At 40.8% G+C, this 127,403-nt stretch overlaps 9 protein-coding genes and 1 pseudogene across 15 annotated transcripts; 5 read left to right on the forward strand and 5 right to left on the reverse strand.

Moving 5' to 3' along the window:
- The first annotated feature begins 5,192 nt into the window (after positions 1 to 5,192).
- On the forward strand, positions 5,193 to 22,068 carry LOC114447623 (tripartite motif-containing protein 16-like). The gene is made up of 4 exons (XM_028424012.1): positions 5,193 to 6,425; positions 10,594 to 10,598; positions 21,535 to 21,657; positions 22,051 to 22,068. Exons 1-4 carry the CDS (start codon positions 5,207 to 5,209, stop codon positions 22,066 to 22,068), a joined length of 1,365 nt encoding a protein of 454 aa, XP_028279813.1. The 5' UTR covers positions 5,193 to 5,206.
- A 2,926-nt stretch (positions 22,069 to 24,994) lies between these two features.
- On the reverse strand, positions 24,995 to 26,239 carry LOC114447624 (G-protein coupled receptor 4-like). Its single transcript, XM_028424013.1, has 3 exons — positions 26,099 to 26,239; positions 25,593 to 25,780; positions 24,995 to 25,502 (listed from the first exon to the last, which is right to left on the reverse strand). The coding sequence occupies exons 1-3, from the start codon at positions 26,237 to 26,239 to the stop codon at positions 24,995 to 24,997; spliced, it is 837 nt and encodes a 278-aa protein (XP_028279814.1).
- Positions 26,240 to 43,389: 17,150 nt separating this feature from the next.
- On the reverse strand, positions 43,390 to 45,063 carry LOC114447625 (G-protein coupled receptor 4-like). Its single transcript, XM_028424014.1, has 3 exons — positions 44,920 to 45,063; positions 44,136 to 44,323; positions 43,390 to 44,045 (listed from the first exon to the last, which is right to left on the reverse strand). The coding sequence occupies exons 1-3, from the start codon at positions 45,061 to 45,063 to the stop codon at positions 43,538 to 43,540; spliced, it is 840 nt and encodes a 279-aa protein (XP_028279815.1). The 3' UTR covers positions 43,390 to 43,537.
- A 5,229-nt stretch (positions 45,064 to 50,292) lies between these two features.
- LOC114447708 (pyridoxal kinase-like) lies at positions 50,293 to 67,886 on the reverse strand. Its single transcript, XM_028424114.1, has 11 exons — positions 67,397 to 67,886; positions 62,112 to 62,166; positions 58,317 to 58,421; positions 57,681 to 57,764; positions 57,081 to 57,115; positions 56,530 to 56,615; positions 55,555 to 55,600; positions 55,360 to 55,471; positions 55,139 to 55,275; positions 54,505 to 54,571; positions 50,293 to 54,275 (listed from the first exon to the last, which is right to left on the reverse strand). Exons 1-11 carry the CDS (start codon positions 67,475 to 67,477, stop codon positions 54,160 to 54,162), a joined length of 924 nt encoding a protein of 307 aa, XP_028279915.1. The 5' UTR covers positions 67,478 to 67,886; the 3' UTR covers positions 50,293 to 54,159.
- A 1,153-nt stretch (positions 67,887 to 69,039) lies between these two features.
- On the reverse strand, positions 69,040 to 102,691 carry LOC114447695 (intersectin-1-like). 4 transcript variants are annotated; one of them, XM_028424094.1, is made up of 46 exons: positions 102,540 to 102,691; positions 95,768 to 95,827; positions 94,842 to 94,934; positions 94,446 to 94,509; positions 94,166 to 94,326; positions 93,583 to 93,768; positions 93,281 to 93,359; positions 93,052 to 93,152; positions 92,898 to 92,961; positions 92,685 to 92,822; positions 92,374 to 92,468; positions 91,883 to 92,022; positions 91,534 to 91,656; positions 91,081 to 91,230; positions 90,784 to 90,924; positions 90,596 to 90,683; positions 90,303 to 90,442; positions 88,492 to 88,575; positions 85,826 to 85,950; positions 85,464 to 85,741; positions 85,225 to 85,379; positions 84,234 to 84,478; positions 83,956 to 84,130; positions 83,754 to 83,840; positions 83,489 to 83,637; positions 81,768 to 81,847; positions 81,509 to 81,681; positions 81,344 to 81,389; positions 80,986 to 81,107; positions 80,768 to 80,891; positions 80,136 to 80,378; positions 75,382 to 75,503; positions 75,190 to 75,296; positions 74,555 to 74,656; positions 74,378 to 74,459; positions 74,187 to 74,285; positions 74,021 to 74,104; positions 73,696 to 73,779; positions 73,457 to 73,588; positions 73,262 to 73,342; positions 72,917 to 73,038; positions 72,710 to 72,792; positions 72,522 to 72,605; positions 72,359 to 72,423; positions 71,943 to 72,051; positions 69,040 to 71,854 (listed from the first exon to the last, which is right to left on the reverse strand). In XM_028424094.1, exons 2-46 carry the CDS (start codon positions 95,793 to 95,795, stop codon positions 71,706 to 71,708), a joined length of 5,382 nt encoding a protein of 1,793 aa, XP_028279895.1. In that variant the 5' UTR covers positions 95,796 to 95,827; positions 102,540 to 102,691; the 3' UTR covers positions 69,040 to 71,705. The 4 variants fall into 4 exon arrangements, with proteins under 4 accessions (XP_028279895.1, XP_028279898.1, XP_028279897.1 ...); XM_028424095.1 differs by having other exon boundaries at positions 71,706 to 71,854; positions 80,136 to 80,330; XM_028424097.1 differs by lacking the exon at positions 88,492 to 88,575 and having other exon boundaries at positions 80,136 to 80,330.
- Positions 102,692 to 103,114: 423 nt separating this feature from the next.
- On the forward strand, positions 103,115 to 106,605 carry LOC114447707 (quinone oxidoreductase-like protein 1). 3 transcript variants are annotated; one of them, XM_028424110.1, is made up of 13 exons: positions 103,115 to 103,328; positions 103,551 to 103,628; positions 103,983 to 104,055; positions 104,162 to 104,206; positions 104,303 to 104,371; positions 104,720 to 104,853; positions 104,955 to 105,066; positions 105,189 to 105,209; positions 105,412 to 105,510; positions 105,603 to 105,721; positions 105,891 to 105,996; positions 106,073 to 106,118; positions 106,232 to 106,605. In XM_028424110.1, exons 1-13 carry the CDS (start codon positions 103,263 to 103,265, stop codon positions 106,326 to 106,328), a joined length of 1,065 nt encoding a protein of 354 aa, XP_028279911.1. In that variant the 5' UTR covers positions 103,115 to 103,262; the 3' UTR covers positions 106,329 to 106,605. The 3 variants fall into 3 exon arrangements, with proteins under 3 accessions (XP_028279911.1, XP_028279912.1, XP_028279913.1); XM_028424111.1 differs by lacking the exon at positions 105,189 to 105,209; XM_028424112.1 differs by lacking the exons at positions 104,720 to 104,853; positions 104,955 to 105,066; positions 105,189 to 105,209.
- Positions 106,595 to 109,700, reverse strand: LOC114447704 (SET domain-containing protein 4-like). The gene is made up of 10 exons (XM_028424106.1): positions 109,296 to 109,700; positions 108,732 to 108,830; positions 108,551 to 108,646; positions 108,407 to 108,444; positions 108,213 to 108,301; positions 107,692 to 108,035; positions 107,462 to 107,540; positions 107,314 to 107,394; positions 107,043 to 107,166; positions 106,595 to 106,965 (listed from the first exon to the last, which is right to left on the reverse strand). Exons 2-10 carry the CDS (start codon positions 108,805 to 108,807, stop codon positions 106,798 to 106,800), a joined length of 1,095 nt encoding a protein of 364 aa, XP_028279907.1. The 5' UTR covers positions 108,808 to 108,830; positions 109,296 to 109,700; the 3' UTR covers positions 106,595 to 106,797.
- LOC114447716 (carbonyl reductase [NADPH] 1-like) lies at positions 109,400 to 112,250 on the forward strand. 2 transcript variants are annotated; one of them, XM_028424123.1, is made up of 7 exons: positions 109,400 to 109,528; positions 110,625 to 110,739; positions 110,872 to 111,041; positions 111,157 to 111,264; positions 111,385 to 111,593; positions 111,693 to 111,746; positions 111,845 to 112,250. In XM_028424123.1, exons 2-7 carry the CDS (start codon positions 110,627 to 110,629, stop codon positions 112,016 to 112,018), a joined length of 828 nt encoding a protein of 275 aa, XP_028279924.1. In that variant the 5' UTR covers positions 109,400 to 109,528; positions 110,625 to 110,626; the 3' UTR covers positions 112,019 to 112,250. The 2 variants fall into 2 exon arrangements, with proteins under 2 accessions (XP_028279924.1, XP_028279925.1); XM_028424124.1 differs by having other exon boundaries at positions 109,421 to 109,528; positions 110,622 to 110,739.
- Positions 112,251 to 113,367: 1,117 nt separating this feature from the next.
- Positions 113,368 to 117,149, forward strand: LOC114447712 (carbonyl reductase [NADPH] 1-like). The gene is made up of 7 exons (XM_028424120.1): positions 113,368 to 113,445; positions 114,765 to 114,879; positions 115,674 to 115,843; positions 115,989 to 116,096; positions 116,257 to 116,465; positions 116,560 to 116,613; positions 116,719 to 117,149. Exons 2-7 carry the CDS (start codon positions 114,767 to 114,769, stop codon positions 116,890 to 116,892), a joined length of 828 nt encoding a protein of 275 aa, XP_028279921.1. The 5' UTR covers positions 113,368 to 113,445; positions 114,765 to 114,766; the 3' UTR covers positions 116,893 to 117,149.
- Positions 117,150 to 118,341: 1,192 nt separating this feature from the next.
- LOC114447720 (carbonyl reductase [NADPH] 1-like) lies at positions 118,342 to 121,159 on the forward strand (annotated as a pseudogene).
- Positions 121,160 to 127,403: the final 6,244 nt, after the last annotated feature.

Raw genomic sequence — 127,403 nt, forward strand, 5'->3', positions numbered from 1 at the left:
CAAAGATCAAAGAGGTCAGCGACAAGCTCACTGATGAAGCCAGACGATTAGTAAAAGGGGATGCTCGTAAGCTGCTCCATGAGTGGGATCGACTTTCCCTTGAGGATGGCATCCTGTACCGAAGGACTCCAGAAAGGAAGCAGCTCGTCCTTCCAGCTAAATATCAGCCTGTTGTCTTGAAGCATCTCCATGACAACATGGGGCATGTGGGAACAGAAAGAGTGCTTCACCTGGTAAGAGAGAGGTTTTACTGGCCTTACATGAAAAGGTATATTGAGGATTATGTAACCAAGAAATGCCATTGCATCAAACAAAAGAAACCCACGGTGCATGTAAGGGCACCCATGAGCAGTCTCACTTCTAACTCACCCCTGGACCTGGTTTGCATTGATTACTTACACCTGGAAAGGAGTAAGGGGGGGTTTGAGTACATCTTGGTGGTGGTCGACCATTTTACAAGGTTCGCGCAGGCCTATCCAACTAAAAATAAATCCGGGCGTACAGCAGCAGAGCGGATTTATAATGACTTTGTGCCGCGTTTCGGGTTTCCAAACAGACTCCACCATGACCAAGGACGGGAGTTTGAGAACGATCTCTTCCGGACTCTTGGCCACCTCTCGGGGGTAGGCCATTCTCGAACATCCCCGTACCATCCCCAATGTAACCCTGCCGAGAGATTTAATCGAACGTTGTTGCAAATGTTGCGGACACTGAGTGACAAAGCAAAACAGGCGTGGAGGGAACACCTCCCACAGGTTATACACGCATATAACTGTACTCGCCATGAGGCCACTGGTTACTCACCGCATTTCTTGCTGTACGGCCGACACCCTCGCCTTCCAGTTGATTTGCTGTTTGGTTTGACAACAAAGACTGACCCAGAAACACCTAGAGGGTATGCCGAGAAGTGGCGCAAACGAATGGCAGAGGCATATCGGATTGCCAGTCAAAACAGTCTGTCATCTTCTAAAAAGGGCAAGTCTTATTATGATCAGAAGGTGAGGGGTGTGATCCTCAGACCAGGAGATCGAGTGTTAGTCAGGAACTTGAGTGAGCGAGGGGGGCCTGGGAAACTGAGGTCGTACTGGGAAAAACAGATATATGTGGTCAAGGAACAGATCTCAGATAACCCAGTGTACGTTGTCCAACCAGAGAATAATGACAAAGGAAGGATGCGGACTCTGCATAGGAACCTCTTGTTGCAAGTTAACAACCTACCAGTGGAGTACCCACCAGAGCCAGCCAAAACCTCACCCTGTGTGACCCAGAAGCAAGACAAGGGTCGGAGGAAAGAGAGGAAGGAACTGGACCAGACTCGGAGCGCAGAGGCGTCTGACTCCGATGATGACTCAGGAAGTGGTTATTGGTTAAGGCGCCCAGTGAACAGAGCTGAGTTAGGAAGAGATACTAACTGTGAAAGACGTGACGTCTGCCATAGTAATAAAACACAAGTAACCACTCCACAAACCTCACACGAAGTGTCTATCCAAATTCCTGTGAGACCAGTCCGGGTCCCAAAGGAATCAACACCAGTGGCACCACTCAAACAGACTCCACATCTGGCTGGGGATTGGTCTGAATATGACCCTGAGTCACAAGGGGATGTAGATCAGGAGGGGAATCCGAGTCGATGTGCACAGCAAAACGAAATAGAACTGGGAGATAGTCATCAGGGAGGGTCAGTGTCGCTCAATGAAGGGGCAATGTCAGAGACACTCCAGAGTGGTAGAGCACAGGGAATGTCTCCAAACATAAACCTTGAGGAGACAACAGTGCCTAGTTCCCCAGTTCCGGTGAGGCGGTCCACCAGGGAAAGGCGACCACCTCAAGTGTTCACATACCCATCTCTGGGGCATCCAACATGTCAGCCTAGACCCAGTTTAAATGTAGTTCATACCTACCTTGGGCCTTGCACACAATTTGATCCTTGGCAGTCGTACACACCCTCCTTTCAGTATGCATCCCTGTTTCCCTGTCTGCCTTGGGTCTGCCCAGTCCAGAGTTATTGAGTGCTTGTGAAATTTAGAGTAGGAGGTTTGTAGATCTAACATTTCAGTCAAGAGTCATAGTGTTAAGAGAAATTGTTATGTTCTAAATTCTGATTATTGGGGACAGTGGTGGGAAGAGGAGAGGTGATTCTGTTAAGTGTCGGGAGCCACTTTTGTTGTCGGGGAGCATGTGGCACCCCTAAACTGGGGTGATCACATTTAGGTGGTTGTATGATGGGATGTGGAGTCACTCCTTGAGTTTGTTTATTTTATTAATTATGAACAACAACCCAGGCGGAACGTTTGTTATGGTTCGGGTTGCTGCGGGGAGGGCCGCTTGGGGCACGTCTTCCATCCCCCACCTCAGATGCAAAATGGGGATGAACGTGACAGACGTGTCCTAATTGCTTTGGTTTCACCTGCTTTATACAGGTTAGTAAACTGTGCAGTATCAAATCCAAGAACAGGTCGGGTTATATCCTGATCACTTTTAAGTCATTTAAAGGAGTTTCTGTAACTTTTCTGTAGTTAAATAAGTGGGGAAAGTTACGTGAATATCGCGGTGATTTACCAACCCCTCCCCCCAGCTCCCACACTAGGTGAAGGCATGACAATGCAAACGGAGGTTCTCACACTGTATTAATGTTATTAAGCACTTTATTAGTATCTTGGGGAAATGTATTATGCATTAATAAGGGTGATACCAGACAGCTGGGATTATAGTTAATGAGTCAAATGTTGTTGTTGTGTTAAGTTAATCTTGGTAAAATCTGTTGTAAAATTGATAAAGTAATACATACAAAGTAAGTCACTTCACTCACCTGTATTTTTACAGAGGGCCAACTTTTAATACAGCAGATATAATTTAGTCTTAATGCTGAATGCTTGTTGAACAGTCAAACACTGAAAGAAATGATGCACATTAATTGCATGGAAGGTATAGACAAATAGTCTATGTGTTTATGTGTGCAGTGTACATTGAGTCAGATAATATGGAAATGTGAGTGTAAAAGGGAGTGTGAATGTATTGGAAAATTGGTTTAACTGGCTGTATAAAAGTAATTGTTGGGGTGAAGTAATGAAACTGTGTGTTATGTTGGAGGTTCAGGATTGATGTTAAATAAATCTACCTAAGATGCAAAATGGGGATGAACGTGACAGACGTGTCCTAATTGCTTTGGTTTCACCTGCTTTATACAGGTCTCAACTCTGGGACCTGTAACAGACGCTCTGAAGTCTGTAGCTCCAAATGCGTCCTCCTTTTGCCTGATTTCGGAGGATGCATCGCTACCATCCTGCGTGGCCTTACATATCCCAAGATGCTTTGCTGGCCTATTTCTTTCAACAGTAAAATGACGGACGGACCAAGCGAACGGCAGCGGCACCCGTAGTGCAATTTGTGCACAATCAGAATTGTTTTTAAGGCGCTTTACAGAGATCCAGAGCCTGAGCCCTGAGCAACCGCTTTGTTGATAGGTTGTTAATGTGACTTCGGCCATCATGCACGTACCTCTCTGATGCACGCAGAGCAGGAAGAGAGTGACAACCAGCCAATACTCCGCGCAGGGGCGCCTCGCAGGATTGGCTGATGTTTTTAGTGTTTTAAAGCTTCCACAGATTATTAAGATTCTTCGTTTTAAAGCGAAACTGCCGAACTAATTGGTTGCTATCGGATTGTAAAGAGAAGTTACACTAATTTAACAAAAATTGCATCAAAATGAAATCTCCTACCCTACCTTTAATGTGCAATATTACATATCCAGATGGACATGTGCAATATATTTATATATATATAATTTAAAATGTATAACATGTGCAGTATTCTTCCCATACTCAAAAACTGTATAGACCATATTTATATTCTCAGGATTGTGCACTGACTTCTCACAGAGGACATTCCGGGTCAACTTCAAGTTTTTTTCAAAAAAATTATAGTTTTTCAAATAATAAGCAATTTCGGTGTCATCTGCCAAATGTATCTCCTACAAATTTCAAGCCACAGACTCCATTTTAGTCTTGAAACGCTCATTAGATGCTGCTCTATCAAACTTGTATTCGGAATTTTCTAATTCCGAATCATTTCCGCGCGCCAGGCTCTCAAAGTTGGAGTGGTTTTTGAGGTCTCCTCTGCTGTTACCATGGTGACAGGCTCACACACAGAGGCATACACAGAGGCATACAAAGCTCGGAATTGCTCTGATTCTCCAGCAATTCAGAGAAATCCTTCACATCAGCATTCAAAGCAATGCTTCAGCTGCAGCAATCAAACTTACATTTTCTTCAGGAAATGCCCTTTTCTAGTTATTATTATTATTCCGTACGTTTTTTGGCTTCAGAATGCATTGACCGTTTCAAACTGTTCAAACATCAACAGATTCAGCTCATTCAGGACAATCCCGGAAACCTTCAATAATAATATTAAACATTTTCCACCTTCAAATTAACATGGGAGTCAATGAGAGAGCCCTTCAAATGTCTTCTGGAAAATGCTACTTCTACAAATTTCAAGATAGAGAAACCATTCAAAGCTTAAAATACTTCTTGGTCTTTAAAACTTGTATACAGAATTTGGAAATTCAGCTCCGTCTTCAAATGGCAGGTGATTAAAGTCTCTTCTGAGTTTAATATTAGTGTGTATTGGGTGGAATGTTGGGAGCCAGAGTGATCGGAATCTTCAGCAGAGTGGAGAGAGGCTGAGGAGATGCCTAAAAAAATATCTAACCTGCGCTCAGGCCTGCACCTTCCATCTAACTGGGATAATTTTTATATCGGTTCGAAGGAACACTCGTTAGATTTCTGATGGTGTCACTGCTCGGGGAGAGTGCCGGTCAAAAAACCAAAAACAGAGAAGCAGAGCAGCCATATTTTCTAACTCGCTGACAATTCCACATCTTTGACATCATAGACATAAAAATTATACTGTGTTGTAGAGCAACTTCTTGCGGTTCTCATGGTGTCCATATTCTTTGTCTGTTAAGGTTTTGACAAAAACAAGTTTAGAGGGTGTTTTTACATTGGAAACGCATTAGGAGGGGGACAGAGAGAGCTGCAGTTAGGGACCATTGATAAACATTCAGGTTGCCATGGATACAGGATGGCAGGCAGGGCTGTTACCTTGGTGACAGGCTGACACAAACAAAGCAAAGCTTTTCCACATTTCCACATACTCTGATCATTCATCGACACATTTCTGTGAGACACTCAGTCACTGAGGTGAAATGGCGCAGCGAGAGCATCAGCTGGACCGACTGACATTCTGCTGTTCCATCTGTCTGGATCTACTGAAGGATCCGGTGACTATTCCCTGTGGACACAGCTACTGCATGAACTGTATTCAAAGCTGCTGGAACAGAGACGATGAGGAGAGAATCCACAGCTGCCCTCAGTGCAGGAAGACTTTCAGACCTAGGCCTGTCCTGATGAAAAACATCATGTTAGCAGAAATAGTGGAGGAGCTGAAGAAGACTGGACTCCAAGCTGCTCCTGCTGATCACTGCTATGCTGGACCTGAAGATGTGGCCTGTGATTTCTGCACTGGAAGAAAACTGAAAGCTAAAAAGTCCTGTTTAGTCTGTCTGGTTTCTTACTGTAAGAAACACCTGCAGCTTCATTATGATGTGCCTCAGCTGAAGAAACACAAGCTGGTGGAGCCCTCCAGGAACCTCCAGGAGATCTGCTCTCTTCATGGTGAGGTGATGAAGATGTTCTGCCGCACTGATCAGCAGTCTGTCTGTTATCTCTGCTCTGTGGATGAACATAATTGCCACGACATAGTCTCAGCTGCAGTAGAGAGGACTGAGAGGCAGAGAGAGCTCCAGGAGAGTCTCCAACAAATCCTGCAGAGAGTCCAGGACAGAGAGGGAGATGTGAAGCTGCTCCAACAGGAGGTGGAGGCCATCTGTCGCTCTGCTGATAAAACAGTGAAGAACAGTGAGAGGAGCTTCACTAAGCTGAGCCATCTGATTCAGAAAAGAAGGTCTTACGTGAAGCAGCGGGTCAGATCCCAGCAGGAAACTGAAGCGAGACGAGTCGAAGAGCGTCAGGAGAAGCTGGAGCAGGAGATCACTGAGCTGAAGAGGAAAGCTGCTGAGCTGGAGCAGCTCTCACACACACAGGACCACATCCACTTTCTAAACAACTACCGCTCACTGTCAGCACTCAGTGAGTCTACACACTCATCCAGCATCAACATCCGTCCTCTGAGATACTTTGAGGATGTGACAGCAGCTGTGTCAGGGCTCAGAGACAAACTACAGGACACTCTAAGACAGACGTGGACAAACGTCTCACAGTCACTGACTAAAGTGGATTTTTTACTGTCAGAACCAGAGCCACAGACCAGAGCTGGATTCTTACAGTATTCATGTGAACTCACACTGGATCCAAACACAGCAAACAGACATCTGGAACTATCAGAGGGGAACAGAAAAGTAACATGTGTGACACAACCACAGCCTTAATCTGATCATCCAGACAGATTCACTAAGCGGGCTCAGGTCCTGAGCAGAGAGAGTCTGACTGGACGTTGTTACTGGGAGGTGGGGTGGAGAGGCGGAGGAGGAGTTGCTCTAGCAGTCACATACAATAGTATCAGCAGAGCAGGGAGTTGGAATGAATGTGGATTTGGATACAATGAGAAATCTTGGGCATTGGAATTTAACCAATACATGTACATATTTTATCACAACAACGTCCACACTGAGGTCTCAGGTCCTCCTCCCTCCAGAGTAGGAGTGTACCTGGATCACAGAGCCGGTATTCTGTCCTTCTACAGCATCTCTGCAACCATGACTCTCCTCCACAAAGTCCGGACCACATTCACTGAGCCGCTCTATGCTGGACTCTGGATCGGCCTTTCCTCCTCATGTGAGTTGTGCAGTGTGAAGTAGAACAGATCAATCATAGAGGTCATAAGTTCAGGTGGAACTCTTCTCTTGGTCCTTGAGACAGAAAGAAATGTTGAAGGCTCAGATTCATCACAAGCTGGCTTCATAACTTGTATTGTCTCTGACGTTAACCACACTGTAAACACCATGTGTGAGTACATAGAAACATGTCCACATGAAATCCAACATGGAGGTCTGTCTGAGCTCTTACACATGGATATTTGAGTGTATTTTGAGCCTTAAAGCTTCCTTTGATTGACACATGATCAGTTTCAATGTGATTATTTGGTTTCTGTATGTATTGATTTTTATGTAGATACAGAGGACGAGTTCGTTTTTTCATGATTCCAGATGTTCAATCACAAAGAACCTAAAATTGTTTTTTCATCAGTGTAATAAAGAATGGTTTTTATCATTATTTCAGTCTCACATTCATTGTTTAGGGGCTCTTCTGCCTCCTAGTAGTTGTACTGTTCTCATCTAAGCGGACATCTCCTGGTCAGAGAACATCACCTCAATCATCAAGAAGGCTCAGAGCACAACCTAAATCCCACCCTGGCTCTGATCTGTTTGCCCTGCTGGGAGGCGCTACAGGTGCATCAGGACAAAGACTAACAGACTAAAAAACAGCTTCTTTCCAAAAGCTGTAACCACCCTGAACGCCCACATACACTAATTTAATGTGCGATATTACATATCCAGATGGACAATACACAACATGTGCAATATTTTCAAATTTCAAATGTATAACATGTTCAGTATTTTTCCCATACTTGAAAACTGTATATAGACTATATTTATATTTTCAGGATTGAGGACATGATGGGTCAACTTTTTTCATATAAATTTAAACTACTCACAACATTCCACTGAATAACAACACAGTAATATGAACAAAAATGATTTATTTTGTGTAGCAAAAATAACGGCGAAGATAGGTGCTCCTACTCAGGCCATTGTTGGTGCCAGAGCACAGCTCAAAACTTTATTTGTTGTACGACTCTGAGCAATAAAGGTGTTTGGTGAACAGTTTCAAAGATAGGTAGGAAATGGCCTCTAGTAAATGAAAGGTTTTTTGGGGGAGAACCCCCAGACCCATACCTCTACGATAATAATAGTAATCATAACAATAATAATTAGATGCCCCAACTCACATTTTTAATGCTGAGCTCTGGATGTGTCTTATCCTCTTTTAAACATGCCAGTGGTGCAGCCTCTTTTAAAAAAGAAAGGCCTAGACCTCTCAGTTTTAACTAATTTTAGACCAATTTCCAAGCTCCTTTTTATCTCTAAGGCTTTAGAGAAAGTTGTTCTTTCTGACTGATTCAGCTATTTTATGACTGATTCAGCTTATGTTTAATAATCTCAGTTTGTGTTCACAGTAATTCAGGTCTTGTTCATATTATTCTGATATGTTTTTATGAATTACGTGCAAATTTTATATTTTTAATGAGTTCAAAGCAATGCTTCAGCTTCTGCAATCAAACTTGCATTTTCTTCAGGAAATGCTTTTTCTAGTTGCCTCTTATTTCCACCTGTTGTCTGTTCCATTTGCACAACAGCAGCTGAAACTGATCCACAATCAGTGTTCCTAACTGGACATGCTGATTTCACAGAAGTGTGACTGACTTGGAGTTACATTGTGTTGTACATTGTGTTCCCCCTAATCTTTTTTTTTTGGCAGTGTATTTTTTCACTCACGGACCACCTACAGATGAAATTATCTCGGATTTTAAGCTTTCTGTGTGTTTATAACAGTATGACAGCATACACATATGCAGATTTTAGAAACCATTTCTATGTTGAGCCTGCAGCTTACAAAAGACTCAGTAATGAGGGTGAAGAGAATAAAAAGGACTTTTATTTTGAAAAAAAAATACAGATTTGCTGTCACATTTTTATCATCATCTTTAATGTCAAGACTTTTTGTTGTTGGTCCTTGGTGAAAGAAAGACTGACAGAGGCAGAAGTCACACACAGTTACAAGATGAGTAAGAAAAAGAAGCAACAGGAGACAGATGGAGAGAAAGACAAGGAGCAAACAGTGTATGAGAAGGATACGATCTGTATGTGGAACCTGGGGAGGAGCTGCAGGAGGGGGCAGCTGTCTCTGAACCAGTGTGGGGGGTGTCAGGCCAGTAATACAGTGAGGCCACAAAATGGCGAAATTGTCCCACGTACTGACACAGTGACAAACAACAAATTCAACACTGATAGTATAGCTAATACACACAACAGCACACTAGGGTTAGGGGTTACACTCTTTGTATTTCAGTTCTGTTTTTTGGGGGGTCTTTCTTCCCCCTTCTTGGATGATGTCACTTCGGGGTCTAAACGCCAAAAGACATTCTATTTGTACTTTCTTGTTACTTGGTCTCTCCTGACTGGAATGCATTGAATGCCTCACAATAGATTGATGTTTTGGTCAAAACAATTGCTTTTCTTCATTTTAAGATTATAATTTCATTGACCTTGAATAACCCTTCATGAGCTCCTTCATCTGATGTTCTATTGTCAGCAGCTTATGTGATAACATGCAGGAGTTATCTGATCATCTGAACCTGTGTTTTAAGCAAGATTTTAAACCCACTAAAATAGCCTTGTATCAGCATTCTTCTGTATTTTTCCACCTCAGTGGTTCTCAAAGTGTGTGCTATCTCTTTTAATCAATCGTGCTATTGGGAGAAAATTTGCCCAAGTACAGTACCTGGACAAAGACAATACAATGTGGGTTTCTGTTTATTATTAGTTTATTAGTTGATGTTCAGTGGATGATCACAGTAGATCGATATCATGCATCAAGTATGACATCATGACACTACGGCACATATTACTGTATAGGTTCCATATGAAAGAATGAATTTTATTGCCCATGTGAGAACAGATTGTCAATGCAATGTGTGTTAAATACAGAGGCTCTTAAATTAATTATAATAAAAAAATATATAATAAAAGTTCAAATCAAGGCATTAGACAAAATGCTTAGTCTTCCCATCAAGCTTAACATGAGGAACATGCTCAGTCAGTAAACAAAATCTAATTTAGCCACAATAATCTTTCTCATCAGCAAGGACTGAAGCATCCAGCCAGCCCCCCTTTGAGTTAATGTTTGCTGTCAGTTTACAAACTGTATTAGTGACTCTACTGTCCCGTTATCTCCCCCTCCACATCTCTCTTCTTTATCTGCCTAGATGGAGTTGAAAATCTGCCCTCTCGTGACGATCGAACAACAATCGTCTTACAGCAGAGGGAAAACTTATCCATGGCTCCTCTTCTCATGAAAACATACAGAACCAAGTCTGCAAGAGGATTCAACTGGATCAAGGTGAAGGACACACCGTGGAGGAAAGAGGCGTCCCTGCAGTAAGATAAGAGGATGGTGGGCAGAAACATCAGAGTGTAATTGAGCAGCACAAGAACCAAAATTCCCACAATGTGTCGTTTTTCCTCAGTTTGGACAGAGATGGAAGCGGACAGGGCTTTGAGGGTCCCAACAAGAGAGAATACGAGCAGGGGGAAAGGGAGGAGGAGGAAGATGGTGAGGAGGATGAACGGATAAAAGTAAGCAGATTCCAGGCTGACAATAAGAATTATTACTAAACAAATGCTCCACACCAAAATGCAGACCACCACAGAGACCTTGATGGTGCGTTTGAACCGGTACCAGAGGGGCCAGGCGATGATCAGATACCTGTTGAAGATAATGTGCATTTCATCAGACACAGTATGACTGAGTGTGAGGAGGCGTGAGAGTTAAAACTCACCTTTCCAGAGCTACACACACCATGAAGCCGACGCTGGTCATCAGACCAAAGATGTAAATGAAGTAAGTGATGTTGTAGAGTAGACGGGAATTGATTTTAGTCTCCCAGATGATCATGCAGCAGAGCTGAATGAGGTCTGAGATGAGGAGGTTGATGACGTATATCGGACCGACATGATCATTATGCACCTGCAGGACAACCAGACAAAATGTTTAAGTATTTTTAAAGAATGAGTCATCAATTCCTGAGTACCATTAACATACACACCAGTGTATAGAAGGCATAGATGGCCAGTGTAGTCAAAGGGAGGCCAGTGCAGATGACGATCCACCTCGTCACATACAGGACAGACTGAATCTGGACCTCCATCTTGCTGAGGTCAGAGTTGTTATACTTTGAAGTGATGCTGCTGTAGTCAAAGATGTGATAAAGGTCAAAGTCGGTCTCCAAGTTCCTGACCTTACAAAATTCATTGTGGGCTGAGACGTTGTTGGTGTTATTGTAGCTGTACACTGAGGTGGTGTAGGCTTCAACCATTCTTCAGTGTGAGACCTGAGGAAGTTATGAAAAGACAGCAGGTTACTACTGAACATTTATTCTTACAGTGACCTTAGTTTTACCTGCTGTGGGGCTGTATTGATGATGATGATTTTATTTACAATATTATACTAATTAACATAAAACTGTTTGAGGCTGAATTTATTCACTTTATGATCCCTGTGTTTGTCCAGTGACCCTTAAAGTCTCTAAACTCTGAACTCTGACTGAAAATTCTAGAACGAAATTCCCCATAAAGCATTTAAAATGATAGTCCCACCACTGCATAGAGAATACCATAAGCTATTATATCCCCTGTGGGCTCCACTGTCAAAAGGTCTTTGGGGGTCTGGGGTGGTTAGAGACCCCTGCTCGCTTTGGTGTATGGGCTGATTGGCCGAGGGTAGGGGGAGGGGGTAGTTACAGACCCTGAGCCTGTGTGTGTGTAAGTGTGTGTGTGTGTGTGTGTGTGATGTGTATTTATCACAATATGCACAGGATGAGCTTCTCTTTGTTGAGACAATGCGGTTTGGACACAGGTAGCAAAACAGGGGTCCGGTAACCCCCACAGGCATGCACAAAGGATATATATATAGACCCTGTCCAAAAAATTAGAATATCAAGGAAAAGTTTATTAATTTCCATAATTTCATTCAAAAAGTTATTATTAGATTTTAGATTCAGGGCCTACATTTTAAATGATTTCAATTATTTATTTGTTTATTTTTACATAATGTGGGATCCCAGCTGATAAAACCCACAAAAACAGTAATTCTATTTTTTTGGAGAGGGTCTGTATATATATATATATATATATATATATATATATATATATATATATATATATATATATATATATATATATATATATATATACACACTTTGCAAATATTTAAATACCAAACTCTATGGTAGTGTTATACATAGATATAATATTAGTATTGTGTTTTAACTTATGGTACTAGCTATTTATTATTTCTTATTAATACTAAAATAGCTTTTCACCTTGTGCTTTCACTTTAAGAATCTCGATAGTTGTACATCAGTTCATTTAAATATCCATTACGCATCTTTTTTAAAGTTTAATTAGTTAGATCATTCTAATTTTCTCTTTTTTTGCATTTTGACATTTATTTTGTTGATGATTAGTCTGAAAGACAAGACAAGATGTAGGCTAACATATAATGTTGAATAGTAGTGGTTATTGGATTTAAGGGCAGCCTGCCAAAATGTAAGTTCATTCAAAACATGCAAATATTTAGTATGTGGTTTGACTAGAGTATAATCTTCAAAAATAACTTGTGTGAAGTTACACTGTCCTGCTTGAGAATCCTTTAAATGATTGTATTGTCACAACACAGGAACCTGTTCCACAACTGAACTGTGATCGTTTCTTAGAAATGTTTGAACATAACTGATCAGTCGATTAATTTCAGATAAGAGCAGAGGGAAAAGACACAAGTTATGATAAAATAAAAGTGACTACATTATAAATACAATATATTTGATCTAGACACTAAAATATCAGCTACATCAAACTGCATCTGTCTCTCTTTAAACTTTCATCATAAAATAAGACATAAACAAAAGATAACCATGATGACCTGAAGCCTGTGTCTAAATTTGTACTGATATGTGAGTAAAACCACACCATTATTAACAAAAGGGAGGGACGTTTACCTTAAATCACTTCTGGAAGACAGCCTGAAGGAGTTCTGTGTGCTGAAATGAAACCTACAGGTCCCCTCTGTATCTGGACAGTGTACAGTAAATAACATGCAGTAAGTTCCTGATTGTTGCGTGTTGTGACATTTGATATGTCTTCCAAAGCCATAGGGGATGATGGTGTTTTCAAAATGTGCACATCCTCCTTTTGTGTTTTGACAGCCTACACAAACTACATCAGTTTACTTAAGAATTTACTTACTGAAGAGTACGTAGCTTCTTCCCTGTGTGAGGAGACTGCTGCAGGGTCACGACAACCCAAAACATCTTCAAGGAAAGTCCAGAAAGGTCCAATTGGCTTACTTCAAACTCTTCAATGAGGTGTACAGAGTATAGTAGATAGAGTAGATTTTTGTAGATGTTGAATCACTATAATGAATACAGTTCTTCTGTATCGACCATAAATCTTTTATTGTTTAATGACAGTCTGACACTATTAGGGACACAACAGCTGTAACAACAAAAACAAATACATAGGCTACATTATTCATCCATCCATTTTCTACCGCTTATCCGGGGCCGGGTCACAGGGGCAGCAGTCTAAACAGGGACACCCAGACTTCCCTCTCACCAGACACTTCCTCGAGCTCCTCTGGGGGAATCCCGAGGCATTCCCAGGCCAGCCGAGAGACATCGTCTCTCCACCGCGTCCTGGGTCTTCCCCGGGGTCTCCTCCCAGTGGGACATGCCCGAGCCACCTCAGCTGACACCTCTCAATAGCTCATTGTAGGAAAAATATAATTAATGTATAAGACATCACACTTCTAAATAATAAAATAAAGACTCTTAGTTTCATGATACACACACATACATTAAGAGTTAGTGATAAGAGGGTGGGTGGTTATGATGACATCGGTTAAAACATTCATCACATTTCCCTGCTATCATCAGACACTACTTTCTCCTTCTTTCTTTATTTGTGCTGTTGATGTGATTTCATCACTGCTCACTTTGCAGCACCACACTAAAGCCAAAAGTTCGTCTACGGCACCTTTCCTGATTAAAACATACATAATCAAATCTGCAAGAGGACTCAGCTGAAGAAGAGTGAAAGTCAGATTCCCAAAAACACAGATTTGTCTGGTGTCTTCGACCAGGCTCCAGATGACGCTGGGCAGGAAGAGCAGTGTGTAAATAAGCAGCGCAACCACCAAGATAGCCACAATTCTTCTTTTCTCATCAGAGGCGACACTGCGGGCTGAGGACAGAGCTCTAAGAGTCCCAACCAGGAAGAATATGAACAGAGGGAAGGGGATGAGGAGGAAGGCAGAATAGATGATTGTTCCAACCTGAACTGGAACCAAGAAATAAAAAGGTAGAAGATAGATGAGAGGAAGTGACCAGACCACGATGCAGACCACCAAAGAACTCTTGATGGTTTTTCTACAGTGGTACCACAGAGGCCAGGCTATGACCAAATACCTGTAATGCAAAATACAAGAGCATCAAAATGACTTAGTAACAAGATGGTCAAACATAAAATGTATTTTGACACACGCTAGATATATTTACCTTTCCAAGGCAACACACACCATGAAGCCAACACTGGCCATCACACCCAAATAATAAAGATAAAAGAATATATCGCTGATTCTGGTATTCTGGTCAGGTTGTAGCACCCAAACCATCATAGAGCACAGCTGAATGATGTCAGCAATAAGAAGGTTGATGATGTAGATTGGAGCAACGTTATTATTTTGCACCTGCAGGAAATTATAGACAAAAGAAGACATGTGAGGATTAGGATAATCATATACAATCCTTACAAAGTGGTTTATTTATAGCAGCTCTACATGTAAAATAAGGATGTCACTGACTCTGAACCTGCCGAAAAGTACCCAGTTGTGTTTTATACCATTACATCCATTGATGGACGTGTGCTATAAAGACTGGTGGTGGTTTGACTCAAATAATTACCCACAGTAGTTGGGATGATATTAATATAATAGCAGAAATCAAGAACAGACAATCAAGAATGTTGCTAAACATGTTTTGACATACATTTCCTCAGCAGTAATCAGTACTCACCATAGAATAAAGAGAGCAGATGGACATCAGGATCAAGGGAATGTCGATACAGATCATGATACATGTCACCACATATAGGACAAAATAAGCATCTTGAGATTGGTAGTGGATGCCTTCGCAATGATGGGAAGAGGTGATGTTGCTGCCATTGTAGTAGTTGAAGGTGATGTTGTTGTAGCTTGGGGTGGTGTACATGTTGTCGGTCTTCAGAGAGAAACATGTGAAGATTAGGTCATGGTCTACAGACTATCTAGTATACTATCTAATATACTCATTGTGCACCACATCCATTAACTGATGGCCCACATGGTAGCTTATAATGCATAAATCTGTGACTTTTTTCAGTTTTGACATTTTGGGGAAAATGTAATATAAAGGCCTGTAGGATAGCAGAATTTCCTGTCTACCCTCTGTCTCCTCCTCTACCCGGCCGACTGTCAGCAGGAAGGTTCTCCCTTATGAGCCGGGTCCTGCTCAAGGTTTCTTCCTGTTAAAATGGAGTTTTTCCGTGCCACTCCCTGCTTGCTTGAGGGTTAAGGCTCTGGGTTAATAAAATGGGTCGTTTTTTAATTTTAAAAAAAAATGGAATCAGATGAAGGAACAGTGAGGATAATAAAGAGTCTGAGGAAGCAGCCGGAGAGGAGACGAGCAGGCCAACACCAGGTGTTCCAAGTAAAAAATGAAAAGTACCAGACACAACACAGTTTACTGCATGGATGGATTTTGGTGCATGAAAAAAAAATCAAACTAACTTATAAAGTTAAGGATATGCATGCTAATTTCCACTCATCTCATTATTATGGTAATATGGTCTTAATGAAAAATGTATTGGCTTTGTTGTTTTTCTTTGCTCATTCCTCTATTCTGTCAACCAAAGACCTTGTTTGCCTTTAATTTTTCTCCAACAATTAAAAAGTGTTCTGTCTGCTTCTTTTCATGTCTGATGTCCGATATCTGATGTCTGTCTCCACAGTTCAGTTAGCCTTCGGTGGCCCTGAAGGTCTGTGCTAACAAACATACAGCAAATGTTTGCTATAGAAAGCGACCTGTCCAGGGTGTACCCTGCCCTGAATCTGGCTGAATACAAAATCGAAAATGGTCAGGACAGGACAGGAACCACTGCTGTGAGGTTTTACCAGCCCTTAGCCTTTATTGGTCATAAATATTAGGTTTCTGAGCCATCAATAACATTTCAGAAAAATGGAAAACATAACAAGATACTTAGCTGCCTAGTGACCTATCTTTCCTGTATGCTGTTAATTAAAACTCATGAATATTACTAAAAAGAGAAAACAATGTTAAAAGTTTACCTCACAGGTACAGGCACTGGCACAGGTTCATATACGGATCTGCTTCCTTCAGCTATGCTGATGTTTTGTCCTCTGCATGCAAACAGTCAAACAGTAAATACCCGTGAGATCCCTGTTCTTTATGTAGAGTAGATAAAGGAAGAAGGAAAGGGAAAATAAACCACTTTACATAAAATATGGAATATTCCAGGCAGAACAGATGTTCTATTCATTCAGCTTTAAGGTGATACAATATTAAAGTGATACATCTCCAGGTTTGCATCAGCTTTGGTAAATTGGACATTCAGGAAATGTTTCCTTTGCAATGGCTGTAATGTCAGTACAACTAGCGGTTTAATCTCTTGCCCCAGAGCATTAAAATCTGACGTGCAAAGCTGAAACATTAGCGTGTGTGTGGTGATAAGAACAACTATCGACTGAAGCATAGAGTGAAAGTAGTCATGGGGACACTGTGTCTGTTAAAAATGTTTTCTCCCTCTGCTTCTGCGATAGCTGTTTATGCTATGTAGACTTTACAACCTTCTGCCCAAGACTGTCTTGGGTAGAAATACAGTCAAGGCTAGGGTGAAGTGTCTTGCCCAAGAACACACAACAGTGACTAGGGAGGAGTTGGGATTGAACCACCAACCTTCCGGTTACAAGACAACCCTGCTATAACACTGCGCCACTGTTGTCCCTTAAGTACATTGTAATCTATATTTATTGAAGTAATTAGTTATAACTTAAATAGCTTCAAATTATTCAACCCGTTGTCTACCAGCAACTATATTTTAAGAAAAACAAAATTACACAGATTTTCATAGATGTTTTATCAGTCAGTTTTATATTTATCATCGTTATTATGCTGCACCCAATATCCCAACATCTAATTCATCGTTCAGCTAAACTATGAATAAGTAAAGCTATATACATACATGTGTGTGTGCTACATCAGCAATTGTGCAAAACTAAGCAGATTGAATAAGTCTGGAGGTAAACAGCATGGAACATGTGCAGTTATTGAATATAAAGGTGCATAGAACAGTAGACTGTTTTGCAGTTACTATGTTCATTTAAGCCGTCAGTATGTGCAGGGTACAGTTCATTGTTACAGACTCCTGTCAGCTGTTGAGGAGACTGATGGTCCTGCACTTGGTCCTGGTCCTGGATGCTGCAATGAATCAGTCAGTACCACTCTCTCAAAGCACTTCATAGTGATTAGAGTGAGTGCTACTGGCCTTTCTGTACTGCCTCTTGGCTACTGTCCATACTCTGACTGTCTGAAGTGGGGGCGGGGTGCAGCCCTGTATGAACCCTTTATGTTGGTTTATACATGATCCAGGGGTTCTTCTCATGGGTCTACATGCTGCAGTGGTATTTGGAAAATACAAAAACAGAAAATAATACAGTCCATAAATTACACTGATTAAAGTTGTCTGAATAAAAACAGCATCATTGTGAGCCCTCTAGTGTGCTGATGATGTCATGGGGCTGTGCCGTCACAGAGTTGGCTTGCAGAGGAATGTAAACAGCATCCAGAAATATATTCAGGATGTCCCAAAATTGGCGAAAAACAACAGGGGTAAAACAGACTTGCACTATTTTTAGGATATTTTCTGCAAATACTTTGGTGGATTTTTTTTGTACGTAAATGTGTGGGATAAATGCAAAAAAAAATCCATAGATTTGAAAAAAAAAAGTTTTTTCCTCTTGCTTTCTGGAACTTCTTTGCCAGGCTTTGTATTTTTGGAAAGCCTTTTGTGAATGAAAATTTTAAAAACTTTTCTGTACATACTTTGGTAGATATGTTGTATTTTTGTGGTTTATTATCTTAAATTTATGTGATACATGCAAAAAAGGCCACCGTTTAGGGTGGCCCAAAAACAACAGAGGTAATTCTTGTGTGTTTTTGCATTACAGGTCTGCAGTGTTTTCAGGAATTTTTTCAATTTTTCTGCGCATACTGTGCTGTATACATTATTTTTTATGCCTTACTATCCTAAATGTATATGATAAATTCAAAACCTATGTGACAGCCAACAGATGTCTGATTATTTAAATAAGCCTGATGATTTAGGTTTCTGTTTACTAGTAACATTATTACTACGAATACACATTTAGCCACAAACTCATTTTCTTCATGTGACTGAAGTTATTTCAGACAGAATCTCCATATCAGTTATAGTAATAGTGTAAGGCCACGAGATGACAATGTTTTCCAGGTGCTGACACATGCTTTTCAGTTTCTAACAATTCAACATGAATGCTTCTGCTCTCATAGAGCACCATACTAGGTGTTGAAAAGGCCAGCAGTCACAAAGTGATACATTTTTACATTTGTTTTTCTATTTTAATAGTGTACATCATATGTTTTCATCATCTTTGATAAATTGGACGTTCAGGAAAAGTTTCCTTTGCGATGGCTGTAATTTCACTTATAAGTTGTAATATATATTTATTGATGTAATCAACAGTATTTTAAGAAAAACAAAAATGCTGCATATGTACCATATATTTCCACCATATTTTATTTAACAGTTTCAGTGTGAAACTAAGCTACAACATCTGCATTTTTAATAGCATTTTATCAGTGAGTATAAAATGATATTGAAGTAAAACTGGTATGAACTCAATGCTGTTTTTGTACTAGCACTTCAACAAAGGATCTGAGCTTGAAATAAAACTAAGCTCGACAAGCACAAATGCTGACAAATGGACATTTGGAAACATTAGAGGCAGCTTATGTAATTTTTTTAGATTTTCTGACTGAACTGTGAAAAGAGGTTGAATACTGCCACCTTCTGGTATTCAGTGTGAACTACAGGTCTGAAAGTGTTACTTATAGACCACAATCTCTAATACTACTAAATATAATAGATATTGTGCAAAAAGTAAAATAAACAAAATGAACCAAATGAAAATGATGATAAACCTATATGATAAATGCAAAAAACATAATTCAAGATTCAAAACGTTTATCGTCATGTGCACAGTAAGGAAACAGGTTTCCCTGTGCAATGAAATTCTTACTTTGCTGTCCACTCTGAATTCCATGAAGGTTTAAGATATATTAAAAATAGAATACTCTAACAAAATAGGCTATTTAGAGAAGAGCATGCAAACCTAAATATATTATACTATACTTCCATGCCAAATAAAGACATAAACAAAAAGCATCTAAATGTGTACCAATAGCTATGTGAGTAAAACCAACATTTCTGGACAGTGTACAGTTAATGACATGCAGTAAGTTGTGACATTTGATATGTCTTCCAAAGCTATAGGGGATGATGGTGTTTTCCAAATGTGCACATTCTCCTTTTGTGTTTTGACAGCCTACACAAAGTATATCAGTTTACATAAGAATAGCTTCTTCCCTGTGTGAGGAGACTGCTGCAGGGACCTTAAATGTTATATTGTTCTATGACAGTCTGACACTATAGGGGCCCAACAGCTGTAACAAAGACATAGAAAATGAATAGAAAAAAAACATATTCAAGTATGTAATATAGCTTATTTTATGAAAAATAAAATGTATGTATAAAAAATATGTATAAGACACCAAACTTCTAAAAACTAAAGTAATAACTTTTTATTTAACCATATACACACATACAAAAAACAGAATTAAGATTAATTAATTAAGGAGAGACGAAAGACCTTTTAATTTTCTGCTAAACCGTGGTGAGGGACGGACCAACAGCACAAATAAAATTAAAAAACATAGTTTACTTATAATCGTATAGGGTGGCCAAAAACAACAAATATATAGTAAAAGCACTCCATAGGTTCATAATAAAGAGACCACCTCTGAAGTGTTGCTTCAAGTGTTGTTGAAGTCTGTTACTGGGACGGTGTTTTTCCAAGATACTCTAGGATTAAAGTCTGACTAGCCCATTTTCAACTAGATGCAAAGGAAAAAGAGAGGGTCCACAGACCAGATTATGACTTAAATCTACAGGTCTGCAGATTGGAGATAGAGGCCGAGAAGTAGATTAAATTACAGCAGATTGAGTTGTTGAGCTGTTATTTTACAGCATTTGAGAGCCATTGCATTAGACGGGCCTAAGGAGATATGGCCTGTGCTGCTTCATTGCAAGCTGGTAGGAAAAGCACAGGAGGTTGCGTCTTCCTTGTCATTAGAGGACAGCTTAGACTATGACATGCTTAAAGAATCAATATTACATGCTTATGACAAAAGGATGACAAAAGGTCCAATGGCCAGACATTTGTGGAGTTTGCGAGAAAGAAAGGGGTCTTTGATAAATGGTGTGTGTCCAGTGAGGTAAAAGGTGATCATGACTCACTTCATCAGCTAATGTTGTTGGAGGATTTTAAGAATGCTTTACCAGAAAAGATGGTGTTTCTGAATGAACAGAAAGTGAATACTTTGTCAAAAGCAGCTGTGCTGGCTGATGAATTTGTTAACACACAAAAATGTGTTTGTTTCTTCTCGCCCAGATAAAGTTTTTGTGTCACGCCCCCCAGGGTATAGTTCTGGTCACCCGCCTTATGAGAAAGCTAAAAGTCCACCATCTCCTCCTGAGTGCTACTACTGTCATAAGAAAGGTCATCTGATCTGTCTCTCACTAAAGCGCAAGCACTTGTCTAGGCCACTGCAGCCTAAGGCTGTAGGCCTAGTGAAGAATGTGTCACATCAAGGTCCAGACATCTTGATTTCAGAGGATGACGAACCTGATGCCTGTTTTAATCCCTTCATTAAGTGGGGAACCTGTAGATCAGCAGCCAGTGAAGATTCTGAGAGACATAGAGCCCAGTCTATTATTTGTGAGGGTATTTTGCCTTTGTCAGCTACTTCATTTTGTGGTTCAAGTGCAATTGTTCAGGGTGTGGGAATGAAGTTTTTTTCTGCTCCATTGCATAATATTCACCTTCAGTCTTCATTGGTCAGTGGGCTCGTTAAGGTTGCTGTTCTTCCAGCTTTGCCAATAAAAGGGATTGACTTCATTCTGAGTAATGATCTAGCTGGAGGTAAAGTAGTGCCAGTCCCTGAGGTTTTAGACAGCCCTGAGTCAAGCTCATGGATGGACACTGCTCAGGAGCACCCTGCTATCTTTCCTGCATGTGTCGTTACCAGGGCTCAGTCAAAGTATGATGATTTTGACCTGTCTGATTCATTTCTGGTTACAGAGCAGTCCCTTAGCGGCCATTCAAAGGAGACAGAGAGCCAACCTAATCAGTCCACACCCCTACCTTCCAGTGGTATTCAGCTGCCAGCTACCCGAAAAGATCATTAATTGCAGCTCAGAATGGTGATAAAACCCTTTCTAAATGTTTCTTATCTGTTGTTGAACAGGATGAAGCTCAGAAAAAGAAAGTGGCCTACATCTTTGACAATGGTCTGTTAATGCGGCGCTGGGCTGGAGAAGGCTGGAGTGTGGCTTATCAGGTTGTTGTGCCTACGGACTACCGATCACAGGTACAGGCATCACCAAGACATATCAGAGGGTACTGAAACATTTGTTTTGGCCAGGGCTTAAGGCCGATGTTGCAGGAAAACCAAACCAAGTGATTCTTCCTGCTCCCCTACATCCTATACCAGTGATGGGTGAGCCCTTTAAAAAAGTCATAATTGACTGTGTCGGGCCACTGCCAAGAACCAAATCTGGCAATCAGTTTCTTTTAATGACTATGTGTGCTGCCACTAGGTTTCCAGAGGCCATTCCCTTATGGAAAATCACTGCTTAAGCAGTGTTTGGCCTGCCTAAAGTAGTCCAGACTGATCAGGGCAAAAATTTTAAGTCAAGGGTATTTGCTCATGCACTCAGGACCTTGTGTATTAAACATGTGACATCCAGTCCTTATTATCCAGAAAGCCAGGGGGCACTAGAGAGGTTTCAGCAGACTTTGAAGGCTATGTCGTGTAAGCACTGTTATGGGTCTGAGACAGCATGGGATGAGAGTGTCCCTCTTGTGATGTTTGCTGCCAGAGAGACTGTGCAGGAATCCATTGGATTTAGCCCTGCGAAACTTGTCTTTGGACATAAAGTTAGGGGTCCTTTGAAGGTCCTTAAGGACCGCCTGACCTCCCCAGCTAAAGAAAATAAGTCTTCCTGTGTATGTTGCCAACCTAAAAGGTCGCCTCCACCAAGCCTGTACTTTAGCTAGGAGGCTCTAACCTCCACACAGGCTAAGATGAAGCAACGCTATGACTGAAAAGCTGTGGTGCCTGAAGCATTGTTTTGGTGCTGCTTTCTGTCCCTGGCTCGGCCCTTTCAACAAGTTTTCAGGTCCTTACACTGTAGAAAAGAAACTCAGTGACACCAATTATGTCATTCTCACTCCTGATTGTAGGAAAAGGACCAGGGTTCCCTGATGCTTTCCAGTATTTGCCATCCTGATGATGGCTTGATGATGCAAAATGCTGCCCCACAGGGGGCAAGATTGTGTAACAGTGAAATCTTGGCTGACTTAACCCACTACCTAGCTCACTTTCCTAGTGACCATTCTCATGATATAGAAGGACTCTTGCATGACTTTCCAGGGTTGTTTGGTGATGTACCTTCCCCAACATCTGTCATCACACATGACAGTGTTAACCAACCCCACACCAATCAAGCAGCATGCTTACAGGGTTAACCCAGTGAAAAGGGAAATCATGAGGAAGGAAGTTATGCAACATGGCTTTGCAGTACAGTTGTAGCCTCTGGAGTTCACCCTGTTTGCTAGATGTCAAGTCAGATGGTAGTCTACGGTTCTGCACAGATTTCCTCAAAGTTAATGCTGTCGTTGTTCCCGATGCACATTCGTTTCCACTGATAGATGATTGCATTGATGAAGTTGGTCCAGCTTTGTTTGTAAGCAAGCTGGACATGTTAAAAGGATTTTGGCAAGTTCCTTTAACAGGGCATACAACAAGGCAAGAGTTTCCTTCTCAATGGTGGAATATTTAAGCTGATGGCCATTGAACTTGCGGAGAAGTAACTCACCGGGTGACCGCTCCAGCTCCGACTGCACTAGCATCCACTTCAAGCTTAAATGGTTTGGAAAAGTCTGGAGCAGATAATACAGGAGCACAACACAGCAAAGCTTTAAGATTGTCAAAGGCCTTTTGGCACTCACTTGTCCAAATGAAAGGCCTGGAGGGGCTGGTTAAGGAGTTCAGGGGGGCTGCAACAGAGGAAAAGTTCCTACAGAACCGTCGGTAGTATCCAGCCATCCCCAGGAAACGGCGCAGCTCCCTCCTTGTAGTTGGCACTGGGAAAGCTGCAAGAGCTAGAACTTTAGCTTCTGAAGGCCAAACTTTACTACTACCAACCTGCTGACCAAGGTAAAGCACACTGCCCTTCCCAAACTCGCATTTAGCAAGATTTAAGGTCAACGAGGCAGCTGAAAGGCGTTCAAAAACTTCCCTCCCTCAGCGTGGACATGTGACTCACCCAGTCATTAGAATACACAACAATATCATCCAAATATGTTCTGCAGTTTTCTACATCTTCTAGCACCTTGCTAACCAGCCGCTGAAAGGTGATGGAGCATTACACAGTCCAAAGGGCATAACCGTGTATTGAAGGAAGCTGTCTGGGGTCACAAAAGCTGACATCTCAGATGCACAAGGGGTTAACACTTTGAGGTCTACATTGGATCTTCTGTGAAACCCGTCCAGGTTTTTACTGACCACAATCCCCTTGTTTTTGTGTCAAGAATGCACAACCATAATCAGCGCCTTATGCGATCGTCACTCATTGTTCAGAACTATAACCTCGAAATTAAACATAAGAAGGGCTCTGAGAATATTGTAGCAGATGCGTTACCACGCGTGGTGTAAGTATGGATATTGGTAATGGTTCCAAACATTGTTTGGACATGTATGGGTGGGGGGTGTTACGTGCCCAGCAGAGCCAGGCCCTGTGTGTTTTGCCTGCTCCCCCCCCCCCCTCTGTGCTCCAGTTGGAGATTACCCTGGCAGGAACACCTGTGCACACCTATGGGTGGGACCGATTCAGCCAGTCGTGGTGAGCCAGCATAAAATGAAGGACAGAGCTGGGCTCACTCTCTCTTGCTCTCCTTTGTCTTGGCTGCTGCTGAAATGGTTGTAGTTGTATACTTGGGTAAAGGTGTGGACAGGTAAGCTGGGGGACCCCCTTACATTTGCTCACGTAGGATTTTGATGTTAAATACACTAGATTTAGTGGTGTGTGCTTTACTCAGTGCTTTGTAGTCCAGCCAGTCAGGCCCTTTTCTTTTGGTTCTTTTCTCTGTAGATAGTGAGGTAGACTAGGTCTGGTTTTGTTCTATGTTTTGATTTTACTTGGCACCACCTCTGTGTCCACACCTCCCTCCCCCAGATTGTTTTGTTTGCTATTTCAGTTGTCTGTGTGTTTAGGCCTCAGATAACAAATTGCCTAAACCATCCACCTGCTTTGAATTTTCTTCACTCCTCTGGTTGTTGTGTTGCTGGCCTGACCCCCTAGCTTCCATCTTATCTGTTCGTAACATTGGTCTTTAATAAAAGTTAAAAAAAGATCAATGAAATATGCTAAATAGCACAGTCGAGTCGTCAATACAGCATTTAATCACAGCCATATCAGGTATGTCATGGTGATGTTTTGGCTGTATATATATTGGCCGTGATTAAATGCTGTATATATATATGTTTATAGTATGTTACATATATGTACTGTATATGTGCATATGTGTGCACATAAATAATAAAGATTTAGTTATAAGATGTTGTAGTAGGACATAAATGAAACACTTATTTCATGACAACAGAACATTTTGCCGTTTATGTCGTTGTCGCCTTCACGTTTTATTCAAGCTGTTGTTCTGTTGATCTCATCACTGTTCACTTTGGAGCAACAGAGTGACGACAACAGTTTGTCTATGGCACCTTTCCTGATGAAAACATATGTAATCAAATCTGCAAGAGGACTCAGCCGAACAAGAGTGGAAGTCAGATACATAAAAACACAGTTATTTCTGGCTTCTACTGACAGGAAAAAAATGATGGAAGGCAGGAAGAACAGTGTGTGAATAAGCAGCACTACCACCAAGGTAGCCACAATTCTTCTTTTCTCATCAGAGGGGAAACTGCAAGATGAGGACAGAGCTCTAAGAGTCCCAGCCACGAAGAATATGTACAGAGGGAAAGGGAGGAAATGGAAGACACCAAAGATGGTATTTTCAACCATAGGAGGAGCCCAAAAATGACAAGGTAGAATATAGATGAGAGGAAATGACCAGACCACGATGCAGACCACCAAAGAACTCTTGATGGTTTTTCTACAGTGGTACCACAGAGGCCAGGCTGTGGCCAAATACCTGTAATGCAAAATACAAGAGCATCAAAATGACTTAGTAACAAGATGGTCAAACATAAAATGGATTTAGACACACACTAGATATATTTACCTTTCCAGGGCAACACACACCATGAAGCCAGAGCTGGCCGTCACACTCAGACCATAAAGATAAAAGAATATTTCATAGATTTTCCAATAATTGGGTTCTGCTACCCAAACGATCATAGAGCAGAGCTGAATGAGGTCAGAAATCAAATAGTTGATGACGTAGATCGGAGCAACGTTATCATTTCGCACCTGCAGGAAATCATAGATAAAAGAAGACACATGAGGATTATCAGGAGGCTGAACTGTGGTTAGCATAACATCTGGCAGTGCTATATGTGAAATGATGAACAGCAAATTAACTGTGAATTTGTGAAAAACAACTTTCAGCTGAAAACACAGACCTGCAAATGTCACCACATTACCTGGACTGCTTGGCAGACTCAGACAGTAGCATACAAACTGCTAAAAGCACCAAGCTACTCTTTACCACCCAAACTGAGCTGCAACTATATAGATATAATGGCAAAAAGCCAGAACAGTTTAAGAGAAGAATCAATAACTACGTACTGTGAAATAAACAGAGTAGATGGACACCAGGGTCAAGAGAAGGCCGATACAGATGATGATACATGTCAACACGTGTGTGGCAAAATCAGCTTGATAAAAGTTGCAGTGATAGGTGAAGTTGCTGCTATTATATACCCCCATTGAGGTGCTGTAAATGTTGTGTTTTTCGTACTTCAGAGAGAAACCTGTAGAGATTATGGTAGGTATTATGGTAGTATGATAGAACTGACCAATAAATATTGAAGATACATAAAAAAATACATCAGAAAAAAAACGTGCAAGTTAAACTATACATTTTAAGGCCTAATTTAACACTGCACTGCATTGCACAACCTCAGCTATGTGGTAAAACCTAGTCAAGACAGAAATAACTGTATGTTGCTTTTATATATTCAGAACCAAATCAGAAATATGACACAGAGAATGTGTCCATGTCAGGCTTAAATGTGCTACATTTCTATGAACTTCCATTTATTTATTCATCCTTCACCTTGAATTAATTTCAAAACATGTTAACATAGTGCATTAGTTATTTTAGTTGTTTCCTGTTTAAACATATTTAAAGCTGTTCTTTGAAAGTCATGAATTTTGACTTAACAGAAAAATAAAGTTAAAAACGTACCACTAAAAGATGCAGGTTCACACCTTCTCCTGTGCTGAAGTTTTGTCCTCTGCATGCAAACAGTCAACAGTAAATATGGTTTGAGGATGTGAGGTTGACGTGTCTCTGATCTGATCTCCTCCTGCCTGTCGGACATATGTAAACTACATAAACATATACACTTTCCAAGAATGATGCTGAAAATATAGACATTTACATTTTATCTGTTTGTCCACACAGTGTATATAAATAGGCAAAATTCAATGGAAAAATGCTGCCTTTAAATAATCATCACAGTGATATTCAAACTTACTTCATATCTGGAGGTAATGAGTTTGCATATAAGTTCAAGATTAGATTAGCTTCACCAGTGGTGGAGGAAGTACTGAAGCTTGGTACTTACAGTTTTTTTCTGATTGCTTAAACACTAACAATGATTCTTATAGCACAATTTCTAAAACTATTAATAGTTATAGCAAAATCACTCACTGAGTTTGCAAAACTAAAAGCAAAAAAACTGCTTTACACTCAATTTGCACTTTTGTAACACACAATTTGCAAATGTATAAATATAATCCACTTCACAGCATCTTTTTGCTGAACTGTAAACACAACTCACTGCTTTACACACAACTTCCAAATGATCAACACACTCCTAGTAAAACTATACACATGTATGGCTAGTATTTACACTATTTTGCCAACTGTCTGGCTACACCGTCACATGTGAGAACTGTTTTACATCATTAGTTCACTTTGCAATCAGCATGAGCTCTGTAAATAAGACACAGGTAAGCTTCAGTGTGGAGAACAATGGAGGGAGAAGGAAACTGAGAAGAGTGAGAATTAGAGGAGGAACATGAGGAAGAGGAGGAGGACGAAGACTAGGACGTGAATTTAGAGGAAGAGGACGAGGAGGTGAAGAGGAAGGAGGAAGGGTAAGAAGAAATAGAATTACTGATGTCATCGGAGCTACAATAGTGGATCATGTGATCAACCATGGAACGACCCTGAGGGAAGCTGGACAACGGGTTCAGCCTGAGCCGCTACACTGTAGCAAGCATCATAAGGACATATTGATGAGAATCGGTTAGTACAGTTCCCTCACACTAAGTTTTGTAGTAGTACCATACTCTAATGAGAAAAACAACAATACTGTACATGTAAAACTGAAACTGTTACTCCACAGAATTACTAGACATCCAGCATCTGGAAGGAGGCATGCGAGGATATGGACCAGGCATCATGTCAGGCCTGGATACGGCACTCCAGGAGACATGTTCCCCGGTGCCTTGGACTAGAAGACATTGCATGTGATGTTGATGAAATTCTGTGGCCGGACCCAGAGAGACAATGAGACTGATTTTCTCTCTCTTTCAGTGAAATTGTATGTTTTCTTGTGTTTGTTTTGATGTGTGTGAATAAACATTCATACTTGAAATTTGAATCCCTGTGTGTTTATAGAACTATTTATGACAAAAGTTTGACCTCACATGGACATACCTTGTGCACAGAGAAAGCAAAAGCCAGATGTGTTTTCAGTTACAGTTTTTTCTGATTGCTTAAGCACATTTCTGTAACTATTGGCTATTTGTGCAAAACTCTACACACAAATAAAAAAACCTTACACCAAATCAGCAAAACATTGTAGATCTTTTGCAAAAGCTAATACATCTTGCTTAACTCTTCAAACCTTTGTAAAAATGGTATTTTTGTACCACACAGTTAACACAAACCACCATATTACTAAGCACACAATGTGCCAACTACACACTGATGGTATTACAGTTTTTTCTGATTGCTTAAACACTAACAATGATTCTTATAGCACAATTTCTAAAACTATTAATAGTTATAGCAAAATCACTCACTGAGTTTGCAAAACTAAAAGCAAAAAAACTGCTTTACACTCAATTTGCACTTTTGTAACACACAATTTGCAATTGTATAAATATAATCCACTTCACAGCACTCTTTTTGCTGAACTGTAAACACAACTCACTGCTTTACACACAACTTCCAAATGATCAACACACTCCTAGTAAAACTACACACATTTATGGCTGGTATTTACACTATTTTGCCAACTGTCTGGCTACACTGTCACATGCGAGAACTGTTTTACATCATTAGTTCACTTTGCAATCAGCATGAGCTCTGTAAATAAGCCACAGGTAAGCTTCAGTGTGGAGAACAATGGAGGGAGAAGGAGACTGAGAAGAACGAGAATTAGAGGAGGATGAGGACATGAGGAAGCAGGAGGAAGAGGACGATTAGGTGAGGAAGGAGGAAGGGTAAGAAGAAATAGAATTACTGATGTCATCGGAGCTACAATAGTGGATCATGTGATCAACTATGGAATGACCCTGAACGGGTTCAGCCTGAGCCGCTACACTGTAGCAAGCATCATGAGGCTTATTGAGGCATATTGATGAGAATGGGTTAGTACAGTTCCTTCACAGTTTTGTAGGTGTACCATACTCTAATGAGAAAAACATCAATACTGTACATGTAAAACTGAAACTGTTACTCCATAGAATTACTAGACATCCAGCATCTGGAAGGAGGCATGCGAGGATATTGACCAGGCATCATGTCAGGCCTGGATACGGCACTCCAGGAGATATTTTCCCCAGTGCCTTGGACTAGAAGACATTGCATGCATGTGATGTTGATGAAATTCTGTGGCCGGACCCAGAGAGACAATGAGACTGATTTTCTCTCTCTTTCAGTGAAATTGTATGTTTTCTTGTGTGTGTTTTGATGTGTGTGAATAAACATTCATACTTGAAATTTGAATCCCTGTGTTTATAGAACTATTTATGACAAAAGTTTGACCTCACATGGACAGACCTTGTGCACAGAGAAAGCAAAAGCCAGATGTGTTTTCAGTTAATACCATCAGTGTGTAGTTGGCACATTGTGTGCTTAGTAATATGATGGTTTGTGTTAACTGTGTGGTACAAAAATACCATTTTTACAAAGGTTTGAAGAGTTAAGCAAGATGTATTAGCTTTTGCAAAAGATCTACAATGTTTTGCTGATTTGGTGTAAGGTTTTTTTATTTGTGTGTAGAGTTTTGCACAAATAGCCAATAGTTACAGAAATGTGCTTAAGCAATCAGAAAAAAACTGTAACTGAAAACACATCTGGCTTTTGCTTTCTCTGTGCACAAGGTCTGTCCATGTGAGGTCAAACTTTTGTCATAAATAGTTCTATAAACACACAGGGATTCAAATTTCAAGTATGAATGTTTATTCACACACATCAAAACAAACACTAGAAAACATACAATTTCACTGAAAGAGAGAGAGAGAGAGAGAAAATCAGTCTCATTGTCTCTCTGGGTCCGGCCACAGAATTTCATCAACATCACATGCATGCAATGTCTTCTAGTCCAAGGCACCGGGGAACATGTCTCCTGGAGTGCCGTATCCAGGCCTGACATGATGCCTGGTCCATATCCTCGCATGCCTCCTTCCAGATGCTGGATGTCTAGTAATTCTGTGGAGTAACAGTTTCAGTTTTACATGTACAGTATTGTTGTTTTTCTCATTAGAGTATGGTACACCTACAAAACTTAGTGTGAGGGAACTGTACTAACCCATTCTCATCAATATGTCCTTATGATGCTTGCTACAGTGTAGCGGCTCAGGCTGAACCCGTTGTCCAGCTTCCCTCAGGGTCATTCCATGGTTGATCACATGATCCACTATTGTAGCTCCGATGACATCAGTAAATTTATTTCTTCTTACCCTTCCAACTTCCTCTTCACCTCCTCGTCCTCTTCCTCTAAATTCACATCCTAGTCTTCGTCCTCTTCCTCATGTTCCTCCTCTAATTCTCACTCTTCTCAGTCTCCTTCTCCCTCCATTGTTCTCCACACTGAAGCTTACCTGTGGCTTATTCACAGTGCTCATGCTGATTGCAAAGTGAACTAATGATGTAAAACAGTTCTCACATGTGACAGTGTAGCCAGACAGTTGGCAAAATAGTGTAAATACCAGCCATAAATGTGTGTAGTTTTACTAGGAGTGTGTTGATCATTTGGAAGTTGTGTGTTAAGCAGTGAGTTGTGTTTACAGTTCAGCAAAAAGAGTGCTGTGAAGTGGATTATATTTATACATTTGCAAATTGTGTGTTACAAAAGTGCAAACTGAGTGTAAAGCAGTTTTTTTGCTTTTAGTTTTGCAAACTCAGTGAGTGATTTTGCTAAAACTATTAATAGTTTTAGAAATTGTGCTATAAGAATCATTGATAGTGTTTAAGCAATCAGAAAAAAACTGTAACTGAAAACACATCTGGCTTTTGCTTTCTCTGTGCACAAAGTCTGTCCGTGTGAGGTCAAACTTTTGTCATAAATAGTTCTATAAACACAGGGATTCAAATTTCAAGTATGAATGTTTATTCACACACATCAAAACAAACACTAGAAAACATACAATTTCACTGAAAGAGAGAGAGAGAGACAGAAAATCAGTCTTGTCATCTCTCTGGGTCCGGCCACAGAATTTCATCAACATCACATGCAATGTCTTCTAGTCCAAGGCACCGGGGAACATGTCTCCTGGAGTGCCGTATCCAGGCCTGACATGATGCCTGGTCCATATCCTCGCATGCCTCCTTCCAGATGCTGGATGTCTAGTAATTCTATGGAGTAACAGTTTCAGTTTTACATGTACAGTATTGATGTTTTTCTCATTAGAGAAAAACTTAGAGTGAAGGAACTGTACTAACCATTCTCATCAATATGTCCTTATGATGCTTGCTATATTGTAGCGGCTCAGGCTGAACCCGTTGGCCAGCTTCCCTCAGGGTCATTCCATGGTTGATCACATGATCCACTATTGTAGCTCCGATGACATCAGTAATTCTATTTCTTCTTACCCTTCCTCCTTCCTCTTCACCTCCTCGTCCTCTTCCTCTTCCTCCTGCTTCCTCATGTCCTCATCCTCCTCTAATTCTCACTCTTCTCAGTCTCCTTCTCCCTCCATTGTTCTCCACACTGAAGCTTACCTGTGGCTTATTTACAGAGCTCATGCTGATTGCAAAGTGAACTAATGATGTAAAACAGTTCTCACATGTGACAGTGTAGCCAGACAGTTGGCAAAATAGTGTAAATACTAGCCATAAATGTGTAGTTTTACTAGGAGTGTGTTGATCATTTGGAAGTTGTGTGTAAAGCAGTGAGTTGTGTTTACAGTTCAGCAAAAAGAGTGCTGTGAAGTTGATTATATTTATACAATTGCAAATTGTGTGTTACAAAAGTGCAAATTGAGTGTAAAGCAGTTTTTTTGCTTTTAGTTTTGCAAACTCAGTGAGTGATTTTGCTAAAACTATTAATAGTTTTAGAAATTGTGCTATAAGAATCATTGTTAGTGTTTAAGCAATCAGAAAAAACTGTAATACCATCAGTGTGTAGTTGGCACATTGTGTGCTTAGTAATATGATGGTTTGTGTTAACTGTGTGGTACAAAAATACCATTTTTACAAAGGTTTGAAGAGTTAAGCAAGATGTATTAGCTTTTGCAAGAGATCTACAATGTTTTGCTGATTTGGTGTAAGGTTTTTTTATTTGTGTGTAGAGTTTTGCACAAATAGCCAATAGTTACAAAAATGTGCTTAAGCAATCAGAAAAAACTGTAAGTAAAAGTACAATTACCCAGCAAAATATATACTCAAGTAAAAGTAGAAGTGCTACATCAACAATCCTATTTACAGTTTTTTTTCAATGGCTTACACACTAAAATTTAATCAATTACAGTTTTTTCTAATTGCTTACAGTTTTTTCTGATTGCTTAAGCACATTTCTGTAACTATTGGCTATTTGTGCAAAACTCTACACACAAATAAAAAAACCTTACACCAAATCAGCAAAACATTGTAGATCTTTTGCAAAAGCTAATACATCTTGCTTAACTCTTCAAACCTTTGTAAAAATGGTATTTTTGTACCACACAGTTAACACAAACCATCATATTACTAAGCACACAATGTGCCAACTACACACTGATGGTATTAACTGAAAACACATCTGGCTTTTGCTTTCTCTGTGCACAAGGTATGTCCATGTGAGGTCAAACTTTTGTCATAAATAGTTCTATAAACACAGGGATTCAAATTTCAAGTATGAATGTTTATTCACACACATCAAAACAAACACAAGAAAACATACAATTTCACTGAAAGAGAGAGAGAGAGAGAAAATCAGTCTCATTGTCTCTCTGGGTCCGGCCACAGAATTTCATCAACATCACATGCAATGTCTTCTAGTCCAAGGCACCGGGGAACATGTCTCCTGGAGTGCCGTATCCAGGCCTGACATGATGCCTGGTCCATATCCTCGCATGCCTCCTTCCAGATGCTGGATGTCTAGCAATTCTATGGAGTAACAGTTTCAGTTTTACATGTACAGTATTGATGTTTTTCTCATTAGAGTATGGTACACCTACAAAACTGTGAAGGAACTGTACTAACCCATTCTCATCAATATGCCTCAATAAGCCTCATGATGCTTGCTACAGTGTAGCGGCTCAGGCTGAACCCGTTGGCAGCTTCCCTCAGGGTCATTCCATGGTTGATCACATGATCCACTATTGTAGCTCCGATGACATCAGTAATTCTATTTCTTCTTACCCTTCCTCCTTCCTCTTCACCTCCTCGTCCTCTTCCTCCTGCTTCCTCATGTCCTCATCCTCCTCTAATTCTCGTTCTTCTCAGTCTCCTTCTCCCTCCATTGTTCTCCACACTGAAGCTTACCTGAGGCTTATTTACAGAGCTCATGCTGATTGCAAAGTGAACTAATGATGTAAAACAGTTCTCACATGTGACAGTGTAGCCAGACAGTTGGCAAAATAGTGTAAATACCAGCCATAAATGTGTGTAGTTTTACTAGGAGTGTGTTGATCATTTGGAAGTTGTGTGTTAAGCAGTGAGTTGTGTTTACAGTTCAGCAAAAAGAGTGCTGTCAAGTGGATTATATTTATACATTTGCAAATTGTGTGTTACAAAAGTGCAAATTGAGTGTAAAGCAGTTTTTTTGCTTTTAGTTTTGCAAACTCAGTGAGTGATTTTGCTATAACTATTAATAGTTTTAGAAATTGTGCTATAAGAATCATTGTTAGTGTTTAAGCAATCAGAAAAAACTGTAAGCACATTTCTGTAACTATTGGCTATTTGTGCAAAACTCTACACACAAATAAAAAAACCTTACACCAAATCAGCAAAACATTGTAGATCTCTTGCAAAAGCTAATACATCTTGCTTAACTCTTCAAACCTTTGTAAAAATGGTATTTTTGTACCACACAGTTAACACAAACCATCATATTACTAAGCACACAATGTGCCAACTACACACTGATGGTATTAACTGAAAACACATCTGGCTTTTGCTTTCTCTGTGCACAAGGTCTGTCCATGTGAGGTCAAACTTTTGTCATAAATAGTTCTATAAACACACAGGGATTCAAATTTCAAGTATGAATGTTTATTCACACACATCAAAACAAACACAAGAAAACAATACAATTTCACTGAAAGAGAGAGAGAGAGAGAGAAAGAAAATCAGTCTCATTGTCTCTCTGGGTCCGGCCACAGAATTTCATCAACATCACATGCAATGTCTTCTAGTCCAAGGCACCAGGGAACATGTCTCCTGGAGTGCCGTATCCAGGCCTGACATGATGCCTGGTCCATATCCTCGCATGCCTCCTTCCAGATGCTGGATGTCTAGTAATTCTGTAGAGTAACAGTTTCAGTTTTACATGTACAGTATTGTTTTTCTCATTAGAGTATGGTACTACAAAACTTAGTGTGAGGGAACTGTACTAACCCATTCTCATCAATATGTCCATATGATGCTTGCTACAGTGTAGCGGCTCAGGCTGAACCCGTTGTCCAGCTTCCCTCAGGGTCATTCCATGGTTGATCACATGATCCACTATTGTAGCTCTGATGAAATCAGTAATTCTATTTCTTCTTACCCTTCCTCCTTCCTCTTCACCTCCTCGTCCTCTTCCTCTAAATTCACGTCCTAGTCTTCGTCCTCCTCCTCTTCCTCATGTCCTCATCCTCCTCTAATTCTCACTCTTCTCAGTCTCCTTCTCCCTCCATTGTTCTCCACACTGAAGCTTACCTGTGGCTTATTTACAGCTCATGCTGATTGCAAAGTGAACTAATGATGTAAAACAGTTCTCACATGTGACAGTGTAGCCAGACAGTTGGCAAAATAGTGTAAATACCAGCCATAAATGTGTGTAGTTTTACTATGAGTGTGTTGATCATTTGGAAGTTGTGTGTAAAGCAGTGAGTTGTGTTTACAGTTCAGCAAAAAGAGTGCTGTCAAGTGGATTATATTTATACATTTGCAAATTGTGTGTTACAAAAGTGCAAATTGAGTGTAAAGCAGTTTTTTTGCTTTTAGTTTTGCAAACTCAGTGAGTGATTTTGCTATAACTATTAATAGTTTTAGAAATTGTGCTATAAGAATCATTGTTAGTGTTTAAGCAATCAGAAAAAACTGTAACAAAACCTTACACTCAAGGAGCAAAACACAGGCCTAGATTTGCACAGCAGAACTGTAAACACATTGTGAGCTTCACACTTTTGCAAAACATTACACACAGTGATTTGCAAAACACTAAATACACTTGTATGCATTCCACAGCCACCAGGTGCACACACACTGGTGCTTAATTTTAGACACACCAATCAGATTTACAGTTTTTCTCAATTGTTTACACACAAATTCTGGTACTTGAGACACAATGACCACAACATGTAACTCATTTACCAACCCCCTGAACCAATTCTGCTAAACTACAAACATAGTTCCTGCTTTACACTCACATTGAAGTTCTAAAACAGTTTAAAACAGTACACACAATTCTCGGCTTTTGGCACAATTTTCATGCAGAACATATCTCGTTTTCACAATGAACACACTGCCATTCAAATATGCACACTGACTCATCACAAGGGCAAACACCCATCACACAGTTTTACAATTAGCAATCAGAGCTTTAGCATAAAAGAGCAACAGGTTTCGACAAAATGAGCCTTGTTTTGGCTAAGCAATTGAAAAAAACTGTAATCAGACGTTACAGTTTTTTTGAATGCTTAAACACTAACAATGATTCTTATAGCACAATTTCTAAAACTATTAATAGTTATAGCAAAATCACTCACTGAGTTTACAAAACTAAAAGCAAGAACACTGCTTTACACTCAATTTGCATTTTTGTAACACACAATTTGCAAATGTATAAATATAATCCACTGCACAGCACTCTTTTTGCTGAACTGTAAACACAATCAATTAAATATAAAGAAACAAATTACATGCTGAAAGTTAAACATGTTAACAGAGGACAAAGGGGGTGTTTCATTTCAGGGCATGCAGTTGGATTTGTACAAAATAGTTTTGAGAAAACATTTTGAAGCAATGGAATATAATGTGTTCTCTCCCCAGTTCATACTGTATATTGCACACAGACATGTGCCCATGCAAACGCAGACACGTGTGCACACTACCGTTCAAAAGTTTGGGGTCACCAGGTCTGATCAGCATAACAGTTCAGCTGTGCTAACATAATTTCACAGGAGTTTTCTAATCATCAATTAGCCTTTTTAACATGATTAGCTAACACAATGTACCATTAGAACACAGGAGTGATGGCTGCTGGAAAAGGGCCTCTGTACACCTTTGTATATATTCCATTAAGAATCAGCCTTTTCTAACTAGAATATCATTTACCACATTAACAATGTCTAGACTGTATGTCTGATTGCTTTAATGTTATCTTCATTGAAAAAACATTTGAACGGTTGTACAAGTGAGCACACTCCCACCAGTGGATAGAGAGTGTGTGTTGTTTTGCTCACTGTTGCCCGACTCAACTCCATTAGGCTAAGCTAAACCTAGGGGAAACACTGTATGCTGTGAGGTCATACTAGCCAAGTCAGCCAGTCACAGTCTCCTAGAACACTGAAACATCAACAATGCTACAGTACAAAAAGAATATACCTGGAATTGATGTGTCTCTCTGGCATTTGTTTGTGGTAGCACTTCTGTGGTTGTTAGGAAGATCTGAAATCTGTCAAACTTTGTAATTTCTGTATCTTTGTCAACATCAATGAATTCCTGGAATTCTGAATTATATTTTAAAATTCTGTCAAATTCATATCCAAGTTCTTTAGATGTGAAATTTATTAACTGTTCCAAACTAGTAACAGAATAAATTTTTTTGAACACTCTTTTCCATTTTTAAAAACACTAGCAAGAACTTTGACAGATTCAGATTCAAGAATTGGATCCTGGAGAGAAAGAGGGGAACATAAAGTGAGTTTACAGTTGTAGAGCGAGGATACATGTTCAGTTTAAATTTCATTTAAAAGCAAATATAAACCTATGTTATGCTATTTTTCATTCATGTCTCAATCAACCACTGTGACAATCCAAACAAAAGCTGATTTAACCTGATCTACATACACAAACCACTCGCAGAAAAAATGTTGCCATTTAACATTTGTACAAATGTTAAATGAGATGCCATGCAGCGAAGATTCGGGGTTAAAACTTGATAATATTCCGCAATTCTCTTCCTCTCCTTCAGATTCTCTGTCCTGCTGCTGGTCCTGTGTTTACACACGGTAAAGTCCAGCCCTATGCTTTCGATTGGCACCTTGTTTGACCGATACAAAGAGCTACAGCCAACTGAAAAGCCCATCACAACCGATGAGTCACTTTTCCGAACGAATGGGGACTGTCTGTTCGCCCATATGCTACATCTGATCCAATGAGCGTGTAGCTGGGACGCTAAGCTTCACTTGCACTTGCCATGTCTGTTGTGAAACATTAAACCAGACCTCATATCGGCGCGCTTTCAATTACATGTAGCCCGATTTTTATCATCACAATGTGTCGCCACACAGCAACTGTGTCAGTCTGACACAGTAAACACATGCCTTCGGACCTGTATTAGTTAGGTTCCCCTTAGTGCTAACAGTGTTATGTGCTGATGTTAATGGCAACACTTCCAGCCCGACACAAGCGTTTCTTCTTCAGAATTAAATCATATACAAAACGTGATATAAATGGAGAGTATGTAGATTTTAGTATGGCTTATAATGTACACAAAGTAACTGGACACTAGCTGCCGCTTTCAAATTGTGTTCATACATTAGCTAACCGTTTAGCTAACGGTTTAGCTAACGTCAGCTAGCACAACATCAACAGTTAGCATTAACAAACATTTACATCTTGTTGTAGCACAGACAAATATTAATAAAAATATAACCATAACATAACAGCGCGTGAACTGTCATTCACAACCACGGTTTGTCTTTGTCAAGTTCTGCACCTTAACCAACATAAACCAACCGAATTAGCTAGCTCTAACCTGAAATCATTTAGAATCATAACAGATTTACCCTAACTTCTTAATAATATTTTGACGTTATTTCCTGTCAAGTTATGTAATAAGTACATCTAACTAGTACAACAAAGAAAAATATAACTTACGGGCGGTTCCAGGGTTGCCAACATCCTTCTCCCACACAGACCAGGCTGGAGTGCAAAAAGCAGGCGCAGCCAGGCAGTAGTCCAAATGAATAAAACTGCTTTCCCTCCAAATTGTCACAGACTGTGTACGTTTACACAATGTGTGCTAAAATCTACACAACATGTGTTAAAGTTGAAATTATAACACAACCAGGTGCATTGTTTTTTGACACATCATCACATCACACATCAGTGTGCGCAATCAATGACGTCACTGGTCCACACAAAGCGACCGTCAGACTTTTATTTTAAATATAATTTTTGGGATCATTGGGACTCATATTTGCCTGGAGCTTTTTTATATGTTGCTAAAATTAAAACTGTGTATTTATTTATTTTTTAAAGCGTGAACTTCCCTCCACCTGCATGATAACACAGAGATTGTGTAACACATCTAAAATGACACATGGTGTGCTAAAATTAACACAACATGTGTCAAATGACTGTTGACACAGTCATGTGTGTTGTTTTTTGACAGCTTTTTGCTGTGTACTTAGGTAATTTTTCATGTATTTTTTATGTATCCCCCAAGTTAAAAAAAACAGTCCAGTTGTCTCGATTTAAACTCTTGCAAATTAAAAGTAAGTACTTAAGACTTTGGTTAAGTAGGATCATTGATGTAGCACATCTACTTTTACTTGAGTATATATTTTGCTGGGTAATTGTACTTTCACTTAAGTACCAAACATCAGTACTTCCTCCACCACTGACAACACAAGATATGATGACTAGTATTGTTATTATTAAGTTTGTCCACAGTACAGGATCATCAGTGAGACCTGGACACCTTGGACCCTTCCTCTGTTACCAGGTCAGGTGCTGGAGGAGTAGAGGAAGGAGTGGAGGCTCTCAGGTGTTGGACTGCTGCTGGGACGTCCTCTGGAGTTTCCTCACAGGGCTCCACATGACCTGTGTTGTATAAGACCATAATGATCAGCCTGATAATTAACACTGTAAATAATCCAGATTATACCTTCATCTGTGGAGGCTGTGGCATCTTCATGAGGAGACACAGGCAGGTGTTTAAGCACAGCACCTGATGAAAAACATAATTTAAAAAAGCCATAAAATAACACAACTATATGACAATAATCCACCAGCTTGTCATTTACAGAGAAACACCTGAGCATTAATAAACACTAAATAGACTAAATATATACATTAGTTTTTCCTGCTGTGGTTTAGAGCTCATTAACTCTAACAGTAAGTTGTAACAGCAGCACTTAGCTTAATGCTGAGAAACGAGACAAAACAAGCTAAAGTAGCATTAGTATAGCAGCTACACACTGTTGCTGCATGAGCTAACAAGCTACTTTACAGCTTCATTTACGTTTTTATACGTTTAAGTTTTATATCACGTCATTATATTGACGTTTGTAACTCATTTAGCAGATGTTTGTACGCAGAACGACTCAGTGAACATTCAGGCTGCAGTATGAAGGAGGCTGTAGTGACGTGAAGCCTGCGTCTTACGTGTTTTGTGATACAATGTGAAAAAAGACAAACACTGGTGCACTCCTGATTGGCTGTAAAGTACAGCTAGCATCATGGAGACAGCAGAGAGGAAGAGGAGCGCTGTTTGAAGTTATTTCACAGCGACAGACGAGAAGAAGAAACTGCTACTTGTGAGGTGTGCAGGAAAGCGACCTGCCACTGTGGAAACACAACTCATTTACACAAACATAAAGCAGCAGAGCCCAAAGACCTTGAGCTGCAGAGAAACAGAGGGAGGAGGAAGAGGCAGATCCCCAAACATGAACCAGAGACAGTGGTCACTGACAAAGGCTTTACTGCAAAACACTCATAAATATCCAGGTAGATGATTTAAAAAAGTGAAGGTTTAGATTGAGTAATCTGCAGCATGACTTAAAGGTGTCGTTCTGAGTGCTGTGATAAGACATGTAATTTTAGCAGAATGACTGAACAGTCATCATATCACCAGCTGAAATAAATCTTGTTTTTCTCAAATTACAAAATATATCTAATAATGTAATTATATAAGTTTATATAATGATATTTATTTCAGTATGATTAATATAGTTATGCTTTGGTGATAACTGTTAAAGGATCTTTATTCTTCATATTTAGGCTACATGCAGGTAGGTGTTAAACTTTTATAAAAGTATCTTAGTCATGCTGTTTCACCTACATGATTCACAAAGAGCCATGGCTGTCACAAGGAGCATTGCTGACATGATTGTGAAGTTAAAATTTCAAACTTATACAGTTCTGCACTTTTGTTCGCAGCTTGATTTACTTAACAAATGTTTCTTGTGTATTATTATTCTGCTAATCACGATAATCTATTTAAAGGCAAAAAAGAAGGCAAAAAATAATTATTTATGATCATGAAATTTCAAAGTAAAAGTATCGGTATCGGTATTGGTATCGGCGATACTGGCCCTGGATTTACTTGGTATCGGATCGATACTGAAATCTTCAGTATCGCCCACCCCTATTAGAGATCCACTTCAGGCAGCATAGCCAAATAAACAACCAGGTGGGGAGGCAGGATTAACTCAACCACCCAGACCTTCACATGCATGGTAACACATACACACCCTCACAGCCCTCCTCACTGATGGTGCAAATCAATATTGCAGGCAAACCACAAGGTGGCACTGATAGGGGTTGGCCTTTTAGACTTTGTAACTATTTCAGACAACCAGGATAAGGCCTCAAATCTTCACAAGGCTTCATCCACCCATCTACAATAAAAAGCCTTTAAATGTACCACTCTGCTGCAACTGGAAAATAACCTTTCTTCCAGCTTTCAGTTTACCATGCGGCAGTAGAGTCAACAAAGTAAGCACATATCAGTTAACACAACTTGATATTTTGATATTGATGTTTTTAAGTAATGTTTACAATTACATTTTACAGTGCACCGACTGACTCTGATCTTCCGTTCTTTCAACATGGTTCAGGTCTGGACTGTTGCAATTACAATTCTCAATTTATGCTGGATTAGAATGTCCTAGAACATGTTAGAAGTTAGGATCATTTAGAATGATGCAGAGGATTGCATATTAAATTGTTGCATTAAGATCACGGTATGATTTTTTTTTACATGTGAAATAAAATGAAATGATCTAATAATATTTTCACACAGTGTATATAAACAGGCAGATGTTGCAAATTAATTCAATGGAAAAAAATGCTGCCTTTAACTAACAATCACAGTGATATTCAAACTTACTTCATGTCTGGAGGTAATAAGTTTGCATATAAGTTCAAGATTAGATTAGCTTCACACATACACAGGATAAACCTGACAGACATCTACAAGGGTCCTTTAAGGAGGTTATATGTCAGATATTGATTAATGCTTGACTCATCATTCTTCTACATCCAGGTCTACAAACAAAAACCACAACTGACACAAACTGATATACCGAATACCTTACAGCAGGGCTGGACTGGGACTAAAACTTGGCCCTGGCATTTTGGCATGTTTGGCCCACCATGACTATTTATATGGAGGCATGCGGCATACCAGAGGATATATGCACACATTGTGTTGTTTCAAAATTTAAATAAACCACAGTAGACTAGCTTACATAGAAGAGAGTAACCATGCTAAAAATACATTCTTTCAACACTCACAGAGACTTTTATATTAGGAGAGATGGCCACAGGGTCACAATTCCCATCTTGAAGCAAAGTGGTCAGAGAAACACTGCTCGAGATGTCTTTACGCTTTAATGAATCAAACTGTTTACAAATACAAATAAGACAATCAGGCCTACAGTAAGACCATACATCCATGTAAAATAAAGATCTCCTCAAAGTGGCACCTTTAAGTATGAAACACAGAGAGAGAGAGAGAGAGAAAGAGGCGGGAATGTCCATTATAAATAATGTGTTATGTCTCTGGTTACCTCGTAATGATTAATCATCCATTTTGACAAAGCAGTGTTTTACTAACATCCATCCAACCACCTTCTATTAACCTGCTTCATCCTGCAGTGCAGGGTCACGGGGGGCTGGAGCTTATCCCAGCTAGCTTTGGACAAGAGGCGGTACACCCTTGACCCTGTAGACTAACCTCTGCAAACACATCTGTGATTTTGGCACATTTGCACCCACTGGCATTTGAGCCTTTTCACTCTCTGCTTTTCTGCGCCCACCTTGTGCTTTTGTGGTTTATTGTCAAATTCCACAGATGGACAGTAAGTTGTTTTTTCATACTTTATTCTCATAAATATATGTGATATATGCAAAAACAGGCATAGTTTAGTTTAGGATGAACTTACAGTTTCATTATTATTTAGAACACATGTCTGTGTAGTACCTCTATTGATATTAGACAAAGTAGAAGCAATTAAGAAAAGTCAGGTTTGGCAGGTGGAGGTGGACTCAGAAGCAGGACAAGATTCTGTCAGAGCAAAAATCCATAGTTTTAATACAAAGTCTGGTAGCTACACAGAAAAGGCTGTTCGATCTGGCAGAGAGTGCAGGAAAACACAAAGACTAACTACACAAGGGGAGACAATGAGACACGGTGACACATTAGGGTGGGGCAAGTAATAAGCGAGAGGAGGGAGACACAGGAGGAAGAGGATTACAAGACACCTGAAAGAGAGGAGGATTAGGAGGTTCAAATAAAACAGGAAATGGATGATTTCCAACATAAAATAACCTGACTTAGGAGCGGGAGCCTGACAATTAGAAGCAAAAATTATATAGAGTTTATAGCCGATCCTTTCAGCTTCTCTGTACCGACAGTCTGTAAAACCATACCTTGGATCTCTTGTTAACTCCAGTCAGTCATACAACAGCTCTTCCCCTTTTTAGATGCCTTTTATATATCTGTGCACACACATATATACTGTATGTGTATGTGTGTGTGTACAGAGAATAAGGATTTAGTGATAAGATATTGTAGTAGAGGCTGGTGCAGTGGTTAGCACTGTCGCCTCACAGCAAGAAGGTCGGGCATTTCTGTTTGGAGTTTGCGTGTTCTTCCTGTGCCTGTGTGGGTTATATCAATTAGGTCAATTGGTCACTCTAAATTGCCCGTGGGTGCGCATGTGTGGTTGTTTGTCTGTAAGTTGTTCTGCGATGTACTGGTGACCTGTCCAGGGTGTACCCCGCCTCTCACCCATAGTTAGCTGGGTTAGACTCCAACCCACCATGACCCTGAACTGCAGGACGAAGCGGGTTAATGGATGGATGGGTATTGTTTAAATTGAACATTTGTTGCAGTCATGACAACAGAACATTTTGCTATTACCTGTTGACCAGTTTACCTAGTTTTCCCCTTTAAGTTTTATTCAAGCTGTTGTTCTGGTGATCTCATCATTGTTCATTTTGGAGCAACAGAGTGAAGTCAAAAGTTTGTCCACGGCACTTTTCCTGATGAAAACATACATAATCAAATCTGCAAGAGGACTCAGCTGAAGAAGTACGAAGGACAGGTTATTAAAAACACAGTTATCTCTGGCTTCTTCTGCCAGGGACCAAACGATGGAAGGCAGGAAGAGCAGTGTGTAAATAAGCAGCACTACCACCAAGATAGCCACGATTCTTCTTTTCTCATCAGAGGGGACACTGCGAGCTGAGGACAGAGCTCTAAGAGTCCCAACCAGGAAGAACATGAACAGAGGGAAGGGGATGAGATGGAAGACAGCAAAGATGGTTTCTGCAATCTGAAATGAAACCCAGAAATAACAAGGTAGAAGATAGATGAGAGGAAGTGACCAGACCACGATGCAGACCACCAAAGCACTCTTGACGGTTTTTCTATTGTGGTACCACAGAGGCCAGGCTATGACCAAATACCTGTAATGCAAAATACAAGAGCATCAAAATGACTTAGTAACAAGATGGTCAAACATAAAATGGATTTAGACACACACTAGATATATTTACCTTTCCAGGGCAACACACACCATGAAGCCAACACTGGCCATCACACCCAAATAATAAAGATAAGAGAATATTACATAGAGTGTCCAATCCTCGGGTTCTGCTACCCAAACAATCATATAGCAGAGCTGAATGAGGTCAGAAATGAAAAGGTTGATGACGTAGATCGAAGCAACATTATCTTTTCGCACCTGCAGGAAATCATAGATAAAAGACACGTGAGAGACTGAACTGTTTTTTGGGAGGTTAGCATAACATCTGACAGTGCTATATGTGAAATGATGCTATCACTAAAGAAACAGACTCACTAATGCAAAACATCATTACAACTCAATGTTAAATGTTTTCTAAGTCAAAATGTCAGAGTAACCAACATACCAGATACTGACTGATGTTAAAGACACTGATCTGATCTGCGGCAACATTTTAAAATGTCACAATGTGTTTATATCAGAGCATGAAAACACAAAGGACAGAAACAGGGTTACAAAAAGATGTCTCCAGCAGGGGGCGTCTAACTATAAATGATACAGAGGCCCTTCTAATAACACTGACAGCAAATTAACTGTGAATTCTTGACAACTTGAAAAACAACTTGCAGCTGCAAAGAAACAGACCTGCAAATGTCACCACATTACCTGGACTGCTTGGCAGACTCACAGTGGCATACCAAACTGCTAAAAGCACCAAGCTACTCTTTACCACCCAAACTGAGCTGCAACTACAGTATATAGATATAATGGCAAAAAGCCAGAACAGTTTAAGAGAAGAATCAATAACTACGTACTGTAAAATAAACAGAGTAGATGGACACCAGAGTCAAGGGAAGGCCGATGCAGATGATGATACATGTCAACACGAATATGGCAAAATAAGCTTGACTATAGTTGCAGTGATAAGTGAAGTCGCTGCTATTATAGTCTTCCCCCATTGAGATGCTGTAAATATTGTTGTTTTTCGTACTTCAGAGAGAAACCTGTAGAGATTATGGTAAATATAGAGATTATGGTAGGTATTATGGTAGATATACTGACCAATAAATGTTGAAGATACATACAAAAATACATCAGAAAAAAAACATGCAAATTAAACGATACATTTTAAGGCCTAATTTAACACTGCACTGCATTGCACAACCTCAGCTATGTGGTAAAACCTAGTGTTGGTACCAGTTACACCAAAGTCGAACTTATTTGACACAAAATCAAGACAGAAATAACTGTATGTTGCTTTTATATATTCAGAACCAAAGCAGGAATATGACACAGAGAATGTGTCCATATCAGGCTTAAGACACAATAAACATTTCTGTATTAAGTTCTAGTATACATGTGTCATCACAATTTTTTACAGTAATGTACAGAGTACAAGTAATTTATAAGTAATGTGATGTCCTGGTAATCATTTTTTTACACATCTTTCACCTTAACTAACTTATATTTTTAATTAACTTAAAAATATGTTTATAGTGCATTTGTTATTTTTGTTGTTTTATGTTTAAATATAATAACAATTTTTTGCTGTTCTCATGAATTTAGACAGAAGAGTAAAATAAAGGTAAAAATGTACCTCTAAAGGATGCAGGTTCACACCTCTCCTGTGCTGAAGTTTTGTCCTCTGCATGCAAACAGTCAACAGTAAATATGGTTTGATGATGTGAGGGTGACGTGTCAGATTCTAATCTCCTCCTGCCTGTCGGACATATGTAAACTACATAAACAAATACACTTTCCAAGAATGATGCTGAATATTCCAGGTTGTCTCTTCAACTTTTATTTTTTATATCTCACATTTCCACCCTATTTCACTTCAGGATGATTTTCATTTAGGTTACACAATAAGAAAGTTATATAGATTATACAGAATTTTTTTAACCTACCTCTCAGGCACAAGTTTGTAAAGTAGAAAACACAGTTTACCTTCCAGGTAACCAGAACAGATGTCCTGTTAAGCTTATCTTTTATTTTTATATCTTATATTTCCATCCTATTTTATTTCAGGGTTCCAGCCTGAACATTATTTACATTTAAAGACTTTTTCATTTGTGGTTATCCCCACTCCTTTCAATTTATGCTGGAAAAGGATGTACTAAAACATGTTAGAAGATAAGATTTTTTTTACATGGAAAATTGTGTCAGAATGTGAAATAAATTGAAATTATGAAACATTTTCAGTAGTTTCTTCACAACAACATATCACACTGTTTTGCCACTTTTATTTTCTTTTGTCCTTTTCAGTCAGGACAGATCCATTAACTGAGACGACATTTTTATTTTTTTGTATGTCCACACAGTGTATATAAATAGGTAGATGTTGCAAATCAATCCAATGGAAAAACTCTGCCTTTAAATAACCATCAGAGTGATATTCAAACTTACTTCATGTCTGGAGGCCATGAGTTTGCATATAAGTTAGCTCCTCCTTTAGTCTCTTCATCCTCCCCCTGACTACAGAGGGAGAGAAAATGTTTCAAACATCAGTCATCAAAAGTAAAGTTCAACAAGCTTTCTGTGCCATCTGTTAGTCACCTATCAGCCTGTAAGCTGCTGGTTTCTGGTCCTACAGTTTAATCACATCAGATGGTGGAGACAACAGACATTGTCTTAGTAATACATTTAGTGCAAGACAACAACTATAATCACCTGAGGCACACTACAAGAGAGTCAAGTCTCAATCCAGTGCATGGTGGTTATATGGTTCAGTCCATGAACATGGGTGATCATGTCTTTGAAGATACAGCAGCCAACCTGTGGAACAATGTGCCTGTGTGTATAAGACCAGTCACAACAACGCCTGCTTTTAATCTTAATTTAGACTCACATTTTGTGGCATTTAAAATGTGTGTTTTTATACTGTCAGTGTGCATTTATATACTTTGTAGTTTCAACAACATTTAAGAAAGTCAAACTATGCCTACTCTGTAGGACATTTCTGTCACTTTTTTCATTATATTCTGTTTATCAAGAAATGGTAAATGGTACTTATATAGTGCTTTTCTACCTACTCGGGTACTCCTTTCACACACACAAGCACACACGCATTCACACACCAACCACTGGGAGCAATATCGTGTCTTGTCCAAGGACACATTGGCCTGCAGCCAGGATGGGGGATCGAACTTGCGACCTTCCAGTTGGTGGACAACCACTCTACCACCTGAAAGATAACACAGACACGCTCTTTGGTGTTTATCTTTTTATGTGAGGACAGCTTCTTCTTCTTCTTCAACAGCTTTCTGTCATATTTGGATCCACTCACCACTTAGTTACATAAAATACATAAAAACAAAGAATAAATAAGAATGGCAAATACAAATTTACATACATTTTTTCAGCCTCTTAGCCCTTTTCTTTGTGTCAAACTGTTTTGTCTTATTATTACAAGTTTAGACCACTAGTTGGCACTGTCCCAGAGGGTAGACAGGAGTTAAGAAAACAGAATAAGAGGACACAGTTGCTGCTACTGATGCACGTTGTTAAAGTTATTGATGTATGCCAACTTTTCATCCAGTAAAACTGGTTAAGTCTTTGGGAGTTCTTCTTATTCTTGCTTTAACATAACACAAACTGAGCAGTACCTAATTCCTATGTTTTTTTAAAAAAAAGTAAAGTTCTGTGTCTGCAACATCTCAAAATAACACAAAGAGCAGACTGACTCATCGGAGTTCATATCCGTTGTTGTGTGTGAAATTTATAACATCATTCTCTCTCACTGTGTTTTATTTTATTTTATTTTATTTTATTTTAGATACTTTAATAATCCCATCATACAATGACCAGCGAGGCACGCCACACCAGTGAGTGCACTGGAGGCAGTGCGGGTAAAGTGCCTTGCCCAAGGACACACAACAATGATTAGGGAGCAGCTGGGATCGAACCACCAACCTTCTGGTTATTGGACAACCCTGCTCTACCACTGAGCCACTGCTATGGAAACAACAGAATGAAGCTTCATGATTTTCAAATAAAAACTGGCTTAAAAGAAAAACCATCTATCCACTCCATTACATATTCCTTATGTACGCGGAATAACCCCCTTTTCGTTGAGGTACGTGGATATTTCTTTAAGACACACCGGCTTGCCCAGCCACGCCCTGTGGGTAGGTTACAAAGGACCGACGCAGGCGTGGAATCAGTGATTGTTTGATCTACATTGTAGTAGGTGCAGTGTGACACTTGGCACTGAGAACAAATAACAGTAGGTGCAGTGTGACACTTGGCACTGAGAACAAATAACAATAGCATATATCTGTAAATAGCATATATCTGCTGACCTGTGTTGCTGTTGCTCTTGCCTTTCATTCTCTCCTGCTGTTGTTTGGTGTATCGCTTTTGGTGCTGTGAGCTAACGCACCACTTGCCTCGGATAGCCACGGGGGCTTCCCTGGCACATCGCAACCCATATCACATTTCGCCATTACTCGCTGTTTTTCACGTCGTATGCCGCAGAAAACGGACCGCACTGATTCATCACCGATTTGCTGTAAAGGATCACTTCCGTCGTCATACAAAGCTTTCATTTCTCATAAAAGAAATAAACTGAATTATGTTGACAGTAACATTTGTTCTGCTTACTCCTAATCTCTCTCTGAAATGCGCCAAAACAGGGCATATTTGGTGGTCCATCCTTCTTCACTGCTGAGGCAGAGGCAGGCTGGTTAAGAGTGAAAAATAGTGGCTGAGCAAGTTATGGGGTGGAGATTATTAGAATATTAAAAAACGGCGTAAGGAATACGACATGAAAATGGCGTTTTCTTCGGCGTACGATGTGAAAAACTGTGTTGTAAGTACTGGCGAAATGTGATATGAATGACTGGCGATAAATGTGCTTGCGCGGAAGTCTGCTGCAAACGCAAGTATGGCAAGCTGGCAGGGACACAATTGTGTAGGCTGCGGGTTTCTATGCCCCTAGATGACGGACACGAGAGCTGTGTTTTGTGTCTGGGCTGTCAGCAATACGATACGATGTCAGCGATACGGCAGCTATCATGGCCCTTTACCTTCGGCACGGACAGCATGTCATCTGGCCGATAGATGGAGCTAAGGTCATTCTCCCTCTCCCGTGACCTGGATGCCCGTCAGCTGAGTTTGTGCCCTGTCAGGGCCCTGACTGGCTGCACAACAGACAGTGGACCTTACCCAGGGGGCCTACACTGGCCTGGGGTGCCCTTCCGCCCAGTCCCCATGCTCACTTTCAAGTCCGCTTGCTGCGCTGCAGTGAGTTCGCGGGTTACCGTTGCATTATGGGAAATGTAGTATTGGTGCGTGCAAAACGCCAGCGGGCGGCTACGGCCTGGTTCTAATACTAATCAAATATCATCCCGGGGGCCATAGATAATTCTTTCGCGGGCCGAATCTTGACTTTGACATATGTGCTTTACAGCAAAGGAGGTCGTTGATGAATCAGTGCGGTGCGTCCTTCTTCTCTGCTGATAGGCGGATAAAGAGTCAACTAGTGGCTGAGCAAGTTATGGGGCGGAGATCATTAAGAGTATTAGAAAACGGCGTTTTCTGCGGCGTACGACTTGAAAACGGCGTTTTAAGTACTGGCGAAATGTGATATGAATGGCTTGCGATATGGGATAAATGTGCTTGGTGCCTGCCTGGGTGTTGAAGTCTGTATAACAGAGCTAGAAGTACTATGAGAGACGGAGCTGTGTTGCTACCGTGTTTAGCTAGCCGAAGCGCTCATCGCGCATGCCCGAAAGTCCGCTGAAAACGCGAGTATGGCAAGCTGGCAGGGACACAATTGCGTAGGCTGCGGGTTTCTATGACCTTAGACACAGACAGATTTTGTTCCTACAGGTGTGTGTTTGCGGTGGTGAATCTTTGGTTGAAACGCTCTCATCTGCTGAGTGCTACAACCCTGACACCGACCAATGGACGCTGATCACGCCTATGAGATCCACTCAGAGGGGGGCAGTGGGGTCATTGCCTATGATGACAAAATCTACATAGTAAGCACAAAACTTTAAAATAATTAAAAAAAATGGATTCAAATATTACTATTAATACCTAATAACACCTCTCTGTCAGGACAGTGGCCACAATAATGGCAGCTGTGGAGCGAAACCCCTATATTGATGCTTTTCTGGCAGAATAATTCTGTAGTCTTATGCTTTCTACACAAAGTTAAAACAGAACAGACCAGAAATAACCGATTGATTTTTCACAATTCTTAATCTCTCTTTATTGCATTAGAACATACATTTCTCATATATATCTCTATATATATTTATATATTTTATAAATGTGAATTTGTACACTACAATCTTTTATTGTAACATGTTAGAAAATACTCGTAACGCTCCAAAAACATAGCACTAAAAACAGTTACCAAACAATGATTATTACATTTCCTCGTTTTTGTTTTTGGCCACTGAGAACAGAAAAACAAGATGTTGGAGATGAACCTGTCCATCCAGAGGAGAGGACCACAGTCAGAGACAGTTATAGTTGCACCGTTGCAGTTTTTTTTTCTTTTGTAGTTTTTGTAACCAAAATGAGACAAAGATGAGGCGAGGGTGGGGTCTATCAGAGCAGGTACAGAGAAGGTGGAGGGAGTAGAGGAGGAAAAGCAGGGACAGCAGAGAGCTAGCAAAGCTGATATGAAGATGTTGGGTGGAAATAGACAGCTGGAGAGAAAGGGCCTGATCACACAGGGCAGTCTTCACAGTGCGTACAGTGTGAGACCTGCTTGGCCATTGTTTGGCCATCCCATCCGGAATGTGTCTCTGACTGTAAATTCACTGGTCATGCTGTTTAAATGTAGCACTGTTGTAGTCGTGTGTGATCAGGCCTAGAAAACACTGCGATTCTTTAGTCACCAGGACCTGTTTGCACCAGCTCATCATAATGCACAGCAAGCAGATATAACTTATTACTGACTGAAAACAGGCTGCACAAAATACACATTTCCATGTTACTGAAGCTTTAACAAGTAAATCTGTAGTGTGAAAGTCTGCAAGTGTTAATAGGTGTACATGTATGCATTCAAGATGAGCTGATGCAACTGAAGCTAGATGTTTAGCAGAAAGTAGAAAAAGCAAGCCAACAGAAATGCTGTAAGCAGTGAAAGCAGTTAAAAAAGCAAAGCAGAGAAACTTATCTGTATCACTTAAGACACTGGAAGCAAACAGAGACACAGGCTGGGACCAGCACGTCAGTGAACTACCAAAGCAATGAGGCGTGGTCGAGGTACAGCACGTCAAACACACAAACAAGCACACAGAGAGGCTAAAGTTTTAAAACTGGCGATATACACACACAGCTGGCACTGCAGGGGAGTTGGACAGATATATTTGGATGTGGATGAACGGACAGGGAGGAAGAGAAGGCGAGGTGAGACATCAAGGAAACATGAAAGATTCGGTCATCTGCGTACATGAAGGATTGTCCTGTTGAACACCCTCACCCTCACCTCACCTCCTCAGGTACATTGTTCCTGTCTCTTACCCCTTTCTTTTCACATGCACACACATACACAAAAAACCCTGTGACCATAAAAACATTTATACACACACTCACACACAAACAAAACAAGTAGACACACTTTAACAATACGACTGGCTTGCTTGGTAGCAGGAAGCAGAGGATTGGCTAGTGCACAGAATGGAGCTGAAAGCTGACAGCAGTCTGTTGTTGATAACACAATCAGTGCTACAGTGGCACAACAGAACTGTCCACGTACAAAAAATCTGTAGCAACTATTGAACCAATGAAGTGTTTCCTAAAATTAGTGTTTTGATTTTGATGCTTTTTTAGTTGATTAAAAATGAATCACAAAATAACCTGCTCTAGTTTTTTATAAATGCCAAAAGAACAATCTCGTGTGTTTTCCTTATCTCAGGTGCACTGTAGAATAGGTATTTAAGACATCACGCTTCCTTTCCTCCTCCTCCTCCTCCTCCCCCCTCTTCTCCTCTACCTCAGTGTGGTGGTGTTATGATGTTAGGTTCCTAAGGCAGTATCACAGTACAGTCCATAGAGAAACAACAGCAGTACAGAATTACACCGGTCTGCCCAGAACCTTACGTCCAGTGATACACTGATAACATCAAGATTTTTTTTTATTTTTAAGCCTCTTGATATATTTTCAAAACTGTTTGAAATCTCAATTCAAAACATTAAAAGCATTAAAATCTCACTTACTGTGGTGCCCTGGTAGCACAGTGGGCTAAGGCACATGCCAAGTTCTTGCAACATCATTGATTAAAAACCACCTTGTGATCACTGTCACATGTTCGTTATCATTGCGTGCCTCCCAGCACACTGACACGGTGGCCATTTTCAATCATGATTATTTTTACCATAATATTTTTATGATAAAGCATCAAGACTGACTTAAATCATTCAGCAGTCTTGGTTAAAGTAGCTACTGACACTGCAGCAGTTCATTGGAAATCGAGTGACAGGTTGAGTCCTAAAGGCAAATATTTAGTCAAGGTTTTAAAACAGACTGTAAATAAAGATGGAGGACCCTTCTGTGACGACACCTGCAGTGTTTTATGAGGCTGTTTTGTTTTTAAATCATTAACAAAACTACCAAATTATTCCTGCAATTTACATTTAATTTATAATATTTTAATAGTAATAGTTATACTATATGTAGGGAAAGAGTTGTACATCTTCTTGAGGCCTCCTGTTAGTTCAGTGGGCCAACTCTCTGACATAAGGTTCTGGGCCAGATCTGAGCCGGTAACCGTCCGGCATGATGTGAGCTGGCTGTGGCACTGAATTGCAGCCGATTTCTGACTGGTCTTATTGGTTTATTGGTGGCTCAGACAGCTCAGGGTGCCATATTTTTCTTGTATCGTGTTAAGATGAAAGAGACTTAACTATATTGTATGACTATTAGACAATTACTAACAATGACCAGAGCCACTGTAACCACCAGCAGTGCCACAACCAGCCCGAACGTCTCTGGTTGGAGTGATATTGTAGTGTGTGTGGTCTATAGTACAGTAGCATCAACACAATGGTCCAAGAGACAGATCAGATAGAAGATATCATACAGATGATCTGATACAGTTATAGTACAACATCTATACATCAACTATACATTGTGCGTTTTTTTTTCCTTTGTTATATTTTCAAGGGATCTCAGGGGGTTAGACTTGGTCACCATTACATCACTGCTGTAAGACAGGGAGGGGGGTCAAAATAGTGGTGGGAAGAGCCAGAGATAAACAGAGGTTGATAGTGACACAGTACCACCACGTGTTGGAGCCAAGAGGTGTGAAGGACCAACCTGTACAAGTTTAGCAAATGGCAGTAACACACTGTATTTTGTTTTGTGTCAGTGAGGTGCTAAGGGGGTGCTTCTCTATTACATTGTGAAACTAGGCACTCATCAGCAGCATTTAGCTCCAGCTGATCTGCTGCCACAAATGGACTTTTTCTGTCTTTGTCAGAATAATTTCTCTTTGACATATCACACCCTTAGCTTGGTGAGACAGACCTGGCCAGAACAAGCTTCTCCCCTGTTCACTTGGTTACAGGAATGTACAGGACAATATACAGAAGCTGGAATCAATTCGTTTGAATCCATTTTGGATAAAAATTGAAGGTATGTGGCAGTGTTTTTGTTTTTTAAACAATAACAGAACTCACGGCTAAAACAGTTTCTGTGGGTCTTTAACACTCGCTGCCTAAATGAGAGGTCTAATCAGTTTAGTATCTTAATGATGCCATTGTATTCATTGTGCTTGTGGAATAAAGTCAAATACTACAGCAATATAAAATGAATGATCTGTCTATCCATGGCTCTTGTCCAAAACACAGTAAGGGTAAAAGGGACATTGGAGTTACAGGTTGTGGGTTCTGTTTACAGGATCTGGACACTGAGGAGTTAAAGGGGTAAAAGGTTTAGAGTGAAAGGACTAAAGGCATTACAATACTAAGGTGTCTGAAGGATGAGGTGCTGAATTCAAGGTTTACAGTGATAAGAGAGTTTACCGAGATACAGGATTTGAGAGATGTATGGGTGAAAAGGACAAGGTTAGTATGAGTCTTATGGGTGGGTAACGTTAGGATATGACGGTGGCCTCCGTAACTATAGCAGGGTCTTCTATGTCAGCTTTACTTTGAACCATCCTCAGTTCCAGTTGTGGCGGACTGGGCCTCCGACCGGGACCTGCTAACTCTGAAGAAGAGAGGGGAGAGTAGGAAAAAAGGTTTAACATTTAACACAAGGCAGCTTATGCAATATACAACAATTTGTGATGTAAAGGCAAAGCTGCTGACATTTTGAAATGTGTGCCACCTGCAGGCAGTTCTTCTTACTGCTGTGGTTTTTATTTTAATTTAAATATTTTTTAACTGCTGAAAGACATTATGGAATTGGGTCATTAATAACACATCTTTGTTCTTACCATGAGCATAAGATATGGTCCTCTGAATAACATGGTGCATCACCGAAAAAGTCTTCTCACAGGCCGTCTGAGACAGAAGGATGAAAATAAAGTGACTACTTTGCTCTATTACTTGACACATTGTGTGTGTCCTTATCTCCTAATCTCTATGACCCCATTCAGACTTGTGAAATATGTCCAGCTAGAGCGGGATTCGGGCTGAAACCGGCTTTATGTAACGGCTGGATTGTTTTCTTATCAATCTGAAAGAGCAAATCTGTTAAAATTTTTTTGATCCAGCTAGTGAATCTGGCTAGCAACATCATACTTCTGGGTTCATGGGGACAGTATCCGGGTCATGTACAAAAGCTGTGTGTAAATATCCGTAGAACTATGAAAGCTGAGAAAACTGAGCTCTGAACCATAGAGGGAAAAAAAGGACAAAATGAACAAACAGATTTTTACGATGCGACACTTTGGAGGACTACAAAGAAGCAGGATAGAGCATGGAAGCATGTGTGCAATAGCCGGATTTGAACATAGGTGTGATGTATCCATCTTAAAGGCGATCAGGATTCAATCCTAATTTGGCCGGATTGACTTTTTCTCAGTCTGAATGGGGTCTAAAAGTTTCTGTGTTTGTGTGTGTGTGCACCTTTAGGTCATTAGGATAGTGATGTGTCCATGCTAACAGCATAGCAGCGAACAAGTCTCCGGTTCCTACAAAGACAGCATCCACCTTGGGAACTTCTATTCGAACTCTCTGTGTTGTCCTGCTGCCGTCTGGACGAACTGAACAATAGAGCAGAGAAACAACAATTCAACTATTGTCAGGCTCTACAAACAATTACATTCAGCATGGTCTGTTACACTTACCATGGCGCTGGCTCCCCAATGACACAAGGAAGCGATCTCCCAGTCTGGATGGGAGATCAGAGGAGGTAATAACCACTGTGTCTGGGCCCATAGCGTGAAGTAGGTCCATTACCTACAAACAGAGAGGAGGAAACAATGAGAATGCATGAAGCCAGGAAACTCACTGATGCGAGAAAGGACGATAAGATCTATTACCTCTACAGCGTCTTTCTCTGTGCTGATGTTTTTCCCTGTCAATAATCTGAAAAACACAAGAACTGACCATCAGCAATGTCACTTAAAGGGAAACTATGGATCCTCTGAACACAAAACCCAGGTGTAAAATATTCTATCATCATTTAAAATGTCTTTGTAAAAAAAAATTAAATTACATTGTTGAGACAGAGAAACAGATAAAGCTACTGTAAAACCAAGCAGACTTTGAACTTTCCATGGTGTTTGAATGCATCATGTGTGATATAAATAAATCCAAATCTGAGGTCTATATCTAACAGCTTCTCTCTTCTTCCAGCCATGATTATGCCGTTTCTATAGATGTGCAGGCTTGAAAAATGCACTGAAACAGCTTGATCTTGTCTTACTGGAATACTTAATTGTAAAATGCACAAAATTCTAATCCTGCAGGTATACCAACACACCAGTAGGTGGAGCAATAATGCAGCTGGAATTGAAACCGTAAACTTGAATATTACAGTTTTTTATAGTCATGCAGGGGAAAAGGGGATGAGCAGCAAACAATCGTCTTTAGTAAGTATTTATACTTAAAGATACTGATGGTAGGTCCATCATTATAAATCCATGCACATTCTGTAGTGTCTTCCAGCACTGACATGACGTTCTCTGAACTTTATTTAGAATGTTTTAAGTTATGCTATCAAGTTATTATATTACTGGAAAATGTGCATTGGTGAATCTAGTAGATTTGAAATGTATAGCTGTGCGGCCATATGAGGAGAATGTAAAATTATTTTCACCAAGTCTAGAATAAAAACCGAACAAGGCCAAAGTACTCACTTTGGTATGTAAGTGTGGATAAGTGGGGGAGCTCTATATTTTTGGGACCACAAAATGGAGGTATTAGATAACTACATGAGTGGCGTTACATAAAGAAAGATTACGCTAATATTCTGAATCTCAAGGATGGAATCAGGGAATTAAAAATGTACTCACTCAGCCTCAAACTGGTTAGGGGTAATAATATCAGCAACAGGAACCACCTTGTTCTTATAGACCGGGTAAAGATTCTGAGGAACGTACTGCAGAAAGAGATTCACGTGTTAAAGTCTGATACACAATGAAAACACACACACATTCTCTAGAAGATAAACTACTCTCTATAAATGTGTAAGAAAACTAATATAAAGCATCTTTGAATGATTCTTTTTTTCCAAAAAATGAACATTAACTGACACAATATGACCTTAATCTGAGAGACTGCACAACGAAAAATATACACAAAATACATTTAAAGTGAGTCACTGTGTATATGTAGCTCTGTCAGATCACAATAATCCATCTGTCATAAAAAAATGAGCCTTGTAACACACCCCCAGAACACCATCACACACACAACATGGAAGAACGCACGCACTCAGAGGCATAAACACTAAACCCATCCCACACACAGGTTAAAAAATAACATCAAACAAATAACAACCAACCCCAGCACAGACACACAAACAGCTGCTTATGAGGCAGATAAAGGTGTCAGCAAATCTCACCATAGATCCATGGTCACCGAGGACTGGGTCACATACTGAGAAGGCAAACACACAGTGAGAGTGAGAAACCACAACACAAACCTGTTAACCCGCGACAATCTACACATTACATAAACACTGCAGTGATAGGAGGCATGAAACAGGATATGAAGATGTGAGCGCTGCAACAGTCTCACCACTCTGAAACCGAGTGGTGCAAATAGGAAGAGGTGAAAGTCTTCCTGGGATAGTAGGAGGCAGACATGCTATGATCTCCCAGCATGTCTGCCTCCTACGGGGTCTGTCAGAACTATGCTACTAGTCCTCCTGTCACAGTGGGAGGCAGAGAAGCTGGCAAATGAGAACTGGATCCTCTACCATAGGGACATAAAGCTAGGTATATAATGTGTTTACTTTCTGGCTTATTGCCAATTCAGCTTTTTATGATCATAAAATGGGCTTCATGTTATGTGACAATGATCAATAAAAGAACCAACTCAAATAAAATCCATCCAATCACTGCTGTTAATGTATATAAATATAACATATTATTTAATAGTCTTAAATTTCTGAAAAAAAACATGAATAAATAAATTATATTAAAACCATGTGGCTGCTTACCATACACCAGGTTGGGGTTGGCCCTCTTAAGCTCCTGTACAATGTCTACCACCATCTCCAAGAAGGATGTATCTCTGGTATAACCTGAATACAACACAGAATTAATTACAGTTATCATTTTACTCTGTGTACCAAATATTTATACACATATATAAAATCATTTCAAATTGTCTTTGAAGTAAAGGAGTCCTACTACTAAATCAGCAAAGCAGCTACAGCATACTGATGAAAAATGCACTCAGTTGTTCATAAACTGACTAAAAGAACTGAAACATTAGTTTATGAGTATGTGGAGCTTACTGATTAGGCAATGTTCACACATTTTAAGGTGGCGCAAATGAGTGCCTTTTTGTTCCCAGTACAGCACTGTATGGAAAAACGTAGTTTTGAAGTATTTTCAATGGTGGTTTAGATTTTGTCATTCTGTCACAAAAAACAAATTACCCTTTGCCTTTACAAAGGTAATTTCTATTTATTTATCTTCAGTATTTTTTACTGTGATCAAAGTTTGATTTTGTCAGGACATGCTTTATTAAATTTAGAATGATGATGATGATAAAATGAAACTGTATCAGACTACGGTAGAATAAGCACAGGCCAGTGTGAGAGTAAAAGAGAAAAGCACAGAGCACCCACCTGTTAAAACATAGTCATAGTGGTGCACGTTGTTCAGTTTGATTCCCTCATAGAGAACATGCAGCTCATCTGCTGTCAACACCTGGCCTTTCCAATGAGAATAACCTGCAGAGGAGAGGGGAGTAGTTATACAGAAGCATCTTTCTCATCACAGGTGCTTCTTACAATGAATAAAGTACAAAAAAGAAAAGTGATAGCATAAAATTGATTCTCAAGAAACAGACTGCACACCAGGAGGTACATGATCAGCCAGGGACAGAGCGGTGAGTAGAAGCTGGAGAAGACATCTGCCCCTACGTTTTACTCATGTGTCTATATCATGTACCAATATGATGTACATGTATGAAAGGTGAATGCACGTCTGTCTGCGTGTGACATGTTTGCTGCAGGCTGATGATGTCACAGCTCCAGGTGAGTCACAGCTAGGTCACGTGGTGGGGGTTCTGGTTGCTAAGCAACAAGCCAGGAGAAAGCCAAAGGGGCTAAGAAAGAGAGATGAGCAGTCAGAGCGCTGTGCGTGCATGTGAGAGAGAGAGAAAATGTAGGCAGGCCTAGAGATAAGAGCTGCTTCTGTCGTCATCATGCACTGCTGTCGCAATTCCCACTGCCTGCTGCCGTTTGCTGCTGCGTCGTGTCTTTCTCTTTCTCTCCCATCATCCACTTCACCCCTCAGACCAGATTCTTTGCTTCTTGTCTCTCTTTCTCTTTGCCTTCTCCATCCCTCCCTCCAGTCATCATTTCCCTTCGCAAACATCTTCTTCAATATGTCACACCAAATGACCCACTCTCCTCAGAGAAATTGCAAATGTCGCTATTCAATACACAAGATCGGATTAGACTGCACAGGTATGTTTATGTAAAGGTCACCCAAACAAGACCACTAAAGAAGAGGGCTGATAATCACAGCAAGTGGAACCTGTGATTAGATAAGTGATTCTTAGATGTTTACTAGTCTTGTTCCAAAACATTTAAACTGAATCAGATTTTGGCATTTTTAGACACACAAAAACACACATGCACGGATACAGAAGGTGTTGAAGCCCACATGTCGAAAGCTCTCAAAGGAAAGCACCAAAGTGCCACATGCAACCACCTTATTTACTAAAGCTAAAGGGTCAGTTCATGTTGTAAAGAAGGCACTAATTGTAGGGAAATCTGTGGCAAAAAGAACAAACCACATATACGTTTGCAATTGTTAGTCCAACATACTACCATTTGTGCAATCTGAGCAAAGGAATCAAATCCACAATCCAAACAGTAGGACCACACTGAACACTGCATGTGGATTATCATGGGTACCCAGTTTTCTCAAACAGTTCTCTGTATCAATGATGTGCGATAACCTGGCCTGAGTGTTAACAGACGGCAGGAAAACAGGCTTTAAAAAGAGCTGAAATGTAAATTGCAGTGTCTCTCAATCTGATGCTGGTTCCCAGGCTCACCCACACAGCAACACTTATTCCACACTACACCTACAATTATGTTTACCCTTTGTTTGCAACACCACAGTAGGTTACACTTATCATTTCTAATATCAGCTTTGCCTATCTAGATCACAATTTATGTTCCAGTAAGTTATTATTATTTATTTCTATGTGTTTTTTGATATCATAGATCATAGAATTAGGCAAATATAAATTCAAACAAACAACTTCTTTTACCATGTCGTTATTTTGAAAAATAAAGCCAACAAGAAAAAAACTTGTTCAATTCTGTGTCCCCTCTTACTGCTTCTATAGGATTGAATTAGGTGAGCTGCAGCAGGTGCTGCTGTTTATCCGTCCTTGATTATCAGCAGGTGTGTAGACCTAGTTTGGCAGTTTGTTGCTCTGCAGCATTCAGGTGTGTGTTACACACTGACACAAGGGAAAGATAAACAATGGTGTTAGAGAAGGAACTGTTGTTGCACATTACTCTGGAAAGACTTATAAAACCATTCAATCTACCATGAGAAAGATTATTAATTGAATAAAACCTTAAAAAGTCTTGTGGACAGTTGTCAATCTTTGAAGGAGTAGACTCCCAGCAAATCCACCACAAGATAAGACCATGCAATGATGATGAACACGTTCAAGGTTAGTTACCTTGACTGTACAATTAGAAGAAGACTGAACAAGTCCAGTTCTTTTGGAAGACAAAACCACACGGAAGTACGACTAGGCATAACTGCATCTGAACAAACACTTTTGAAACAATGTCCTATGGACAGATGGGACTAAGTAGTTTGGTCTTAATGCTTACCACCTTGTCTGCTGAACAAACAAACACATGGTGATGATTTAGGCTTGTTCTGCAGTCACAGGACCTGAGGACCTTGTACTCATTGACCACAATCTCCAGAGTATTCTAGAGGCAAATGTGAGGCCATCTGTTAACCGTTAACCCTTAATTGGAAGCTGGTTCATGTAACAGGACAATATAAAGCAGAGGAGCAAATCTAAATCAGAATGGCTGAAAAAAAATCCAAGGTTTTGGAAAGGTTCAGTCAAAGTCCCAACCTCAACCCAACTGAAATGCTGTGGGACCTTCATATCTCAGCACATTACTCAACACTCATTGTTTCATTAATCTTCCCATCCACAGCCTGCACCTCTTTTGGTCGTTTGTCTTTCATTTTCTGCTGCAAGTGACTGGAATCATTTGCAACAGACCCTAAAACTCTTCTTTCATACCACTCTCATCTTTTAAAAATTCAATACAAGCACTAGTTCAAGATTGTATGTATAACAATCATATGATTTTCAATCCTGTGTTTATAGTTACAGTAATGAAAAACTTAACGGAAATAAAATGGATGTACATAGGGGTCTAAGTGTTGAACATGACTGTTGAAACAAACTCGCTCATCAATCATACCTCAAACAGCTTGCTGACCTTTACAGGCTTGAAAATGATCCAGGTGTAATTACATAGAGTAGATTATGATAACATGCACTCTCAGATTAGAATAAATGAAAAACTAGGGAACCATGACAGGGGAGAGGGAAGGTAGTTACATTCATCTACTGTATACCACCATCTTAAGAAACATTGGTAGAATCTGCTTTCAGGTTTAATAAAATACAGGAACAAGCATTTTGTCAATCTTCCCCTCTGTCCAGAAACAACAGGGAACTGGCTGTGATGTCTCTTAATTTTGTCTCCAAGTGTCTCATCAAGTAAGCAATTAGCATAGTTTAATAGATTTAGTTCTAACCATTGATATTACAAACAGATCCTGTGAAGACTTCTTCCATCCACTGTGAAACAACAGCTGGACAAATGAATTTGTTTGCACAGCTGTTTCATTGTTCCAGTTTGTGAATAGCACAAGTGAAGGCCACCCATCGTGTGCATGACAAGGGAGAGACATTATTCATTCATGGGATTGGCAATTAGATCAAAATATTAGGAGTAAATGTGACACAGAGCGATGAGCCACATACACCCCCCTGTGGGCCATTCAGCAACAAAATAATCTGATTACTGCTGTCAGAAGTTTGCCTTTTGGAAAGTTTTTCTCTTTTGAGAGACAGCATGTACAAAATATGAATGAACCTCATCCCCCTGCAGTCACATCTGTGTGCATGTGCTGCTCTGGTGTCTGCCAATGAAGCCGCTGACCTTGCTGAAAAACCGGACTTATTTGTCTGTCAGCTCGTCAGCCTCAGCACATCTGCTGCCTTGACGGGAACCATCTCTGTTAAACACTCGCTTACACCACATCACGACACCAGGGGCAGTGAATGACTCATACACACCTACACACCACGAAAACATGCACATACATATACTACAGTGGATCATCAGTCTTACCTGTATGGTTAGAGAACTGGACAGAGTTGATTGAGTCCACCTCAAATCCTAAAACCTGGAGACAAAAGACATAGAAAGAGATTCATCAGGTGAGGTATTAGAAGTAACACTGTCGGTAAAGCTGTATTTTCTGTAGTGCTTATTGGTCAACTGAGAACAGCAGAACAGCGGAAGCCTTACATAGGACACAGACACATTAGCATTCATGCTGAGTCCTGCTACTGTGCACTTAATAAATACAGCTGTCACATTCTCATTTTAGCACTATTTATAGTAACCTTGATGGAAACATCCATCCTTACACGCTAGCTGCTAACTTGAACTGCTTTAGTTGGTTTATAACACTGAGAAAAACACTGAGAGTTGTACATGTTCACTCAAACTGCAAAATGGAGGGAAAGAACGTTTCATTTGATTTCATTTAACCCTGTTTAAAAAAAAAACCTTCTCTCTGCTAAAATCTGCACACAGATCTACAGTCACAAACCCCCTCTGTGTGTCCCTCTCCTTCTATCTGTCTCAAATTACAGGAGAAAGAGACATGCACGTGGTTCATCCACGTGTGCAGTCATTGTTATCTGAATGACTTTAATTGGGATAAAGCCAACAGAGTGAATTAGTTCTTTGTTCTTTTCAATTGACTGTGACTTTGAGATACAAGAGTCTGCTTTCAGAGGGTAGCCCTCCACACACACAGCCACATACACATTACTGGAGACTCTGACCTTGCGGGAATTTGTCAATTTTCTTTATGTTGAGACAAACCAACCTTTTCACAACATTTAAAACATTACATTGCAAGCATGTTTGCCATCTTCTTGGCTAGATGACTCACTCCCCATCCAGGCAACCCCAGGGTGCACAAAATCACCCTAGAAATGTGACTATCAAAGAGCTAAAAAAAGGAAGAAATGAACTGCATGAACTTAAATACACAAGACCTGGATGACAAGTCTTCAACAAACCAGTATTAATGGTCAGGTTGCTTGTTTAGTTACAGGGAGGGAAGAAGTCACACAAGAGCACTTAAACTTCTTTGGACAGATAGGACCTGAAAAATTACTTTAGTATAGTACGCATGTAAAATAATGGTGGCGTGTACACTCAAAACTTCATTATCGAAAACTTGCACTCTGGACCGTAATAGCCGGAAAAATGGAAATAGGGCAGTAATAACTTGAAATGCAGCCATAACACCTTAAACTACAACCCAAAACCTAAAGCATGATCTCCAAAAGAACTTAATAAAATCAGAACTTTATGACCTATATGTCACCACTTGAATGCATATCCAAGATAATTCTTCTAGGTGAAAAAATATGAGTTGAAAATGTCTGAAGGGGAAGTGATAATAGATTCTTTTCAGCTTTGAGATTTAGGCGAGATGGATTTGTGTATTTGCAGTTATCGTTTCTGTTTGCTGTAGCAGGGTCTTAAATAAAAAAAAACATCAGGGCTGAGTAAACCCTATTTATCACAACATGTTCCTTTGGCTGAACAAGATCCAAATTGAAGGTTGATGTTAAAACTGTGTTTATTTACAGCCTACCGATGTACACGAGTCTAAGAATATGTTATTAAGGTCGCATCTTTTCTCGCTTTTCTCATAAGCATCGAGTCAGTGGCACTGACAGACTGTTCACGCTGCCGACTGGAAGGCTTCCACTTGAGCATCGCCAGAGAGAGAGGCGACGATCTTAACACATAAATATAAAAAGTAAACAAGTTGCTTTTTTTTTCACTCTCAACATCTTTGATAAATTCCTAAATGAGGAAGGCCCTCTCACACAACCAGCAAATACTTACACAATTATGATTGCCTCTCCCTAAGTAATCCAAAGGTTTCATGCATTTTACATGATGTTTTTTCAATCTTCAATCTTTTTATATATATATATGTATATATATATATATATATATATATATATATATATCAACCTGCTCAAAGTGACAATGTTCATATACTAATGATAGATCTGACACAGAAGTCAGTCTTTAGTTGTGGCATGGTAGCATCATACTCAGCTAAGACCTGAGCACTGCAGGGGCTGCTGGTTGAACCAAATTTAAAAGGAAATGTAACCAAAGGTATTAAAATATCAACATATTCGATTTATATTTATCACAAAGACTACAAACAAGCCTGAAATATAGCCTTGTCTGGCTATAAACAACAAACAATTAGTCATTTTCCCACAGGGCGTCAGTCTCCTCTGAAGGACATTTTGGGCATTAGCATCACTATCTGAAACTGAATCAGCTGCCAGTGAAAGGTTTGTAATTCCATGATAATACAAAAGGGGAAAAATATGGTTCTTGACCTTAAGAGGTTTGCTTAGGACAGTAAGGTACTATCACGAGCACTTCCTCTTGATCAGAAAACATCTGAGCTGTTCCAGAATCCTCCAGCTATACAAACATTATCTCCCTGCTGCTTCAAGGAACACCAAAGACTGAGGAACAACACCACTTCACTCGCTCTGCAACCTCTACAACCTGTTCACAGCTCTAGTGCCGAGTTTTCTCCATGCATTACTTTCAAAAGAGCAGCTATAAATTTGAATGCATTTGGAAGAAATCCAGCTGACTAATATACACTAAGTCACGTCGCTCAGTATTAATATCTAAAAAATGCAAAAATTCACTTTGTGCTCAGCTCGAGGACACCACCACTCATCTCCACTTTCAGTTCTATCTGGAAGAAAGCGGCATCTATCAAGCTCAGCTCTGAGGCAGCCTGTCTCCTTCTTCAGTGATGTCACCAGGAGGAATCCTGTGGCAGCCAATCGGGGCTCTGCTACCTCATACGCTGTCTCCTGCCTGCTGACAGGCCAGAGATTCTCTGTCCTGACAGCACAAAGAGAAAGAGAGGGAGAGAGAGAGAGAGAGAGAGGGAGAGAGAGAGAGGGATGCCCGACACGCTCGCTGACATCATCATCATCATCATCTTATCCCTTATCTCTAACACCAGCTGGATCGTGGTTATTTTTTCTTACAGTGTGTCCACAAGCATCATCAGTGGTACTTCACTGACAAACTGACTGCAGCCAAATATGGACAAGCTGATGATGCACTACCTCTCCAACTGGAATCCAATGGCACATTTTTGTCACTGTTCCCTCTCTCTCTCAACATCCTTCCATGTTAAAGCCCAGTGCCTGTAGTTGCCCGAGTTGTGTCCACTTAAGAAATAAATCTCCTTCAAGTCAACTAGCAGTACCTCAGTGTACACAATGATTTATATACCTACAATCAGTGACAGTGAAGCTACAGCAAGTAAAGACAGATATTAATTTGCATTGTTGTTATTTTGGTACTAACACACAATATACACTAGTATAAACACACAGGAAAGGGAAATTTATTACACCAATTTACCCTGCTTAATAGTGCTGACACTTATCTTAACTGTCCTAGTTAAACATTTAACAGCCAGAGTCAGGGTGTTTTACTGATAATAAAGGTTTCTGGTGTTATCTTTAATACGCTGTGCTAGTAAACATTATTTTAACATCAGCCTTATACAAATGGGCCCTATTCAGGCATACTACAGTTCAACATACACTGAACCCTGGTGACATGCGTCAAAGCCCAGCAGCCATTAGGATAACCGCAAAATACATCCTGAGGCACTGCAGGCTAAAAATAAACACAGCACTTTTCACAACTAACGACTGTCTTTCAGGATGATGGGATGTGCACTGTAGGCCTGTAGTAGCCTCAACATCACTAGTGCTAGTGATGAGCTGCGATGCTTTTTGTTTCATGCTCCTTATGGCTACCTGCTTGGCCACTTGTGTCTTGATGAAGACTTACTTAACTAAGCCAAAGCACCAAAGACCCCTGATCCTGCTGCCTACTGAGGGAAAACAAACAAAAACATATATTTCCAAAACGTCTATTGGCTCCTGTTGTGCAAACCTTTAGCTGTCAGTCAATGATTGTTCAGACTAAACATTACCACGGTGAAAGAACTACAGCCTGGACTAGCATGTACAGTATTTCCTTTCCTTTTGTAACATCTTTGTAAGCTGTGGAAACTCCCTGGTAAATCCATGCATTATCTGGCACTAATGTACGGTGCCAGGATCAAAAGAGATGATTTTCCACACAAAGAAGACATCCACATATGAATTTACATTAGAAAATCAGTAATCAGTAACTTTACAGCAGCTGACAGATCCTGAACACAACAAAGTGGAGATGTGTACCAAAGTTCTAACAAATCTCAGTCAGTTTAGATAAAGGATCAAGACTGAAGAGGTGTTTTAGGAAAATAAACTTGTATGATAACCTCGTCCCTTAGTCTTTGTAAGTTTATCAGGACCCTTCAAACAGAGAACTGTATTGATTATTTTTCCATTCTGTAGCAACTGACTTGCAGGCTGTCAATTAAAGATTTGTCAGTTTGATGTGTCCAGATGTTCACATCAAACTGACGCTCTGAGTTGACAGGGATGAGTAAAAAATATATCTGACCCTTGAGATTATTATCAGCTATCTTCTGCACATTCAGCTTTATTGACTCCCTGACAGGCAAACCGAGGACTCGCATCCCAATGACCTGTCAGTCCTCAGGTAACTCTGCTCATCCAGGTAGGGGTCATTGTTAGACACAACCCAGCCACAAATCTAAGAGGCTTTAACAATGTCGCGGATGGTCCTCCTCACTGCTGTATGTAAAACATGTGATTTGATGCCATGGACGATAAAACCACACAGAAGAACACCTTGGTCCATTAGGACACCCTCAATGACAGGTGTCGTGCCACAATTTCTCCTTCAGATGAGAGTCACCCTTCATTTGCTGCCTGTTCACATCAATGAAACAACACAAAAGGCACAAAATAAAAACAAAACGAAGGCAACGTGACATTTACATCTCTCAGAGAAATGGTTCATGGAGGGGGGGGGCAGATTTTGAAAGAAAATTTTCCACGTCACCTGTCGTCGTTTCAATTGGTTCACATCCAATTTACTATATTTCTATTTCTGGATTGAGTGATCGTTTAGGGTCTTGAGCACCTAAATAAAAGGTTAAATACAACTAAAACCAGTGATTTCAGCAGACGACAGATTCCTGTTAGCAAAGATTAAACCAACTTTGTACGATGTAATTAGCTTGTCTCATTACACAAATGTGTGTTTACATTCTTTGTTTCGTAATGAAATAAAGTCCTATTTTGATGGCCAGATGAAACAAAGCATGTCAGACGGGGTCGTGTCCGATAAAGGGTGTCTGGTCGCCTTTCGTCCGATAATGGGTGCATATCAGTTGTATTTACCTGTAACGGAAAAGAGGCGCTCTTGTTGCCCACATATCCCCGGACTACATGGCTCTGTATGGACAGAACACGGCATTCCATGGCGGCTCCCGGTCAGCCGAGGTGAGATGCAGATAATCCGTCGTTCAACACGAGTCACGTCCACGCATAACAACCCGGAGAATCAACACTTTAAACACAACGCCGGCCACTTAGTAATGAAGCAACGTCAGCTAGCCTGCTAGCTAACCAGCTGTGTGTCAGACGTAGATGGCGGTGGTGTGTGTGTCTGTGTATGAGAGAGAGCGTGTGTGTGGTGGTTGTAGCGAGTGATGTGCAGTAAGCGTGTGTGACGGTGAGAGAGTATGAGCGTGTGCGGACACACACACACTCACACACACACACACACACGGCGGGGACGGTGTTAGCCGACGGTGTTGTCGGTGTTGTTGTTGTTGTTTGTTTATCTAACTGAGAGTCTGAGCAAAGTGTGTCACGCGAGATGACCAGACAACCGAGGGGTCGCGTGCATCACCATTAGCAGCAGCAAGGACAAACTACACACACGCACGCGCGCACGGCAACCCGTCATTCTACACAGGCAGTCTGCGTGACCGCCTAAACCGGATGACGTCACCACAGGGCCACAAGCGCATCTCGTCACCACAGCTGGATTTCTATGAATGTGAATGACAGCTCTCGTTTGGCTATTCTATCATTCAGATGGACACAGACGGATTTTTAAACATAATATATGTAAACATGATGTATTACTCAAATGTATCTAAAACACGTGACACGCGCCGGAAATAGCGTTATTTACATTGTTTATAATGTAGTTTGGTGCTGCATGTGTTGCTGTGCTCGTGACTCATCTCTATGTCGTGACTGTGGGGGGATTTGACTTGGCAAAGACTGAGTCTGTCACACACACACACACACACACACACACACACACACACACGCCACAGTCAGCAGTGATGGACACAGTGCGCATACACACAGATATAGCTTTCAAATGCAGGTAACAAAGAGAGAGAGAGAAATCACAGAATGATGGAACGGGAGGGGTAGAACTAGAGATTAATGGAGCCAAAATACAGAGATGTTGCTCTGACAGCTCCACCTGCTGTTCAATGAGGCAGCAACTGCTGTATGTGATGCTATAATTGGAGCTGGAGCACAAACCGGCACCTATAAAATACATCTTTTTGCAGAATATACACAAACAACCATGAGCAGGACATTTTTATCTTGTCATCATTTGTTCTCCCATGTGGTAAAATTAAGATTAACTTTATCGGTCCTCATAGGGAAATTAGGTTGAAAATGAAGAGGTAATGGAGGAGGGAGAGAGGGAGCTGATGAGGAAGAGCACACACGTGTCATTTGGAGAACATTTTGGACTCCAAATGATCCGGTTTCATGTTGCTATTCAACATGTTTTTCTCAGTCTATGTAATGAAACTGAACATTAATCATTCGTGGCGCAATAACAACTGTGTTTTAAAAATACATTTCATAAGCTCCATAGGAAATTGGATAATCAGACTGAAGTATTATCCTAACACGTCACATGGAGCCTTATTGCCTTCCTTGCTGGAAGAAAAAACATCTTACCTGCTCCCAAGTTGTGAGACATCGACAACACAGACAGCTGCAGGCTTGGTCCAACTGAAGTTTATTCTGAATATTGAAAGACAACAACGTACATCATCTTCTACAGTGATAATAACAGCAGGCTGTCTTTATGGCCCCTCAGCGCTCATATATTAACTCTCAGATAACAGCAGTATTATACACAACCTGGAAGGTAAGACAGTAAGAACAAGTTCAAACCGGTTTAGTTTCAGTACAGTGTGAAGAGGAGTACAGGGGGAATTAAGACTTCATCATCATTCATCATCATCATCATCATCATCAGCTTCAGTCCTGGGGAAACATAAACATTCGTTCACACCTTCCTCCACAGTCAAGCTGCTAAAGCTGGCTGTGAGCCGTGCTGACTTCTGATTGGACAGTGGCTGGTCACTAAGGTAACTGTTGTCTCAGTGATAGATTCAGTACTGTAACCGTGGCATTAAATTAAAACGACTGACTAGATTTACTAAACGGCCAAAGTAGCTAGCTAGCTTATCTATCTACAACCGTGCTTAAAAGCGTCCAACTGGCTAATGCAGCCGCCATTTTGAATACTCAGGTCACTAAACGCTACCTGAAAGACAATACGCTGCCTTTAAAGAAACTCCTGAGTTTGTGTGTTTTTTTGTTTTTTTTAGAAATGTAGTGAATGATATGCTTAAAAATAAAGCGGTTAAATAAAAATGACAGCTGACATCTTGTTATGTAGTTCTGATGTGTGAGCTGGTCCGTGTGAAAGCGCCAGAAGTACACAACAGTTCACAAGTTTAAAACAAGCGCTTCCCCTTCAACACAACACACCAGGAGGGATTAGTTCTTAGATCCTTCCAACCTGTATAGGGTCACAGGGCACAAAATAATGCAGCCATTTCTCTTGCTGTTGTCAAATAGATTGCTCAATAATAAGACATTTTTGCTCCAGTTGAAGCAAAAAAGACCAAAAAAACAAAGCTAGGCTATGTCTAAAACTAAAAAAAACATGTTTAACTGTTTTTATCAGTCTTCCATGTAACAAATATGACTCGGATTACTCAAAATGGCCGCTGTATGATGATAATCTAGGTCTGTGGATTTGTGTTCTGCTCTGCTCTAACCTCAGGAACAGTGTCTGTTTTAAAAAGTGCACATTTAAGTTATTTCTCAGAGTCAAAGTTTGAAAAACGCAAAGTTACATTTATGTAGTACAGAGCCTGTTTGAGGGCCTCCATTCCAGCGCCAGGGCCCCTCTTTGTATCCGTTCAGGTTTTTACCTCCCTGCATAGTGACGGCCTCTGTGACAGCTCAACACAGCAGCAACATAACGTCAGGTGTGTCAAAAAAAAAAAAGATCTAAATCTACGGCCCCCGTGTGCGTCAGAAAACAATAAGACATTCTTGTTGAACAGTACCTTAGTTTAAATCACACCTGTTCCCTGGGTGACTGCACTTCAGCCACATTATCATCAGCATTAACATCATTTATGCATGTGTAAGGGACACCTTGAACATGCGTCTGTATATTCACCAGACACTTGTCAAATATTTGTTTAAACGTTTCTATAGTTTTTTTTAGCTTATTAGCGTCGTTAGCATTTGTCATTAAACCTGTACATATTTAGCACTTTCTGAGATAAAATGTGGCAAGTGTTCAGTGAGCAGACTCAAGATCCCTTTACATGCAGTACCTCAATCATAAGACTCTGAGAGACTTCATGTAAAAAATTAAATAAAAGTAGACTGAACCGTGCCTTTAATTTGCCTGTCCACCTCGACACTGTCATTCACACCCACATCTCAAACACACACACACACACACACACACACACACACACACACACACACACACACACACACACACACACACACACACACACACACACAGGGGTTTGCTTGGACAAAGAAGGGCTGGGATTGTCACTGGAGTGTCTGTGAGACAGAGTCTGATGAAGCAGAGGGAGAGAAAACAGCAAAGACCTGGCTGATGTCCAGGACTAGACTAAATACTGATGAGGACTAGGCTGGCAGGTGGACTGGACTGGACTGGACTGGAACAGAAACTTAGGTTTTCATTTCTTAGGAGCGCCACATCATTCACGCTATTGTTATTTACAACTACAAAAGCATCACTCCAAGAACCTTAAACCATTTTAAGACCAGTAATACTGAATTTAAGATGTAAATAAGACGTTTGTGGTGTGGAAAAATGGAAGAGGAATCAGTAATTGATGGTTATGGCAACTGATATGTATTTATTAGCTCTTACATCTTAATTTTGCACAGTGTGTGCATTGAACTGCATCTGGAAGGAGACTTGTGTGCAGTGTTTTAAATGTCTGGTTAACATGTACTAAAACTAAAACCTTTTATTTCAATAAATATTATTATTTTCTTTAAGCAGTAAAATAAAAATGAGAATAAAAATTGCAAAAAATCTTAAAATCAGCAGGTCATGAGAGAATTCATGGATTTTGGGGTAACTGCAGGTCTTTTATCCAGCAGGCAATTCAGCCTGCGTCTGTTTTCTTTTTACTGACCAAGCGTTTTACAGCGTGTGCCGCCCCCCTCCCCTCCCTGACCATAAACAGCCCGAATGTGCGCACCGAGAAATGAGAGAAACCAGACCAGCCCAGCCTGATCCAGCTCACCTGTCAACTAATCCTAATCTTAATCTCTCAGGTCGCATCCAGTCGGGTCTGGTCCTGACCAGGTTTCATGGTTCTTCAAACAGCTGGAGGTCCAGTCTGACCACAATCTCCCCTGTGGGAACCTCATGGAGCAGCAGCCTCTTTGTGATTGGTCCTTTAGAGCCCTGATCCTTCTTTATTTCAGCCAATCGGATTTCTGTCCTACCCAGGAAGTCTGAAAGAGGAGAGGACAGTCGAGAGGGTGATGAAAATAAAATAATAAACAAATGTATGCCTCCTGCAGGAGAGGTGATGTTACTGACCGTCAGGGGAGAACTGGTCTCGTTCAAACACAGTGATACAGAGGACGTCCTGTTCGAGGTCCTTTATAAAAAACTGACAGTTGGAGTTCCACTTAGGATTCAAGGTGTCCTGCAGAGAGAGACAACAACATTTTGAAGAATCTCATCCACAAACAGAAGCCAACATTCACATTTCTGCAGTTAGAACAGAGGATAATTATTCCTAAAAGCTCTGTGGATGTCTATTCTTTGTAAATAATTAAACACTAAGCATGAAGCTAATTAATACATTATGAAAATCTTAGAAACAATGACATAGTATTTGACTACTAGACTACTATTTTGTATTTATCACTCCTTTCATTTAGCACAGCCACAAAATAAAATGTAGGGTTAGGGTTACAAAATATTGGCGACTGACACAGCATGATTTGTACCTGTAATGTTTTTGTGATATGGCACTGGGAACCCATGGTCACCTCACAGTATGGGTTACTTTTTCCTGGAAGCACAGACATTATAATGAAATCAAGAAGAAGTCATTTATTTACTTAGTATAGATAGTAACGATACATTTGTCAGTGACAGGCGTGTACGTACCATGGGAGCGACAGGGTTTGAGCTCGATTCCCTCCACAATATTGACCATCAGTCTGCCGATACCTGTAGCCCGCTGAGAACGCACTGAGGCACACAGACAGGCGGGTTAATGATGATTCTCATGAAACAATAAGCTGACGTTCGTTCGTTACTAGAGCTCTAGTGTCTGTGTTGGTGGGGACAGGTACCTAGATACGCCTTCTCCCTCTTCTTCTTCTCCGTCTCAATAAAAAGCTCTGAAGCCGCCTTAATTTTCTGAACCCACGCCGTTCTGCAAAAACATGCAAATGCAAACTTTGAGATAGAAACGGTGATGTGAAGCTGGACTCTGACTGCCGGGCCTTTTCAGGAAACACATCGTTTTAGATTTTCTCAGCAGTGGAGAAACACGTTACCTTTCATTGATACTCTCTGCTCTGAGTGTGTAAACTCTGTCTATGTGAGAGATGTGGAACAGAGGTTCATCTCCTGATGGGTCCGTTGGCAGCTTCACTAACACTTCATTTAGGAAGATGGGCTGAAACACACAAGACATATTGGTTACTAGGGGTCACAGAGAGGTTGCACATACTTTTAATGTAGGTGTGTTTATTTTAAAAAGACTCAGCGAAGCTGAGGTCTCAAAATGCAGTGTAAAAACTGCACACAAACACTCCAGCCCGTACAGCAGAAACGAGTGTGTGTGAGTGAGTGAGTGTGTGTGTGAGTGTGTGTGTGTCAGTTTGTGTGTGTAATCTCACCGTCTTGTACATGCGGTATTGGAGGTGTGTTTTTGAGGAGAAGACTTTATCGGAGCCTGATGACCCTAGAGGTTTGGTAACCTGCGAGAAGGAAAGACTTCATTCATAAAGGCCCTTTCAAAATAAAAGTGTATAAATTCAAATGAAAGATGGATTTAGAGACAGGGGAAACAGGTGCTTCCATGTCCAACTCACCTGTGTCAGCAGCAGGAAGTCGTTGAACAGGAAGCCGTACAGCTCCTTGCTGCTCTTGGCTTTGAACAGCTTCCCACTGTGGAGGAACTTCCTGGGACCCAGGCAGTTGGTGACGGAATTAAAAACCAGTTGCTGAAGGAAACAGAGGGAAAGAGTGCTATAATCTAACTGTGAGAGATTTAAATCAAAACATCTATTTTCCAGTTTTTATGTAACCTTGTGAACTGCTGTTTCCGTACCTCTGACAGACCCTCACACTGAACGTGAGCTTGAATCCACTCCAGACGATCCGAGTTCTCCTTCTCTCTGACGCCCTCATTCACCTAAGAACATACAAACACACACTGAAAAAACACACACATCTAATAACTTTGCAGAAGCTCTGTGTGTGTCTCCCAGATGTTTTTAGTAGGCAACGTTTTAAATGCAAAGGGTGGACAAAAGTAAACAAATGTACAGTGATGTGTCCTAATCAGGCCACCATACAGAGGTAAAACCATTTCTAAGTAATGAGTGTGTGTGTGCGTGTGTGTCTGTGTGTGCGTGTGTGTTTTGTGTGTCCACCTGTGAGCACAGCTCCTCTGCTTTCTCCAGCGCCGCCTTCAGATGGCTGTGGTCCGGATGAGACTCTGGAGTGTTTTCTATAATCTGTCATCAATAACACACATATTCATCAGAAATACCAAAAGTGCACGATGTCTCGATTTTTCACGTGTTCGTTTACACATACATTTTTGATAATGAGCGGGTAGCGTGTGACTCTCTGCATGGGCTTGAGCAGGAAACTGGACAGAGGCATTCCCTTACACCTGGGATCCATGGCTAACCTCTGACAGAGAGACAGTTAGAAAGGGTGTTTAGTCTGCCTGTTAAAACCTCTTTACTGACTGTTTTCAGGAAGGGTTCGATAGATTCCTGTACCTTGAGGAAGTCTTTGATCTCAGGGTTGTCGTCAGTCTTCTGTTGAATCAGCGTTGCCCCGTTGAGCTGACACGAACAGAACCTGAACACAAGAAGAGATTGATGTATTTAAAGAAGAGACTTAATTACCTTCCAGACTGACTCAATACGTGATCCACCACAGACGGCAGACAGAACCTGATGTATGGCTGCATGTGAGGAAGCTGGTTGGTCAGGATGTCCCCGATCATCTTCACTGGCATCCGATCGCCCGACATCTTCTTCCTCACTCTCAGAGCCCTGCAGGGAAAGAGTTGGTCAATAACACCTGAAACAACAACACTGGGCTCCAAACCTCAGTGATATCTGTGTAAAGTGTAAATATATAGACTATAGACACACATTATAATCAACAGATATTGGCCTTAACACAAGTATCAGCCATCTGCCAATCAAATAGTCATATCAGTAGAATTCAGCAGATGAATCACAAATGATGTCGCTATTTAGAGACCAGTGTGTGTGCAGTGTGGAGGATTTTTGTGTCTAATACTGTTAACACAGTTGTTGCATTGGTATTTCTTTAACACTAAAAATGAGATTATCCAGTTATATATGTTAAAATAACTTTAAGAAAGGCTTAGGGAAAATATGGAATATTACTCATCCCTAAGTAACATTAGTCATATCAAGTAAGCAGCAGAACTGTGCATTTAACCATCTGGGCTGACGCAAGTGATACTTTGGTTTGTGTTTACTGATGTGTATCTGATGCATATGCTCTAATGTTATAACACTAAGTGTCTGTATGACCTCAGCACATTCATTCTTACTTGAGCAGCTTGATGTTGCACATGATGAGCTCCTTCCAGTTGACAAAGATCATTGCCACCTCCTTCTCCGTCAGCAGCTCACACTCCAACAGAGGTTTGTGGAAGATCTACACACACACACACACACCAGTTGTTTACTTCATGTGCTGCGTACAGATAAAGGTATCTTCCTATAGGAGGTTATGGTCTCACCTCTGTGACGAGCTGCAGATCGTTGACGTAGTTCTCCTCTGTGACGATCAGCTCGTGGATGTACCCCTGCCTCTTCCTCTCCATCGGACTCAGCATGTCCAGCAGGTGAAGGTCAGCGCACCCTGTAGTGCAAATACACACACACACACACACAAAAATACACCTGTCAATCAAAGTTTCTCAATCAAACCTGTAAGGAGTGAACACAGAAAAAGATACCTTTTAATAATACATTGCATTAATACATACATACCTGAGGTCAACATAGGGTCATTTGGAGTCAGCTCAGTAGGAGTGTTTAAGTCAAGAGTCTGTCAGTCTGTGTTATGTGTATCTAAATTTGTCATGCGTTCAAAAACCTGTCAGACCATTTGCGATCATTTTATAGTTTCACAAAATTCCCATTTCCTGCTTTTGTTTTGAAAGCACCTGGCAGAGAAATACTGATTGAGCTGTTTATGACTTTTGTGAGCTCAGACTATTAAAAGAAAACTTGCTTTTCCTGCGTTAAAGTGACATTACTCTGTTTGCGCACCAGGGGGCACAAGAACTGCATATTACATTAACAAATTCAAGTAATGCAGCATTAATAGAAATATTTACAGTGTGAGTGAGTGAGTAAGGAGGCTGGTTGACTGCGGTCTGTCTCAGAGTGTTTAATCATCAGATTCACTGCTTCATCAAAATTTCCACCAATAAAACGTCAGGACATTTTATCTATCAGCACTATGCTAACATTCTGTACATTCCATTCATCCATTCATTCAAGTATCCTTTTCATTCTCTGATGTATCCACCTGACCATTCATGTCCATTAAAATTGATCATTCATGCTTCACACACTCATTCATGCACGTACTGACACCAAGTGCAGTCTGGTTACATTTGGCTTGGCTGTTAATCCATTCATTCATCAGAGCTGCAATTTATACCCATTTGCATAAGCTGTTATCACCATTCATTAGATTAAGTATAGATCATACAGAGCTTTCTTTCTTTTTCTTTTCTTTTTTCAAACAAACCAAACTAGACCAGAGCCACACTTCTACTGTGTGTGAAGTTAAAAATAATAAAAGACACAAAGGTTAAAAAAGTTTGGGCTGCACCATAAAATAAAGAATATGTGCATATTCCCCCTGCACATTCAGAAATGATGAAATAATGCTAACGGTAATGGAGATAGCTGCAGATGAGAAGCATGCAGTAACAAGTAGATGAGGCAGAATGTGGCTCAGGTCCAGGTGGGTCTTTGTTCTAAAATACATCTTGACGAAGTCTTGACCATCGGTTACCAAACTGATGACGACGTTATTCCTCATCTGTAATTTAAAAAAAAATACTCCCAAAATAATACCAGTTTGTTAAAACACCAATGGTCTCGACTCGTCAACCAATCAGAGAGCTTAACCTCCAATACTGACACGCTGAGGAGCAGCCGATGGGATCCAAGCAGGTTAATAATATTAATAACTCTATTGCTTGTTGTATAAAAAGTTGTGTAGTTCAATCATTTCGTTCATCGTTTGTGTTTCTGAGGGTAAACATTAAAATCACAATACTGTCAACTGAATAAACAACAAAAAACAAAACAATACAAATTTGATATGGCAACCCCTATAATACTAGTCTGTTGCTATGCGAACAAACACAAGGAAAGGCAGAGATACACGGGGGTGTATGTCACCATGGTAACTGGTAATATACAGTATATAAATTTGTGTCAAAGTGAGGCTGTGCTGTCTGCATGTATGCTCCTGTACTGTCCCTATTAATTCAGTAATATGATAAAATGATCCACTGTGAAGATGTGGACATCAGATTTGTGTCACAATACGCTGTCCTTTTTTTAAGATTGAGTAGGGGTGAAAGGATTCTGCATGGACTCTTATTGTATGAGAGAAGAAGAACTTCAAAAAAGGATGTAACTTTAAAACTGAGCCGCCACAAAAGACAGCAGAGAGTTTTGAAAAAGTAGTTCGGCATTTTGGGAAAAACGACCCCTCTCGTGTGGATGTAAATTGATTAGCATAGCTGTACACACTGGATCTTGTTTAAAGGTGTACTTAGCTAATCGAAGCTCATCACCACCCGACTTTACCAAAATATCAAACTGTTCTTTTAACTGGAATGATTCAAAGATCTGATAACGGCCATGAGCTTTTGTGGTAAATCCTTCCACCCCTGCTTATTCAGAACCAAATCTGTCCAACATCTTGGTATACCTCTAAACAACAACATCCAATCTGCGTAGCAACAGACAAAACAATAAACATGTAAACAAAAAAACATAAAAAAAATCACTTAAAGTTAATACATATTCAGATTGTTACACTACTATTGATAAAAACAGTGTCACTGTAACTTGGTGTTTATTCTCCAGACTCTTTGTACCATGTTGTTTTTCTTGAGCATTTGATTAGCTGGTACGCTAAGCAGTTAAAGTACAGCATGGCTGAGTCTCACTCCAGCTGCTTTGCCTCCTTCTGTGACAGAGGAACATGGCTGAAACTAACTGGAAAGCCACAGAAGGCTGCATGATGTGGGCTGAAACTCACTTTAGCTGCTGTAGGACACATCTCAATACTGCCTCATTTGCTCTCCTCTCCTTTATCTCCTTTTGAGCGGGGAACAAAGGGAGAAGGGGGAGGAGAGAGGAGTCTTTGGCATTAAGGAGAGGAAAGTAAACTTTAATATTGAGACTTGTCCTCCGGCAGATAGTGGGTCTTTCTGTGAAGCTGTGGGAGGGGAGGGGTTAGTGAGGACGTGGAGCCAGTGCTTTTGACTGACAGGTGAATGAAGCTGTTTGCAGCGAGGTTAAAAAAAAATAAAAAAATAAAAAATGAAAAATAAAAAAGAGAAGAGGGAGGGGATCAGCTGAGCGACTAATGATCTCCCAAAAAGCCACAAAATGACCCACTATCCACTTTTCCACGCTAGCATAGGGCTGGATGTTAATATGTACGTGTGTGTATGGGTATGAGTGTACAGTCACTGTAATCCAGTCAAAACATGAGCATCAGTAAATCAGAAAGGAGCTCAATAGTCTCTGTTCTCCTCAGTTCTCCCTTCACTCCTTATCTAAACACCAGTGACAGATGAAACAGAAAGAGAAGAAGACAAGATGGAGGAGGAGAGAAGAAGAAAAATTAACAGGAGAAAGGAAGAGAGGAGTCCTGACTACTGATCTCCAAATCTCTTAAACAGTGCTGTTTGGAGCCAGAGCCTTAGATAAACAGAGTTTGGCCAAGTCCAGTCAGAGCCATGCATAGACAGAGTTCTCGCCACCACTGGGTGTTTTATTTTTTAACGTTACAGTCTGTCTGTGTGTCTGTCTGTCTCTCTCTCTGGCTTCTACTGGTGGAGAGTCGCCATTTCCGGGTCATGTGACCTCTTGCTGCTGTCCCATTGGTTGAGTGGCCTAGTGGGCGTGGCCTAGTGGGTCTCTTTGAGGGCTTTGAGGAGAGGGGGGTTCTGGGTAATGATATGATCCTAGAGAGAGGACGACAACAACAACATCAACAAAAACAACTAAACAAAACAACAACAACAACAACAACCAGTTGGGTGCTAGGTGGGTGGAGCGTGCAGCAAGACAGAGAGTGTGGAGGTGTGGCCTAACCTAACATAGAAATAGAGGATCTAGAGCGAGCAGCAATTTCTTGTACTATTTAATACAAGTCCCTATTAAACTGCTAAAGGTTTACTATAAACACGAGAGGGCCAAGGCCACTCTGACGGTCAGATTTAGTGGCTGAAGCTGATACTGTAGTGCAGTAGTTTTCATTTTATTGGATTGATGTTTTTAATAGGATCAATACAGTCATGTTTTTCACCGTTTATTATATTATATAATTTCCACATTACTTTTTTCGCCATTGCTTGGCCAGATCATGATGCATGGTAATGTAGTAGTAGTGGTAAATTTTCCATTTCATGTAAACTTTAAACTAAACTACACACAAACAAAAATAAAGTTTAAAAACAAAACAAAAAAATACTACAAAAATCTAATCAGTTTACCTTATAATTTATTTATACACTTGAATTATTTAATTACTCAATTATTTTTTATTTATTATTTCCTCCAACTAATTTACCAATGAATAACTCTTTTAATTTATAATAATATTTAAATAATATTTAATTTTCTGTAAGCAGCTCTGCATCTCTAATCTATTGGCAGGGTGAGTTGCAGGAATTTAAAATATAATCATATGTAAATATTTGTTTTATATTAAAAACATAGGTTCATCTGTTTGTCAGTTGCTGTGGTCCTTTTTTGTCAACAATAAAAAGTAATTAATACTGTGGGACACACTGTTGTTATAAACACAAATTTAGTCTGTTGCTCCGCTCTACGATCTCTAATTCTATGGTGGATCATGCTGAAGGTACACATGCAGGGAGGGGGGCACTTGTACACTGATGCCTGCAACACAAGCATGCACATACACACCATACAGACACACTGACACCATCCAGAGGTGGCGCATGACTGGGAAGGTATCAAAGAGGCCCAAAGGAGTGGCAAGGTGAAAGTGAAAGGTCAAACCAGCCCAGGGTCAAAGACTGAGAGAGGGACAGCATCTCCACACCTGGCTCTGGGGTGTGTGTGTGGTGAGAGTGTTTCGGTGTATAAGTGTTACACTACTTTGCGTTCACATTATGTTTTTGTTATGCTCATTTTGAACGTATTTTGTAATCCACCCTAGAGGTGAGAGTGTGTGTACTTGACTGTGTGTGTGTGTACTCACACTGCGTGCTCGGGTCAGTATCTGTGGTGAGTTTGACGTAGTTGCTGGGAAACAGACCCTCCCTCCCATTGAGCTCTCCCTTCCACCAATCACAGTCATCCTTGTTGAGTACTGTGATCACCTGACCCTTCTGGAAGGCCAGCTCATCATCATTCTGTGCCACGTAGTCGTACATGCCGATCACCTGACACAGCGCTTCAGGACCAAAGACAGATAAGATGGGAACACAGTCAACATTTTCAGCTGGAAAAGAGACAAAATAATATTTTATTTTCAAGCATTAGAAAAAAAAGTTGTATATTTATATAACCGTCTTTTCTCCCTATTTGAAGTACTCCAAGTGTTTGTGAGCAACTTAGAGTGAAGTGTCTTGTACAGTATAAATGACTGAAAAACTATTCTCTTGTTACCGGTAATTGAGTTTCATGTCAGTACCCCTGTTTGGTTTGCCTAGTAAGGCATGCCAACAAGTTAGCTTTCTTTTCTACTGTCTGATTTTCTTTTGGTTTTCTCTAGTTCTTGTAATTACAAATCAATTGTTTCAGATGTACCAGTTTTAGTTTATTCCAGGACAACCAACTGATTTTTAAAGGAATTGGAAACTGTACGGCTTTGTTTGCATGTCTGTGTACCTGTGCTGGCAGGAGCTAATTTAGGAGGGGTTGGCTCTGTGGGTGTTGTCTTGCTGGTACTTGGGCTAAGCAGCTTCACATAATTGGCTGGAAACCAACCAATCTGGCGCTTTTTCCCTCGCGCCTGGAAAATAACAATACACAGTAGTAGTTATTAGTAAGTAGTTATTAGAGATAATAAAATAGAAATTTTTTATGTATTATAATTTCTTGTGTACCTGGAGCTCTCCTTCCCACCAGCCCCCTGGGTTCTTTTTCCTGATGAGAATTAGCTGTCCTGGAGCTAGTGTCAGCTGCTCTGCTCCTGTAGCACTGTAGGGGGCGATCACCTGAGCGATCTCTGAAAGGATGAAGGACAAAAAGAAGATGTAGTTAGTTCTGCTCCTGCAACAGCTGCATTAAAAGATCCAGTCGAAACACAAATCAGCCAAACTTTGTTTATAAAGAATGTAATGGTTTGATGAGACAACACCAGGCTTTGAAGATATACTTTTATTTAACAATTGACACCGGCAGTTGGAAGTACAGTTTGGGCTACTGCAGCTGAGCTAGAATAGCATAATAGAGAAGGCTCACCTGGTTTTTTCCCAAGACTGCCCGTCTTCCCTGCTGGTCCCAGAGACTACAGACAGAAATTTACATTATAAATCATAAGGAAAATTATTTTCAACCTGTAAAAACTTGCAAAACTCTTGCAAAACGCTTTTGCTTTGATCTAATGTGTACTTCCTGAGCTCTCACCTCTGATGCTGAGTCCCGTGGTTTTACATAGTTGGATGGGAAGACCCCAGTCTTTCCCCCAACCATGCCCGTCCACCAATCCCCTTCTTTTCTGGTCACCATGACGATGTCTCCTTGCTGGAAACTCAAGTCACCCTGCTCGTTGCTCTCGTAGGTGTACATGGCCACATATTCTGAAAAAAGGATGTGGATACAGTCAATGAAAAGCATTCACCTGACTAAAAAAAAACATGTATGAATTTGTGTCTTAGTCTGTTACCTTCTCCAGAATCAGAAGGTTTTGTTGGAGAAGGGGAGGGACGTTTCCCATTGGGTGGGCTCTCTGATATTCCAGATTCACTTAGAGAAGGACAGACACAAACAAGTAAAATAAAGCCCATTAAATTCACATTTCCCTTTAGAAATCACACCAATCTTTAGTAACCAGATTTAGAGTTAGGTTCAAATAATAATATAATTAGCAATTGCTGTTCTGTCACTATTCATTAGTTATGCTGTCAGCAAAGCCCCACCTTCTAATATGTCTCTATGTCAAGGTCATACAGTGCACGTTCTTACATGCGGCATAAGATGGCAACACTCATTTGATTTTCAGCTGAAATGTGATCATGTTGCCCATCTTCATATCCAGTTTATGGTCCTATCTGTATGGAGCCAAATCAGGGTCATAAGTTTTGTTAACCTGAAAAAATAAAATTCATTCAAACACTAAAACTTGAAACTGAAAATTTATGTTTTGATGTTGATTTTTTTCAGTTCAAAATGTTTTTGGAATCAACTTTGAAATTCTTTTGAATAAATAGTTTATTTTCAGGTTTCATGTCAATAATTATTTTCATATTTACCATTTTATTTTTTAAGTTTCAGAGTTTTTGTTTTCAGATTCAAATCTTAATTTTTTACAGTTTCACATCTTGTTTCTTCAGGTTCAAATCTTTTTTCCACTTTCGCCTCTCCTTTTTTCACCTTTGAGGTTTTGACCCCGATTTTGCGGGGGGGTGGGACATGGGTGTGGCCTGCTGAGTGACAGCAGGACAATGAACGCTGAACGTATTCGGTGTTTTCACCAGTTGAGTCTCGCTGTAACTCAGCACCGACGCTTATTACTTCTCTGGTGCACAGAGCAGGAAGAGAGTGACAGCCAGCCGATAGTTCCTTACAGGGTCCGCCAGGAGGCCTGCATGATGTGTTTAGCGTCTTATCGCTTCCACAAATTATTAATATTCTCCCTTTTGATGCAACACTGTCTACAACTTTGCCTGGTGTCAGTGTTTTGCAGCCAGTCACGTCAATACGATAGATAGCGCATGTTGAGTTTAACTGAGCACACGTCCGATGTTCCCTGAAGGCACCATGGCCGAGCTAAGGCCTCAGCCCAGAGCGCGCTCTGCCTCAGCGTTCATTGTCCTGCTGTCACTCAGCAGGCCACACCCATGTCCCACCCCCCCCCGCAAAATCAGGGTCAAAACCTCAAAGGTGAAAAAAGGAGAGGCGAAAGCGAAAAAAAGATTTGAACCTGAAGAAACAAGATGTGAAACTGTAAAAAATTAAGATTTGAATCTGAAAACAAAAACTCTGAAACTTAAAAAATAAAATGGTAAATATGAAAATAATTATTGACATGAAACCTGAAAATAAACTATTTATTCAAAAGAATTTCAAAGTTGATTCCAAAAAAATTTTGAACTGAAAAAAATCAACATCAAAACATAAATTTTCAGTTTCAAGTTTTAGTGTTTGAATGAATTTTATTTTTTCAGGTTAACAAAACTTATGACCCCGATTTGGCTCCATATATCTGTGGCTGCACTTCCACTGATAGAACTGAATCATGTGACAAACAGGGATTTAATCCCAGAAGTTCCCAACTCCAAAGGTCAGCAACAGGGGCAAAATTATGCTATATTCTGACCCAACTGTAATCTGAGAAGTGACAGCATTTCGTGCAGGAAAGTCCTAAATGTGAGCTTTTTAACCTACCTGCTATTTTTGCCTCTTACTGAAGCACTTGGAGGAGGCGGCATGGTGGCAGAGATGAGCTTGACATAACTTTTGGGGAACCAGCCTCTTTGTCCAGTCTGAAGTTCACCTAACCACCACATGTCCTGCTGCTCCAACACTGTTATTATCTGGATTAAGAAGAATATTAGCAAAATTACACAGAATTCACCAAAAAGAGACCAACGCACATGAACCAAACCACCACTTGGACTTAAGACACAAGTTAAGGTCACTGGACATTTACCTCGTTCTTGTTGAAGTTGAGGTGGTTGTCCTTCTTGGCCCTCCAGGGATACAGTGCCTGAGCCTGAAGACCCTCGACTTTCTCTCCCTAATTAAAAACAATTATTCCATCTCAGAGTCATGATCATGATCGGCTGTGGAAAAATCATTCTGTCTTTTGCCTAAATGGGCAGAATTTACAATGAGCTTCATCAACTCGTTACCTGTCCCAGCACAGGAGAAGGAGAGGAGCCTGTAGTCATGGTTGCAGGTGTGAAGGCGGATCGTTGCCGTAGTTGAGCTGATGGAACACTCAGAGAAGGATTCTGACTGGAGGAAGAGGTTGGCCATGCGTCCCAACCCTCGCTATCTGATTGGCTAGCTGTGTTAGAGGGCCAGCTGAAAATACATCAAGGAAACAAAATAAATGAGTCATATAATGAGACAAAGATTAACTGTCAATGTTCACTAATCGGACTCTGATTTTATCAACATCACATACGTAGTGCTAAAGTCAGCCCAGTTACTGTTAGCAGATGATGTGGAGGAGGAGGCGTGTCCAGAGGGAGGAGGGGGTGTAGTGATTGGCTGCTGGGCTGACGTGGGTGTAGCTGTGGCTGCGGTGCGCAGGCTGATGGGTGCTTCGCTGTCAGGTATCCGCTCGGCATAATTTGCTGGAAACCATCCTGTCCGTCCTCTGAGCTCACCTCCCAGCCAGCCGGGCTCACCGGTTTGGGACTCATCCACCTATCGGAGCAGAGAGGCAGGGTTAGGATGGGACTGAGGCAAGAGGGGGGCCCTAATGTGGTAATTTACAGAGATGAGGCGTAAACAACAAAAGGCCACAACAGCTGTTCAGAGACGAATCAGTCCTTTGTATAGGTTCCACTTGTATATGTGGCATGCCCACCAAGGGTATTATACATTCTGCGTTATATTTATTGAATCGACTCATAGCTAATGCTAAGTTTCCATCATTTGAAAGTAGAGTTAAATGTGTAACATGTTTAAAACAAAAATGGGAAGCTAGTTTATTAAATAAAAAACATTAAAGAAATAATAAAATAGCACTTTTCACAAAGCAGAAATGTGTGAGTGAACCCTTGCATTTCTTAAACACATCCACACCCTTTCACATTAACCATGATTTGCAGCATTTCTGATTAAAAAGAAAAAGAAGCCAACATCCATCCACTGCCAAATGAATGAACATGAAGATGACATGAGATGGACCCATGACAGCGTTCTGGCTTGTGATTGGTGGAGGCACAACACTTGATGGGGGGGGGCAAGAACTTACCCATTCCCCCTTCACCTTCAGTTTGCACAGCAGAGAGGAGAGGAAATAGTTAATACACACAACACGCAGTCATACACATGCAGAAGACAGAGTCAAAGGGACAAAAGGAGGAGTTATCAGTGACAGCAGGTGAAGTCATTTGTGTGCATCATTTTCTCTGAGCTATGTATAGGCTCCAGATGTTTGTGCATACCATGATGACATCTCCAGGAGTGATGCTGATCTCATCATGGCTACGAGCATCAAATGGATATAGGGCCCTATAGTAGACCACCTTCACTGGCTGCTGGTCAAAGCTACTAACTGGCACCTTCTGGTCAAAGAGACTGGGACCTGGAGCCTTCTCCACTTTAAGTAAAGATAGACAAGATATATATATTAGACACACAGACTAAAATCCAGTTCACTATTACAATCTGCTATTTAACACACCTGCTGAAGCCCAGGGGTCAGCTGGCTGGCTGAACAGCTTGTTGAGTTTATCCTGCATGTCCTTCTTCCCCCTGCCCTCTTCCTCATTCTCTTCTATCGATCCTGCTCCTTTCCTGCCCTCTTCTTCCTCCTCCATTCCTCTCCTCCTCCTTTCCTCCTCCTCCTGTGTCACCCTGTTCAGCCAGGCATGGGGAGCCGAGACGGAGGGCGGGCTGGGAGGTTTAGGAGCAGAGCTTGGTGCTTCATCCCGCCAGGTGACACCTTCATCTGACGACAATCTGTGGCAAGAGGTATTTTCATATTATAAAGCGAAACCTATACAGTATTTTAAAATGTATCCATACCCTTGATCCCAACCTCACCTGCTCTCTTGCAACTCCACAGATTTTCTCTCGCTCTGGGTGTGTATGAGAGACTGTGAGTTTGTGTCTCCCCCTAGCTCCTTCTGTTTCTGTCTCTGCTGCCGGCTGTGGATCTCCCGCAGCTCCTGCAAAGCATCACGGGATACAGGAAGGAACAGTAATGAGGAGGAAGTGGGAGCAGAGGGTTGGTTGCTATGGGTTTCCATCGACAACAAACAAGAACAACAACACCAGCAGCAGCAGCAAGTCTGTATTAGTCAGGTGATTGAGGCAAGCTCCGCCCCTTCTACAGTGTCACTGGGGCAAAGAATGACCCTGCTGGTAACAGTGTTATGTACTCCAAAATGACAAAAGAATCAACTTAAATTGTCAAAAATACTCAAATAAGAATATATTGCTTTGAAATTCTTCTGATTCTTCCACTGGTGCTACATACTGGTTGGGAGGGTGAGACACAAATCCTGACTGCATCACCTGTACAAATGCAACAAGCAGCCAATGAGTGACAGGGAATCCAGTAAGACCATCTCCGCCAATGTTTTCACCATGGACAGTCACTTCCTTTTCCCCCTGTTCTCTGCAGATTCTGTCTGAACAGGATTTTAAACCACTGTGACTCTTGAGCAGCTTAAGCTGGCATGCATAAACAGATGTCCAGCACTTTCAAAGCCTTTCAATGTGATCCCAATGACTGAAGAGAATAAATATCAAACAACCTGCAAAATTGATGTTAGGTATTAAGTAAATTTAGGGATTACTTTTAAAATCTTTTTGGGGTAGGGACATCACTGGAATGAGGGACTTTGTCACTACTGGAAGTTGGCACAGACTCAGCCCAAAATTCTCAGGCTCTCAGGTGATGGGGCGGAGCTTGCATGAGCCACAGTCTGTTCATGGTAAGGGTTAGAGTAAATTAAAAAAAATAAAATAATAAAAAAAAAGGACGGGTTGAAGTGGGTGGATTTGAGGGTGTGCAGAGGTGGAGGCAGGGGGGGCAGTTCTGTGTAGTCATGACAACCAGCTGTGCCATTAGAACATACTGTTACTATAACAACACAAGGCAGCTGTCGTGTTTCAGCCAAACAACCAACATGAGAAAACCTTGAGAAACAGGCAAACCAGTCAGAGAGGAGAGACTGACACAGGAGCATAACTCCACACAAAAATACCCGCAACAGGAAGTGGAGGAGACAAAGGACTACACGCACACACACATTCATTCATTCACGTAAAGTCTGTGTTATCAGCATAGTAGCCTGATACACTTCTACTTGTCTGGCTGAAACATCATTTGGTAGCATACAGGTAATGTAGTAATCTAGTAAAGCAGCCCAGCATAAAGTCACTTGATCAAGAACACCTGCTGCCCTAGCCTACGGTGTTAACTATGGGAGCATAACTAGACAGGTGGATAAGTAATAAGCTAACACCACCTTAGCAAAAAAAAGAATAGAGAGGGTAAGAAATTTACAGAGTGAAAGACAAAGAGGGAGAATGATAAAAGATAAGGCAAAGAAGGAGATTAGAGAAAAGAATATAAGGTTAGAGAGAAAGAGAAAGACACAGAGTGAGGTCAGGAGAGAGAGAGCTGGACTGTTGCATGGACCTTTATAACGTAGTCTAGCCGAGCCAGACACACTCTGACGGCTGACACACACTCCTGTAGCTGTCCCTGTTCCTGGTGCTGAAACACACACATACACGCACACACACAACAGTTCAACAGACATACATGCATAGAGTTAATGTTTTAGATAGAATGTGTTGCAAGTTTATTTCAGAGCTCTGTGGACGATGGTGGACACAGGACAGTTCATAAATGTTCATGTCTGAGTCTTCATAATTCAGCATTAGATCTGTTTTTGTGTTTTTTTTTACTTCACTTTCTTTTAGAGCTTTAACAAAAACAGAGACTCATAAGGAGAGGCTGTGTGATTCACTGTAATGACTAATGTGCTGTTACAACTGTAAATATTCAGTGTTACAAAAACAGGCTGGCAACAGCCCAGCTGGCAGCCTATGAAGCGCAGCACACAGCAAGCCTGATCTGTCTTTTTTTTTTATTCATCTAAACTAATGGATAACAGACAATAATCTTAGCTTCTTATATTCTATATTAATTAATAGACAATGTTCCATAGTTAACAAAGGATGTGAGGAGTTTACTGTTACTGTTTAAATTTCCTTTGTTAGTAGTTTCATCAAGAAAGCACTTATTTGTTCTGGATTAGCATTGCAAACCTGCATATATCTGAGATTAGAAAACACACAAGAACCATAACATCAGTGTGAGTTTTGTTTTTAACAATAACAGTGAGGCCTCAAACTGCTGCAATGCATCTATTTGCCTGGCGGGGGCAGCACAGTGCAGCATACATGTTTACCACAGGCCAGTCTTTACAAAAGTCTGGTATGTCTGTGATAGACAGCAACGTCTTCTACAGTGACGAAAACATCTGTAGCTGGCATGTTAGTAGACAAGAGGGTGAACAGTGTTTGATATGTAACTCCTTTTTAACATAGTGCAGTCCAATCCAAATGCAAATCCAGATGGGTCTGCCATTAACAGCAGAAAGATTATTGAAAGATTAAGATATTATTTTATATAACAGAGTATAATCCCAGCTGCAGTACCACCCCAGTCCAGCAGTGGCAGTGTGCTCTACCTGTCTCCCTCTCTGTTCCTCCTGAAGCTGGCGTCGCAGGGCTTCTATCCTGGCACAGTGGTTGGCATAGAACTCACACAGAGACTGGCATGGGCAAGGGAGCAAAAGGCCAGTGTAGGAGATAAAATAAAAGGAGTAGAAAATATAGAAGGAAGGGTTTATTATGTGGATTAAATCAAGAATACAATAGGGAGGAAAATGAATGGAAAGCAGGAACAAGTATAGACATGGACAGCGAGTAGAGGCAGCATTGTGGATGAAGAGTCCCAGTGGGTGCAGAGGACAGATGAGAGTACAGCAGTGTAACAAGAGAAGATTTCAGGGAGAAAAAGTGGTGTGAAAGGGGAAGTGTAAGGAAGTATAGTCAAACATAGTTCAAATCTCAGTGGTCAATGCCTGTGTTCAGCAAAAACTTACACCACTGAGACATAGAGGCACTTTACTGTGAAGAAAAATAATCATCCAAACGGTTGCTGTCATTGGAAAGCTGCTTTGCTTTTCTAAACCACTGTATACTGTTGTCTGCACTGAATAAAGCTCAGAGCCAGTTTCATTAGATTAGCCATTAGAAAAATTAGTTTACTGTGGTCTGTGCTGTCTCTTCTTTCCTCCCTTTCCTACTCGTCCTTCATCTTACTGTAACAACTTTCATCCATGTTGCAGTAGACCCCAGGACTAACTCTCTGTCTAACAAAACAAGAAGAAAGGTTTCTCCAGGAAACTTAGACTGCTCCATCTTTGACTTACATTAAGCAGCAACCCTGTGTTCCTGTGTAGAGCTCAACGTTTACCAAACCACATCATTGCATGTAAAAACACATTAACATGAACGCAAACACACATGCAGAAGTAAGCTACAAATATAAAAACCAGAAACATTAACAATTATATTTCACTGATAAGCTGTGAGAATGGAGTCGAGGGATGAGACAGGACATCATTAAGGAAACAATTACTGTGTTACCAAAATACTTAATGAGGTTTAGTTAAACAGATCTATAACATTTACAGGCAGACATACCACTACCTTATTAGACAAATAATGTGGGATAGTGAGTGTTTTATTAATTTAAGTGCAACTTAAATTAAATTTTTAAAGTTTAGCTTTCACAAGTTAAGAAGCCCACGTGTGTGAAAATGTAAAGTGCTCTTGCATTTTCCTTGATAAAAAAAAACATATGTCTGCTACCCTGTTGTGTGTAAAACATTAGTCAATATAACTGTTTTGAAGCCATATCTTTTACAGCTTCATTTTAAGTAGGGATGTCCCGATCAGGTTTTTTTGCCCTCGAGTCCGAGTCTAACTCATTTGATTTTGAGTATCTGCCGATACCGAGTCCTGATCCGACTCTATAAAGGCACTCATTGCAGCAAAACCTGTGTGGTTGTGTGTCTCTGCCACCGCATTGGGAGATTTCACACACGCAGCAGCTCATCGAGGTCTCGAACCCCGGACCTCTCGCACCAAAAGCAACTGTCATACCCCTACACTACAGGACACAGAGCCACCCTGCAGCGAAGGCGTTAACTTCTAATCACCTAATAAATATATATCCGAGTCCTGACCGGGAGGTAATGTCCGATTCCGATCGAGTCTGAAATCACGTAATCGGGCCCGATTCCTGATCACATGATTAGATCGGGACATCCCTAATTTTAAGTGTACCTAATACATCAATCCTGTCAGATTAGTTAATGAATTTTTTTGCTTATTAGTCAAACTACATAATTGTGTAACCAGGTATTTCCTGGGGTATACATAGCTGTCCTCTCCTGTCCTTAAATAACTTGTTACTACATTAGCAGTTTACCTTCAGTTGGGTGTTGAAAGCGTCTATTTCCAGCAGTTTGGCCCTGGTCTCTCTCTCCACAGCATCCAGCTGCTCTCTGAGCTGCTGTCTGCTCGTCTCTTTCTGCTCAACGGCTTTTTGCAGGCACGACAGACTATCACCTAAATGCACAGAGAGAGAGAGAAGGGCAGAACAAGACTGTCAGGTTAAATAGTCAGTTAGCAATGCCAAAAGCTCATTATTCACAGAATAAAAATGTATATAAACCAAACATTTCTCTTGGTTTCATTCAAATTCTAATATGTAGTACTCACGATGCAGACTGTTCTGCTGAACCTGCTTCAGCTGGTCGTTGAGACTCTGTTTATCAGGAATTAGCCTCCCTAACCACTGCTGGGAGTCCTGTACACAACCAGAACAGAACAGCAGAAAATGACACACCACTTTCTCAAGTGATAAGACGAATGGCAGAACCTGAGGGGGTTGTGTTTGTTTAGAACACCTGTAGCTGCTGTTGTAGCAGTGTGATTTCTGCAATGCGCGTTTCTCTGGTCTGGTTGGTCTGCTCCACCTCTCTCCTCTGAGCCGACAGACGAAACCGAACATCCTTCAGTTTACCCTCCAACTGAGTCTTCTTGTCATTCTGTGATCGGATGTAAATATGTTTAATACATACACTCGCTGGCCTTTGCTTCACTTCAGTTACTCAATGAATTCTCTCTTTTAGTATTTCCAAATGATATGATGTAACACTACATGTCTACTACTCTCACAGGTGCTGGTGTATAGTTTTGATTACCAGAGCTTCAAGTTCAAATTCCAGGGTCTTCTTTCTGGCTTTGAGCAGCACTATGCTTTCCTGCTCCCGGTTTCTTTGAGTCAGAAGCTCCTGGCGACGTTGCCGCTCCCACTCCAACTGACGCTGGCGCTCTAATTCCCGCTTAGCAGCCTGGAACGAGAAATTTAATTTCACAACACTATATTACAGCTCCTAAAACTGCAACTGCATTCTAAATTTACACAAGATTGAGTATTACATCAGGCTGCAGTCATATAGTACACACTTCATTATACACAACAAGGCATCTGCCTCAGAGGTGTAAATTAGGCTCTTACTGGAAGAGCTGAGATTTAAGGAGGGTGCTGAAAGGCTTCTAAGTTGTCTGCAGCAGATGTAATTATAAGTTTGCAGCAGCTCAACCAAAACTCTTCAATTAAAACGCAGATGCATGGAAATCGTTTTCTCCGCTACCTCTCTCCTCTCGATTTCTTTGCGTCTCTCCTCCTCCCTCTGCCTCTCCAGCTCTCTCTGTTTCTCCAGTTGTTTTTCAAGCTCTTGTTGTCGTCTTCTCTCCTGCTCCAGACGCTCGCGTTCCTGTAACACAAACAAACATATGAGCTGGCAGAATAAACAGCCCTTATTTTTTCCCCAATTAATTTTTATTTCCTTCTAGTTTTAAAAACAAAATTTGAACAAATACTGAGACAGGAGACTGTGGCTGGTACAGTGAAAGCACCATATATTTTATGGGTTTATATGCAAGCCATAAACATCACCAATTCAAATTACATACTGTATGGAAATGGTCAATATTGTGTACCTTTCGTTCCTGCTCCTCCCTCTCCAGAGCAGCCAGCCTCTCCTGTTCTTTCCTCTGCTGCTCCTGCAGAGCCTGACGTCTCTTCTCCAACTCCAGGTTCCCTCGCTCAAAGTTCTCCCTCTTCTTATCCTCAAACGTCACTGTGGTCAGAAACATGGAGTATAATAGTATTGATACAAACAAAACAAACAAACTAGTCTGTTTTAAATGAAACTGCCAAAAACACATAACAGAAAAAAACAGACTGTGGTTCCCTTTGCATCCTAAACACTGGTTCTGACAATTAAGGCAGTTTAATGCTTTGTATGCAGCCAATAGATCACAGACATGAAAATACTAATAATAAAAGAAAAAATACAGACACCCGTACTGCTTGTACACACAAAGCAGTACAGTAACACTAACTGTACCTGAAGGTTTTACATTAGAAGTTATCTTTGTTAATCAGAATAGATTATAGAACCACACAGTTCCACACAAGGTCAACACACCTGGTAATTTTTTGTCTTGAATGCTCTCCGCCTCTTCCTCTGCCTCCTCCTGGACGCTCTTCTGGTCTGACTGAACACTGTCACTTCGTACACGCCTTTAACACACATCATGTGAGCAACAAATCACCTTTAATGCTGTGGCATCACACACACAAGGAACACAGTAACTTACTGAAGTTTATGTAAACAACGGTTCAATATAAACAATACAAACAGTTCACTATGTATTGTACGATGCACAACTGTGTATGTGACAAATTTCTCAAGTAGTTACTGTCACTAGCTTTTGAGGGATTCATTACAGTCCTTACCTAAATGATGGTGGGAGGTAATCTGGTGGTAACACAGGAGGGAGCGGTAACCCTGACATAGCCATATCTATGAGGTGCATAGCTAAGATAAACTCTTCAGCTGTTAACTTTCCATCCTGATCGATGTCTGATAGGCTCCTGAGGGGACGAAAATCATATGTGAGGAAATAGTCATCTTGATAAGATCGAATGGATGAATTTCGAAATACTGACCATATCGTGGCTAGCTGGGTCTGGGGAAGACTGGACTGCATCAGGATAGTACGAGCCTGGGGACCTGAACCACAGACGCACATTAGATTCAAAGGAACTAAAATGCTGAGACAAATACGACATATTACGATAACATATATTAACATGTTAGTACCAGTGAGATGTCCGCTCATCATCTTGTCATGGGAGTTAAAAAGCTGTCTGTACTTCAGCCTCGAGGACTGAGGAACTGCCCAATCAGAGGGAGGCTGACTACTGGAATGAATAACAGAAAAATAAGCTCTAACAGAGTCTACAACATAAAAAGCTAGGGCTATGATGCTAGCTTAAAAAGATGTAACCACTTTTATATGAAAGCTGACATTCAGGATTCTTTGACCTACCCAGCGGCATCAAATGAGGGCCCCTTCTGTAATTTGGTACTGGAACGGTTAAATGATGAGGACTTGTTGACAGAAGGAGCTAAAGGTGACAGAACATTGTACATTTTAAAATTCAGAACATTTAAAACATTTTTTTAAAAAGCTCTAACTTTACAACACCACACTGATCTGCTTATAATATGAGCAGCAGTCAGTATTCATGCAACTGTCTAACATGTAAATATAACTGTATATTATGTGTAAATAGAAGCTAAGAAGTGGAATGTGAACACATGGTGCTTTCCTCTGTGTTGCTGTGCTACCTGGGTGGGAGAAGCCTGAGATGGGCTGTATCATGCTTGTGGGAGGAGCTCCATTTGCAATGGGCTGTGGGAGGGGAGGCGGCGCAGATGAGACAAGTGGGGGAGACACCCCAACAGGAAGAGGAGGCAGGGGGAGTGGGGGCACGCCCGGCAGAGGAGTTGGAATGGGAGCCATGGGTGGCATGCCTGGAGAAACAAAATAACAGCACAGATCAGACATTTTCTTTTCTTGCAAAGAGTCTATCAAACCATTACATAAATGGAGTGTGAGAGCTGCAGTGCACATCTGAAGGACAGCAATATTACTTTATGTGTTTGCATTATAACTATATTGATTAGCACTAAACGCACAGTAGGCAGAGTTGTGAGGGGCAAACATTTTCTATATGACCTCTGCAAAAGAAAGACTGACATCATCATCCTTATGAAATGCATCTGCAGTGTTTTACCAGAGAACACACAACAGTGGTGACATGAAGTTGCCACAGGACCAACGAAGGATTACATCACTGTTATGACATTAAACTGTACTTAGAAAACAAGCATTGCAACAGCAATCTTCACAGCACACGCTCAGTCTCACCAAAGCCAGTCTGTGGGGGTAAAGGCAGTGGGGGTTGTTTCATACTGGGAGGAAGAGTCGGGGGCAGGGGGTGACCCTGGAGTTTTAACTTGATGAGTTTCATGGCGATAGAGAACTCATGAATATCCATGCGGCCATCACTGTTCATATCAGCCAGAGCCCTGCAGATACACAGAGAAATAACAGTAGTATAGTAGTAATATAGTTTTTTTGCTATGGAAAGAGATAATTAGGTTGTCGGGCTGTAAGCTAGCAGTCCCTTCCTGGCTGTGTGACGCACCATATTTGGGCGAGGATGGGCGGGGGTAGCCCTGATTGTAGGAAAAAGTTCCTGGCCTGGTCACCTGACAAACAGAAACAAGATGTAAGGTTACACCACAGACTGTAAGAGTCAATAAAACACAAAATAAACACTGCATCTGCTTTTGGAAGTAAATCACATTTGTACATTTTTAGCAGTTATTTGCAATGTGCTGCTTCCTTCATTCAGATTCCATCTCCTGTTACACACATCAAGCATTACAGACATTTGACACCTGGACAGCAAGTTCCCCACATAGCCAACAGTAAGCCATGTGACACTTGCCTTGTTCATGCCCTTATCTCACCCTACCCATCATGCCCTGTACGGGTATGTGAGGTGTCTGAATATGAGGGAAGGGGAAGAAGCTATTACCTGTGATGTAACCCCCAGCAGTTGGAGAGAGGCTGTGAAATTGCTGATCATGTTTGGCTCTCTCATCCACCGAGATCAGAAACACATCTGGACCTAACACACACATTAAAAAAAACACAAAGACACATGTACGTCACAACCATGAAGGCCAAGGACAAAGTCAAAGACAGGTAGAGAATTAAGACATGAGAAGAATGTGTTAGTCATGAGTTTCAGTTCCTGTTCCTCTTACATGGGAACACACAGAGTCATTAAGTAATAAAGTAAGAATGGATAGATGGATATTTTATGTTAGAGCATATTACACAGCCACTACAATGACTTCAGTCTTTACTGACAAAACAGATGAGTTCAATTCCAACTAACAGTCCATTCAGTACCGTGTACTGGCAATGTCCATGTTAAGTAAATCATGATGACTCATTTTCTAACGTAAAGAATAACTGCTGCTGAGTCTGATAGGAATGTATTTCCTTTAAACACTGTTGCCTACTCAGTAGCCTTTACATTACTGCGTTGGATTTATGCCAAACAGTCGTAAAAGGAATAACAGGCACGCATTTGTTTTATTTATGAAGGAGTGGGAATCATCTTGAAGATCATAATTCGATTCTTCCAGTCACAAATGTCAGGTCAATATTTACATAGACTTGATTATAGATTCTTTATTATTTGATTGTGCTGTGAAAGTATTAAACATTTTAGACATATTCAAAAGCCTGAAGTAGGAAAGCACCAATTTGATCCATGTTTGAGGGGCAGTGTTTGTTTTGCTATCATCTGACTTGTGGCTTTCTGAGAAGCTGTGGTTTGTCTTCTAATGGACTTGTGGAATACTACAAAGAAGTGATGGTAACCATGTAGCTGAATACTCATTGGAGACACCTCCTAAGGGAAATGTAATATAGCGGTACACACATACTGACCTGTGAATGTAGTTGGGAACTGTGCCATGGTTCACTCAGTCTTCTGGAACTACACAACACCTGAAACATGCAGAAAAATGGATGTCTGTTCTGATTATCTCACCTCATGAGGATTAAATTGGTCTATAAAACAACAAAACTTATTTAGTAATAAAACCACATTGACAGCATTTCGCTGGTGAGCCTTGTAACTGGATGCTTAACAGCAAGTTAAAAGAACCAAATGATGTGTGAGCTCACCTCACCTGCCAGAGGTGCTCATACAGTACACAGACTCAGCTAGAGTAAACAATTCCAGCAAAGTCTGGAGTTAATGTTACAAACTGCTGCCTTCTAATGTTTAAGTTGTGAGTGTCTATTTGTTCCTCAGCCGAGTAAGCCTTGAAAGATTACAGTTGCGATAATCTGAAAGTTGAACTTACACTCACCTTTACAACCATGTTTTGAAATTAGAGTCCACATAAAAACGATTGTTGACCTGTTGTTGTCATGGTGTATTCTGATTCCTTCCTTTATTATGCAGGGCAGGCTGCCTGAGCACAGTCATTTCTTTCCAAAAACCACTCTGCTTCACACTGACTCATTTACAAACATTCTCACTTGGGAGCTGACCACAGTGAACACCAGTTTTTACTGCTGGTCTGTGAAAAGCCCCACTGGAGTCTTTTTAAAGTCACTGTTTCTCTTAGGCACTACAAACTGAAACTGTAGTGTGTTTTTAGATGTTTGTAAACATTCAATATTTGAGATAACTTAGAAGGTCAAATGTATTTTTAAGGTCCAAATTATAAAAATGAATGAAATGAACCTCTGCTCAGCACCGCTATGTGTGCCCTAGTAGAAGTATGTTAATCAGATCCAGATCTGCTGTCCCCCTTCTATATCGCTGTGGCCAGCAGACAACCCAAAGTACTAATGTGACACACACTGCAACAAACCAGGACTTAGTGAGGTTGTGCGAGTGCATGTGTGGGTTGCTGACTTTTTTCATGTGGTGTGTAAACAGAGGTTTAGTTACTGAGTGATGACATTCTGCTAAAGAATCCGGTCCCAAATCATAAAACTTTAGTTTTTTAACTGATTAACTTTAATTGGTATTAATATATATTGAAAGGCATGTCTCCTTTTAGAAAGAATTAATGTATGTGGACACTTTGACAGAGCCTATTTTCAAATTGTCCTGACTGAAGGCTGTATTGCGAAGTGTGTGTGCCCCATTATCATCTGAGTGGGAGGACAAAGTAACCAGCTTAACTAGGTCAGAGGAACAAAGCCCACCCTACACAAACACACACAGGCACACACTTTCAGAGCGACAACTGAAAGAATACAGAAGCAGCAGAGTATCTACAGGAAATTTCTTCATTTTTTAAACAAGAGAAAAAAGCGATCACATTTCTAGTTAAAGTCTGAATCTAAAATAAACTCACACTACTAATACTCAGCCGCTGGTAAGAACTGGTAACTGAACACTGAGGAGGTAAACTGCAGAAAAAAAGCAAATCAACTGAGTAATCACACCTTTTGTAACCGTGAAGAAATTGTGGGAAGTACAAGGAAGTAGGGTTGGGCGATACTGGCAAAAAAAATTAATCAATTAATCGTGGCATTTAGCCAATAATGATTAATTTGATGATTAATTGATGACAATTGCACTTACATGTTTTTTACTCTAAACCACCACATTGTTCTAAAATGATACTGACAAATCATCAGTCAAGTTAACTCCTTCATTCTAACAGGTTAAGCTGGTAAGTAGTGATTAGGCACCAACCAGCCATGTTTGAAATATGTATTGATAACAGATGCACAAACTGCTTCAAAATAATAATGAAGCAAACATTTAAAGTAACTTTGTCCTTCAAATCCTTATCCTTAGGTCACAGAGCAGTGCATATCAACATTAATATTAATCAAATATATTCAACAAATAAGTCCAGAAAAGTCACATCCGTGATTAATTCAAGTTAAAAAATGTGTCAAACAACAAACAAACCGGACAGTTCCACATTTAAATGTATGTCTGTGCAAATCAACCTGTTACACTTAGTTTGGTCATAAGGAGCACCTCGGATTCTCGGCTGAGTGGAATTCTTTCCAATTCCAATTCTTTTGATAACAACAAACATCAGTTACCATGGTAACAACCAACGCTCCACGCTTCAGACCTAATGCATGTGCGCACTGTATACTGTATATACACTGTATATACACTGTAGTATATAGTGCCACGCATGGCCTTGTTGCGCTTTCTTCGGCTTTCTTCGGACTCCGGCTTATGGTGACAGACGTTGAACCTGTTAGGAAGGTGCTGCTCCGCATCATTTCTGAATACCACTGCCTTCCGCAATTATTGTTATTGTGGGCTCACATGTGCGCGCTTGCGGGTGATGGTGACATACATTGCACACTATATGTGCCATCATGACGAGGCACTTATCGCCATTAATCGATGACAGTTTTTCTGACGATTAATTGCACACGATACGATTTTGCACAAGCCTACAAGGAAGGTTTCTGATCAGCACTTTGGAAAATAAATCTACTGAAAGGTTAGCTAACTGTTGCATCTATTGATCATGCATTTAAGGCTCTTTGTTGTAGCCATACTGTGTATTCTTTTGTCATCCATGTGTACTTAAAAGCTTAATGCTCTGTGTACACTGCATTGTATTGTTGGATTAGTCTGTATAATTAGAGCGTTGGGATGTAACTGGAGTGTTGGTCTGTTATCAAGGCTTGTGGCAGATGCCTGTTTAAGCCCCTCACTCTCTCTCACACACACACACACACTAACGGCAGTGTCAGACCATGATACAGATTAGGGTTCAGACTCTTGTCTTTCTCCCTCCTCCCCCCTTATTTTCCTGCTGACCCCCTCTGACATTCCTCTTTTCTTTCTTCCATCAATGAATTCGAGACAAATGCCAACCAACCATTTCCTGCACTGTGGATGACCGAGTTTTACAGAGCTCTCTACAAAAAAATGTAAATGATGTACTATTGCAAATTGTGCTTTTGGTTTCTAAAACCTTTATGGACACTGTAGTAAAATCACAAGCACATTCCTGACACTGCCTCCAACAAACAAACCGTGAAATAAATCACCCTCAAGCAAGTGGTAACATTTCCTGATACAGTAAAACTGTTGTTTTTTATGTACTTAAGAGTAATGAAAAGCACAGGAGGATGCAAGCAAATGATCACTGGATCAATACATCAAATTTGAAACTGATAATTTTCTCAAAGTTGTATAAAATAAAAGGTTTTACAAGATCAGATAAATATGATCAGCCAGTTAGTGTTCCTTTTTCATGCTGCTTTCTACTGGAAGTTTATCGGTAAGTTTTACGGCTTATGCACTAATTACAGTATGAACATACGATATGTCTGTCCTATCTCACATTTGTTGCTTTCTCCCCCAATTTTTGTTTATTCGCAGAAGAGAAAATTCACAGTCGCATACAATATGTCCCTCACTGCAACTGGTAAAATGATTCTTTTGGTCTGCTGTAGTGAGTACAACCCTAAACCCTTCTGAGCCTCATTGTCTCTGGTCTGAAGTAGAGCATAACAGAGGAGACAATTGATCCATTTAGATGATTGACAGAAAATAAATTATTAACTGAATGAACCAGTGCAATCCAGAAAGATCTGTCTTGTATTTCCCATTCCATATTACTGTGGTATAAATTACTATCAATGTCATTTGTGTGGTTGTGTGGTCGACTGTGATGGGCATTCCTAATTGTTATTATATTTTTAAAGCTAAAGTTCACTCAGAAGATTAATTAGCAAAGTCACGCTGCTGTTGTTTGATCAAAGGGAGGCGAAAACGAAAAAAAGAAGATAAAACAGATAATTAAATTATGTCCCAATCTTAAGAGCATGGATCGTATTTGTTTATTGTATCTTATACGGCTGGCTAAACCATGAGAGTACTGCAAGGCATCCACAACAGCTTTATCACACTCTACACACTCCTCCACACACACGTGTGCATTTGTATCTAGCACACACACGCAAACACAACGAGGTCTCCCTCTTTCTCACTCACACACCAATGACACGCCCGCTCTTAACACCCTCTGACACTGACCCTGAGCTCTGCATCTGTCCCCCTCTAACGCACACTACCAAATCATTATCAAACTGCTGTCAAGTGGAGGGGCCTGATAGGTGACAACACCCACCCCGCATGCACATGCATTCACACATGTAAAGAAGCTCACCACTCTCTCCATCAGTCTTCCTCCTGCATCACTCCATCCGTCCCTTAGGCTCCCACCACCACATGCTCAACAGCCTCCACAGATAACTAATGATAACGCAATGTGAAAACTGACAGCAGAATACTTGGATGGTAACAAGCTTAAATGAAACACAGAACTAGTAAAATTTCAGAGTCATGAAGTAATGTTCTTACAAGTAAAATCAACATAAATTCATCATGTTTGATTCTGAACAGGCCTAGAAACGTAATATTCATTGTCATCATTGAAGGCATCTATAGGGCACACATGACCCCTTAGGTTACAATGACATATCATGTTCTTGTTCAAATGGTATGTCTAGCTTTACATCTACACATTGACCACAAGATGGACTCGTCAAATAAACATGGATGCATTGTACAGGAAGGGACAGAGTCGCCTGTATCTTCTAAGAAGACTCAGGTCCTTCAACATCCAACAGACCATGCTGCAGATGTTTTACCACTCAGTGGTCTCCAGCATCATCTTCTACATTGTAGTGTGCTTGGGCAGCAGAATGAGGACGGCCGACACCAACAGACTCGAAAAGCTCATTATAAAGGCTGGTTCGGTCCTTGGAGTGGAGCTGGAGTCTATGGTGGAGGTGACAGAGAGGAGGATACTGAGGAAACTCCTCAGTGTTTTTAACATCATGTTTCCCTCTGCATGACACACTGCTGTCCTGCAGGAGCACATTCAGTGGTAGACTGAGACTACCAAAGAGCACCACAGAACGCCACAGGAGGTCCTTCCTGCCAGTGGACATCAGACTGTATAACTGGGCCACTCACTTAATATTTATTTATACTCTTATATTTTAATGTAACCTGTAACCTCTGGCAAAATCATTTTCTCTGGGATAAATAAAGTTTTATCTTATCTTATCTTACATAGGGGTGATATTAAGTTACAGGCTATTGTTTGGTTACAACATATAAGTGCATACAACTGATTACCAGATTTGTTATTAATGTTAAGCCTGGGAGCACTGTCACCGTTCTTCTATCCCTGCTGGACGCTGGTCTGTGAAACTAATTATTTTTTGAATTAAACAATTAATCATGTGGAATGGAGTCCTGGGATATGATGGAACAAACTGTGTTCTATGCTTTCATTTATAGGTCTTCTGAAGTAAGTCCCTCCTGAAACCAGCTGCACGTCTTGAACTCTGTTTGAACCCTGTTCTCTGCATACAGGTAAACTTTTGAACTTCCTAAAAAACTGTACTGGGTGTTTGTTTTGACAGCTAACCAAACTTGTACTTCATTTCCATAAACATGATTTCTAACAGAAGAAAAATCTTCATTGATTAGTATGCACAAATGTTGCCAACTGCATAACTATAATAAAAATGATTTCCCAAATATTTGCACACACACTGGCCTTCCCCAGCATATCTGAATAGTCTGCTCTATCAGTTTGAGTGTTAACCTTCAACGAGATGAAATCATCCATAGTTTTGTGAGCTGAGGGTGACGTTTAATTACTTATGACTTAACTCAGCTAAAATGATTTAAAATCCAATACAGTAAATGTTTACGCCACAGTGTAGTTACGTTTTTGTTATTGTGTTAAACAGTTTTAACGATTTCCGAAATGGTCAGTCATAACTACTCACTGTCTGTCGAGCATTTTTAACAGTGATGACGATGAGTCTGTTAATGACAAACAAAACTAACTGAACATCATGCCATACGTGTCTGATTCCACTTGTCAGCATCCAAGTTACCATGGAAACCAACACTCACTGATGGAGCTTAGCAAGACCTGTCAATCACAACGCTAAAGTTACACCTCCCTTAATGCAGAAGAATGATGCCAGGTCCTCTGGAAAGAGCGTTTACAGTAACAGCCGAGGTCTGATGATCTGTTTATTCTCACTTCCTGTGTGATCTCAGTTTCATTCTTCAATGACAAAGAGGTCTGCTTAACAACCACGACCATTTTTAGTGTTAAGAAACAGGATGACAATGTTCTCACGGGGTTGTTTTCATTGAACAGCCATACAGACGGACAGCTGTGACTGACATCAGGATTTATGTCAGCAGACACTAGGCTGAGAAAACCTCCACCCTGATACTCGCTCTCTGCCGGAACACTGTCAGCAACCTGGATGTTTCATCCCCTTACAACAAGCGCACCCAGTTACTACAAGGCTAAGGTTTACCATAAGTCACACCGGTCACTGTTAGCGTTCGGTCACAGGCAGTGCAGATGCAGTGATTTAACATTAGCATACAGGCTAACTGTTACTACAGACTGACTGAATCCACCTTCCAGTGTTTGGTCGCTTTACTCTTGCTGCACAGTCCAACATAAGACACCTCCTAAACAGGGTGATATCGTGGTTAGAGACTGTCATTAATGAGCTATACCCGGTATTCATGGCCAAGTAGCGGCTCTAACGGTTTAACATCAGTGCAGCTAGCAAGCAGGCTAAGCAGTGTTAAGCTAACGTCAGCTCGTCAGCCCGCTCAGGGACATTCTTCCACATCACCCATTCTACACCCTGCTCTTACCTCATAGTTCAGTTTCCATCGTTAAATGCTGGATTCGGTAGCTCGTTGCGCGTTCATGTGGCCATATAATGAGGTATCTTCTCCCGAAATGTGCTGGTTTATCACCAAGACCTTTTCCGGTGATTCTCCCGTGGTTCTGAAATCCCGACCGACTGAGGGACAGCTGGAAAATGGGGTAACGCTACTGACGTATCGCGAGATGTTAAAGCACGTCATCATGCAAAGTATCGCGAGGACAAAACAACGTTTTCACGCCTCGACCTCACGGACGCTGAGAAATAAACGGATCAGTAGCAGCAGTGCTCCTGCACCGAATACAACAAAGTAACCCAGGGAAAATAGCATGTTTTTTATTTTAATTATATTTGACTGTTTATTTAAAACAACTGAGAAATATCTTGAAATCAAATATGTGAATAGAGTGTAACATAAAGTGTAAATATGTACATACTTTAACCTGTAATAAATGTCGGCTTTGCCTCTTGTCTTCTTGTTGAAATGAGTTACAGTACAGTACAGTAGGGGGCGGTATTGCAGAGATGATGATGTCATTAAGAGCAGCGAAGAACAAAAGGTCACCTGACTCAAGCTAGCGTAAACAGAAAAACAGCAGTACGTTTCTTCTGCGGAAGACACAGCTAATGAATGAAACCCTGTTATATTTTAACATTTTGAGATCCTCCACCTGTTTCTCTTCGTGAAATAAAATCGCAGCACCGCAGTATGAAAGGCTTATACTGCCGAGCTGGTGTAAGTGATGCTGAGCCCAAGTTCGTTATTCAGGAAACGGTGAGTGCTGTGTGCTAACTGGAGGATGTCATTTTAAGACATTAACACATTGAACATCAGATTAGAAGCTACTTAAACCTGCTCCACCTGCACACATCACTGCTGCTGATGGAAACAGTAGCATATTTGTAGAAAGGACACATTCAGAGCAAGGGAGTGTCTAACATGTTTATGATGTATGAAATGAAATGCCATTTATTTTGCTTGACACTTTCTCTCTAGAATCTTCCAGAGGTTTTAGGCAGCCATCAGGTCAGAGTTCAGGTGAAGGCATGTGGACTCAGTCAGCTGGACCTTAAGGTAATAATGCATACTGCCAGCTACAGTTTAAATGTGTGAACGAAAATAATTAAAAAGTGTGTTCACATCATAGATGCCTTGAGGCAGCTACATTGTACAAACAGCATAATTAAACAAAACAAAGTTTACTGCATGCAGAATAAGCATTTCTACATTTCTGAAAGACCTTTAGTTTTTGTTATGACTTGATTAATATAACGTTTGATTGTTGTTTGTCACTACATAAAGATCTACACTATGCTGTAAAAATGTTCCATGATGCTATGTATTGTTTGTGCTGCTGTAGTGAAGGTCGTTGAACCTATACGCAAAATGAGCTGATGCCTCTTTTCTCTGCATATCTCTGTGTTTTAGCTGCTCAGTGACGTGGGAATCCAGAGAGATTTGATCCCCGTCGGTAGAGAGGTGGCTGGAGTCGTCCTTCAAGGTTGTGCACTCTCTATGTGCTTTGCATTCAAGCCACATGCTTGTCCAGAATACAAGGGGAATTGGCTACACAGGTTTAATTGATCATTTTGTGTTTTGTCCCACAGTTGGCCCAAAGGTCACCTTCTTTCAGCCAGAGGATGAGGTTGCAGGTAGGATTTCCATCTACATCTATTCTCATGTCTAAATGAAAGAAGTTCACTAAACCCAATACTCAGCAGTATTTCATCACTCTTTTACCATCACAGGTATTCTTCCTCTGGACTCCCCCTGCTCTGGACTCTGTGAAGTCATTGACATAGAAGAACACTATTTAGGTAAGGCACACAAACAGACATGCCCACAAAACAAACACTGATTGCATGTTTTATGTAAATGTTCTGTGTCGTATTTGCTCTGCCTGTCATACACTGTAAACCTTTAAAAAGGTGTGCTGGAAGTCTGAAAGATCAGAATAGTGTGCAAGCACCCTTAGTGTACAGATGGCGTTTCTCTTTCAAAGATTCGTGACATTTTAAACCTTGGACAAAACTCGAGAGAGAGAAATAAACGGTTCCCTTAAGTGAATTGAATGTCGTTCAAAAAGTATTAAATTGTGTTCCAATGTCACTTCTACAGAAAAAAGATATTTAATAAATTTGTGCATGTCTGCTTCTCTTCTCCAGTTCAGAAACCAGAGAAGCTCAGCTCAGTGTGTGTCGCAGGAGCGCTGCGTGATGGCCTTAGTGCTTACACAGCTTTACACACACATGCTCGCATAGCAGCTGGACACACACTGCTGGTCATGGATGGAGCCAGTGTATGTAAATACATGGAAGAAAACATCATTTATTGATGAAAATATGTGTGTGTGTGTTTATGAATGAGTGTGCAATGATCTCACCTCCTGTCACTTCAAAGCCTTTCGGCCTCACGTGCATCCAGCTGGCTTGTTATCATGGAGTGAAGGTTCTGACCACGTCACACTCACCACAACAACACACATTCCTGGAGCAGCTTCGGCCTAGTGTAGGTGTGTAAAATCTAAACCAAAAGACACTCTGGAATTAAAGAAATTGTGCTTTTACGCTAATGTGCTACACTTCAAACCTTTTTTCTTTGCTTCCCTTCCTCTTTGCTTCATATTTTCCTCAGGGGTTCAGGATCCTTTAGTTGGTGAGATCGTCTTTTCCTGCCTTTCCCACTGGCTTACATTTTTCCTGTCTGAATTCCTACCTAAAACAGCGATTGTATAGATTAGAACTCACTTCTAATGCAAGCATATTTTGAGCTAGAACCTGCTGCCACCATGTGGACAATATTAGAAACTACATGCATTCATATGAAATGTTTCAATGTTGGCTGTTTGTGTATAAAGCTAGGGTTATTCCGGTGTACAAGAGCTCATCAGACCTGCTGTCAGAGGTCTTGGAGGAGACAGGAGGACTGGGAGTGGATCTAGTCATAGACTCTGGAGGTAAAAAAACTTATATTTAAAACTGTAAAGCTATTTATTTGCTTGATATCAAGATTTCAGATCTCAGATGTGTCATTTTTTTGCATGTGAAGTCCGTCTGCATGAAGCGGAGGAAGATGACAAGGAGAAGAAATTATTTCCGCACAAACATGACATCATCAGTGTACTGGGAGTAGGCGGGCACTGGGTCACATCACAACATGACCTGCAGGTGAGACAGGAGCCCCTTTCACATTACTGAGTTCATGCTCTTTCACAGCCACAGCTTGAGTCCATCCAATGTGCTTTTAAATAAAACACTTCCAAAAATTGATTGATTAATAAGATGAAGAAAAATGAATGATAATAATCTTCACTGTGTCTATTCATATATTTTGCAGTTGGATCCTCCTGACTGCAGGTTATTGTATTTAAAATCAGCCTCTGTGTCTTTCCTCAACCCTGAGGTCTGGACGGCTTCATCAGCTCAGCAAGGAAGATACCTCCGTATCCTGACCTTACTGTGCAATAGAAAACCTTCAAGGTCATGTTTAAAGTGTTTGTCTTTAACAGACTTTTACAGATATTCTTAAGGATATTGTTGAGAAGATGTCAGCTGGTGTGCTGAGGTAACATTCTTCAGCCAATCATCTCTGTATCACCAGTGTCAAAATCACATTATTTTGTCTACAAGACAAGCTGTAGGCTAAGCCAATCTAATCCAACGCATCTGTCTCTGCAGGCCTCAGGCAGAAGAAGCAGTCCCTCTCTACGAAGCCACAGTTGCCATGGAGACTGTCCAGCGTCACCAGAAAAAAAAGGCAGTTGTTCAGCTCTGACTAATATAACACATTCTATGAATACGGACAGGGACAGGGACAGCTCTTACTGCAGCTCAGCTGTGTAACATTGGAAAGGAACAGACACCTTACACAGATTTTACATTGCGAATGACTTTACCTTGAGGGTCCCCAAAGTTTTGTTTAACTCAACAACCACACATAAAGACAAACATGCCATCCAAAATATATGTGTATATGTGCAAATTATTATCTTCTGAATTTCAAAGTCTAACTACTGAATGGACATTTTTAAAATAAATATATAAAAACATGACTATAGCTACATATCAGTTTTTCTCTCTGTCAAGAACACTGTTTTTGTTGTAGCGTCGGTTCTAATGTGTGACTCCCAGTCGTGGTGCGTAAGGCCATCATAAGGCCATTGTCAGGCATGATGGTCAATCAGCATGGCAGGAAACCCTTCCGTTAACAGCCTGGCATATAGTATCGACTGACAGAACAGATGTCAGCTCACATCACTAACATCAAGTTGGTGATTGTCAGTCTGTTTGAGTGAGCTTTCCAGTGCCTCCAGACAGCTTCCCAGGATGCACCTCTCCTCCTGCTGCAGTGACCTGACCACATGTAGCTGCTCTCTGACTGGCTGCTCACAGTCCTGGAGGAGGTGGGAGATCTAAACACACACACAGAGCACTTACAATAACAGGTCACGTGTTGCATCACTGAAGAAGAATCAATTTACAAACACACCTTATGCAGAGCTGTGTATGTGTCTTGCAGCAGTCGCTGACAGAGAGTCTTTGCTGTCTGAAGGCTCCACTCCTCCCTCTCTTCACACACCACCTGGCCAAGCAACACTGCCTTCCAGTGGTGACTGAAAGATGTACACAGAGGTCTGATAATAATTCATGTTAAACCAGATACACTGCACAGATAAAGTCAAAGAATGTAAACAGATTTTAGTGCAGGAGAAGCTTCATTTTTTTTAAATACATATGAATGTGTGTGAGTGTGGCCTTACTATAGTGACTGTGGCAGTGACAACAGTCTGAGAGCCGTCATCAGTCTCCAGCTGGGGCCTTCACTGGATACAGTGAGATTACTGGCAGGAGGAGGAGAAGTATCAGTCATTCATATCTACAGACAAATAACAGCATAAACTCACTCACTGCAAGAAGCTGTTGTCTCTGAGAAACTTGATCTTCTGATCCAAACTCCTGTCACTTCTTAAAACATCACAGAGAAGTTCTGAGGAACCACAGAAAGACGCATACGAATAAACACCATAATTGGTTATTAATCATAGACTTTAACTCCTTTTTTCTAGTAGGACATTGATCTGTGTCATCTTCAAGTAAAAACCACATACAGAACATTGTGTCTATTTTCTATAGCTCACCTGTGTCAACATAAACCACACTGTGGGGATTGGCAGTAGCCACAAATCCATACTCTAACAGCAGTCGCTGGTTATCATGGGAGCCGTAGTTAATAAAAGCCTGCTGGTAGCGCAGAGACCGATTGGAGGAGTGCAATTCTTGCACCACCTCCCTCTGCTCTAGGGCCCGCCTCCGCACACTGGCAGGCAGAACCGCCATGATGTCATCGGTGAAATAGGCAGGGCAGGTGTAGGTGCTGGGCAGAACATCAATATAGGGGAACCAATCAGAGGCTTCACCTCTGTGCCGCTCACACACCAGGAATACACAGAGCGCCAACAGAGGTGAAAGACATGGTTTCCAGCTGTGGAGAGAAAATAACTGACACTTAGCTTCTACACCTTCACGGATCCAGCTATGGGCCATTCTAAATTCAGTGAGTGGATGTGCAAACGTATCAGACATCAACAGCCCATGAAAAAAACTGCACATGCCAGAGAAAGCAAGATTTGATAGAAATATGTTTGCATTGTGTGTTTACCTCTTAACATACTGTCCCACATAGCTGTCCAGAACAGTGGAGGTTGTGATCAGACAAGATTCTGGTAGAGAAATAACCAGCTCACCAGGCTGATGAGGAACAGACAAAGACGATATCTTAACATGTAAACATTGTTATTCCACCTTCTATCCATACTACTGAATTACGGGGCCTGATTATTGATTGTGGATTACCTTTATAGATTTAAGAGTCTGAAGACCTCTGCCCGTGTCTGTATCGAGAAGGACAGGACACACACGTTCACTGTCACATTTAGAGAAACCGATATATTTGGCTTGTCTTACTGATGGTGCCAAAATAGGATTCCAGAGTCGTACCAGTAAAGAGCACCGGCTGCAGTACTGTGGAGCTGAATCCTCTTTGGTGAAGAAACTTCATCAACCTCACATACTGCGGCTGGTGGCACAGGGAGACTGCACAGAGACAGAGAGGGATCCGTGCTGGGACCGCTACAAACTTTTATAGAAAGGAACAATGCATCAGTGAACTTGTCTCTACCCGACAGAATGGTGCTTTCACGTTTCCGCCTCCTCTTCCTCGCAGCTCGTCCAGCTCGCTGGCTGTGACCACACATGACCCTTTCTGGACCCGTTTAGCCTTGTGGTGACAAACAGAAGCACAATAAACTCAATGTATCTTGTTTATCCACGTGTCTCTAAATATCTGAATGTAAATAGTAAATAGCTAAGTCCCACTCTGTGTATCTTAACTTTTTATTCCCGGTGTTTCCCTTAATTTAGTGTTATCTATACTGTAGTATGTCCTATATTAAAACTTATTGTTTTCAGTGTTCTACTTCTGATCCAGTGACATAGCAAACGTATTCGAAGGCTTACATTTAAAATTAAGTACCAGGTTACTATAAAATTATTTACTGACTTTATTATTTACTAATGGGTTCAACCTTAACTCGTGAAGATTTGACACATTTCTCAGTTAACGGCTGAGCTGAAACCCCACACACAATATCTCAATTAAGTGACACTTTATGTATTAAATTATAAAACACATATATTGAATAATACACAAAAATGTGCATGCTCAAAAATCCAAATAAAATACCTAATTTCTGTCCTCATTTAGCTTGATTTTTCACCGCTGCTCTCTAGGTAGCTCCCAAACCCATGTGCTCATCTTGTTTTTCCGGGTATGCGCAGTCACGCTGCGCAAACGCCGCCCAGCTTCCTCGCCCCTTTTTTTGACGTTTTTGTTGGTTTACAACCACATTCCATATATTCAACCATACATCCTCTGCAGCCCACCATTCCTCTCAGCAGCGCCAAGACCAGCAAGAAGTAAGAAGCCTTTTACCTTCTGGTTTGCTATCTAGCAGCGTGTACGTATATTAGCTATATTTGATAATGCGTCACTGAAAAGCGAACTGAAAGTCATCGTTATGTAACGTAGGAGCAGCTGCAGGCGAAAGGTCATGACGTATCTCCCAAATGTGCCATAAAACACGTGGTTCGATTTATTATTTGAATTGCACGGGGGTGATTGATAAGTCCGTGACCCGGAGTAGAAGGAGCATGCATGTGCAGTTCAACGTTTTTGACGGATTATACCAAAAGTCTTTTAACTTTTTTGGTATTTCTGCAAGTCAGCACTGAAAATGGACAACATCGCCCTGCGAGCGGTCAGCCGCTACCTCACTCTCAAAGGCTTATCACCCAAGGAGGTCCATGAAGACATGGTGGCCACACTAGGGGAGGCAGCCCCTTCGGACAGCATGGTGGAGAGGTGGGTGACCGAGTTTAAACGAGCCAGAGAGAACCAGGAAGAGCACCCCCATCCTGCGAAGAAGGTCATCATCACCTCACAGGCGACTGCAAAGAAGAGAACCAAAACCGCTGGACCAAGTGTGTACCTATAGGAGAGATATGTGGAAAAATACATGTACCAGGTTTACTTTAATGACTCCTTCTACCTCAGGATGCAAACGTATCAATCACCCCTCATGCATAAGCCACGCATCCCCTGAAATTCTTTAACACCTTTGATTTCAGGGTCACCATAGTGGCACCAATGGTGTGCTTTTTAGTAGAAACCACTGATACTCGTTTATCCATCCATCCATCCATCCATTACCAATGTCCCTTTTTATCTTGTGGCGAAAGGGCCACAGGAGGCTGGACTCCACCACGTGGCACACATGCATGCTACAGCCAGTTCCAAATCATCCATTCACCAAACATGCATGTCAAAGTGTGGGGAAAAAACTGGAGAAAACCCACGCAGGCACCAAGAGAACATCCACCTCATTCAATGCTGATTATCAGATAAAATATCTGAGCTTCTTATTCTCCCAGGCCTCCTTTATAGCTGATAACAGAACAGGTTTGTGTGGATAGAAAGCTGAAAGCTAGGTGTGTGTTCTCTCATTTTGAGCAGACATGTCTGAGAAGGTTATCGTGGTGACAGGCGGGAACAAAGGCATTGGTCTGGCCATCGTCAGAGCGCTCTGCAAGCAGTTCCAAGGAGATGTGTACTTGACTGCCAGAGATGTGTAAGTAGCTCACATATGGAATCATATATATATATATATATATATATATATATATATATATATATATATATATATATATATATATATAAGATGGGGTGAAAGTAAACAAAAACATTTTGCTCCCTTTTGCAGCGGCCGTGGTCAGGCAGCAGTGGAGTCTCTGGCCTCAGAGGGACTGAAGCCCCTGTTTCACCAGCTGGACATCAACGACCTGAACAGCATCACCGCCGCCGCTGCCTTTTTTAAAGAGAAGTATGGGGGAGTGGACGTCCTCATCAATAATGCTGGGATTGCTTTTAAAGGTTTGTTACATAATAGCTCGATTGAGTGTACCCTTAGCTGACTGCCAACAACATTATACTAACAGTCTTGTCTGTGACTATATAAGAGGATGACTGGTGAGGTGTTACTTTTCAGTGGCAGACACGGCTCCATTTGATGTCCAAGCAGAGGTGACCCTCAAGACAAACTTCTTTGCTACCAGAGACATGCTGACTCACTTCCTACCACTCATAAAAGCTGGAGGTACAAACTCATTTTACAGTCTCCAAACATTTTTTTTAAAGCGTAGGCGAATGGACAGACGTTTTTCTCACACATTTTGGTCACAGGCTTTTCGTCTGCCCTTGGATGTGTCTGTTTTAGGCCGTGTTGTGAATGTCTCCAGCTTTGTCAGCTCCCGCACTTTAAACCAGTGCAGCCCAGAGCTCCAGCAGCGTTTCCGCAGCGAGGATATCACAGAGGACGAAGTGGTGGGACTGATGCAGAAATTTGTTGACCTGACCAAGAAGGGCGAGCACAAGGAAGGCGGCTGGCCTGAAACAGCATACGGAGTGTCTAAATTGGGACTGACGGTATGACCAGTCTGTGTGAAATATGTAAAAATGAGGTTTTAACGTGTGATAAACATGGAACGACAATGGTTGTAAATGGGTGTCTTTTTGTGTCCTCAGACCCTGTCTATGATCCTGGCTAGGCGTCTGTCCAAAGAAAGACCAAATGACGGGGTAACAGCTCGTTTTAAGACATAAATAACATCTAAATATAACGACATATTTTGTCTGTTTAAGTTTTATTGCTAACATACAATTTTGTCGTGTTTTAGATCCTACTGAACGCCTGTTGTCCAGGATGGGTGCGCACTGACATGGCTGGTCCAAAAGCCCCAAAGTCACCAGAAGAGGGCGCCGTCACTCCGGTCTACCTGGCCCTGCTGCCACCTGGAGCCACAGGGCCTCATGGAAAGTTTGTGTCTGACAAGGAGGTTCAGCCTTGGTGAAAGGGTTAACTGCATGTGATGGACAGTGTGTCCATGACATGACGAATCCTCATGCAGATTGTTTTTCTTTATATGGTAATAAAACCAAATGACTCCTTGTATTCCATGAAACACTAATGAGTTAAATGCGGTGCGTTTGTGTGTCTGCTGTGTCAAATACAGCAATATATAAATGAGCTGAAAGCAAATACTAATTTTTGGTGTATGTGATTAAAACTTCATTATCAACTGATTTACTTTGCCAAACATTTTTATATGTTTTACATAAAAAACCAAACTTGCCTTAAAGTGAAATAAAAAAATAAAATGTGTTTTTTGCTAAAATGCTTTTTGCCTTTTCCATTTGCAGCTTGCACATTCAGTGAGATAACAATCTGCACTAACAATGAGTGCAATCATCTAAAGAAAGAACAACCAAAAAAGCAGCCACGATGTTTGAAGATGATTTTTGATTCCATCGTTATTCATTCTGTCTTTTAGAAAATCTAAGTCATGCTAAACGGTAATTAAGTAAACTTTGCCTGCTTATTGTGGCGCACACCCTGAGACATAACCTGAACAACTTGATTTAGTGTCGTGACTGCTGTAGCCACAGAAAAATCGTTGGTTTAGAGAAAACAGCAAAACAAACACAGCAGAACAAGTAGGGGCAGGTGGACGTAGCCAACCGTGCAGCATGACAGTGGAGGGAAACTAGAGGTTTCTTCAGTAAGACACAGAGGACAGCAAGATGGAGTCGATTAGAGGAAAATCAGTCTCCACATCTTGTTTACAGTACAAAGTGAAAGAAACAAGAAGATAAAGCTGGCAGAGAAATAACCAAGTTTTCTCCTAATTTAAAAACATCACTGCTGTACACAATATTAAAGAACTCATTCATTCACATGACATGCTCTAAGAAATCTGTTATTACTCTAAGCATTCCTGTAGGCCCAGTCAATCCATGTATCCAAACACTTCCTGCCCTGGAGATGTATGCGGATAACAACCTGTGGATCCTGTGATAAGGAAATCCAGACTTCCTGTGTGAGTCTGTTAGGGAAACATTTAAACCTCATGAACTGCTGCATGATGTTACTAAAGGTTAACGGTACATTTTAATGACTAACATTGGTAGCGTAATTAGGACATTATTTTAATAATAAATACAATTTTGTAAGTCCCACATGTAGTAAAATGAACTGAATTATATTCATAGTTTAATGAAGAAGTTAAAACGCTAAAACAATTTTTTTCTCGAATAGCAACATCTTTTTTTTTTTTTTTTTACCCCAACTCTTAGTAGCAGCTGTCAGAAGTCATTTTCCGCGTCTGCGCGATGAAGCTGCGCAGAACTCGCTCCGGCTCTGCATAAAAACTCCGGTCTCGTTTCGTTTTGCAGCACTCTGAGCAGCTGTAACCGCATCACTGCACTAAAACACCAGCAGGTAGGTCAAAACCAGCTGTTCCATCCTTTTTATAGTTTATCAACAGCTTTGTAACGTGGAGCTCTTCACTTTGGTCGCGAGTGTTTTGATGTCATTTTAAATATGTCAACTTTTGATGACATTATTTACAGTGAAGTGTGAGATGCAGCGGTGGAGGAAGTACTGAAGCTTGGTACTGAAGTAAAAGTACAATTACCCAGCAAAATATATACTTACGTAAAAGTGCTACATTACAATCCTAATTAAGTGAAAATGATTAAAAGAAAGTACTCAGCGATGAGTCTCTCATGTGGTGCCATGTTTATAAAGAATGCAGATCCAGCTCCTGGATACTTCTGCCCCTCTACAGATGTCACTAATAGTAATTCCCCGCCAGCAACTCTCTGTTCGTCAAACATATCTTTTAAATAAGCCCACAGGCGGCTCACATCAGGCTGACTCTGCATCCATGTTCATTGGTAAGGTTAGCTGCAAAGGACAGGAGGACAGTGACTGCTGTGCTGCTGCCAGGCGTGAGCTCTGTTATTATTGGAGCTGATAGAGCCACCTGATTGGTTTAAACTTCGGAGATGTAACGACAAACATTGTATAGAATAGTTTACTTAAGTATAGATATATAAGCATTTACTATAACCTACAGTAAAGAAATACTTAGTTTACATTCCACCACTGGTGAGATGTATGTATGATATAATTAATGAAGTCTATGATGTTGACAACAAGAGTAAAAGAAATCTATAGCAGTCAGTGTATTTTATGTGTTATTGCTTACTTTGTTGAAACATAATTGTGTGCACCCGCTTTGGTTGATACACACATTTGTTATCAGTCATACTGACTGTAGATGTGTGTGTGTCTCAGTCATGTTAGTGACTTGTTACCTGTGCAGGGAAGCCGGCCTGTAGCTCTGATACAAACCCCTGCATCCCTGCACAGGGCAGATACAGTGTAATGCAATGACCGGAGCAGGGATGTGTTATAATGAACCACCTATCTTAAAGGTCTTCATGTAGAGGTGTAATGTAAGTCACACCCAGTCCACCTACAGAAACCCCTGTAAAACCTGTTTATTCATCTGATTGTCTGGATCAGGGCTGAAGGTCATACGTTTTTTTTTTGTTGTGAATTTGTGAATTCTGATTCCTCGCCGTTGTCATTGTGACTCAGCAAATCTTTTTTTTTCACTCTGCCCTCCCACACAGTGGATAACATGAATGACTCAGAGTTTATTTGAATAGAAGTTGACTGTCTTTTAATCCTGTTTGTTTTTCTGCTGTTATGAATATCAATGTTTAATGAACTCTCCCTTTTTGGCACAGACATGTCAACCAGGGTTGCTGTAGTAACGGGCAGTAACAAAGGCATCGGCCTGGCCATCGTCCGAGCGCTCTGCAAACAGTTCCAGGGTGACGTGTACCTCACCGCCAGAGACGTGTAGGTAGCTCACCTGCTGAGACCCGGGCCAGTTCTGAACATGATGCTGTATATCTTTTTATATAAATAAAAGTTAACTTTTTCTCATCAAAGTGCAAAAACATCATGCTCCTAAATAAGTGGCCTGTTAAAAACAGTTTTAAACATCAGTAGCATTTTGCCAAGATGGTGCTGAAGTTTAAGACTAATGAGCTGAAGAATGTGCCATTGACATTATATTGAAACAAATATTTTTTAATTAGTGATGCTACAAACATTCACTTCTTGAATGATATTATCAGGATCGCGGTACAGATTGGACTCAGAAGCAGGACAAGCTTCAGTAGGTAGCAAGAGGGAAGGGAAGATGATCAGACACAGGTGAAACACATTAGGGCGGGGCAGCTAATCAGCAGGAGGAGTGACAGATGACAGGGGGAAGACAAAGACACCTGAAAGAGAGGGGAGTTAATACTTCAAAATAAAAGTGGAAGAACAAAAAATTTCTAAATAAGAGTCAGAGCAGATTTTTCTTACCGACAAGGACAAAGGTAGTTAAAAAACATAAACATGATTTATAAATTGTACTTAATTTAATGTATTAACAAAAAAATTATACTAAACATTGATTCATTTCTCTACTGGTCCATCCTTGTCCAACTCTACAACATCCTCCCATGACTTACACTTTTACTTTCTGCAGCTTCCACACTATATTAAAGAGGCAACAACAACAAAAAACAGGAGTCCCCAGCAGCTCCTCTTCTTAGATGAATAAACGCAAGGTAAACATAAGTTATATGCTCCTTTTACAGCGGCCGTGGTCAGGCAGCAGTGGAGTCTCTGGCCTCAGAGGGACTGAAGCCCCTGTTTCACCAGCTGGATGTCAACGACCTGAACAGCATCACCACCGCTGCTGCCTTTTTCAAAGCGAAGTATGGAGGAGTGGACGTCCTCATCAATAATGCTGGGATTGCTTTTAAAGGTACAATCACACAGACAATATAAAGTATATATGATTACATTAATAATCAGGGATCTGATTTGGGTGTACTGATTACATTGTTATGAATATGTCTATTCTAGTATATATGAAATAAGCTTTAATGATCACTGTCTGTTGTCCTCAGAGGCAGACACGACTCCATTTCCTATCCAGGCAGAGGAGACCCTCAAGGTAAACTTCTTCGCTGCCAGAGAAGTGCTGACTCAGTTCCTGCCGCTCATCAAAGCTGGAGGTATGAACACAGTTGACAGTCTCTTTAGTAATTAGCTCATTACATTGTATAATTGTAATACTGGTGGAATATGAGTTGCTCTGATAGCACTGGAACTGGAACATAAACCACACAGGAGAGTCTGGTGAGCAGCAGGTGTGTGTGTGTGTGTGTGTCACAGGCCGGGTGGTGAACATATCCAGCTTCGTCAGCGCTAACACATTGAAAAAGTGCAGCCCGGATCTCCAGCAGCGTTTCCGCAGCGAAGAAATCACAGAGGACGAACTGGTGGGACTGATGCAGACATTTGTCAACAAGGCCAAGAAAGGAGAGCACACGCAAGAGGGCTGGGCTGACACGGCGTACGGAGTGTCTAAAATGGGACTGACGGTATGACCAGTCGTAAAGATGTGATAAACTTTGACTGACATGCCTTTTCAATGCTAGAGCAATGGTTAGAAATGATGTCTTTGGGCGTCCTCAGACCCTGTCCATGGTCCTGGCTCGGCGTCTGTCTAAAGAGAGACCAAATGACGGGGTGACAGCTTTTTTTATCTTCAAAACATAAACAGAAATGTAGAATTAACATCTAACTACATTTTTTAAATCCCTAATTGCTAACATACATTTTTGTTGTGTTTAGATCCTACTGAACGCCTGCTCTCCAGGATGGGTGCGCACTGACATGGCTGGTTCAAAAGCTACCAAGTCACCAGACGAGGGCGCCGTCACTCCGGTCTACCTGGCCCTGCTGCCACCAGGAGCCACAGGGCCTCATGGAAAGTTTGTGTCTGACAAGGAGGTTCAGCCTTGGTGAAAGGGTTAAAGGTGGCTGACTGCCAATTCAGAATTTTAAAGAGAAGCCAAAATCAAGAGCAATCAAATTAGATTTTTTTGTATTGTTTTTTATATCATTTATCATTTATAATGAAGTGAACTTTGTAACTCAAATGTTCCAAAACAGAGAAGAAAAAAATGCTTTTCCACAAAAACTTTTACATGAAAACAAACAAACTTGTCTTAAGAGATTAAAAAAGAAAATGTTTTTATTTTAAATAAAGACTTGTCTTATAATTGTTTAGTATCTATCCTTACAGAGCTGCCAAATCACGCGCTTTCGCTGTGTGACACACGATTTTGCCTGTCTTCGCACGCACTTACACCACACATACATTTCTTACGCCTAAAAAAATCCAATTTGGGCCAAGACGTTTGGGCCGCGTTTGTTCCTTTGCAAATTCCGTGATGGTAGATGGTGCTGAGAAGCACCACTGTAACCCACTCTAGTATTCACTGCATTATCCGATCAGTCCTGAGACAGAGAAGAAGAGCTGCAAGGAGACAACTGTGGTGGAAAGTTTCTAGTGGAAACCAAGCAGAAAATATCAGGCATGTTACAATGAGTGACCCATCGTCAATGAAGTACTAACTGTCTTAAAACTTTAAATCTTGAAAGTTTGTGTGTGCTTCTGCCTGTGGACTTAAGTTTGTGTTGTGAATGTAAACTAAGCTGTCATAAACAAGCAGCAGGAGACCTTCTGTTAACGCCGTGTATCCATGCCCAAAACATCAACTCATAATCATTGTTTATTTAGTGTTAGGCTAAGTCTTTCATTTAATAAAGATATATTGTGGTACATACACAGTCGTTGGGTCACACAGGGTTATCTGGTTGAATGTTCAGCGCAGGTTTAGAAGGCCTACAAGTCCTGATCAGATGAACATGACTCAGAATAAGGTGTTGCACATCTTTAGCGTACCACCCAAAAATCCACTTGAATGCAGGAAATCACATCTACTTAATCCAGATGTTCCTGCAGTAGACCTTCAGCTGTCTGCTTCACAGAATATAACCAATAATGTTCATCTCCAGTAGACCTCCTGTATCAGTGGGTTTTGGCCCCACAAACCGCCAGAATGGCACAACATGAGTACAACGCATGTGGCTGTGTGGGGGAAAAAAGTCACATCCTACAGAATCTCACTCCCAAGGTTTTTTGAAAAGTTGGCAGCTCTGTCCCTGATTATTGTATATATGTCAAAAAAATCTGCAAGTAGTCCACACCCTGACTTACTTTAGTGTCCTGTCTGCTGGATTCACCTACAAAAGTCTTGGTTTAAGGAATAGATTACTGCCAACATATAAGCCATGAAAACAAAGGAGAACATGTAGGACAGGTGGGAGTACTGTGCGTGCAGAGGATCTGGAGGCGTTCTTCAAAACAACAACACTTTTTTCCGGGTCTGCGCGGTGATGCTGCGCAGAACTCTCTCTCCTCCATTAAGGTAACTCCCGTTTGGGTTTGCAGCGCTTCGAAACAGCTGTGTGAGCACCGAGCTTCACTCTGCACCAAGTAAGTGAGAACCCGCTGTTTCACTTTATAAGAGGTTTTTGTAACATAAGACGATTTAATGCGTGTTTGTTATTGGTACTGATGATGCCAGAATGACGAAGAAAAGTTTTTGTTACTGTAGTGTAACTGTCAAACTGTTATATAACTAATGATATAATAACATTAAGTCTATAATAATGGCACTAATAATCAGACGCTGTTGCAGTCAATCTTTTTTTTTATCATAAAATTCTACATTTACTGTGTTGTTGACAAATAATTAGGCTATTGTGTGTCTGCATTGATTGCAAATGTTTTGGTTGTTAAAAACGAATTCATTTTCACCGGATTAAGTCATATGACTAATGGCACACTGTCCACGTGTGTGTGTGTGTGTGTGTGTGTCAGGTGAGCCAACCTGTATCCCTAGCTACAGATTCAGCATCCCCGCTGAAGTAATGACGTTTACCACACTTGGGATACAAATGACAGTTGATGGTCGTGGTTCAGTTTACAATATACTGCATCTATAATGATGACATACATACATACACGCAGATATGTAATACATTGTGCACACAGTGCTACAGTTTCTCTATAACCAAAGACTGTTTTGTCAAGTAACCTGCAGGTTTAGTGATATTTAAATTCTTCCAGATTGAGGTTAATTGTAGAATAGACATAATAAAAATGTCAAAAATAAATAAATAAAACAACCACAAAAACATATGATTGGTTTAATATCCACATTAAAATGAGTTTTAAATGTAAAAATGCTGTACATGGTAGGCTCTTAGACATATACATTAGGATTTTGCTGTGTCATCGTGACTCGGCAAATCTTTTTCACTTTGCCCTTTGATAACATGTGTGACTTTATTTATTTGTTTTTGAATAGACTTTGACTGCATTTTAATCCTGTTTATTTTTCTGCTTTTAATATGTATGTTGACCTTTCTGCTTTTGCACAGACATGTCATCCAGGGTTGCCGTAGTAACAGGCAGCAACAAAGGCATCGGCCTGGCCATTGTCCGAGCGCTCTGCAAACAGTTCCAGGGAGACGTTTACCTCACAGCTAGAGACGTGTAGGTAGCTCACCTGATCAAAGTCAAAGACACATGATGAATAATAAATGATCACCTGTAACTTTAGACACCAGTGACTGAAGGGTTGAGGACAGATGAATGGTGACATCTGCTGGTCAAAAGTATGGATTAAATCTGAGACCACAAACAATACAACTGATTCTATAATACCTTAAATGTATATGTAAATATATATGTAAAATGTATTTACAAATATGGAAAATACAAAAGTGACTACCGTATATGACATTTTATGTATTCACAATAAATCCTGCATAGGTAAAAAAAACATTTACACACATATGCACTACAATGCACTCTTCTAATTGGTTGATTGGAGACACACACAGAAAACAGACTTCAGAGAATTAAACTGACAGTCAATGTAAGTTTTGTACTTCTTCTGCAGCGGTCGTGGTCAGGCAGCAGTGGAGTCTCTGGCCTCAGAGGGACTGAAGCCCCTGTTTCACCAGCTCAATGTCAGTGACGTGAACAGCATCACCACTGCTGCTGCCTTTTTTAAAGACAAGTACGGAGGAGTGGACATTCTTGTCAATAACGCTGGGATTCTTTTCAAAAGTGGGACATATTTCTTAAATAAATAATCTGATTTCAACTTGCTCCTTTGATTGAAGTCATCATATCATATGAACACTCTCTCTGCTCTTCAGCTGGGGACACAACTCCATTTGCTATCCAGGCAGAGGAGACCCTCAAGGTAAACTTCTTCGCTGCCAGAGACGTGCTGACTCACTTCCTGCCGCTCATCAAAGCTGGAGGTATGAACACGGTCGCAAACATTAGCAATACTTCAGAATACAGAGGATCGATGGGCAGGTTCAGATGTCTCCTGTCTGTCTGTGTCTCAGGCCGCGTGGTGAATGTCTCCAGCATGATCGGCTCCCAAGCTTTGAGCCAAAGCAGCCCGGCTCTTCAGCAGCGTTTCCGCAGCCAGGACATCACAGAGGACGAGGTGGTGGGACTGATGCAGAGATTTGTCAATGAGGCCAAGAAAGATGAGCACAAGCAGGGGGGCTGGCCTACGACGGCGTACGGAGTGTCTAAAATGGACTGACGGTACGACCAGTCTGTAAACTGGAGTCATAAGATGAGACAAACTGAAATGCTCTGAAACAATGAACAAATATGAGGTCTTTGTGTGTCCTCAGACCCTGTCCATGATCTTGGCTCGGCGTCTGTCCATAGAGAGACCAAATGACGGGGTAACTGCAAAAAAAACTTGTTTCAAAATGTGATATTGTTGCATTAAGTGTGTTTCTAACAGAGTTTGTTCTGCTCAGATCTTAGTGAACGCCTGCTGTCCTGGATGGGTGCGCACTGACATGACCAGTCAAGACGCCCACAAGTCACCAGACGAGGGCGCCATCACTCCGGTCTACCTGGCCCTGCTGCCACCTGGAGCCACAGAGCCTCAAGGAAAGTTTTTGTCTGACAAGGAGGTTCAGCCTTGGTGAAAGGGTTAAAGGCGTATGCCTGCCATTTCATCAGAATTATCAAATTGATTTAGAATTTAATGAGAAGCCAAAATGATCAAACCAAAGCATGCTGGATTACTCCAACAGTAATCAAATCCAAATCCTTATATTTAAAAAATAATCTTGTTTTATCCCAAAATCAAGAAAATAAAATGTTTTTCCAGAAAAATGTTGTTATTTAAAAAACAGTCAGAAACAGTAATTCCCTTTGATACAAAAGATATTAGTTGGGAAATGCTAAATCCTCCAGAATATGAGATGTCATGAGAAAAATGTAGGAAGAAATATAGGAAGTAGTCAAACCCAGTGTTACATGGACAAGAAACATTCAGGGACTCAGGAAAAACTGATAAGGTGCAGGTATGGCAAACAAACATGGCACAAAGCACAGGAGACACAGGTCAGAGCCATAGAAAGAGAGTTGCGACACGCTTTGATGTCGCCGCTACAGTGATCATGTGGTTCATGTAAGCCTCAATGGTTCCAAACAAACTGTTTTACCCTATCACTCTGACACAGGTGTAAACAAGGAGGGTGGGGAAGCCAATCACAAAGGAGGGGAAAAAGGGCAGGAAGTAAAACGAGCCCAAACACACCCTACCAAAATAGAAGTTTAACTAAGAAGGTCACAACACAAGAAGCAGCAAAATAGCACGATTAACAAATCCACACATCATGACACAGACAACTTTTATATACAAACAACACGGATGTGATGTTGTATGTGCGCCGCTCTACAGCACGGATACAGTAAAGGTCAAGTCAGACGTGTGGCTTCCTTGACTCAGAGGGAACATTTAGGAATGTGGCATGCATTCTGTTAATTATAATTTATAGAGCCATTCATAGAGAAACGCATATAAACAATGCACACACAGCCAACAATAACTGACAGCGTCCCCCAAAGCAATATTAACAGAGCTGACAGTTTAGTGAGGCTGATACACAGTGCTGCAAAGCTGGGAAAACCCACGAAAGCCCTCAGCCTTGGCTTATTATGGTCCTTCGACTTTTTTTGTCGGTTCTGAGCTATTTTCCTTCTGTTTCTTCATGTTTGCTCAGAACTCATTCATACTTTCATCTGGTGGTCGATTTGCTGTTACGTCCACTCACTGTGAGGAATGATTGTGCAGCAGCAGTTGCTTTCTCTAACACCATTGTTTATGTCTTTCCCTCTCTGCACTGTGTTTGGTCTGTACAACCTGCTGATGATCAATTCAACGAGGACTGATGAGGAAGCAGCACCTGCTGCAGCTAACACAACTATGGAAGCAGTAAGAGGGAGCTAATACTAAGACCCACTATGATCAGATTTGATTTTTTTTTTAAATAGTGTGTACTAACTTTTGACCATGACTGTATGTCCTTGCTTTCATTATTTCTCAGACGATTACAGGTGGAAAACGACAACATTTTTCTCTGCAGCAGCTAAGTGTGACTGTGACTGAGGGGTTTTGTGTTATTATCTGTTTCCAACAGGTGTTAGACAGATATGTGGATTTTGATATCTTTCTGGAATGAAACCCAAAGGCTCACAGCGGTTCTTAATTCCAAGTGCAAAGAAAGTTGGAGCAGAAAATCTCATTCAGGTGGTTTCATATTGTTTCTGCAGTGATAAGAACTTATTTTCTACAAAACAATTCCTGCGGAAATCCTGATTCTTTCCACTTTATCTCTCACCCCCCTCCCCCCTCTCTCTGTCTGTTTTAAGTCTTTTGAGTCAACACTGCAGTGGTGTGTAGTGCCGACGCATGCTGTGTGTGAGTGTGGGAGTTGTAGTCCTGTCAGACAACAGTAAAGCCCTGATTACCTTGTAGATAAAACTAATCCGTGCAGCGTGAATGATAGAGAGATGGCCAGAGACAGGGAGAGAGATAATCCTCTAATCCCTGCTGTCTGCAAACGGAAACCCCATCACACACTCACTTTGATAATCATAATGACCACCATTGTCATTGCTTGTAATTGCTAGATGAGCATTATAATTACTGTATTGATCCTGTGTTTGGGAATTCCCTCAGTGCTGACACACAACAAATGATACATTAAACACAGTAATCGATACCAGCACTGCTAACAGGCAGCACATGATAAGGTGTAATAGGAGCTGTTTTCCTCACAACACTTTATCTAAGCCATGTTAATAATGTTTTCTGTGATGAAGACAGGACACGGTCTCCATCACCACATGTGAGACCATTGATAAGATCCATGACATGATCTTGAACATGTGCACAGAGCAGAAACAATATCCAGCCTCAATATGACCAGCACTAACCACTCTTTTGGGGAAAGTGTGTCTGTGGAAAAATCCTTCCCATCCATCCAGAAAGAGCATTTGTGAGGTCACATGCTGATGCTGGACACAGACGTTCCTAGCCCTGTAATCTCTGTTGTAGTTCATCCCTTAGTTGTTCAGTAAGGTTCAGGTCGGGGCTCTGTGCTGGCCAGTCACACAAAAAAAACTCATCCAACCGTGCTTTCATGGAGCCTGCTTTGTGCACTGTGGCACAATCATGCTGACACAGAAAGGGGTCTTCCTCAAACTGTTCCTGCAGAGTTGGAGATGTAAACTGAAGCATGAAGATTCTTCTTTAGTGAAACTGAAGGACCAGAGCCAACACCAGAAAAAGCAACACCATGGCAGGTACCTTTGCCAATCAGACTGCCTGATAGAGAAACATGATTGTCCAACACTTCACAGAACATGTTTCCACTGCTCCAGAGTCCAGTGACAGCATGCTTCACACACCACGCTTGGCAGGTTTGAATGCAGCCGCTCAGCCATGGAAACCCGTGCCACCAAGCTCCTGGCACAGAGCGTTTCTGATCATCTTAATGCCAGAGAAGGTTTGGAACTCTGCAGCCATCAGGTCAGCAGAGTCTTGGCAACTTGTTACGCACTCAGCACCAGGTGCCCTGCTGCATAACTTTACGAGGCCTTTTGTGTGGCTTTGCAATAATCCCACTGACAAACACACTGGTCTGTTTGCTGTACACTGAGCTATTTAGAATGCTGGTGCGGTGCTTGATTTTATACCCTTGTGGCAATGGGACGGAATGAATGATGACACCACATGATCGCACCATCAGCGCATCACTATGGGCTTTGAACCATTTTTAGGGAGTTATTCTGAGTTTGCATAGGACGGTTATGGGAGAGAGCTGCAGAGTATGTGCACATATTTATAGACAACTCATTAATATTTACAGCTACAAAGTGAATGGATCACTATGACCTCATTAATGATTTACTAACATCAGCTGCAGTTGACTTCCTGACTTTTGCTGATGGACTATTTAACATTTTAGACACACAAGTACATTTTTGTATGAATACGGACAGAGTGGTGCGTACTGATAAATGCTGACTTGTCAAAAGGTGGGTTGTGTGTGAGGGCATTAACTTGTCACTGACTCTTTTCACAGAATATAAAATCATACCCGACAGCGGTTCTGACTTTTCTGGTAATCCTTGTCCCGGCCTGCTGTTGGCCTCTTTGGTATCAGTTTGCTCGAGGACACAGACACTAATTCCAGAAATCACAAAGATCTTGTCACAAACATTAAAACTTAAGCTTCTTGGTATTCTCTACACTTTCCTTTATTTTATTTAACCCCTTTGTTCCAGTCAGTTTGGAAGTTTTTCTGCACCAATCACAACTATACATCAAACAATTCATAACTAAAGTACTACATGACGTAGACATACAAGTATGACTTAACACTCTAACCATGTGTGTGTTTTAATAATAATGCTGAAGTTTTTATTTGTCTTTACCCATTTGAACTTTTTGGATTAAAGTTCAAAACAAAGCTTTGTAGCCTGTTTGTTTCTTTGTTTATTTATTTGCTTGTATCAATGCTAAAGGAGCTAATACTGTGTACAACAACACCACACTCCATTACAAGCTGTATCCTAACACAAGTGCTGACAAACTTCATCAGAGTAGTAATGTGACTGTGCTGTATCTGACGAGCAGCTTAAGGCATCAGAAAATCTATCATCCTTAGTGAAGATTTTTAAAATGTCACATACATCCAAAATTTAGTGGAAAAGCTTTCAACACCGGTTTTATGTTGAATTAATACATGAGATGCTAACTTCTAGCCTAAAAAATACACATTCGCTCCATTAATAGTTCAAGAGTCAGTTTAGGAAACCCACGCAGGCACATTGGAGGATATGAAGGGGTCTATGTCTTAGCAAGAAAATCAACTTGCTAAGACTTCCTCACCATTGCGCCTTTCAAGGGCCACCCTTTGATCCAGCTTTCCTTCGTCTGCTTCTCATTACTGTCTGATCCCTACCTCCTCCAGCTTCACACAGCCGTGTGATTCAAGCTTCTTAGCTCAATGGTACGCAGACAGATGGACAGTTTCAAAACAGCAATAACACAGCTTCACTGTCTCCTTCACTTGAAGTATTCATAACAGGGGTCACGCACAGCCTGTCGGTATTGTTGCAGTACTCACTGTGTGCCACTAGATGTCAGTTAAGTAGTGCACACCTCACACCTCCCCGTGCAAGCTGCTCATGAAAGATACATGGCCAGCATTTTAATAGCTCTCCCTGCTGCATCTGGTGTCTCCACATGATCTTCCTGCTCACTCTATTCTGTCTAGCTGTTAACTGAAGTCAAATTTTGATAAATAAGACAGAGATTATGCAGCCAGGGGATTCTGGATACTAGGAGCAACCTCTGCTGTTTGTTCTTGAATGACCTTTATGGGAACGTGATGCCCTGTAACAGTGCAAAATGCATGGATTTGAGTCCTTTTAGTTCAGCTGCCTTTTATAGGTACAAGCTTTGCTGGTTCATGTTTGAATTTAGCTCATGCTAGGTTAAGGCTAAAGGTTAGTGATTAAATGTCAGATTAAATGTCATGTTTAAATGTCAGTAAAGAAATTCAAGCCCTCAAAATGCAACACAACAAAGTTAAAATCTTGCTTTTTTTTTTTTTTTTTGGCCATCGTGTCCCCGCTGCTTGAGAAACAAATGTGCACACCAAGTCAATTTTCCCCTTTTCTGCTTCCTCGCAGCACATAAACATAACATCAAAGTCAGAAGCTGCTGCACGAGGGGAAATGTTGAACCGAAATGATCTGTCAGCTCTACAGGAAGGCTGCGTGTCCACTCCAGAGACTTGTACTAACAGGACCTGTTTCTTTTTCTGCTGCTTTGTAATGGAAAAGATACCGTGCTGACATCAGATAGAGCGGATCATCTTTAGAGTCACGAATGTAGAGAGAGAGAAACATTTTTTTTACAACATCAGCAGGGGGACACTTCAGTGATCTGACTACACAGCAGGAAGGAGCATCTTTAGAACAGAAGTGGTTTGAACATGCAAGTATAGAGGGAACATAGAACCACCTAGTGGACAGATCAGGAACAACTGCACATTTATCTCTGAACATACAAGCATGTTAAGGCAGTGTGACACAAATTTGTGTTTACCACTGGTCACATTATAATTTTATCCACATGCATATAGACATTAACACAAGGTCACAAGGTGACATTATCCCTCTGGCTGTCTATGTAACAATTAAATCACCCAGACAGACACACGGGGAAGGGACATTGTGAAAGTTCAATCATGAGAGGCTCAGCGAGCTGAATGAGAAAGATTTATTAATACAATAATTGTGAATGTGCATTCTAGACCCCGTCGTGAAGGGGGAAAGCTCGAGCGGAGAGGCCGCTGATCAGAAGACCCCCCCCCCCACGGGTCTAGACCTGGTGGTGGTGTAGTAGCAGGAGAGCAGGACAGAGGAGGCCTTGAACTGCATGGATCGGGAGGTGCTTGGGGTGGAGGAGGGTTGCCGCATTCGATCAGGGGGCAGCTGGAGAAGAGACAGAGGCTTTTAAATTTCGTGCTACGCTATGATTGGGCAGGAGAGGGACGGATCGACAGGAGGTGCCATCTATTAAACACCTGACTATGTGGGAGGTCACTAGAGGGAGTGGAGTGCAGTGAATGCGATTGAGTGCGAGGTGAAGAGGGAGAGGGAAGCGGATAGAGATAAGAGGTGGATGATGTGAAAGAGTCTTCATGACCGAACTTACGCTGAGAGCTACATATTAAATTAAATCAGAAAAACTTATTAAATGGATAGAAACTACAGACACATTAACTTACAGGCTTAATTTGAATGCTATAATCAATACATTTAGAACAATTAGAATGGATTTATGTCAGTAACAAACCTTCATCTCACACTAGCATCAGTTTGTACCAACCAGTGCAACTATTAAAAGACCAGTTTGTTAAAATTCTCAGTAGCACCCTGAAAGACATTTTCAGGTGGAGAGTGTTCCTTTCACTTAAGACTTTTTTTTCTCTCCGTCCTTTTGTAATTTATCTGACGTCCTGTAAAAGACATTCTTTCTAAAAGACACATTTCC

The sequence above is a fragment of the Parambassis ranga genome, chromosome 15 (assembly GCF_900634625.1).
Source record: "Parambassis ranga chromosome 15, fParRan2.1, whole genome shotgun sequence".
Lineage (NCBI taxonomy): Eukaryota > Metazoa > Chordata > Actinopteri > Ambassidae > Parambassis > Parambassis ranga.

Coding starts and splice junctions, on each gene's coding strand:
- LOC114447625 (XM_028424014.1), bottom strand. CDS start 45,063: ATGGGGGAAGACTATAATAGCAGCGACTTCACTTATCACTGCAACTAT. Junction 44,324..44,919: donor TCTACTCTGTTTATTTTACA/GTACGTAGTTAT, acceptor GATTTCCTGCAG/GTGCGAAAAGATAATGTTGC. Junction 44,046..44,135: donor GTGTGTGTTGCCCTGGAAAG/GTAAATATATCT, acceptor TTTGCATTACAG/GTATTTGGTCATAGCCTGGC.
- LOC114447623 (XM_028424012.1), top strand. CDS start 5,207: ATGGCGCAGCGAGAGCATCAGCTGGACCGACTGACATTCTGCTGTTCC.
- LOC114447624 (XM_028424013.1), bottom strand. CDS start 26,239: ATGGGGGTATATAATAGCAGCAACTTCACCTATCACTGCAACTTTTAT. Junction 25,781..26,098: donor TCTACTCTGTTTATTTCACA/GTACGTAGTTAT, acceptor GATTTCCTGCAG/GTGCGAAATGATAACGTTGC. Junction 25,503..25,592: donor GTGTGTGTTGCCCTGGAAAG/GTAAATATATCT, acceptor TTTGCATTACAG/GTATTTGGCCACAGCCTGGC.
- LOC114447704 (XM_028424106.1), bottom strand. CDS start 108,807: ATGTGTGGTCACAGCCAGCGAGCTGGACGAGCTGCGAGGAAGAGGAGG. Junction 108,445..108,550: donor GCAGCCGGTGCTCTTTACTG/GTACGACTCTGG, acceptor TTCTCGATACAG/ACACGGGCAGAGGTCTTCAG. Junction 107,541..107,691: donor TGTGGTTTATGTTGACACAG/GTGAGCTATAGA, acceptor GTGGTTCCTCAG/AACTTCTCTGTGATGTTTTA.
- LOC114447712 (XM_028424120.1), top strand. CDS start 114,767: ATGTCAACCAGGGTTGCTGTAGTAACGGGCAGTAACAAAGGCATCGGC. Junction 116,466..116,559: donor TGTCTAAAATGGGACTGACG/GTATGACCAGTC, acceptor GGGCGTCCTCAG/ACCCTGTCCATGGTCCTGGC. Junction 116,614..116,718: donor AAGAGAGACCAAATGACGGG/GTGACAGCTTTT, acceptor TGTTGTGTTTAG/ATCCTACTGAACGCCTGCTC.
- LOC114447695 (XM_028424094.1), bottom strand. CDS start 95,795: ATGGCACAGTTCCCAACTACATTCACAG. Junction 88,576..90,302: donor CTTTCAACACCCAACTGAAG/GTAAACTGCTAA, acceptor TGCCCATGCCAG/TCTCTGTGTGAGTTCTATGC. Junction 81,390..81,508: donor CACGGGACTCAGCATCAGAG/GTGAGAGCTCAG, acceptor TTCTGTCTGTAG/TCTCTGGGACCAGCAGGGAA.
- LOC114447716 (XM_028424123.1), top strand. CDS start 110,627: ATGTCTGAGAAGGTTATCGTGGTGACAGGCGGGAACAAAGGCATTGGT. Junction 110,740..110,871: donor TACTTGACTGCCAGAGATGT/GTAAGTAGCTCA, acceptor TCCCTTTTGCAG/CGGCCGTGGTCAGGCAGCAG. Junction 111,747..111,844: donor AAGAAAGACCAAATGACGGG/GTAACAGCTCGT, acceptor GTCGTGTTTTAG/ATCCTACTGAACGCCTGTTG.
- LOC114447707 (XM_028424110.1), top strand. CDS start 103,263: ATGAAAGGCTTATACTGCCGAGCTGGTGTAAGTGATGCTGAGCCCAAG. Junction 105,067..105,188: donor GCAGCTTCGGCCTAGTGTAG/GTGTGTAAAATC, acceptor TATTTTCCTCAG/GGGTTCAGGATCCTTTAGTT. Junction 105,722..105,890: donor CATCACAACATGACCTGCAG/GTGAGACAGGAG, acceptor TATATTTTGCAG/TTGGATCCTCCTGACTGCAG.
- LOC114447708 (XM_028424114.1), bottom strand. CDS start 67,477: ATGGAATGCCGTGTTCTGTCCATACAGAGCCATGTAGTCCGGGGATAT. Junction 58,422..62,111: donor CCAGTTCTCTAACCATACAG/GTAAGACTGATG, acceptor TCTCCTCTGCAG/GTTATTCTCATTGGAAAGGC. Junction 57,765..58,316: donor CTATGACTATGTTTTAACAG/GTGGGTGCTCTG, acceptor TGTTGTATTCAG/GTTATACCAGAGATACATCC.